This window comes from Sparus aurata, chromosome 13 (genome assembly GCF_900880675.1).
Source record: "Sparus aurata chromosome 13, fSpaAur1.1, whole genome shotgun sequence".
Lineage (NCBI taxonomy): Eukaryota > Metazoa > Chordata > Actinopteri > Spariformes > Sparidae > Sparus > Sparus aurata.
The window spans coordinates 9,316,362-9,439,299 of record NC_044199.1 but is presented as its reverse complement, the minus strand read 5'-3'; the positions used below and the strand labels follow the sequence as shown (position 1 = coordinate 9,439,299).

Here is a 122,938-nt window from a genome sequence, read left to right as displayed (position 1 = left end):
AACTGATTTGAAATGTTGACCAGTCGTATGTGTTAAATTGGTGAAGTTGCCCTTTAAAGATGTTAAACGAGATATGTTTACATGCAGTGTTTTGTGCCAGAAAATAATCATTGAGTGTTTTTTTCTTCTCATCCTTCTCATTAAACATTTACAAAGCAGATTGATTTACAACCAAAGTCTTCTTTCTTGATTTGTGATTTCACTATGATTTCACCACCACCTGTCAATCAGTGGGATACCATGTGTGCCGATGTGCGTCCTCAGTGGTGTGCAGAGCAGAAACAAAACAGGGACCCACTCTTAAAAACATCCCTACAGCGCTGCCAGTCAGAGCCTCCACAGGGTGCCTTCAGGGTGCAACACTTAAAGCTATAAATAGGTCAGATCGACAACTGGTTTCGACCTCCAGATGATCTTCCTCAGTGAGAGGGCTGGAAATAGGCCTTTTTTGACGTGGAGGCCTTTTAAAAATGCTCTTGAGAGAGTCCTGGGGGGGTGGAACCTGATGATTGTCTCAGCTGTCCTCACTGAAAGGTCTGATTCTCAACGCTCACTGTCAACAACGTCCTGGTTTACAGTGAGGTGATGAGGCTAGGACAGAATGATTGAGTCTGACTTATCCTTTAATGCGTTTTCTTTAATTTTTTTGGCTGGCTTTATAGGCCCAATTCATTATCTTCTAATTATTGCCTTAAATTACAATCTGTACAGGTGTTTTCTTGTGTCCACCCCCTGCAATCTGCACCCAGCAGGAGGAGATTTGCCAGAAAATGTCTCTCCTGACAATATACTTAAAATACTTACTTTGAACAAAAGCCGGTGGACAATCTGCCAGTAGAGTGAGATGCCGTGTCTCGAATGTGAAATGAGTTAAGCGACTTTCAATGACATAATTTCACTGCAACACACGAAACTTCGGGTTCATTTTTGTACTTGCATCGAGAACAATTTGATTTGTACTGTAAATCGTTTGCTGTTAACCTCTACAGATGATTTCTCCTGCGCCAGCTCTTGAATAACTTCTAAATTAAAATGTTAAAAGTCAAGACGACGGGCTCGCGGTCTGTTTTGAGAAACAAAGACTACTTGTCACATGGAGACCTTCCAGAAACAGGGTGAAGATTAAGAAACACTGCTGCGGTGCTGTCTGCTAATAATCCACCCCGCTGCCAGTTTCCCAGGAAGAACGAGAAAGTACACAAACCCTTTTGCGTAAAAGTGAGATGTGCTCTGCAGGAGAAGCAGTCTGGTTAATGTCTTCTACTGTAAATTAAGACCTCAAAAAGCCTCGGTAAAGTTAAAAAAAAGTAGAAAAACAACCTCAGTAAGCTCGTTCTTTAATGTTTAACTGCAGAGTTTGACTCTGATTCATTTATCATTGACTTGCAGGGCTGGTTTTATGAGGTGCATCACTCATTAACAGGTTGCACGCTTTGCAAGTACGGCTGTTGCTTATTGCACATAAACACATTAAACATGTGTCTTCGTTTGTTGCGCTGGAGTACAGCGATTTGTCTTTTAAATCGAGTTCAGTTTGTAACTTTTCTTCCCCCGAACAAGTTTGTTAAACTGTCTTGATTGTGTTAAAAATGCATTGAAGCCAAACTTTTCCCCAACCAGGACATTTAATTCCACAGATAGATTAACCCGTTGGTTGTGTTTTCTAAACATTAGCTGATCTCATAGATAAAACATGTATCTGTTGTTTGTATCTGTGAATGTGTGTGATATTGATCGAACCTGTGTAATCTGACTATAATCTCATTTGTGGCAGGAACACAGCGAGGTTGCAGGCAAACTTGTCTCCTTGTTATGTGTGGCGCAACAGTGGCCCGGCCATTAAAAAGAATACAATATACAACCCCACAAACTAGGAGTCTAAACACACACCCACACACACAGCAGCACGTGGCCTCTGTATTTACAGAACACGGATGAGTCAAACTGGCGTTAAGCCCTTGAGCTGTGTGTGACACACAGCCCCTAGCGAAGACTCCGTCCTGCTGCTCCAACCCCAAATAAAGACATAGGCCGGAGCATTGTTGTCATCAGTCCTCCTCCTGGTGTCAGGGCAGGGAAGATGGAGCGGTTTTCTGCGGCTGGTGTTTAGGGAAAGCCTTCCAGAGAACAGAGCCCTGGGAAATGTTTGTATGATGTTGTCGTGCTGTATTATGGTTTGGAAAGAGTGTTTGTCTTACCTCATGCTGTATCAGTCCAGGAAGGAGGGAAAAGTGCATCCAATCAAACGGTTTTAAATCAGCATTATCTCACTCTGAATCTCTACGCGTGTTTCTGTGAAGACAGGCTGGTTTTATTTTTTACATCCCCGGGGCCGAATCTCAGTCAGAGATGTTTTTATTCAGTCGTTGCACTGATGAGACTCAGTGAGAGGAGGGTGAATCCTGCTGACTTCTCCTCCGAAATGTGTCAACAACCATCAGACGGAGTGACATAAAAATTGGTCCACGTTCATTTTAACCTCAAGAGGAATTGTAATAACTCTGCTGCTCACATGTCTCACTCTGACCCACACGCCTATCACCCAATGTCACCGCCTCTCATACCAATGTGCAAACATACTCTAACCCAACATAACCTTACATTATTCTACATTATCTCAACTCCTGGACTCTTACGTATCATCAACTATCATTGCTGATGACAATAATTGTAATTGTTTATTGTCTATATATTTGCCCATCATGTCTACGTTTGAGTCTTGGTGTCTTTGTTTCCCCCTTTTGGCAGCAAATGGTAAAAAGGTAAGTGGCATGGTATATTGACATTTGGCAACGTTAACCATTTTTAGCTAGTTCATATATATATAGTTGAGTAGGTATTCCTCAGCAATGTCGCATAGACTGGGGGCAATTGTAACATTTCAAAATTGCATAAATCAGAAACAATACAGAACCATGTAACCATTAGAAACACGGTCGGCGATGATTCCTCTCTGGTTTCAAATGAACAGCCAGATGTCTCTTTTTAAACTTTAGACTTAGACTGCAATTAAGTGTTCAATGGCTTTTAAATTGTTTTAACTATATCAACGTTTGTGATGTTTCAATGAACTCTCACACTGATTGTAAAGACATTTGATGACTATTAGCAAGAAATTAAAAGTCACTATTTTAATATTTACAATATTAATGAGGTAAACACTACAAACTAATATACCTTTATTTTATTCTTAAGAGAATAAACGAGCTGTTCTCAGAGGAATATAAATGTTTTTTTTTAGCAATTGTGTTGCTAAAGGTCCCTAGAACACTGTTTGAAGATGGAAAGGTGGCAGGGTCTGCCACATAAAAACAAAGTTAAACTGTATGAATTGTGCTGTCCTTTAAGGTCAGTTATTTATTGACTTGCAAACAAGTTATTGTACTCAGTTATTCTCCACTGACATCCCCGTCAGCCTCAGCTGCACTTTTTGTTCAGTGCTAAATAGCAAGTGTTAGCGTGCTAACATGCTCAGCGTAAGATGGTGAACAGGGTCACGACTGCACCTCTGTTCATGTACTCTTGAGTATACTTTATCCTTCAGCTCCATCACATTTTGGAAGCAAAATATTGTACCTTTGACTCCACTACACTTACTTGATAACTTCAGTAGCTAGTTACTTTGCAGGTTATTTGTTGCATCAGAGCCACAGTAGTGCATTTTTAAATGTATATATTGCAATCTGTTGACCAAAGTTGCATGCAAATATACTGTATATATATTTGTACTTTTACTTGAACTACTTTCAGCATTCAAGTGTTATTCATATGTGTGACTTTCACGTCTACCAAAGTAATAGTATAACACATTATCTTTACTTTTACTCAAATATGACTTTTTGTAACACTGGATTTATTATATAAAAGTTGCAAGGCAGAATAACAAACATGGTTGTGTGATTAAGGTCTGACAGCATGAACCAGATTAAACTGAAGAGTTTCTACATGTTTCCTCCGTCAGCCTTTTTCAGTTCCTTGTAGGATGTTAAATGACAGAGGATATCTGGACAAACAAAGCTGCGTCGTGCAGCTGATATCACTGCAGAGTTTTGAAGGGCTCAGGGACGGAGCTCGTCACCACGCCATGCTTGCTCAGCTCATCTCAGAGACAAACAGGAAGTCAACCCGTCTGTTTCTTGGAGACGTTTGTCAAGTTCAGTCCACCCACTGCACCGAAAACACAATAACCCTCGGCAAAAGTAACTCTGGATGGCTGTGTTTCAGCCTCGATTATAATAAAATATGAAAGTCAGAGTGTTGTGATTGAAGCAGAGCTTCTGACGTCCTGATTCTCAACAGTTAAATTTAAATCTCGTTCAAATCAGTGATGTTCTTCTGTCTCCATATAGATCATCAGCTCCTGAGCGGGGCTGCAAATACATTTCTAATTAAAATCCAGCTCAAATGTTTGCTTCTTTTTGACTGTGTGTGTGTGTGTGCGTCATGCATCGACCTCAAAAATCAGATTTGGAACACGAGGCAGTTTGATTGTGAAGAGATGAGTGTTTTTATAATCCTGCTTCTCAAAGCTGCTGCGTTTCATTTCGGCTGCATGATTGATTTGCACCTGGAACAAGTGCAAACTGCAAATAACAGACACCCAGCAGCACTGTGGGCGCAGAAAGCCATTGATTTGGTGTAAACGCAGCTAGGAGAAGATTTACCATACTTTTTCATGATCTATTAATTCAGTATTTGCTTTCCTCGGTCTGTCTAGAGATGTATTTTTTGCCCCTGATGCAGCTCCAAAACAAAATCAAATCAATTCTAAAAGTACCTCAAGCATGGCCCTCCCCTTCAATACCAAGAACATTTCTGTGTTTTCCCATACAAGAAGAATACTTTGTACCACCACTTGTATACAGACTCCAATGGGGCCGGATATTTCTATGTTAATTAACAATAAGGTCTAATTGCTACTCTTTCTATCCCCACCCATAGTTTCAGATCAAGCAAGTTGACAAAAAAAAAATGATTAAAAACTCTTTAATTTAACTGATGTTTACGTCTCATGTCGTGCAGCGTCTCTGCCGCGTGCCTTAAATGGAAACATGAGTTCAACCGATCAAAACATGACGTTGATGTGGTTGATGTGGTTGTGGAGTGACTAGAGTGCCGTGCAAAAGAAAATGAATGTGGAAATATCAAGAGAAATGAATGAAAGAATTAATTCAGTAGATAAGATTACATTTCAAAACGTATGGAGAAGTTATAAATGAGTAAGTTAAAGGAAAAAAAAAACAAAAGATAATAATAATTATAAGCAGTTTCACATTTGCTGGTTTTCTCTCTGTAGTTATATATTTATTCATATAATATTTGAAAAAAAAGTTTTAGGTGTGCTTATAAATAACTTAACTTGTTAGTTTTTAATATATCTTCATATTTCCGCCCCCTCTGTGTGTCCTAATTCTTTTGCCTGGTGTATTTTTTTTTTTCTCACTATTTCTCGAAGGGCCATGCTGTCAATCATCTGGCAGTGGGTGGGCCTTCCTGCTCATTGTTTATCCTCTACAAACTACAATAGAATGAAACCCACCCCCCATAATCATCCCATCTCATCCTAAAAGGCAGTCAGACACATATCTCGACAATATCTGCCTTTGGGTTATTTGTCCCTGCGTTTGGCAAAACATGTGTATCAGCTGTGTTTGGGTCCAGGCTCGAGATAAAATAACATGCGATGCCGAATATATTCCCTGTATGTCCCCTTTAGGTCATTCAGTCACAATCAGGTTTCCTTCTCACATACTCTGTTGGATTTTCTGAGACAATTTATTGATTTTTTTAAATATTTAAATACCAAAATAATCATCCCTAAGAGGAAGCATACGCCATTCAACACATTCATATCAACTTCAACTCGATTTCAATGCATCACCAGTCATTTGAAGCACCTTTTTTTTTTTCTCCTTTTAATTCGCTTTTTGAAAAACCATATATTCGTCGGTTTGTGTCCGTGAGACAATCGGTGGTACTCGCTGAGCTTCTACTGATTCTTCAGACCAACAACAACAACACACATCTATCATTATCATCTGTTCCTTCGCATCATGTGTTACTCAGTGACTTTTCCCCCGTGAGGCGGATGAAAGACCAGATGTTGTGACGGTCTCTTTAGAAAATCCTTCATCAGCCGATAAAAAAAAAAAAAAAAAAAAAACCTCAGTAAGTGCAACCGAAGACAAAGAAATGAGGTCACTATGCTGGGTTAACATACATTACATTTTTCAGGTAGGCACAAAGTCAGAGAAAATAAGCCTTCACGTAACACCAGTATGACCAGTTTGACCATCCATTCTGACAGAGGAGTTTCACTCATTAAGGCGTACCTAATGGTGTTTTAAGACCTTATTCAATATGTGCGAGCCATCGCTGGAATAGCTCAACACTAGAATGATAATAAGAGTCACATTAAGCAAGATTTGCAGATAGTAGTTTGTCATATCGTTGTTGGTTCTCTACAAAAAAAAAAAATCATAACCAAGCCCACCAATTCCTTTCTGCCCTGTTTCACATTTTCTTTTTTTTTTTTCGTTCCTCCAGTTTAAACAGCTACAAGAAAATCCACATTTGCATGATTAATAAGTTACATTTTTATACATACACACATACAGAGAGGAGGGAGGGTGGGGGTGGGGGTGAGCTTGGAAGTTGCTTGGCACATTCTCATGCTTGACCAACCTCCTACAATCTAAATGACTATACAAGACACAGTAGAACAGGTCATCGCGCGCGGACGTCTCCCTGTTCAGTCGTGAAGGCTCCCGGTGGGGGTGAAACGGGGGGAGCCTGCGGATATCAACACTTTTTGTCTGCATAATCATCCTGCAAAAGGAGGGCGTACACAACCCAATGCACTAAGTAACATGGAACTGTACATACAGTATCTTCACATACTGATAAAGATTCATAATTTAATCTGTATATATCTTAATATGCTGGTACCAGGTATTCACAGTGACTCTAAAATAAAATTACAAGAGGAAGTCTGTACAAGAAGAAACAAGAGAGTCTGAGTGACCGGTGAACGTTTGGCATCCCTTTTTTTTCAGTCAGTCAGTTCGGTTTGATTGAATTCGGCGGGATTCAGGAGAGCTGCCTGGGCTTTTTCGTTGGCACTGAGGAGAAGCAGTCCGACTCCTCTAAAACACTTTGTTTGTTTGTTTGTTTATTGGCGCCGTCAGCGGTGGACACACAAAAAAAAGATGAGGTAAGGAAGGTGGTGCCAGGAGAGGTGTGGGGGGGGGGGGGGGGGGGGAGTGAGATCTTCTCCACCTTCTTCAGTTGAGCGAGGCTAAATGAAAGCACAGCATGTGCCCTGTCCAGTGCTGATTTTACATAAGAAAAGAAAAAAAGTGCAAGAATGACACAGAAACATACACAAACACACATCAGGGGTGGAACGGTAAGATTTCACCTACCACTCAGAAGCTATACTAAACAAATAACCCCAAAATAGTCACTGTAGACATCCGCCAAAAACACAAAAACATATTTTAAATACAATATTTCTGTATTTCACTATGAGTTCGAGGTGTTTTTATTCAGACACCTAAAGCTATTTTGCCAGCTGAAAAAGAAAAAAAAAAAAAGCTGCCGTTTTGGCATTGTGTGGTTCAGGCCAGCAGGAGGAGATCTTCTACAGTATGGCTGCTACAAGAGTGAGGTTAGAAGAAAACAGCTACAGGCTATCATGGAAGGAAGCTGAAGCATTTCTTTTTCCTGCCATTGTCTGTGTCTTCAGGAGAGGTACGACCCCTTTAATATTGTTTTCATACGTACTTCCAGGAGGAACAAGCATGCTTAGTTCATATCTTTTTTTCTCAGGGGGACATTTCCAGTTTACGTCCCTTTCATTTAGGTTTTTTTTTCCCTCTCCCTACAAACTGTCTTAAATACAGTACTACTGAGAAGTGATGAGGGCAGAGAGTGATGTCCTTATGTAACAGACGCTGCTCTGAGGCCAGTCACTCAGCATCATTACATGTTTTGAAGTAGAAGGCAGCCTTGCAGGCCCGTCACTGACATGTTCCCCCACCAACACCTTTTTTTTTCTTGTGTTTTTGTCGCGAGGCCTCTCACACTATGAGCACACACACTCACACATTGCAACTACACGTCCGGCAGAGAGGATAGCAATACTACTGTTCACATATATTACTGGTGATATATATATACACTTTTGGTCATTTCAGATAAGACACCACCAAACATGCTATACAGTGTCTCTCAGTCTTCATTGCCACTTTTTTTTTTTTTTATGCAAGTGCTATTTCAGCCCAGCTCATCAAGTATTTGAAGCAAGGTACAGTAAGAGATGCGCACACACACACACACACACACACACACACATACACACTGAGGCACACTCGCGCACACATGCGGCACACATACTGTAACATACACAACAAGAGAAGCACTCTGGCATAGCACACCAACGCAGCAGCCTGGGAGCTGCCCATTGGTCAGTCTATGAAGGGATGTGGAGAATGTCTTTTGTATGAGTTGATTTGCATACTCCCTCACCAACTGGCAGGTCCAGGATTCAGGAATGAGACACACATAGTTTGAGGAGGATGTGTGTGTTTTTGTGTGTGTGCGTGTATGTGTCTGCTTTTGCAAATATGCACGAACAAAATAAGTATACTGAGCGTACAAGCACGCTGCACGATTTGCATCTTTCCCTCTGCTGATTTGTGTGTTTGTGCGTGCCGCAGCGAGGCGAGGTGAGTAGAGGAGAGGAGAGGCTAACAGGGCTTGTTGACGTTGCACAGCAGCTCAGTGACTTTGATGAGGCGAGCCACCGTGCTCTGCGACTCCTCCTGCAGCCGCTGGTTGTTCTGCCGGAGGCTCTGCACCTCGGCCTGCAGCACCGCCTTGTCCTCTTTCTCCTGAAAGACATCGGCACACAACAGAAAACAAAAGCCGTCGCTCAGATCGCTGTGGCAGGAACGGGAGGGGAGCGACAGGTACAGCGGTGGCTTTAAGGCAACTAGTGGGCACACATAAACACAGAGCTTGAAATACAACGACACAGGAAGTGTAGAGAGGCACATCTCACTGCAGTGCAGGAAAAAAGACACAATTAGTCACTGAACGGATCATTTTCTTTGATGGAAAATGAGTTCAGATTCTAAATGAGTGATTCCCAACCTTTTCTATCAGATGTACCGTAACAGTTCATTATTGAACTGAACGTTTAGGTCAGTTTGGTCAAGTTTGCACTTGTGCTACAACCACATTTCAACCATTTATCCATTACTTTGAGCTAATTGTTTCATATCCTCTTGTTTGCTAACTAGTTTCATGTACTCTTAATTGCAATGGCACCTAAATTAATGGTTATAACTGATGCACTTTTTAATGGAGACATATTATGCTCATTTTTTCAGGTTCATAATTTTATGTTGGGTTACAACTAAAATAGGTTAACATGCTTTAGTGCTCAAAAAACACATCCTCATCCTGTCAACTGCAGCAGCACTGTGTTCTCCCTTTGTCTGAAAACACTGTTTTTAGCTCCTGTCTCTTTAAGGCCCCCCTCCCGAATACCCAGTTTCCTCCGATTGGTCAGCTCACACATGCCTGAGCCAGCACTCCTAACAACAGTGCAGCTAAGCTCAATCAACTCCTATGTTCCAACTAGCCGCTAGGCATTAATTATGCAAATGTGTGACACTGTGGCATGTCGTTGTCACAGAGTCGTGGAATCAAAGGCGTCAATACTGACGAGGCATTCAGGAGCAGTGTTTTCTGTGGGAGAGAGCAGCTTCTGCTTCTGGACTTTGACCTTTTGAAATTTCAAGATGTTTTTTATATGCACAAGAACCTATAAATCACACTGAGGGATACAAAACAAAGAGCATAATAGTTCTCCTTTAAATTACATTTTTTAATTAGCTGAGCTACTCTGTAATCACGTAACCCTGGTTGGGAATCACTGCTCTAATTGACATCATTGTCTCAATGCTTTGAGATTAAGCAGCTGGTCAGACTGAGTAAGCAACTTAATACATACATACATACATATATACATATACATATATATATGTATATATATATATATACACACACACACATATGTATGTATGTATGTATGTATGTATGTTTGTGTGTATATATATATATAAAATGGGTCAAGAGCTGCAATTAATTATTATGACTATTTTCATTATTTTTCAATAATTGCTTAACTTTAACATTTTTAAAAAATAGTGAAAAATGCCTCTCACAGCTGCCAAGATGACGTCTTTAAATTGCTTGCTCTGTCCGACCAACAGTTCAAAGCCCAAAGCTCTAAAAAAGAGAAAAGCAGCAAATGTTCACATTTTAGAAGATAAAATCAAAGAATGTTCCATTTTCACTTCATTGAATACAGACGATTAATCAGTTATCAAACCTGTAGCTGATTAATTTTCTGTTGATATTGGTGTCACATTATTCTTGAGAGTTCATAGACCAAATGACTGGTTGATAAGAAAGATATTCATAAGATGCATCAATAATGATAAGGGTATACTTGCAAGTCCTGATCAAAGAATAAATAGAAAACGTTCCATACAATTGAGAGGAATAATATATTTATATAATATTTTTGTACACACACAGACACAAACACTATTTATAAAAGAATCCTCAACACAGGGTCCACCTGTCTGCTGACTCCACAGGCTGAACGAAAGCACAAGTGGACCTTGTACTGAGAACTCTTTTTTTCAAGCAGCTGTTTCTGAGATGGAAAAGAAGCCTTTGAATTCATCACATACAGCAGTCTTTGACATCTACATGAAAAAAATAAAAAATAAACAAAGCAACACAGATTTGTGGAAAGAGGAAAGTGCTAGAAAATATTTACACCAAAGGAGTTGTAATAAATACAATTTTTGAAATAAGTATGATGTCGGAATAGTCAAGGAATCTGAAAATGTCACTGTACAAATTTACAACAGAGTTATGAATAAATAAATGCTTATTGAGTGTTTTTTTTGTGTCTTCAGTGAGTCAGCTGAGACTTGAGATGGCCGAACGGACAGGAGGATTTGTGCGAGTAAACAAGAGGCAGCATCAGAAAACACAAATCCTCTCGCTCCAGCGACAGAAGCTGTGACGCTTTAAATACTTTTCTCCTACCTGCTGACACTCCCGTTGAGCTCACTGAAAACATTACAGAGAAAAACATTCATGAAAGTCAAAGCACCTTTTGCAGGTCATCCTGCAGCTTCCTCAGCATGGCTTCCAGCTGCGATACCTTCTCTTCTAGGTGGCCTGGAGAGTCACTGCAACAAAGAGATGCAGTGACACTTGTCAACAACAATTACAGAATTTTTGCAGAAAACAAATAAATGGAAATCATCAACACGGTGAACGTCTTCACTGCCGCAACACCTCCCTTCATCTCATAGAGCGAGCATCGTCCCTGCTGCCTTTAATGAAACCTGTAATACTCAGAGATCAATTTACAGTAATTGCTACCGCTGACACGCAGACCCATTCTGAGCGAGTACGGTCATCCCATGATGCATTTCGTCTGGCCGCAGTTATACATAATGACGACGCAGAGTGGAGCACAAAGCTGTCTCCAGGTGACGTGAAAAGCCTGACAATGACTTTAAAGGAAAGAACACGACACTGTGAAAATGACCTAGTGTTGTATTTTTAAGTTTAACAATTAAAGATATGGTATATTTGATCTTGTCACATTATGCTCATTTTCATGCTCATCATTTTATTTTGCAGCACTGTATTCCCCCTTTGTCTGAACGCTGTGTTTTATGGGTCTCTTTTAAGGCTTATATGTGTAAGTTATGAAAAGGTGCCACATGTCGAGTGCAAACGAACCTCTTGTTAGTATCTGTGAAGATGAAGAAATATATGGAATACACTGTACTGGTGTCTTTTTACAGCTTTTTACATGCCAGATGGAGCCAAACTGTGATGGTGAAACAGTCATCAGTGCTGACCTCTACAGTACGTGGGTGGACATGAACTGCTCCTGTAAACACGAGGGACTTGGACTGCAGAGAAGCTTTACGTCGGTGTTTGCTTATTTTCTTATTGACTCATTTTCTGTTTTGCTTTTCGCCAACACTCCTGTGGACTTTGATATGGCAAACGGTAAATGGACTGTACTTATATAGCACCTTTCTGGTCTTAGCGACCACTCAGGGCACTTTACATCACGCTGTTTGCTCAAACACAGCGTGGAGGAGAAAAAACACAAGGCAACCGAGGAGCACCGAGGAGCTGGGGAAAGTATAAAAGTAAAACAAAATGGATTCGAGTGGGAGTTGATGACAATGACAGTGAGTCAGACATGCTGTGAGTGTGTGTGTGTGTGTGTGTGTGTGTATGTGTGTGTGTGTGTGTGTGCGTGCGTGTGTGAGCATCTGTGTCTGCATGCACAAAAGTGCAGCACTGAGTCAGCGAGAGGGCTCTCTTTATAGGGGAGAGAAGCCATCGCGTCAAACTGTTGTATTTGGCTTATAAAGTCTGAATAATTGAGAGAGAATAAAGGAGAAGATGAAAAATATAGACAAAATGAAAAACCAAGAGACTAACTGCAGTGATATTGAACTGTCTGTATGAACTGTAGAGCAACCCACCTGTCCTTTGAGTCTTTCAGCTTGCTATCCGTCTGGTCTCCGCCTTGGGAGGGGTCTCCGGCTTTACGGTCTGTGGGAGGGAACATCATCCACATGAGTGGCATTTTAAATATCTTTACATATAATAATCAACAGTAAAGCTGAGGGAGGCAAAGGTGGGAGATGTATCAGGGCTCGACAGTGCGACTGTTTTGCTCGCATTTGCGAGTTGATTATTTCTAGTGCGAATAGAAAATTACATTCAGTCGCATCAGTGCGACTCCGACAAAACTGTAGTACATGCACCGTTTTGCTGTTTACGTGAGCACTGAGCAGTAAACACCCACATTTTTTCTGCCGTTTATCCGCAGTTTTGCACAAACGCCTCACTACAGTCGCTTAGTTTCTGTGGCCGCTCTAAGTCTGCGCTCGCTGCAGCTGCCTCCTCTCCCCCTCCCTCTCCTGTTGCTGCTTCAAACATGACACCGGCTTTGGGACTGACCGGCTGATGATTGGCTGTTCTGCCTTAAGTCCCGCCTCTCTTGCTGTGTTAGATTTTATTGTTCAGCTCGTACTGATGATGCGGGAACTACCGCAAAATACCCGATAATAGCTGGGTGTTTATTTGTTTCAATCACTTAACAGACCAGGCGTTTATTTGAGACAGGCGTTTAATTCCCTCCTCACAAAAATCCGGGATGAAACTGTCACAAACTTCTCCAGCTAATCTGTGAATTCTCTGGCATCCTTCTGGGCACAACACATGAAAAAGGCGAAGAAGAAAAACGTGCAGTGTCAGTGGTCACGTCTTCTTCCTTGATGCTTTTTCAAAATAAATTAGACTCGCAAGACAAGCATATATATAGTTTATTATTATTATTATTATTATTATTATTATTATTAGTATTATTAGTATTATTCCGCATATTCTTGACTTTGAATGGGAACTGCTGTAAAGCATTTCTGTTTCTAATTCATATATTATGCAGTCAGTTTTCCATATTTTAAGTTAAATCAAATGAATCAAGACAGATGTCACATTTACATGTCAGGGTGTGGTTATTATAGGTGCCTTTAAAAAATGATCCAGGTATACTGATCCCTCCACTTTGGGATAATTAATGGCACTGTTTGTACAGTGCTTTCAGAAAATCAATCACCTGAAAAATGACAACATAATTATAGGAGTGAGAGAAATGATACATCTCATAATATTAAATATGTTGTAATTTCAATTTTGAAATTTTAATACTTATTACGCAAACCCCTATTACTTTTTGCCACCACTGCCAGATCATACTGATTTTGCAGGGACAGACTCTCCAAACAGTTAAATGGGAACAATTTCAGTTTATAAACAATTCTTTTTTTTTCTTTTTTTTTTTTCCAGAAAAACAGTTATTTTAATTTTTCTCGTGGCTGGGCCACTATAATTACACATGGGGCCAGTAAAACTCGAATCTACTGGCCAAGCGGGCCAGTAAGAAAAAATGTTTATGTTGGACACTGGGAGGCAGCAGGGGCACTGTAGCTGTGAAGCTTTAAGACCTCCACATGAAGTAGCCTGGCCGTGTCCACAACAGAGGACCTGATGCGCATCAGCCTCGAGGGGCCTCCACTGGAGAGCTATGACCCAAGTCCAGCCGTAGAGAGGTGGCTTAGTTGCAAGCGGGTCAGGAGACCAGACTATGTTGACTGCTGGAGCAGGGACATTCTTCCAGTTTAAAAGAGCCAGTTATAACATTAAAATTAGTCTACAGGGTTAGGATTAGGCTAAATAATTACTTTATTTGTTTGAAAATGACGTTTTTACCAAAATTGCTGAATTTTCATTGTGCTACTAAAAAATGTTGTGTGCTACAAAATTTTTCAGCATGGTAGCACAGTGCTACTTGGAAAAAAGCTTAGCGTCAAGCCCTGTGTACTATACATCATATGGCCAATATGACTTGGATATATAAGCATTACACCCATATGTGATTGCTGAACACCTCACTCAACAGCTGATACGCTACTATAACAGCCTTAATAGAGAAATGTATTCCCATCTGGTCACAAAGGCATCAGTAGCTTCTTTTTCCAACATGAGTGAAATTATTCTTATAAGAGATCCCAACTTGACAGTTTAAAAACAGATCTGATTAGATGTGTTTACATGCCCTAAAGCATTTCATAATACTCCTTTCACATGCAAAATAATGGTTCCACCAGCTGTGATGTGTCCGATTTGTCTGCCATCAAGGCACAGTCACCTTTAAAGCGGAAATTCGGCCGGCTCTGTTCGATGGGGAGCCCCCAAGACAAATGCCTGTTAGAATGATTGGAATTTTGTATTTCTTTCCTCATCAGTTGGTAAAACATGATCATTTGTGAGCTGGAAAATTCTTGTTTATTCTGCATGTAAACTTCTGACAAAGCGACAGTTATCTAGACAAAAGTTAAAATTTTTTGTGCTGTACTAACTACAGACCCAAGTGCCAACAACAGGATTAATGCCCAACTTATTCATAACTCTAGTAAGGCCTGTTCACACCTACTCTTCATTTATGTCTGACTTGTGAAGCTCCAAATTTAGATGTGTTGCAACAATGCACATTGTACTTTTTTTTCTCTAGTTTGTCACGATTGAAAAAGAAACAATATACAAAGACAAACAATGACGTCTTTAATCTTAAAAGATTTTCTGTTTGATTACTGGAAATCTCTCTGCTTCAACAGCCCAGATGAAAATTTTCTGATTAATTAAATAAGACTATTTTTGCACAAATGTCCAAATCTCGGTTTTTCTGATTGTGCTAACAGCGAAGACAGCCTGTTGTATTATTAGACACGTACATATTCAGTGAAAGACGTGTGAATATATAAATAGGGTCTCACCCTCTCGTGACAAAGCCTCCAGGATGCTGCGGCAGGCCGTGGCCAGGTCAGCGATGGACTGCCACTCCTCCTCAGTAGAGTCTGTCGTCTCCGAGAGAACTGAGGGAAGATTGGAGATTGAAGATGCTTCCTTGTGAAACATGTCTCAGTGTAGCAGATATATCATAGCGTTGGAAAATAATACAGAAGAACAGCGAAATGCAGACATTTGAGCAGCCATTCTACAGTAACAAAGAGTCACCACTGGGGGGCGCTGCTGTGTTAATGCTGGTCAGACTCAGGAGCAGAACAGAGGGACAAGGAGGACATATTATTATTTATGACTCTTGGCTTCATACACGTTACATGACTTTGTAAGTTCTTTTCAAACCAGTTATGATGGGAACAGTAGGTGAAAGTAAAAAATGTGCTAAATATCAATTTGTATAATGAAGTTTTGGTAAATGATGGCAAGCAGATTTCATAAAACATCTAAAAAAAATGATTGACATTGAAATGGTGACATTTGTGCCTTCATAGCTGACTGTTTTCTATACACAACAACTAACAACATTGCTGGTTCAATTCCAGCTGGGGACCTTTTCTCTCTCTCTCCCTCCGTTTCCTGTCCGCCTCTCAACCTCGCAATCAACCTGTGTAATAAAGGCAATAATCTAACAAAAGATGCTATAATCCTTCCATTTTTAAGATCCATTAAGTCATTGGATTTCATCTTTTAGGATCAAAGCTGTGGTACACTTTAATGACCTGCAGACTTCCTGTGAAAGCACGCAACATAAAACAATCGGAGGCTTAAGAGGATCCTCCCCCACAAAAATCAGAAGAATCTGACGAGAGGATGAGCGAGTGTGCTCTTACGGCGCTTAAATGATGAGTCTCATAGTCTCAGCGGAGGCAGAGCAGATGGTGTAAGAGGGGCTCCTTGATTTTGGGGCTGCCGAAAAAAACTCCACCCCTCCCACTACCCATCTGTCCCCCTTTTATCCCCGCCCTGGCAGGGGGTGGCAGCAGAGCAGGGGTGATATTAGATTAGCGGAATAGGGGGCAGCGCGGATGAAAGAGGAGGGACAAAGGGGATGCAGCGGGAAGGAGAGGGAGGATAATGAAGAGAGGGGTTTAAGGCAGAAAAAATCTGGGGAAAAGGAATTAAATCAGGCAGGGATGATTTGCAAAACATGTGTAATTGTTCCATTTTGGCATCGCCAGAGCAGTCGTGTCAGCTGTTGTGTCTGAGAGGGAGGGCTTTGTTTTGAGTCCGTGTTCAGGGTCACAAAATCTCTGCGTGTTCTTTGTCCCTCAATTAATTTGCAAACATTTATATTCTTATTTTACATGCAGCTACCATTCCTTTCTTCAATTTAAAGTAATTTAAATTAAAAAAAATATATAGTGGGGGTGCCGTTTAGCTCAGTTGGTAGGGCGGGCGTCCCCTGTACAGAGGCTTTGTCCTCGTAGCAGTGGCCCGGGTTCGAGTACCGGCCTGGGGCCACTTGCTGCCTGTCACTCCCCCCCTCTCTCATCCTGTCTCCTGTCATCTCTTCAGTTGAACTTTCAATAAAGTCATATAAAGGCCCAAAAAATACTTTAAAAATTAATAAAATAAAATTATATATGTATATAAAACTCTTTTTGTTCACTCACACCCTTCTCAACTCTCAGTATTACAATTATATATCATAATATGTAGGAAAATTGAGGCCCTTACTTTTGGTGATTGAGTTATGAAGACTCAGGGCTCGTGAATTCCTCTCAGCTCGGTCCACACACGACAGCCGGGAAGACGAGTCACTCGCCGAAGCTTTGTCATCGCCGAAGTCAGCGGCCATGAACTGAAGACACAGAGACAGAGAGGGGAAACGACACTGTCAGAGAAGAGGACAGAGCGCCGCTGAGAAACCAATCAGATGTCCTCTCGTCTCAGCCTGTCACCTGCTCTTCCTCCAGGGGAACCTTGGGTTTGACGGCCAGGATCAGATCAGGTGTGTCATCCCTCAGCTCGCCGACGTTCTCATAGATGTGGCGTCCCCCCTTCAGCCCCACGTTGTCGTACACATGCCTGGTGAGGGAAAAAAAACAAAAAACAAAGCAAAAAGCAAATATGTTGTTGATGCTTCCTGACATTTTTTTTATCCAATACAGAGGTCAAAACAGGAACTGGATTCCCTAAACAAGTAATCTGCAGGACGGCTTAGACTTTGGCCTGATTGATGTTTGCTATTCTGCCCTCACAAAATCATCCATCACAAAGATCATATCTGATGCATTTTTTGGTTGAATTGCTCAGTTCTGCTTCTCATGACAATAAAAAAACACTCAATTTGTTTTGGTGAGCAGCAGAATTTAATATCATCCTCATGAATATTTCCTTTACAATCTCCTTTTCAAGCTGCTTTTTTGGAGTTCTCAGCTGGAGGGCGACCAGGCAGTGTGTTTGAAATCATTTGTCAGGCAAATACATACATGTCCTGCTGTGTTTCTCTTCTTCCTCGGAGGTTAACACTTAGCAAACATTCTTGTGACTCTGACACGAGGGCCTCGAGAGGATCAGGGAATATTGCAGAGGGCGACCCATCATGTAAGTGACTGTTAAATGGAAACAAATGCTCCGTTGTTGTCATTTACTTGATTTGCTGGTGGCTACTAAAATCTGAAGAAGAAGACAAAGGGTCTTGGAAAGTACCTCTAGTGATGTCACTCAGTGGCAAGTTGCATTGTGGGTAATGTGTTAAAAAGCATTCCACTGGTCTTGTATTGCACTTCTATAACACTGTTGGACTCTTTAAAGATATTAAAGATATATGCAGTGTTACTTCCCAAGACCTGTAATCCTTTCAAGATTTACTGTGCAATCATCCAATTAGTTACATGCAGAGGTGGAATGTTACAAAGTACACTAACTCAAGTACTGCGCTTTAATACAAATTTGAGGTACTTGTTCTTGAGTCTTTTCTTTACATGTTACTTTACGCTCCACTATAAGTCAGAAGGAAATATTGTACTCCATTAAAACTTTAGATTGACAGTATGGGTGTTCGTAATATGGGGTGCAATAACTGTTATATTAAAAATATATATACAGATATCGTGTTAATAATAGACATATGATAATATCGTTATTGTGAATAACTTTTGCCACAATAATCATCCAGTGAAAATCTGATATCCTGAGTCATATTTGACGGCTTAAGCTATTGTGCCTAACAACATATACGGGGAAAAAGCAAATGCGATTAGTTGACTGGCAGCTTTCGATAATTGTCATAAAATTACATTTTCATGCCAAAACGATTTCATTGTTCCAGCTCCTCAAATGGATTTGCTGCTATTTCGTGTAATCATTTTAATACATTTTTAATCATTAAAACTTTTGGACTATAAGTTCAACACTGTGATACAACAATCAAGAAAATGATCGGGAAATTAATTCATTAGGATAATAATTTGTTGCAAGTTAGCTCCAACTCAACCGACAACAGACAAAATGTTTTTGTATTGTATGTAAAAGTATTAATAATCTAATGGTGTTATACATAAAAGTATTATAATCACATGGGGCATTTTTTTGCATTCAGTGCTTTTACTCTCAACACTTTGAGTACATTTTCCAGATTATACTTACATATTTTTCTGTGTAATAGAGTACTTTTACATTGTGGTATAAGTACGTTTACTGAATTAAAGGGTCTGGAGTTTGAAGAAAAAAAGATTCAAATTGAAAACAGGATCATCTGAATGAGTTTTCTACCTTGAAACTTTTGCATTAAGTTGACACACTTCAGTGACGCAGAGCGACACACTGCTCGGTGTCCTTTCTCTCTGCCTTGTCCTGTGCAGGAAAAGTGACGCACTGACTCAGAGATTAAATTATGATGAGTCAGCTCCAGTTTGAGGATATTTTCAGCCATGTCGGATGATGTAAGAGCTCTTTTTACCTGCTGCTCTCCCACTTTGTAGATGTAGCGAGAACGATTATGACGTCTCACAGAGGAGCATTTCTCGACTCTATGATGCCTACAGTAGTATAGTAAACACTCACCCATCACACGTGTCCCTGAGGGATGGCCGTCTCTCCAAAGAGCAGCTGCGTGTGAGCTGTGAGCCGCTGCCCTCCTGGCTCTGATCGGCTGGCTGGTCCTGCAGAGAAGTGGCCCGTAGCAGCGGTAGGCTGGGCGGCGTGAGGAGCAAGCCGAGACTTCTCTCGCTTTGCCCTTCATCACACGGCTGCGCCTCGCCCTCTTCGGCCTCCACCTGCACCTCCATTATGTTCGGGTCACTGACTCCACCCGCCTTCAGCTTCTCCTCTTCCTCTTTCTCTTCCTCCTCTTCCTCTTCTTCTTCTTCTTCTTCCCTCTCGTCCAGCACCCAGGCCTCTCCAGACTGATCCTCGCCGGGCTTGCACTCCGCGTCCTTGATGGCTTTCTGGTAGAGCTCGGAGAAACTTCTGCAGATCATGAAACAACAACGTACTCAGAAAGAAGAAAACCGTTGTTTGTGTCTAGCTTTTCACTGCTCTGGTGAGTCATAAATTAATCCAGAAGACAAAAACAAAGACGTGATGAAGAAAAAAAGGCTATATTTGTCTATGCCTCTATTATATTGCTTTGAAATTGCAGAGCCTCTTACTTCCTGTGAGGAATTGTGACATCTTTGTGACTATTTGCGCTTTGTTGTAAGAGAACAAGCATTTCAGAAGTGAAATATAAATAAACTAGTTCGGGGTTCTCTGAGGATGCTTGTGCTGCCAGCTCTGAAGTGTTGATCTAAAGTTAAGAGTTTCAGTTTAATGTTGTTTCTCCTTTATTGTGTCCACATCTGCCCTCTGACTTCAGCGGAGTGGTAACACTGTGTCAGAGTGATAACAGATCATTAGAGGGATTGATTGGCTGTTAGCCAGCTGGTGTGCAGGCCGTCATCAGCAGCAGAGTAGCGCCTCTCTTGTCCCACTAACCCCCTCCTTCTTATTTACCATCAACCTCCCTCTCACCCCCTCACTGGGACTACTCTTCACTTTCTGGAGCACGCTTTATACCCATGAGCCCCCTCTCTGGTCTCACTCTGTGTCTGTTGACCCAAACATGCCCTCGTTAGTGCTCCCTCCTCCTCCTCCACCTCCTCCTCCTCTCTGCAGCCTCACCCACCTGCGAGGCTTGCCATTCTCGTCCGGTGGGATGACAGTGATGTGGATCTTGTGCGCAGTGCGGAGCAGCCTCGTCCTCTCCTCGGGGCTCAGGTGAACCAGCGAGTGTCCGCACAGCCGCACCACACGAGCCCACAGCTGCAGGCCTCCGCTCTCAGCGTAGCAGAAGCGCTGTAGCTCCGTCACAAAGCCCTCCTCGTTCATCAGGAAGCCGGGCTGGCCGACTCCGTCGCGCAGGGGGGTGACCTCGAAAGCCTCGCAGCCTCGGGTGACCAGCTACAGGTGAGGATATGAATGAATCAGAAAGATGCAAAGTGACCACTACACTACACTTTTAAATCTGGACACAATCACCCACCTCTAGCCTCTGCACCACCTCTCTTATATCCTCGGCCTGGCTCTCCATCACACTGATTGACACCGACTCCCCGCGCTCATAGAAGATATCCAAGCATGGGCCCCCCTCCTTAGTCTCCGTCACTGCCTTCCAGCCGATGACATCTCTGCAGGAGCAGTTAAACACCACCCTGCGTGTGCACCTCTCAATGAGCACCACCGACTCCGCCGACACCCCCAGCAGACAGGGGAGTCTGAGCTCTCCCGCCTCCCCATCATCTCCGCAGTTGACTATCACAGCCCAAACTAGCGCTCCAGCGCTGTGGAGCTCCGCCCCTTTGGCGCCCTTAAGCTTGTCTTTGCGCTTGCCTCCCAGAGAGAGCAGCGGGAACTTGGTGGAGGAGTCGATGGGCGTGGTGGTCACGTAGTTTTCGGCCAGGTCCTTTAGGTATTCCTGTCGCGTGCGGGTGGCCATGGAGCGGAACTTCTCTGACTTCTCTGCGGCGTTTTCCGCATTCACTGCCTTCGCCAGGAGGAAGTCTCTGAAGGCAAGCGAGCGAGGGAAGCGTGCGCCCTTAGGGAACAGTGGGCCAAATAATGGGATGTCTTTAGAGCGTGTCACAGCCACCCTGAGAGGAGGAGAGGAAAAAAAGGAATGACAGCGTAAGAGAGAGAATTCCGCAGAGACATTCAATCTACGTCTTGTTTTCAGGGCTCCAGTGTTTCTTCAGAAAGACAAACACCGACACTGAATCTGATACAGAGGCGTACAGATTTAGGTATTCTCCTATAAATAGATATAGATATACACTCATCTTTATATTGATTACACTTCCTATGATACAAGGCACCCACTTGCTGGTGAGGAATCTGTTTTCATAAGAGATTTTAGCCTGTGACATGATGTTTCTTCGGGGGTAGAAAGATGCATTTATTCTGAAAAGAGCACAGCAGGAAGTCAGACCTGTAATAGGTTTTGTCAGTGCAGGGCTCGTGAACCTGGACGATGATGAAGACATGTTGGAAATGGGAGCGGATGGACTTTGGCGTGAAGGGCAGGGCGCCTGGCTCCTGGAACACGATTGTCACGATGTCGTTACCGATGTGTCGCTTCCTCAGCAACTGACGGAGCAAAACAGACACACAGAGAGAGAAAGACGTGTTAGGCCAGAGCCATCGTGGTGAAGTACGATGAGACAAACCTCATTGGAACATCTAACTGGATTTATATCTAAAGAATATACAAGAAAGGTTTTAAAAACAGCCAGAAAACATCCGCTTCATTACTGACTGTATGTAGTTCAAGTGTGAACATTTGTTGTGTGTATGTATTTCTTTTGTATACAGATCCCAGGGGGAGTAGCTGTCGACAATTCACCCACCACTGGGGATCCAAACAAGCAAACAAATAAAACAAAAAAAATCTAAAACTGTAAAAACAATAAATAAAAAAACAAAGGCTTATATCACTGAAGTCAAGTACTTAAAGTCCCCATGGCACAGACATTTAAAGGCCCCCCAACTATTTTGTCACCCTTTTTTGTCACTACTTTTGTGTCTGTTTGTAGTTGTTGTGTGGGTTATTGCATTATTTGGTAGTTTCATGTCTCTCGTAGTCATTTCTTGTCTTTGTACAATAAATGTATGTCTCTTCAGTAATCAATCTGTGGCATTACCATGCTGTTTCTATTGGTTTACTCACTTAGTACTCCAGTAAAGATAATGTACAGTATGAGTCACGCCTCTCCAAAATGACTAATTAGGCACTATTAAAATGTTTTATGAGTTTGAAGCAAATACCATCTCTTTTGAATTAGTCAAACAGAACTGAAACTAGATTGTAACACTTAATAAAGTCAGAAAAAACATTCAAACTGAAAAGCCCAAGCTACTAAACAGTTTAAGGAAGCATCTCAGGGCTTTGTTAAACCTCAAATTTACATAGTGTATTATAATAGCACGTCATGTCTAGTCTCTTTATAGTGACGGTGAACAGGCTTAAACCACAGCCTGCACATAAAAAGCTGACAGTCAGCTGTACAGAAAGGCTGCCTGAGAGGGGACAGTGATTACCTTTATGGTGGGAGTGAACACTGGGGGGCAGGATTTTTATGTCATGCTTGTTGCCGAGTACAGAGGCTTTTTCTAAAGCATTTACCAAAGCATGACCGTCTGAACAGAGATGGGTAATGAAGGTTGTACCGAGACTGATGCAATTTCTTTTAAGGAGAGGGGTGAAACATCTGAGAAAAACTGTCAGTGTGAGAACTCCAGGAGATTAACCTGGTATTGGAAAAAAATGCTGCTGCAAAACAAAAGGCAGGAAATGGAAATGGTGTGTCGTATGTCCGTTTATTTTACCTGTTGTGTGTTGTTGGCTGTGTAGGGCAGCATGGTGGACACATGAAACATAATCTCATAGTCCTGGTAGCGCGTGTAGAGGGAATGTGTCCCCGTTGAGTCGGCTACACAAGCACACAGAAACACACGCAGGTCACATAAAGAGATTTTGCAAAACCAGTCAACGTCTCTGAATGAAAGACTAAACTCAAACTGTCACATTCAAAAGCTGTTCTTTGCTGCTCACTGAGGGGAGAAAACAGCTCCAAGATAATCAGCAGTGACTATGCTATTTCGCAGGCATTACTCAGATTACATGTGGCCAGATAGCAGTTATCTTAGGCTTTCAGTGCTGCACTGATGCCCTCTGGATAATGGTACTGCGACAAGGTGAGATCCAGCCGATGGATGGGGGGGGGGGGGGGGGGGGGCGTGGTGTGTGTTTTCAGCTCACTCTTGTTGTCCAGCTGAGCTCGGTATTTCTCCCAGCCCTTGAGGCGCACTCGCTCTCCCAGCAGATCCAGAAACTCCTCGAACGCTTGCCCCGAGCTCTCGTTGTTGTACATGTCCTCCTCTGAGCTCTGCCCAGCCCGGCAATACATCACTCCGACCTTTCGCTGGAAATTCAGCTGCATTGGAAGACAGAGAATCAAAGAGTTTAGACTGTTACATATGCATATTTATAGCATTCTTTCACTTAAACTGCCAGGACTTTTCATCTATACATAGTTTTTTCTGATCATTTGACATCTTACTTTACATTTCTATTGGAAAATGTTTATTTTTTTTCCTCAGAGGTCGAGCCAGCAATGCCCAAACTTTTCACTTCGGGGCCTTAAGTGTGACCCACGGGCCAAAAGAAAACACCTATTGTATTGTTGAGCTGCAATGGATCCCAAGTCCAAGTACCATCTTGGTACCAAATTGGGCCAAATCAAATCTTGTAGTCCTTTACACATAGAGAATCTGACAACTGTTACCATGTTATTTAACTGCTCACTCATTAATCAGCAAGTGAAAAGTCATTGGATAGTGAAAATCTGCAGGGACACTTGACCATATTTCAAGGTAAAAAAAAAACATATTTGACAACCTTTTGTTAGACAACAGCTAAAGACAGCAATCAACCACTTCCTAGCTAACATTACTGTTTGTTAGTGTTACATGATACAGTAAGTAAAGCATCAAATACTTCAACACTATTAAAGCACATTGTAAAACATGGATGTAATCAAACAGTGATGTTAGCTAGAAAGTGGTTGAATGATAATGTTGGATATTAGGTTGTCAAATGTGCTGTTGTTGCTATCCGTCATCTTTTCAGTTGCTGATCAATCAGGAAGTGGTGAAATTTTATCAGTATGTCAGATTGTCTGCATTTATGTGAATGCAACCATCTCACATTATCCCAGAAATTGAGCTTCACTCTCTGAGCGTGACATCAAAATAAAACAATTGTAAATATGATCTATGGTGGAACAACCTTCACCCACGGGCCCTTTCTTGGACAGTCCTGCGCTAGTTGCTATCTGATAAAGCTGTATTTAAATGTTCAGGGGTCATGACAATATGGTTTCCATTCATGTGATACACAATTAGAAAATCATCATGTGATCGACATAAGTTATTCAATGATGTTTTCAGTTGCAGTGTCTCAGACTTGAACTTTTGCGTGCTTTAGTAATGTATTCTTTTTTTATTTGTATCTATCCGATGGCCTCGAAAGCTTTCTGTCTGACACATGCAGCAGTCTTCAATGTCAGCAGACGTACTCACCCCCTGTTCATCCAGCTTCAGCAGGGTGTCCCGGACCTTCGGGGAGTTTGAGGCCAAGCGAAGGCAGTGCAGGTTCAGCTCAGGCATGATGAACTCCAGCAGCCTCTTGGGTGACAAGCCCCTAGGGGTCGTGTGACGGGCGGCAGAAGGCACTGACTCCTCCAGGATGGAACCTCGCAGCGTCTTCAGCTGAGGGGAAGATTCACATTTGTCACATCCAGTCGGCTCAATTGAACACACGCTGAACTCGAGGACAGCAAAGTGCGGGTTTTACCTCTGTGGTGCGAAAGATGATTCTGCAATTGTACTGAGCTCCGCTGGATCCTTCTTTTTCCTCTCGACGGAAGCTGATGGCCACTGGACCGAGGCGATCATCCATGCCGAAGAAATTCTGGTGTTCTGTGATGACAATACAGTCACATAGATGCAACTGTGAACATCAGCACTGTGACAGAGCTGTGCTTCAAATATGTCGATCATAAGGAGTCACTCTCTGTTTTCCTCACAGTAGCAACTTCCAACAACAGAGGACAAAATGTTAATTCATGCATTCAGTTTATAATAGAGACATGAAAGCAGACAAAATGGGGTCCAGGCTGCCAGCCTGACTGGGAAACTTAATTTACCCAATAGAATGATAACATGAAGAAAATTCATAATTTATTAACTGCACTGAATCCATTTCAAAGGAATTACAAAACATTGTCAATCAATTTCACATGAATGACAGCCAAGTAAACCAAAGTGTATACTGCACAGTGGCTCTTCACTCACACTGACTGCACCTTAAATATTATTAAGACGAAATATCTTGATATATCGTAGTATCGATATTTTGTTACACCCCTTATAACGACAGATTACAGGTTACCATAGCAACTAAGCTACTGGCATCTGTCTATCAGGACCTCAGTATTGTAACTGGTCTCCATCATTATCAAAGGCTGCATAGGCCCCGGACTGGAGGTGTTCAAGGGGAAGCTGCAATAGTTAGTAGTTACTCAAGCCAGGCTGCGGATTTTGAAGCCAAGAACGACTTTAATACTTGTGACACTCACAAAAGCAGATTTTGTTATGTTTCCTTAAACAATAAAGTTTCACAAGAAGAAGCCAAAATAAAAAGTAAATCCAGGCTGAAACTTAAAAGAGTTTTCCTGACCTCCCAGATAAGTGACACTTCCCTCCTCTCAGGAAAAAGTACTTAACCCTCCACACATCTGACCTTCCCGTTGTCCCTTATAATTTTAACAGTCCCTAAATTATACAGTTGTACCCTGATAAAGTCTTACTCCGACTTAAAAGGTGATTGTATTGTTTCACATGCAAGGAATATGTCTCTGTGTTTTGGTGCATGATAATAAATATAGTAAGTAGGAAAATACAGTATAAAGAAAGAAAAAAGGAGCAAAAAAAATTATAATAAAAATATGTACAATGTGTTATTTTAATTAGAGTAAAGTACAGTTTGGGCAGCATTGTGCATGAATCCAGTTTCTAAAAGCACCACAGTGTATTTCCACTTTCATATATGATGACCAGAAATAGATTTTTTGTGATGTGAGTTAAAGATGTGAGTTAAAGTTGCCTTGCGCTGCACATACCTTTCATGTAGAAATATTTGCGATAGTAATGTGCTCCCAGATCTGCGTGCTCTATGAAGTAGTTGCTCTTGCCCTGCTGCTGGACGTGACTCTCTCTGGGCTCCTCCAGGACCGACACTGCATCGTTGGGGGTCCGAAGGCTCGACCAGAGTCCCCGCCTCCACTGGGATCGACCCAGACCCACCTGCTCCTCTCCCCCCGTCTCGTTGCGAAAGTGTGGGCAGCTGAGCAGAAGCTCGTTATCATTGCCGTCGCCTTCGTCCAGCAGCAGCGACTGCTCAGGGTCATCTGCATTCGCACCGTTATTTCCCCCGCCCTGCGCAGGTGAGGACGGGGTGGCTTGGGAGAGTGGGCGTAGCTGGGAGGCTGCTGAGGCCCCTGAGGTGATATTCTTTTTGCGCCCGATGCTGTCTCTGTTTGTAGCCGCCTCGGTGAGATCAAACAGGATGCTCTGAACGTCGTAGTGGGCAAAGTTCCTCACCCAGGCTCCACCCCCGATCATGTCATACGGACCTGGTTGAGGGATCTGAGGGGGCACGGGTTTGGTCTTCTTACTTAGACCTTCAGGCTTCGGCGGCTTGGCAGGTTTTGGGGAGTCCCCTGCGGGAAGAGACAGACCCCGAAAGAATCCATCAGGCTCTGGAGGGTTGCCTTGCAGTCCTAAGAGCAGGAAAGGGTCTTTGAAGCGGAGGGCATTCGGACTCAGGGGCCCCTGGTCGTCTGTGCTCGGCTCCTGGGCTTGAGATTGTCTCTCCAGTGAGGACAGGCTGCCGTATTCCCTGTGAAGCAGCACACCTGAATCCCCCTGAGAACCCGCGCCCACCTTTTCACCAACCGCCCGAGCTGCTTTGCCCCCTGCCTTTCCAGAGGAGTCCAAGTCTCCCAAGGTTACATCGCTGTTGCTCCTCTGCATGATGTGGCCACGGCCCACCGACCTCAGGGTTAACCCTGCGCGGCTCGGAGTGAGGCTGTCTCCATCAGCTCCATCACCCTCCCTTCTGGGCGGCCACTCCACCACACCTGCTTCACGCTTGGGGTCAAAATTGACGGTGGCGATCGGCGGCCGCATGTTCTGACGGCGAAACTTGCGGATGAAGAGGTCATCTGACTGCATGATGCCTGAGGAACCAGTCTAACTATCTATTCTCCACTCTGGTCCCAAAGCGCTCCGCTCTCCCCAGTTAAATCTCTGTCCTGGTCTCTATGGTGCTGGTGTGAAATGGGAGAAACTGTGTATGAAGACGACGTGTAAGCAGCAAATACAGTCCTCATTCACACCACTTAAGATGGCTGAACTTTCTCAACCCTTCGGGCTCTCATAGATGCCTCCGTGAGCTGCCACACAAGAGTTCTGAAGTGTGAATGAAGAAGACTGAGGAGAATGTGCAAGTGTGTCTCGTCGCAGGTGCGCGTGAGTGTGTTTCGGTGGTGGTCCGGTTGCGGGGTGCTCCTTCCTGCGGTGTGAGGATGAGAGGATCATCACTGGAGCCCGACTCTGTGTCCTCTGTGTAGGAGAGGCTCTGTCTTTATCAGCCCTTCTAACATGGCACCCATTCGTCTGCACTCTTCAGCGCCTGCTGCTGCTGCTTCCCTTTTGGTCCACTGGCCACCTGTAGAGAGAGAAAAAAAAAAATGCGGAATAAAAAGCTTTTTTCAATCTCATCCTTCCCATCATTCCACAGTGCTATTATCCTAATAGTCGGCTTTATATTCAACCACGGCAGCTTGTACGCGAGTGCTCAGAAACACTGTGGAGGAGAATGGCTGTGATAAACAACTATTGAATTCTAACTATAAAGTGGTGAGCAGCTCTGACGTGTGTCTTATTGTTGAGTAATGCCTTGTACCTCTGTTTTCTGCTTTCTTTCATTATCATTCTTTCCTTTACACACTTTCCGTTCCACAGCTTCCCTAAATAGTTCAGCGGCAGACTAAAATGCTCAACACATCCACGCCGCACACGCTCACAATAGACAGTATTAACAGAGAGGAGGGGGGCCTTCCTGACTTACTGACAGTGTGCCAACATACAAGAGAAATAAGTGTAAACTCTCTCTCACCCGCACATACGTTCACACACAAACAGACACAGTTTGGTTGAGCTCACTCCTGCACCAGTGTTAAAAGAATCTATAAATATTAAAAAAGACAACAGGAGCATTAGCGGTATAGTATTCTGGATCAGCTGATTTTTTTTTTAAGAGTCATTCAAAGTCGACAGAGTACGATGCACATTTGCTTCCCCATTTTTTAAGTCCAAAAAGACAAATCATCGTCTTCAGTCTCGGCAGCAACTTACCAACAAAGTGGGTTTTGTTTCAGCTAAAGATCAGTCGGTTTCTGTCATCATCTGCCTCTGCTGCCCCGTCTTTGACCAAACTGACGTCAATCAGCTCGAGACGAAACCTTTTGTCGCACTCAATAAGGTATGAGGCTTCTTCCTGTCTAGCATTTCTGCAAGCATCTCCTCTCTGCCTCTCTCTCTCTCATGCTTGCAGCCCAAAGAGCAGGTGCAGTGGTGCAGAGCTGCTACCAGAAAAGACACACACACACACACACACACACTCGACTAAAAAAAAAAAGAAAAAGCTTTAGAGTAAAGAGAGGAAGTCACAAGAAATCTTTGTTTCCCTTCCTTGCCTGCGCTGCTGTCATGATCAGAAGTTATGAGTAGTTTCAATCGCGTGTCCAGATAGGCTAATACGTGAAAGTGTTATATATATGCACACCGAGAAGACACCCGGTGACACCGAGGGGCTCACTGTTGGCAGGATATGTGCAGATTTGACCGGCTTTAAAGGACACCTATAAAGTTTTTCTTCTTTTTCTTTTTTCCGGGCCTTAAAGGGACAAGCGCTAAAAACAGTGTTTCAGGTGGAGAAGGAATACAGAACTGGACAGAATGAGAAAACTGATGTGTTTTGTGGGCATTAAACAGCCATCCACGTTTTTGTTTTGAGCATTAAAAAATTAATGCTTTTGTTTTCCATAGACTCTACTATTTATTACATTTCACTTGGAAGGACACCGTGGCTTTAAACCAGGCTAATTTACATCCAGCTACCAGTATCTTTATCCTCGGCAATCATGTTGAGACTTTACATTAACAATAATATGCAATTTTTGTTTGTTGACGTTGCTCCGCTAATGCAATGCTTTTGAAACTGGCTGACGCAGACGGTCGCCGACAGTCTCCACAGGCCGAGCTTGAGACACACAGCATTCGATGCAAATGAGCACGAACTGTATTAAAACAAGCATTCAGCAGCTACATACATCTAAATGCTAATACGAGAAAGGACGGGAAGGTGGGGTTAAATTACTGGAAACAGACAGGAGGGATGTTTATGTATGCATGGATATAGTCAGGACTTTTAAAAAACAGAAGTCATGAGTGCAGATTCCCCTTACGCAAACCTACCTATTGATCAAAAATCTTAATTCCTGCTGTATTTTATATATCAATCTTTAATTTAGACATTTTATTGTTATTTTGAAGCCTGAAATTAGTGCAAAATGCTTACATGCATGGCTAGCATTACATATACTCTCAAACAATATGTGTAGCATTGGAACAAATGCTTCAAATGATGCTGCAAAATTAGCATGATGAATTACATGCAAACAACTAATAATTAAGACAGAAAATACACCTCTGATTGGTCAAGGCATCTCTTGCCCTGATACTCTAAGACATTTCCATCCATGTGTGGTTCCCCATTTGACACAGGAGCACCGGTTCACATAGAGAAGCCTCTGTGCACTGTCTGCATGGTGCCAGGGCTGCTGACATTAAAACCCTGCTCATGTTTCTTGCTGGGAACCTTCAAATCTTCTCAAACTCCCCATTACCCACGCGGGGCACAAATGATCTTCGTTTATCTGCAGTCATTATAGGTGCAGCATCATCTGCATGTTTCACAAAGCCATGAAAAAAGTGAGCGAGCAAACCCATATTCTCCGGTGTCTCTAAAGTGGGAGTGGAGATTGTTGGCAGCAGGTTCTTTTTTTTCGAGAATCACAGATTGCCTTCATGTTGTTCCAACAACAAACTGAACTTCCAGGATCTGCCAGAAGCACTCCTGCTCTCCACCAACACACAGCGAGGGCTGAACTTGGACACTTATCACTCACCACTTTTGTTCAAACCGTGTATTCCTCGGCTCCCGAAGACCCCCGACCCGTGAATCACTCCTTGTTCCCATAGCAACCGGTCTGGTGCCACCCTCTTCCGATGTGTTATCTAGCCCACCAGCGCTCTAAATTATCCCTGTTTAATCGACTCAGAAGGTGAAATAGCTTCACTCCTGTCAAATAAGCCCTCAACTGATGATGACTGTGTCAGTAAACTTGTCAGTTTATCGGCTTCAAAACACAAGATGCTTGACTGAATCTTCAGTTTATTAAAATGTCACTAAAATAATATTGTCTAACTAAGGATCTATATGGGTTTGATAATCGCATAAAGAAGGTGGTAAATTAGCTATAGGCAAAATAAAGAAAATGCAATTGCACCTTACACAATAAATCTGGGTGCTTAGCCTAAAAAACAAAACTAGCAGTATGGCTGCAGCATGTTTATGTTAGCATGCCAACCCTATAAACTACGTCCGAAATCGTTTGCTCATTCACTACCTCCTACTAACTGTTAACTCTTCATTTTGAACATGTTAGCATGCTAATGCTGATATTTAGCTGAATACAGCAGTGCAGCCAACTGTTTTGTTCACTGAAAAAGTTGCCATTTTTCCAACTTTACCTAAACACCCGAATAAAGTATGACAGAACTTATCTAACACTATCTATCTCTTACTGCCTTTATTTGACAATTTCAGTTACCAGTGATATCAGCCTAATTTGTTTGTCTTAAAACAGACAGAAAACAGAAAATTCAAGTCTAATCGTTCTCAGTCTTTTCAGTCCTTCATTGATCAGGACCCAATTGAAACCAGCTTTGAAAGGGAATAACACAGATCACTAAGTTATTAACATGATTCACATCTACATAATCTGCCGGGTGCTTCAGCATCTATCTGTTCCAGTGTTATCAAGTCATTTTCCATCTGCTGTGTGAGGCTAATTAACAAATTCTCTTTGAATCACAATCAAGTACAGCAACAAAAAATGGTACATTTTCAAAGCAGAGCAAAGCCATTCTCTTACCATTACTGATATTTGATGTGTTCAATCAAATCCTCACTAGTCCTGTCCTAAATACCCTTGCCACATAAACAGTGACGTTAAATAGACACACAATGGCTGACAGCGGTACTGGCATAGAGAAGTGTGTGGTGTACGTAACGTAGTGGAAGTACAAAGTGAAGAGGAACTGAAGAGTTGACCCTGCCCCCAAAAGTTTCTGCTCAATTTGTCAGTAGACCAATTGTTTGTATTTTCAGCTGTATGCATTAGTCATGCCGATTTAAATGTCATTTTACATCCTCCCATCAGAAAAAGCAGGGAAGCTTTGTCATTTAAACAAACCGCCTCTTGATCCAAAAAATTGCTACCCTAGAAAAACACATAAATGATTAATAACTCGCTTAATGTTTTCCCAGGATATTTCTAGCTGAACAGTCTTATGAGCTGTATCAGTCGGCCTTAAACCAAACCCTAATATGATCATAAATGGATCATTTCGTGATAGTGAGACTGACTGAGTGGCTATAAAAAAGAACTTAAGGATATTATGAAGGCTTGACAATAAACAGCGACGGGAAGCTCTTTTTTCAAAAGCTTTCATGCAGCTGATTGTAGTCTGACAGTAAGTGTGCATCCCAGTGGTTTAAAAACTGTTCCCAGTAGTTCTGTTCGGGATCGCAGTATGGTCAAGTGCAATAACATGATGGTAAAAAGTGTGACGAAGCAGCATTATAATGAAGCACTGCAGAGCTTCGGAGGTGCCCCTGGCCTACAAAGTTTTGTTCTCCAGATGTTAGAAAAAGATGTTTGTTTGGTACAGAGCCCAGGAAATGTTATATCATCATGATTTTAAAGGATACTGGTGATGTTTTTCCTTTTTCCTTCAGTGTTTTATGTTTTTGTGCATGTAAAACATCTTGAAAGTTAAAAAAGGTCAAAGTCCGCACCAAGAGAAGCTCCTCTCTCCCACAGAAGACACTGCTCCTGAAATGCCTCATCAGTAGTCTCGTCTTTAGTTCCGTGACTTCATGACATCAGACTACGTCACCATGTTACACGATTGATTAATACATGACTAGCAGATAGCTAGGGACCTGAAGATTAATTTAGCGTAGCTGCTCTGTTGTTGTTAGCGGTGATGGGTCAAGCGTGTGTGAGCTGACCAATCAGATGAGACCCGGTATTCGGGAGGCGGGCCTTAAAGAGACAGGAGCTACATCAAAGGGTTTCGGACTGAGAGGGAATACAGAGCTGCAGCAATGGACAGAATGAGAGACTGGATGTGTTTTTTGAGCATTAAAAGCACATAAACCTATTCTAATAGTAATCAAAAAGAAAATGACGAACCTGAAAAAGAGCATCATGTGTCTCCTTTAATAGTTTTTTAATTCCCACTATTCATGAATTATATTGCAATTGTAATCACTGTCAAAACAAACACAGTATGATTTTTTTTCACCCTGTCCTGCAGCCCTGTTCTTCAGTGAATACAGCTAAAAACAGCCTGAGAAGATTAGAGAAGATTAAATCTGTTCACATGGTGTAGCACTTTCTAACATTTTCAAACGCCAACAAATAAATCAGTAGGTCACTGTCTGTTCGGAGATTACTGCCTTGAATTTTCATCAGATATCAGCTCTCCTCGCTCCCGTACAAGCAAATAAATGCTTCATACTGTTACAGTTGCACTCAGCCACTTCAACAGCGCAAACACATTTCTCCATGTCAGTCAGTGCAGCAGTTGATGGAAAGCGTACGCGACCCCTGATGCTCCCAGAGCCACAACGCTGCCACATCGAGAGAAACTTGACCTCTCACTGGACTGGTTAGCAGGAATCACTCAAACGCAATTTATTAAATGGCTTTGAAGAGGAATGGCACGGAATTTGATTTGCTGACATTTGGCATCGCTTAAATCTCAATGACCTTGTTGTTTTCATTTATTCTTCACGAATATTTCCATGTCTCAACAATCATAAGAATAACCTTATTTAACCTTTCAACCTCATGTATCCAATAGTGGATTGTAACTCTGACATCCATTCATATGGTCAGACTATTGGATAAAAAACAGCTGTATTCTCAATATCTTGCAGACACTGTCGTCTGTTCAAGCACCGAATCACTTTGAATAATAAACAGTATAAAAACAGTCTTTGTTTTTTCTCTTCTGCCACAGCATCAGTCCACGAGGGATGACCCAGACATGCTGCTGCTGACACTCTCAAGGTTTTTTTTTTTTTTTTTTTGAGCATTCACTAACAGCACAGGGAGGGAGGATGCTTCCCCCTGTACATCTCCTCACGGTACCAGAGACGGTCTCTCTCTCCAGGAAACTCAATAATGCATGTAGACAGCAGTGTTTAATCCTGCGTCTCAGAGCTTAAAAACCCTGTGTGTAGACAGTGGACAGTACTGATCTCAGTACTGTGCTCACATAGTCTAGAAATAAGCATTTATTTTAATCTATTTCTTTGTCCATCAGAAGTGATGACAGTGTCAGGTCAGGCTAGGACAGAAAGGGAAATGTGAAATTTTACAGTGGAGCAGCATCATATGATCTGCTTTAAAGGATTATGTCTCTACTGTTGCTTTGTTCTTTTGCACCAGATTCACATTGAAGGGTCATTACTGCCCCGAGTAGATGTTTGGTTTCACCGACGACAGAAAATGAGGTCCACTTCCACTTTAAGTCCAGGACAAGGTTAATGGGCCTCTGGTGTACGCTGTCAGGACACGAACTGAAGTCAGAGGAGAGGAGTATTAAACACGCACCATTTTGGGGAAGTCACGGCTGCTTGACTTATTTTGCACCGGCTCGAGCGAAGTCTGCGTCCTGTGAAACAGGAAGAGATGGCTGACTTTTGAACCCTGAAAGGATGGGTGTCGTCATCGCTTCTACTCAACACTTCCACACCTATGTCAAGAGCAGCTGAATTAGTGAAGCATGAATGAGCAGATTTTTTGCTTCCTGCCTGTCACTGAGGAACTACTTAGTTTTTATCATATCGAAAGGGACAACTCACCCAAAACTTGAAATTTCATATTTTTCCTCTTACCTGCAGAGCTATTTTTTCCATCTAGATTGTTTTGCTGTGAGTCACAGAGTTTTGGAGATATCCGCCATGGAGATGTGCTTGTGGAGTCAAAGTGGCAAAAAAAACTACATTTGAAAAATTCAACCACAGTGTATATTTGCATACATCATGACCTGGTTCCTCAAGATAATCCAGAGGCTTTGTTTTGAGCAGTTTCATTTAGGAACTACTTTCTCTTGACCGAAATACACCTGCAAAAGCATCACCGTGCAGAGTGAAAACATACATCTGCTGGCGGATTTAAGCATTAATGGCGCCCTGCTCGGCTGAGCTGTAACGTTGGCTAGCTCAGTTAGCTCGCCCCTCGGCTTAAGTAGATACATGCGTCCCTCTGCACAGTGATACGTTGTAATTGGATACAAAGAAAGCAGTTTCCTACATGTTAATGTCTGCGGATTATCTTGAGTAACCAGATCATGATTTCTGGTGTGAGATATCGCAGTTGAGTTTTTCAAATGTATTTTGAGCACCACAAGCCGAGTGATGTTAATTTTGGAGCAAAGAATCACACCTGCACGAAGTAGATGGATAAATAGCGCTACAGGTAGGAGGAATACATCTGTTTAAATATTGTGGTACATTGTCCCATTAAGGCAGATGGTGCAGTCATTTGAAGTGTTGAATGGCAAACGAAGGATTGCATCCTGATTCAGGCGATCTGAGATTTGATCTGTTTTCTCCTCAGGTGAAGCTGCTGCAATCGGCTTAACGGCTTAGCAGCAATTAGATGCGATCAGTGACAAAAGTTGAGCGTTCACTGCAGCCTAATCAACTACCATCACATCACGTTGCAGTTTAGTCTTGCAGCTTGATGGCGTGCTTGTTGTCTTTCTGTCAACACCGAAGACTGACGTTGTGAAATACACCGCATGCCTCCACACATTAGGCAAGCAAACTGTTTTGACATGTGACATTAAAAAGATACGTAAAGACGGGGAAACCGACAGGACGAACATCCAACAGCATGCATCTCGCTGCACTCGGGCGAGTGTTTAACCAGGCGGGTAAGCATCCAGCTTCACAGTCTCCAGGTCAGCTGCTGTAGTGTCACAGTCTATCCTTTTAGTTAAAAGCTGCCTTACCGATCCTTAACCACAAGGTCTAAATCAACTCCTAATAGTGATTGATTTGGGGAAATTCAAAACCTGGCAGAGCCTCACTCTCATTATTGATCCCATACAACCCTGTTAGATCCGAGATCAGGTTACATCCCTGCTTTGCTGCAGAATATGTGACTCTTCGCTGCAAAGCTTTTAATAGGGTAAAATGTGAATTAATGTGGCTGGATCTGATTCAGAAAATGAGTTCATTCTCATGCCCAACACTTGCTTTAGGCATCCTCAATCTTCCCCCCTCCCTCCCCCCACCACACTGCGGACAGTGAACTGGGCCAAGTCCAGAGGCTGCTAAGTGGATGGTACTGCAGCACTCCCTTTTTTGTGTAATGTGTTTTATCTCCCTTTTTCATTCAAACTGTTTGCAAACGTCAGTCGGAGCTATTGGTCCCCAAAGACACATAAGCCTGCTGCATCTCCAGCACCTGGTGCTCGATTTTCGAAGAGAGGAGAACTGTTAAGGCGGCATGAGGAAGAGCAGGTTGTTGAGGAATATCAAAAAATGTCAGCCATTACTGTGAGAAATATGTTTGCAGACTGGCACTATTACCAACTTGTGCCATGTGTATATTACACATGTATCATGACTACTAGAGTGAATTCTGAGTGTTCCTCTAATGTGGTTTTCACACAACCCTTCAAGGTGACAGATACACTGCCAGAAGCGCAGCTGCATCATTTAAAGAAGTTGTTGGTGGTTATCTCCTTCATCATTCTCACACATGTCCTCTCATATTTCTCTCCTGTCAGTAATGCTGCGGCTTATCAGTGCTAATTGGATCTTTCAGGGTTAGCGTAACAACGTGTTCGCCCTGTGACATTGACATCTACTTTTCCCATTTCGAAGATCAGCACCGAAAAGTCTGGAGAGAAAAAAATTTCAATTAATGTACATATTAAAGGGTAACGCCACTAAATGTACACATCAAAGTGTGTTCACAGGTATTGGGGAATAATACTGCATATGTGAAAAAGCAGAATAAAGCCTTTCGAGGCTCCAGAGAAGGCTGCATGCAATATGATACATTATCTCCAGTGATGTCAGTCAGTGGCTAAGTTGCATTGTGGGTAATGTAGGTACCAGGTTTTGAAAAATGTCTGGCATTGCATTTAATGTTAAATATTTGACTGATTAGGGACAATTAATTCCACACATTCCTCTTCCTTTACAAAACTTTACGCCTACATTACCCACAATGCAACAGAACCAATGCTTCTCTGGAGCCACAAAAGGATTTATACTATTTTTCCACATATGCTGTGGTGCTCCCCAACACCAGTAAATGCACTGGAATGCGGAAAAAATGGCGGAGTTGCCCTTTAAATGCAGCACAAGGAACAACTGGCAACAAGCCTTGGTGAAAAGCACTTTACAGCTCTGTTGATGTGGATCTAAGTTGAGGTCAAGCCTCTCTCTGGTCCACAGCTACAGTACGATGAAGCACCTTCTCCACACAATCAAAAACCTGCCCTCCTTTAAACCTGTCCTTCAAAAAATTGAAAATAAGTCTTCTGTCTTATGAATTATTAATGAGGCTGGGCGAAGGGGGCGAGGGTTACCAAGATGTTAATTATTCATTGGTTGGTTCTCCTTTGTCCACTCTCCATCCACCGGGAATGCACACTCAGACCAGAGCTGATTTGTTATGATTTATATCTAAGTCTGCGTCCTCTCGTGCAGATGTGCTGCACGTCTTACTGTAAAGCAGTACAGCTGAGGTCATCCAACGTGACTTCAGAGGTGTCTGCACCAGTTTCAGTTCTTTTTTTGGGGGCTGTTTTAGCAAAGAGGCGGACTTTGCAAAGAAAACAAGCTGTTTAAATGTCAAAGAGTCAATGGGAGTCAGTGTGGTACTTGAAATACATGTATCGAGGGATTGTTTTGTATTACTTTCTGCACATGATGGGGGCATAATTAGTGAACTTCCCCCTTCAGTAAATGCGAAGAGGAAGCACGCTCAGAAAAGCGCCGTCTATAGCATTGTCCATATTAAAACCCCACTTCCTCTTGTAATAAATAGCCCAACTTACAAATGATGCACACTCAAATACAGTCTGTGGTACTATTGTTTCAGACAAAACCTACGTGCTGTTCAGCCACAGCAGAAGAAAGTACCTAACTCTCGCTATTCTTTGACAAGTGATTTGCCATGACATCGACACTGTGCGCTGGCAGAGCACTGCCACTTCCTGTGTATCTGAAAATACACCTTGTGTCAGGCCATGTGTGTGACAGAGGGAAGGGGGAGGGAGATTTAGGGCCTAAATGTGAGATGGCTCGTCTGCATGTGTGTCTTTGTGTGCCTTTGCTGACTCTATAAAAGCCTTATACATGTGGCACACAGTGACAGGAAGAACAGCTGTCCCTCTGTGACCGCCGTGTGTCTGTGTGTCTCTGTGTGTGTGTCTGTGTGGGCGTGTGAGGGAAAGGAACTGACCCTCAGCTTCATGACTGCATCTATTATGTCGAGATACGGCTCACCGTTACTCCTCCGTCATCAGTGGAACCAGCTCTGAGGCAGGGGAAAGGAGATTGCTCAATATTGCTACAATAGCACTCTGAACTGTTAGCCCACCTTTTCTACGCGCAGAGGAAGAGACGCTGACCTCCTCCGCTTCCTCACTGTCCCTATTGTCTGCTGAAATGCAAGCGAGTGCCCATGAAATGGCTGCAGCGCTAAAACCAACCACACTTTCCCCAATTTCTCAGCTGAAAATATTTGAGAACTGACCGCAGTTAATAAGTGATGCTTGTGACTTGAGGGTGCTGCGTTAGGCCATTTTGGCCACTTCCTAAATGTTTGCCATCAAACTTAGATGTCGCACTGCTTCAGCTTGTGTTCAATACGATGCCAAAGGACACAGCACACAGTGCAGGCACCGCTAAAGTCTCCCATCAGAGAGGCTCTATATGTTTTTTAGGCCATTTTCCCTATTTATATGTTTATATGTTATAACTTATTTTTGTCTTTCCTGTCATCATCAACATTATACATATTGACATTATGTATTTGTTTGCAGTAATAGATATGAACAAAAGTGGAGAGGAGATGGGCAGTAGGGCTGCAACAAACAATCATTTTTTAATCATCCATTAATTTGCTGATTATTTTCATATTTAAGCATTAATTAATTGTTTATAGCCTATAAAATGGCAGAAAACTGTTAAAGTGCTCATCCCAATTTCCCGGGAGAGCAGCGCGACACCCTCAAATTCCCTCTTTTGTCTAACTAACAGTCCAAAACACCAAGGACTCTTGAGACATGGAAGAAGCTGGAACCGGCAAGTGTTTCACATTTCTGCTTGAGAAATAAATTGAAGATACAATGTGTAAGAACTCTTGTTTTAAACATTCAAAAGTCAACTAAAAATAATTAACAGAATATGAAGAAATACAAATTTGTCTATATGTCGAAGACATTCATGTATTGTGTTGCAGCAATATCTACTGAAGTTAGCATGCTAACCAGCTAGCCCTGAGCCACTTGATGAGAACACTAACACTGATAGTAAACAACACTAACACTGATAGTAAACAACACTAACACTGATAATAAACACCACTAATGATGATAGTAAACAACACTAACCCTGATAGTAAACAACACTAATGATGATAGTAAACAACATTAACACTCTCCTGGTGGGAAACCAGCTCCTGGTCTAGACAAAGTAAGCTAATGGGAGCACTAGCTGCATGGCTAGCTGAGCGAACTAGCTAATAGCAGCTACAGGGAGCAGTTAGTTTGTGATATGCTGCACCCTATTTGTTTTGAAAATTCATTCCACACAGGGCCAGTTTATACATATTGTACCTTTCAACAATTAATCATCGACTAATTTTCTTCTGATCGACTAACTGGATACGCTTTACATTGAGGCCAATTGGCTATTTTTCAAAAAACAAACAGTCCAGAAGCCCTTAATTATTCAAATGTCCTACTAACACACTATTTTTGGGAGGAGCTAACAGTACATCAGCTCTGCAGACAAACGCTGGCTGCAGTTTTACAGCCTCTCTTGCCTGGTGGCCTTGTGTCATTCACACCATAGCTATGCACTTTCTGACCTACTTAAAAAATGAGCAGCTCGTGCACCAATATGCTAACTACAATGATGCGCACATCAGTGGCTTTACTGGAGCTTCTTCTGCTGATGAGGAGAAACAGCTCCTGCGAGTCTGTGGCTTCACACTCGTGAATGAGAACACGTCACATGCTTCACCAGGACGCTGCTATGCGTCGCGTGAATTAATAGTGTGCACTAATGCTCGCATGGGATGATTCACTGAGCCATTACAGACAGAAACCTGCTCAGTTGTTAAGTTTATCAGTGACTGCCTGAAGCAAGCATTTAAAAAAAAAATTATAATTCTGGTGACATTTTTTTTCTTCACTGTGGTATAAAATTGACACATAACCGCTGTGACTGCGAGGCACATATTTGAGTCACATTAATTAAAATGAGCGAGAATAAGAGAAGTGTGGCAGGAATGAATTTCAAAGCAAATGTCCGACACCTCTCTCCTCCCCTCACCCTCACCCCCTCCAGCTCTCTTCCCCTCTATGCCACTATGGTCACATCCGTCAGTCAGTTTCTGGTGTGGCCCTGTAGACAGACAGCGAGGCAGCACCGAAAGGTATCTGCTCAAACTGCTCTCACTTCTTCATTAGCGCCGCTGCCTTTAGCATGTCTATGAAACAGTTGAGGTTTGCAACTTCCTCCTCATAGTTGTGACAGAACAAAGAGGCCCTTCAGTCTGAGACAAATACGTTGATAATCTCCAATATTTCACGCAAGAATAAAATATTCCCCACGAGGGTATTTTTACACTCCTCCAAGCGTGGAATTTGTTTTTCGTGGCTTTTTGATCTCTATCTGCCAAGAATGAGGATGGAGTGACGTGGTTGCGAGCGTGAATTGTCGGGCCTGGTCTGCTTTCAGTGGCTCTGAATACCCTCGAGTGCACTTGTCCTGTAATAGCAACGTGAACAATGAGAAGGAGCCACTGCACCACTTAATGGTTTAATGTATGTATGACATAACCGAGAGGGGTGTTGTGATCAAGGACAATAAGCCCAAATGAAGAACGTTTTTACAACATGCAAACACACGGGATCTTTCATACGTGTGGGTTGTCTAAATTTAAGTGTTATAAACATGAGTGTTCATAGCAGATGCTTATATAAATATGTTTCATGGCGGAAGCAGCAGCTCTCACATATTTTGGGACTATTACATCAGGGTTTTGTTGTTAGAAACCCTGAGCTCGATTTGTTATTCTCTCTCTATGTACAAAGTACAATAATTATCCAAACTGTTTCATTTATCAAAATAGGTCCAAAACATCATTCATCAATCATGATTATGTTCTTTGTAGCAGAAGCAACCATCTCTTTGTTCATCCTTGACTTCATAGTCACACAGCCGATGGATTTGAAAGGGATATTAAAGACTTTTATTCCTTTGTGTGGTTTTAAAAATGTATCAGGGAGATTTGACTCCCCGAATATCAAAAATGATTTTTATCAAATATTTGTCATACCGTGCTGTCTTGAATATGTTACAGCTAACAAGGGAACAACAGCCTCGGACTAACCCAGAGGTATGATCTTCCATTAAGAACAGCAGCCAACAGGAGGGACAGGTGACACCAAAGAGCACGAGCTAAGAGGATCCACCCATGTGGCTTACATTGCCAGCATCCTGCCATCCGATGAGGAGAAGGCTCCGCCTGTCCAACTGCCTTCCCTGCTGAGCCCCCCACAGGGAGCCTGCCGGGTGTAGCCATGCAAAATGGCTCCAAATGAGAGGAAAGATATGATGCTGACTCAGACCAGAAGATAATCTGCCCGGTAACCTCGAAACATGTTCGTCTTTATCTCAGCGACCGAGTGCAAAACATCTCAAACTAAATTCTCTTCTTTCTGTACAAGAATTTAGCCAACTATGTAACTATGAATAACTTTTTTGCTGCCTGTATTTTGCTCGCATTATCAAATAAATTGCTGATTGTTGGTCATTTTGGTGCTCTGCGGTCGGAGAGTTGTTTTCAGAGCCACGGTGTCGTTCAGTACAGAAGCAGGACAAACAGCGTGAGCTAAAGTTAAAATGCTGGCAGAGAAACAGCACCAGGAGACATCGGCCTGGATCGAACATCCCTCACGGTGACTCAATCTTACTGCACAACTGTGTGATGCTGCTAACAGTCATCATCATCATCATCATCATCATCATCATTCTGTGGAACGCAAACAAAGGCTACTAACTTCTCCACCTGCATCCGAATGAGCAAGACAAACACGACACTAATCTGCAATCCTTCGTGTCTTTTCATGGTTTGGCTTCAGAACTGGGATGACGCTCTCTGATGTCAAAGGTTACAGTCGGCACAGACAGAATCCGAAGCATTTAGGGATTATTCTAATGGCATTAACTCTCCGCAGAATCTGAATCCACGACATGACACACATACACACATACAGTCAGGCTCTCTTGGCTCTTCTTTGGTGCAGGAAATAAAAGTAGGGCGATCGATTCTAGAGTCTCCTCTGACTCTGCTCCCCTCCTACTCAACCTGGAATAGTAGCACAGAGGAAGACTCCCAGAGGACAAAAAAGACGCCCCTTGGTTTTAAAATTATCACACTAAAAAAAAAGACGAAACCCTTGTGCATGTGTGCTATTTTAGCTCATGGACATTTCAGTTTATATCTTGAAGCCTGGACAACAAAAAACTGTTGTAGGAGTCTTTTTTGGATTTGTTCGGAGTTTCACGTATCAATATAACGCACCTCTCCTCGACTGCTGCTGGACTAAAGAACAACAGACGAGTCAGAGGCCTAAAAACATTCAGGACGACTGTCGAATGTGTCAGACCAGATGAGACTCCAAAAGGTGCACATCAAACCGGAGCTGAGACGATTAGGCAACATTTTTGGCCACTGACAAAATGTTTAAGTCATCAAACAAAAGTGACAGTGTTCTTTCTCTGGTTCTATCCTCCTAAATGTGATGACTTTCTCCTATTCCTTTGCTGTCTATGTTAGTGAACTAAATAATAGAGCTCTGATGAAGACAAAGTGGATGAATTTAGAACGGTTAAGCCACAAACTGGCTCGGGGCTACTACTACTACTACTTCAGTAGATAGGCCTCTGTCTCTGCAACACAACATCTTCGACATTATGTCAAAACTCTTATTTCTTCACATTCTGACTGATCATTTCAGTAAATGTTTTTAATGTTTTAAAATAAAATTCTTAGATATTGCGCCCTGAAAAGGTAATTAACCTGACATGAAATTGTTAGTCGCAGTCTTGATTCAAATGGGTATTTTCACTCGTCGATGCTCACACACAAAGCTGTAACAGACAGACATGTAATTGTCAAACGTGCTGTAACTGTTGGAGGTGATTCGATTACTGGAAATAATGAAAACCAACTGGCGCTGATTGCTAAACTACCTAACCAATGGAGTGAATTTCAGCCAGTTTGACCTTAAAAAACAGGTCTTATGGAGACGGGGCGAGGGGCCACAATGGCTTCCGGTGTTCTGATTTTAGTCTGTCAATATAATGAATAAATAATCAAGTCACGAAATTGATCTATTCATGGCAGAGTGTTGCAGATGAGTTCAGGAACCTCACAGCCTTTAGGAAAGAAGCTGCTCTGTAGTCTGGTGGTACGGCAGAGGATACCTCTGTATCTTTTGCCGGGCGGTAACAGGGTGAACAGACTTTCGCTGCCTATCTATATCGTACACTGTAATTGCAGCTCTGTGTATGGCAGCAGCAGCCGAGTTGAAAGCATAGGCGGCGTACTGTCAGCACCGTTGTGTCAGTGCACCTCAGGCACACTTGTCATAGAGAATCACTGTGGGTAGTTAAACACACACACACACACACACCCCTACCTAACAGCCCTGCATTCAAAGTTGACCCTGATGAAAAACACCACACACCCTCCTGCCAGTCTCGCCAGGAACACAAGCACAATGCCACCAAGTCCCATCTAGCCATCACACATCCTTCCTCCCATCATGTCAGCCCCAACTGCATTTTATTGTCTCGAATGCTATCGTGAACCACAGTGAACACCACACTGCATGAGGAGCCATGCGGCTCAATGTAAATTAAATGGCCTGTCCTTTGAGTGCACTGGCTTATGTAAGCTGCCGCTGCTTGTGCCCCCCCACCCCCCTCAACCAACCCCCTCCCACCCCCCTCAGCTCTCCATCCCTGCCTTTCTTTGCCTTCAGCAGCTCTAACCATCCCCTGAAACCCTGATGTCTCGTAAACACACAGCCCCATCCTAAATTGGAGAGTGCAGGGGGCTGGTGGAGGAGGAGGGTGCGGAGGGAGGGAGGAAGGGGGGGGGGGGCCTGACTCCTGTATCCCTCATTTTCTCTGCCACCTTGAAAACAACACCCCAATTCCGGTTGTGGCTTCTCCATTCCATCATTGTTTGTGCACGTCACATGCAGCGGTGTTACAACGCTCTCCGTCCACACACACACATCCCCCCTGCATGCCGCACACTCATCTGGCCCTTTGGAAGGACGCATCCAGAAAGAAAAACCTGCTCCCCTTCTTTTTGTTCCTGCATCTTCTTCCTCTGTGTCTCTCTCTCTTTCATTCTCTCAGTGTCCCTCCATCCCTCCCCTCCCCTCCTTCCACCTTGCCCTCATCTCTGAGTCCTGCAGCCACAAGCGCTCTACAGCAAAGGTTTTCGCAGTGGCTTCTTCGCAATGTCATAACACTGTTTTTTTCTTTTTGAGACGATCCTGCCCCTGCACAATGGAGAGAGACAGGAAAGATGATGATGGGGGGTTAGTGTCGGGGAGAGGAGGAGGAGGAGGAGGAGGAGGAGGGGAAGAGAGAGAGAGAAGGGGGGGGGGGAGGCCGGGGATGAAATGCGACAAAGGTTGCTGGATCCGAACCCACAATGTCGCGTGTAAATGCTACGTGGAAGGCTCGCCGGGTAAGATGCATTTTTAAAGAGCTGACAGCAACACAATGGGCAGAGAGGCAGAAGGAGGGTAAGCTGGATCATGATGCGATAATGCCGAGCCATTATTTCATATCCTCCGCTGCTCTCATACATTGTCTCTGCTCGGATTGTGCGAGTGGAACAGCATGCCTGTACAGAGGTATGTGGCACAACACGGTGTGCAGATCCATCCATCTGAATTCATTATCGTCAGAAAGAGGACGCACACGGGGAGGCTGGAATGTGAATTTCTCCGTAATCTCGACACAGAGAGGAAAAAAAAGCGAAAGAGAAAAAAAAGGCTTACCTCCACATTTCAGCTCCGCTCGACCCTGCCTTGTTTCATCCTGTTTCTCTCTGCCGACTCCCTCCCCTTCTCTCCCCATGACAGCATTTTTCTGCTATCTATCTCCACGGTGAGGCTCTTTCCTCCTCCTCCTCCTCCTCCTCCTCCTTCAGTTCCTCCTGTGCCCTTCCTCTCACCCAAAAATAAAAATAAGGCAGCAGACCGCACACTTCCCCGATCTCTGTGTCTGCCGGCTCCCTTCTATTCTGTTGTTAAAGTCAAGAGGCAGGTTGATTTGTGCCGTCCTCCTCCCTCTTCTCTTTCTCCCTCTCGCGCTGATTCTATTCCATTCACATCACACTAAAGCCAACCCCCCTCTTTCTCCTCCTCTCTCTCTCTCTCTCTCTCTCTCTCTCACAGCGTTACCCGGCCTCTCTCTCCTCACCCCCCACCCCCCCCCCATCTCCTTGTCAGAGAGAGGCTGAGGCAGCGACGGACAGCAGCGGCCAAAAGCAGAGCTCTCTGTGTCTTATATATCTAAAATGTGCTGAATCAAGGACGTTACAAGCAGAAATGTGGCGGATTAGACTCTGATGCAATGTCAGATCAAGCGCGTTGCCTCCTACAGCCTCTCATTCTCTCTCTTTCTCTCTGATACATTAATGAAAAGAGGCTCATTCTTTCCGTGCCAAAACCGACATTTCTGCGCAAGAGAGATAAAGGCTCCCTAGCAGACTCGAGGGCAAAGGTGAAAATGGCAGTGTGTGTGTTTGTGTGTGTGTGTGTGTCGCAGAGTGTTTATTTGTACGTAGGCACCTCTGTGTACTCCCCAAACGTACTCAGCGGAGGTTTGAGACCACAACAAACAGTCAACCTGCTTCGGAACAATGAGCGCTCAGGAGTGTAAATACACAGCTCCCGTCTTCAAAATAAAACAAAACATACCTGTGAGTTCAGATTAACCGCTTTAATCATGCTGACGGGAGGGGAAGGGAATCGCGCTGCTTAACCTACACTGCAGCACAGCCGAGTGTCCGGCACCATCCCCCTAATTACTGTATGGAGCGTCGTCCCGGTCGTACCATATGGCTCTGTGGGCTACCAGGTCAATGGCTCCGGTCTGTGGTAGGGGGGGGGGGGGGGGGGGGCGGGGAGGAGCCTGCGTCGTTGGTGACATGTGTCTCTGGGAGATAAGACAAATAAAAACAAAGGCACCAGATGAAGGTAGTTTAGCAGTTTTCTTAAAAACAAACATACTTCAGAGTGTGTTTATCAGGGGGTGGTCGTTGTATCCGGGAGTTTGCTACTTCCTTGTTTCAATCTGAACAACAAGACATTATATATTCTATAGAAGTGGAATTTCACGTAACACGTGACAATAAAAGAATGTTCAGACTGATCGGTCCAAATTCCCAGATAACTCATATGGATTCCGTTTATGCATTTGGTTGTCTGGGACAACAGTAACAGTTTGTACAGTATTCAGAGCTGGAGCATGATCTGTGATGGTGTGAGCTTTTAAAACTGTGAGTCCCACCAGAGGTCGTTAAGTAAATTAAAATAGTGCCACAACAATCAGTGCTACAGTGACACCGTGTGGAAATGAAGACCCTCAACATGCTTAAACTCTGTCTTTCTTAAATTTTGTCCTCGTTATGCGGCGTTGTGAGAAGTCATACTTGAGTAAAAGTCTTAAATGTACCTTATCCAAAGTACAAGTAAAGTATATATTTACATGCATGTATAAACTGTATACTATGGGTCGACTGACGATCAGAGCTGATATTATGATTATCAGAATCAGTGTTTGTCTGATTACCAATAAAATAAGTTAATAAAAAATGCGCTACGTTAGCTCTGATGCCACATGCAATCTGCAAAGTATCTAGTAATTAAAATTATCAAACACATTTTGTGTAATAAAAAGTACAATGCTGTATATGCTTCCAAATCGTTGGGGAGTGGAAGTATAAAGTGGCTCAGAATGAAAATACTCAAGTACAAGTACCTAAAAATTGTACAAACGAAAGCAGTAAATCCTCACATTAAAGGGTAACTCCACCAATTTTACACAATAAAGTGCGTTCACATGTCATGAGCAGTACTACGGCATTTTAGTTAAACATTCCAAAATCAACAAAAAATATCAATAGAATATTGAGCAATGACAGTTTTGATGTTATAATATCTCTGTAGCCTATTGTGTTACAGAGATATCTACTAAAGTTAGCATGCTAACCCACTAGCCTCATCTCGTCCTGGTGCCACATTACGGTGATAGTTTCCTAGACCAAGGACGTTACATTAAAGCTGGACACAGCCTAGCCCCATTCATTCATATTAAAAAAGCTGCTAAGCGGCGTTCGGCAGCCAAAATGGCTCGACTTCCCGGTTATAAAACTAACCAAATTCTCCATTTTGTGCGGCCCAGACTTCAGCCAACCAAGCCAACTAACTTCCGATTCAGCGCCTGGCTAACTACAATGGGGATAAAATTATTTAATCATGCAGCTTTTCCAGACTATTCCAAATTTGATTGGACCAAATGGCTAAAACGATGCAGTACAAACGAGCCATTTTGTGGTGGTTGTGACCCTCATTTTACAAACGCTTCTTTCACAATGTTAGCTTGTGGGAAAATAAAGTATTTTAGGGCCACGGTGCATCACGCGGCATTGTAATTACATGGTTTGGCCACTATGAAAGTTTGCTTCGAAACCTGGCGCTCTTCCTGAAGGTTAGTATGGACCACTGGACGCACAGCCCACTGACTCAGTTAGGATTTAATCTGGTTAGATGCTGCCCACTGTTTGTCTTGACTATCATTTCGACAGGGGGCCAATTCTTACATATTGCACCTCAAATATGTACAATTGGTGGAGTTACCCTTTAAGAAGCTGCTGGCAGAGAATCTTTGATGTTTGAAAAGTAACCCAAACATGAACAACATTGACATTCTGTTAATCAAATAAGTTAACTGACTGTAACAACACCTGTAGCACAAACATACCAGTATCTCTGAGGTAAAGAGTGTCACACCATTCAGGAATCAGGATGAGGAAACATGCTCAGTGTTAGGAAGACTTCCCAGATGACTGATGAGTGGAGGATATTAGATTAGTGTGAAATCCCTCTCAGTCCTCATGAGAGACTGCTGCGGCTCCTACCAGGTGTGATGTGACAGCTGGGAGTGGATTCACCAGAGCCAACCACTGTGCCACCATTAAGAGACCACCTTCCTCTGCTCACAACACTGTACAGTATTCACAGGCTGATGGTGCCGCAGCTTCAGGCCTGGTGTAAATAACACTGCAATGATAACATGAAAACAACAGATGTGTTCAGCCCCTGCAGGTTAAAGCAGCCTGTTTCTAAAGGTTGTTTAGGGCATGTGAATTATTTAAGAGACAGACTGCCACCTGTGTGCCTACCTTGTCCTGTCCACATGTGAAGGTGTGGCTCAGCAGCAGCAGCCATTAGCTAACCCAGTAAACTCAGTTTAGCTCCCTCCTGACCTGCAGCTGCAGTGACTTCAGACTCTTTACTCGGTTTAGGAGAATGTTTAAACAGTTATCACTCATCTACCTGTGAGCGTGGACAACCAGGTTTATCCAGTCCCTCGCCAGCTCTAACACAATTACAGTGGTGAGGTTGCAGGTTGTATTGAATTTCCTCCGTCGACGAGCATCCCTCCCGCCTAATTTCAGCCTGAGTTTCAACTTTATAATGAGATTTTGGACACACAGACGAGGGGGGACTTGACGCTGCTGCCCCCTAGTGGCCATGACACCAAACAGCATGTGGACATACAGTATACATGTGGTAGATTATTTTGCATTCACCTAGTCTGTCTTTATTTTTTGTTCTTTTAGTAGTCTGCAGGAGATACATTCACTCCAGGACCTCTGCACTATACCAGTGGTCGTCTTACCTGTTCTATTAAAATACTGTATAACACAGATTATCTTCATTGTCAATTAATCTGTCATTATTTCAGGATTTAATGATAAATGGTTTAGTTTATAAATTAACACTGAAGTCAATTCAGCATGCTTCTTAATCATACATGTGTGCGTGCTTTGAAGTATTATTATTGTAAATAAAACTGCACCTTACGTTCCACTTACCTTTACTCCACGATACCCGAGCATTTTTATTTTATTTCATAACAATTTAAGCATTTAATTGTATATAGTACTTTTGTTTCTTATTGTTTCTATATCTTCCCTTGTATGTTGATTGTATTTGTACTTATATGTACTTGCTGCTGTGATGTCCTAATTTCCATTTGGGGATTAAAAATGTTATCTAAGTATCTTCTTTTGTTTCAATAATTCCAAAACCCAAACAAAGAAACAATTAAGAAGCTGAAACTATTACAGCTTTTTTTTGTTTTTCTGTGCCAGAAATGACACTTTTGCTTGAATATTGCTTATTTGGAAACAGCTGCTGATTAAAGCTGCTGTAAGTGTTGTTTTCTTTTTAAATAAGTATTAATAGTTCCATCTTCCAACTGTTAGGACTGCTATAGTATTTGATCAGTAACCCACATCTCTCCTCTTCCTGCAATATAAGAGAAAAGAAATCTTCCTGTATCCCCGCCAACTTTTATCCAATCAGGACCGACAACTAAAGGGAAGGATCTGGTACCTACAACGGTGGAACGTAATAAGCTTCCAATTCCAGCGCTCCAGCCAAGCGAAGAAAAACGCTAGACGAAATAGAGGCAAAGAGAGCTCGCCTGAAACAATAAAGGTCATGGAAGTATGTTGACGTAGAGAGGAGGTTTACAGCCGCTTTAATTTCCTCTCAGTTGATTAATTGACTAAATTGTTGCAGCTCTACTACAGGAGGACACACTTTTAAAGATACATTAAAAAAAAGAAACACATTTTGGGTTTTTAAACATGTTTTTTTTATCAATTCGACAAGCTTTTTTTTATATCAAATGTTCAAATCATACTCTCAACTGTGTTTCACTTAAAGATATGCTAAATCATTTCAACAGGGTAAAATCCAACATCCTTTGTGACATGTAAACATAAAAACACAAACTGAACATAAGATATCACTTAACGTCTTTTCCTGTTGATATTGTGCAGCCAGTTAGTTTACATTAAGTAAAAAAAGAAAAGAAAAGGACAACTGTACACAAAATTTACATTCCTCTAAGAGTTCAACATGGCTTCTGTCTTCTAAGCTTTTTTTTTCCTTTTTACAATCAGGTTCAGTATGTACAGTTAGGGGGGGAACATAAGTTTAACTTGGGGGGGAAATGATTTGTCTCTTTGTGCACTGCACAGATGACGATGACAGGTTGTGTGAAAAAGAAGAAATATCCACCTGAATGATCACATAGAGCATAAATACTATTTAAAAAACACAGGGAAATGAAAAGCAGAGGTAACACTGTGAAAGATGACAATCCTGAACTGACCATGTTGGTTCTTAAGCAACATTATAACTGTACTGATGTCTTATTTTTTTTATTTATTTATATTTATTGGAATTTGTAGCATTCAGGAAATCCAACAGAATCCAAATAAACCAAAGAAATATCATCTGTGTGTTGAGGTGACAAATATAACGGGGCAGATACTTTACTCATAAAACAGATCTGAAAACTGGATTCCTTGTACCTTCTCTCCGTTTACATACTCACAAATATATCTCATTGAGTCACTGTTAATACATGAGTGTAAAAGGGGAAGAGGGGTGTTTTTGAAGCCTGCACACTTCATATAAAAATCACTATTCAAAAGTAGAAAAGTGGTGACTAAGTTCTGGAGTGCTGTCTGGACATTAACGAGCTCGGCCAGTATGTTTCCCATCACCTACCGTTTCTCAGTTATGAGTAAAACAAAAACATTTTCGTACTGGAAAGAGTCACAAAGAATTCTGATTACTTGTCTTTACAAACAAACCTTTCTGGGACACATAAATACTTTTAATGACTTTGTGGCAGAAAGAACGGATGTAGACGAAAACACGCTAAGACACCCCCTTTGTGGTTTTTACAATAATGTGATGAGACAATTCACAACTGAGCTCAAATTTTTATCTATGAAACCACCATCGTGTTTTCATCAGGTTTGCCACTTTAGGCTTGAATTTACACAAACAGATACCAGATGTCACTTTTAACGCACTGTTGGTCATAAACAGGGTCTTTCACACAGTAGAAGGTGTATTATTTGGTGATGTCACCATCAACCAGTCTTGGTTTTGTCCCCAAGTTTGAATTCACAATATAGATAAGGAATATTCACAATAAAAGTGTGCGCATCTAAAGAAAAAGATTGTGTTTGTTATCTGAAGAGGAGTCCTGGGTTCCAACAGCTTAACAAAAACCTTGATCTGATCCACCGGTTGGTTGGAGTTGCCGTGTGGGGAGGGTGTTCAGTGAACCAGATGGGGTATCTACCACTTCCCCCTCTTGCTCCAGTCCTTGGGTGTGAAGTGAAGGCATTTTGGATCTATGCGCAAGTGTCTCTTCTGCATCGCTCTTTCGTGTCCATCCACAATGTCCTCTGAAAGTGTCAGGATGTACTGACCCTGGATTCAACAGACAAGACAAAGCCATCGTCACATTTTTTTCTGTGCTGCGTGATCGGCAATCGACAACTGAGGTTTGAAAGAGAAAGTTGGGAGCAGCAAAGGGTTGTCATATTTAAGTACAGCCACAAAAGCATTTTGAATGGTGTATTTATTCCTGTAACACATGCAAAAGGGGACAATAATAATAATAATAATAATAATGTGTCTGCTGAGGACAGAGGCTTGGGTTCTGAAGGCGTTAACGTCAGTAGATCTCACTAGGATAGAGACTTTTCTTAACCCATGTGAATGTGCCACATGAAACACAAACGTGTGGTGGTAATCGCCAAATCACACAATGGCCCCCGATAATACCAGTCCCATGTGAATGGTGCTTTACTAGAGTGTAGTTCCGCAAATTGAGGTTTGCAATAATGCAGTTAGTTATGCAGATTTTGGAAGCACAGGGTCTATTAACTGTCACTGAATTGATTACCTAGATTGTTTTAACTGCAGGAACATCGATACACATTGATTTGATTGATGTTCTATGTAGTTATTACCTGTGGTTGCAGAGCAAACATTTTAGCATTCTCTTCCAACAGCTGAATAGGACGTTGTGTAAAGACTAATGACACTAAGTGCAGAGAGCCAGTGTCTTACAGTGGAGGACATCAAGTTACCAACTTCTGTTGTTTATCAATCTAAAATGTAGTTATTTACAATAAGGTTCAGACAGCCTGCCATGCCAACTACAGAGATAACTCTCTGTGTTAGGATCAGAGAGGGCAGCACTGACGATGGTCTCTCACCTTGTAGTAGTTGATGAGGTTGAGGTACTGAAGCGTTGAAATTACGTCTTCTTTCTTTACACTTGTGATCTCGCTGATCTCACTGGGGGTTTAAAAAAAAAAGAAAGACACATGAAAAGGGACCCAATAGGTTCTGAAACTGATTCTTGCAAGACAATTAAAACGCTGAGAGACAAAGCCAACTGCCACATACTTGATGGTGATCTGTGGCCTTTCTCCATTGTCAGGTTTGAGGTCCATGAGAATTTCGAGGATGGTCTGGGACCAGTAGGAGCGATAGGACAAAAGACCGAGGTCAGAAAGTGGCTTCTCAGGAGTTCCGGTCTTCCCTTCTACCTTTGACAGCTCGTAACCTGAAGAAATAAATAAATAAATGAAAAGACTATTAGCACAGGTGAGATGGACACAGAACATTCCCCAAAATTATCTCTGCTATTTTTGATGAATCACTTACTGAACTCAATGAGCAGTTTTCCATAACCTCTCCGCTGGTAGGGAGGCAACGTCAGGATGCAGGCAACGTTATAATCTTCCGTCGACTCTTTTTCCTGCACACAGAACACCAAAGTTAGGTTTTGCTTTGAGAACCCCCTGGTTTGATAGGGTACATTTCCTCAATTGATCAACAAGGCATCATTTGTGTACCTTAGAGAAGTATCCCACTATGTGGAAGCCTTTGGAGTCATACTCGGTCATAACATAGAACAGGAAAGGGTCTGTATCGTAATACAAGGTTTTGTGGTCCAGGAAACATTTAGCGAGTAAACACAGGTTCTGGGAATAAGTCTGTAAAAATATAAGAGGCATACATCAATCAAAATCAAATGAAAAAAACAAATAAATTGTTGTCAAAAAAATGTTTAGAGGAAATATTAATATAGCCCATCACTTACTTTGTTTTTCCTGCCGTCAATCTCAAAGAATGAGATGGTGCCTTTGCGGTAGATCTCGTTGCCTGGCGGATGTCTTAGATTACATTTTGTCTGTCAAAGATGATGGACACAATGAGGATGAGAGCAACATTCAGGCGATCTAAACAGCAGGAGATTAAGGGCTTAAACTGGTGACACACTGATTCTTACCAAATGCCTCTGGAGACACTTCAGGCTTTTGAGGTACTTGAGACAGAATTCACAGAGGTAGAGGATGGGCAATGTGGTGAGTTCCTGTGGGTACGGTGAGAAGTACCAGGGCTTCAGTCTGTGACGTCCCAGCTCTATACACTCTATGTTTTTCATCCGAGTGACGATGTCGTCGTGGCTGCGGTCTGACACCAGACTCCCTGTCATGCGGGGCGCAGTAGGGATGCCATCTGAACTGTCCTGGGAGTCCTGGTGGTTAACAATGTCCACATGAGACTGTTGGTGTAGGCATTTGGTCAAAATGAGTTATTGGAATTTGAGATTTTCACAGATACAGATATTTTTGAATGAGAAAACATGTATAATACAAATTGTGGCACATGTCATTAAACTTGGGTCTCAGGTAAGGAGCACTTAATTTTAATTGGACCCACTAAAGCACATTTGAATTTGAAAAGCAACACAAAATAACAGGAAACAAAACAAACCTCTGGTGGTGGTAGAAAGACACTGGCACTTTGAGGGTTGTTATACTGCAAAACCTTTATCATCTAGCAGAAAAAGACACAAAAACAGAGGCTTTTGGAAACTAAAGAGGGGAATAAATTGATTCTTATTTATACTGAACAGTTTGATGAAGGGGCAGATTGACAGCAATTGTAAACTTCAGTGACATAATTGTAGTTTTAGTACACTCCAGAATGGGTTCAGAGGTAGTGATATAGATGTTAGAGGACAGATGAAGAGTGAGGAAAAGAGCAAACAAAATGTTAAACGTAGTCATCTTTGTTAACTTCTGTGACAAACCCATTGGCCACTGTCATTAAAGACGATGTGAGAGCAAGAACTTGACATTTCAGCTGCAGCAACAAACTAAACTCAATACTACAGCTGAGCTGCTCAATTCAAGACGCTTGATGGAGGAAAATAGAGATACAGCAGAGGTCTGATCAGACAGCTTTAGGGATTTTTCTGCCTCATTTAGTTACAATCCATCTTTTTTTAGTGTGTATAACTGCCTCTGCTCTTCAGCTCAGTAAAGCCAAGAAGACAAAGAACATAACGTTGAGATTATTTTGTCGAAGATCACAATTATTTAGAAATACAGAGTTACATATCTAGGCTATTCACAGAGATTTAGGGTTTTTTTTTGTATCGTATACCTGCAAATGTCGAAATGTAAATAAATGCTCCTTTGTGTGAGAATAAATCACACAGGACTGGGAATCTTGTAGAAAATAACAATTCAAAGAAAGGATGTTAGAATGTGAGAAAATGCATGGAAGTACTAGATTTGGTTTACAATATGTGCTGGTATGTTATGTCATTATGTTTATTTATGTTAGTCTGAAATTTATGATTCAAGATTGAAGCATTTTTTTAAACTGAAGCAAGATTTTAATTAACATCGATTTTAGGCTCAGGTACAATTAACAGAACAATATTGTAACACATAATATAACACCTAAATGTAACAAATTAGAAGAATTAACTGGTAAATATTTTTGCTAAGAAACCTGCATACAAAAATGAGTAATTCAAAGAGAAACATCAGAGAAGAGTAATTATAGGATTTGAGTTGGAAACATTTTTACCTTTCTAATCTGGTAATATAAAATTCTAGATTTGTCCATCGCAAAACAATTTATACAACTTAAATCCTTCTCAGATGATAAAGATAAATAAAAGGGATAACATAAATGCAGCTTCTACGCACCAATTTAACAGATTTTCTCGCGTGCAGAATTGGAGATTACTCCCAGATGTAAATTAACATATTCTGTTTATGTGCATTAGTTTGCAGTGCTCGAAATAACAGGATAAAATCATGCAGTCATAAGGGATACGTTTGAAATGTAAACATGAATATACTGAAGTTACAAACCTCGTCAGGGCCTCCACAATTAGCTTTCCTCTTCCTCCCGGGCTGTGAGGGGACGAGTCGCCGGGCAGTGCCGTTCTATTGTTACAAAGGAATTACGCATTAGCCTATGAGAAAAGACTCCAACGTAAACAATGAAGAACCCCAGGTGATGTTCTGTACCGTTGTGAGCGAGGCGAGCTGTTCATGGTCTTCGCGTGATTTGAAGGTGTTCGTTTCCCTCACAGCGGGAAAAACAGATGCCTGAGTGGCTTCAGCTGAACTTGGCAGGGAGGGCACAGGGGTGGCCGGGGATACCTGAGTCGCCAAGGGGACGGCCTCTACTTTCCTCTTCTGCAGCAAACAAATGTTGTTAGACACGTGGCTTAAAATGAGTTCAGATTAACACTTAACTGAATCAGAATTTTTGTTTCCAATCAAGATTTTGGGATTCCTGCCACACCAATGTAATGATTAAGAGCTGGGGACTGTTATGAGCTAAAACTGTTTTAAAGGTCACATGATAATTTAAGTTTTAACAAATTCTGCTCGTCTCTAAATGAAAATAGTCCAATGTAAATCACACCGTATTTAAGCCTGGCATTAACATGCAACAGACACAGATCAGCTGCAACTGCAATAGATTCAGCTGAAATGTGTCTTCAGGATTTTTCTTTGGACTCCTCTAAAATGCCAATTGGTCCTGCTTGAACTAGAAAAAAGCATGATTAGTCGATTAAATGTTTATATCATCACTAGTCAGCACTAGACTATTCAGGTAAAGTAATTATTAGTATCAATTACTAACTTTAAAAATGCCAATTAACCATTGTGTCCAAGATCTAATATAAACAATGTTTTGGACAATATATAATGTAATAGATTATTGTGATTTCTTGCTTTTAGACTAGTTGATTAGTCAAAGTTTAAATGTCAGGGAAATTAGACGTCAGTAACATCCTTAACATCAACAACAACATTTTTTAAGCTAGCTTCAGTACATGTGAAAAAAAAAATCATTCAACTCACAGAATAATCAATCTTCAGCACTACACAAGAGATTTCAACATAAACAGAGAATACCAGCTAACCTTGACAGATTTGAAGCTGAAACGTGGCTTGACGTTTCCAGTGCATACACTTGACAAATGTTTGGATACATTGTGTGTTACAGCACTTCCAGATGTGATCTGCACAACTTGATCATCATCTTCTTTTTTTGTGTCATGGTTGTTTATTTCTTGATTTCCATGACCCGACAGCTGTATGATCACACAAGATGCATGTTAACACCAGGTTTAAACAAGGATTTTTTGTCATTTTTTGAATGGGTAAATTCAACTTGTACCGGTGTGGGGAGGGTTTTGCCTCTGGAAGGAGCTGTGGCAGGTTGTACGTTGAGATCTAGACTCTTCCTCTGAATTGAATAGAAAGGAAGAGAAGTGATGGGGTTAATTGACATTCATATTAACCCTCAGATTAATACTCAAATATTCACTGTGTCCTGAACAACTGACACAGCATTTAAAATCATGAATAACTGAGGTGGTCAATTGGAATTCAAATTGGATTTGAAAAAGTATGAATTCCAAAAGTCCAGATTGAAAGTCATGATTTCAGTACTTCCTTACAGGTCGAGGCTGGGTTGAATGTATAATTTTGTGCAAATACACATAGCAAACACTTAACTTGGTTAAAATTGACACTATACAGGTTATCATAACCCGTTAGTAATATTCATGACATAGGAACTGACAGTGACATTAACTTTTAAATTCTGTGAGCATCTTGATGCACCATACAGAGGTAATAGAAATCTCACTAATCTAATAGAAATAGCAATCACAAGACTTCATTGGAGTCATATCACAATTAATAAGACAAATAATAAATAGTAATTTTTGCTTTTCATTTACTCAGAAAAAAATACTGCATCTTTGAGAGTTTGGATATTTTATCAGGCCAAACATACATTTTTATTAATACTATGATAATTGTTCAGCCCTAGTTCATATCAAATAAACTACTGTCTTAACCATGTTTTGGGGGGCTGACATGAACATTGGGCAGCACACTTACCACTTCTCTCTCTGGAGAACTGGGACGGGAGCCTGGAAGACCATTCTTGGTTGGTGTTTTAGCTTCTTTCTTAGGGAACTGAAGCTTCTTCATGTCCAGCCTGTCTCCTGTGACCCACTCATCCAGCCGCTTGTTGACTTTTAACACAGGCAATTTCACACAAACAAGAATACATTTGTTCTAATGATTCTGTGTATATAATTCTGTTTAGAAAGTGACTTTATACAGTTAAAATATCAGTTTACACGTTTAAAATAACAGTTTACATATCAAAAATTATTCAAATGTCAAAGAAAAAAGAAGAAGTAAAAAAAAACCTGTACTCACAGTCAATGTAGTGAACATAGTAAAGCTTTCTCAAAGAAACTTCCTTCACACTTAGAATTTCAGCCAATGCTGCAAGAAAGCAAGAGATGTCAGATAAACATTTGTACTGAGCTGTGTTCACATTAAAAAGTGATTGTGATGAACATCCTGAAACAACATTATAGATTTACCACCATGCTCAACAACTGTCAACAAAGAGTTGGCAGCTGATGAAGCTACTTAAAGACTTCTAAGTAGCTTTCAGCACTCAATTTGTTAATAGACAGAAGATTCTTTCACAAAAATACAAAATATGAGTTGGTTTAAACTAAATACTGCTAGCAATATCATCAATAGTATCACTGATGTTCTTCACTGAGCTCTAAGAAATGCTGATGGCCATTTATAAACAATCAATACCTACTTTAGAATGTGTAAGCCGTCATGAGACATTAAAATACGCAGGAAAATATACACATTTCTTGTCCGAAGAGCGGACTGTTACATCTTCAGACCCCCAACGTAGATTCAAATGAGGAAAGAATAAAGAATTAAAAAGAAATATGGGAATATCTGCTCTGTGGCAAGGTGTGCAGAGCGGTTAACTTTTGATATGGGGTCAAAATTATGCCAAAACGTTTGAAAACAACTGCACAAACCCCTCTTGGTTGAAAGGTTACAAATTGTTATAAAAAATATATATTCATGGTTAGATGTCAGAAAAAAACGCTGTCATACTGAGCCGTTTCAGATTTGTAAACACTGCCGTTAGCCTGATGTCAGATATATTTCGCCTCGTCTTTCCCAATAAAATATATTTTATTTAAATGACCCTTACAGTTGGCTACTTAGTTTCCTGTGGGATGTAATGGTTGATTGAGCAAGCATTCAAATAAAATTATGCACACTGTACAACTGCATGTGCCCCTTGTCAGTGTGTTGTTTACAGTGCTTTAACTAGAGGCCGTGGCGTCTGCTAACAACAGCTGAGGTTCGCTAGTTAGCATTAGCTAGCTTAGCACAGGAAAAACAACCGGACAATACTTACGCCATTCGTCCTCGTGTTCTTGGTTTTTACGAAGAACAGGAAGGCGACAGCCCTCGACAATCTCGACCTGTAGAAAATAATGCGTTAATTTGCACCCTGAAACTGTTAAATGTCTCTAAAATAATATTATATCGCCCGAAAACCTACCGAAGATGAGTTGTCCGCCATTTTCGAAATCTGTGAGAGCAGGAGCAGGGTGTTGTGGGAAAATGCCGGTCTACAGCAAAGACGAAATAAACAGCAAGATGAGATCGATTGTGTGAAGCGGAAGTCGAAAAACAAACCAGGAAGGCAGAAGTAGAAGTCTTTTTCAAGAGGTGAGTAATCCACCTGAACTTCTCTGTGCTTCTTTTTTTTTCTTTTCTTTTTTAACAGGTTCACACTGCGGGTAACCTCGGTATAACATTGTTCAAAACACTTATTAAACATAAATGTAGTCTTGAATGTTAACGGCATGATGATCTTATACATCTGAACACATCACCGCTGTTGTTTATTCACATTCTGTTTATAATGTTAAAAAAATCCAGGATATACATTGCAAATTGTCCCTGTAATTGCCAATTATAAATGTTCCTAGCATGTCTCTGTTGGTCTGTTTTTTGTTTTTGGTGAAGCATGCAGAGCAGAAGTAACTCCATCATAATGAGTACGCATCACCTTCTAACTGCTTGCCTAACTGGCCTCTCTTGTTTTCATTTTATTTGCTGAGTTTTATGTGAGCCAAGCGGCAGGCATGCATCACCTGATTGGACAGAGTGCACTGATGTGTCTCAGGGCACTGAGGCCTTGGTAAGGTCTAACTAATTAAAGCCCAGTCGATTCCTGTGCAGTACTCATAAACAACCAGGAGAGTGAGTGCACACCCAACAACCTTACTCCGGAATACCACTATTCTGTTGCAGTGTAACACACTTGATCATGTGAGGTTTCAGCATCGTGTGTGTGTGTGTCCTTGAACTGCTGGATTCAGGTTGTAACAGTATGGTGTGGGAAGGAAAGCGTAAATCAAACCAGGATGCAGCCTGGTTATGTCGAGATTCACATCTATTTCACATATTCATGCTGATACATTTTTGCAGCAAAGAGACATGAAAACATACAGATAGCTGATAGTCCAGCATATTTTCAAGGAACAACGTTATCCTTTTTTGCCAGCAGGGGTCCCTCTTGACTACAACCTAATCAAGCCTCAAGGAGAAAAGACATGATCCACACAGAATGTCTGATCCTACTTAACTTTCATTGACAACATTAATTAGGGCTTAACACACAGCTAAATGGAGATTTAGATGTTACTAGGCTCAGTAAATACATGATTTCTTGTTTATTGGATGTCTTCTTCTTTCCCCACTGACTCTCATACTCGCTCTGCTACAACAGACTTTGCATCCTTTTTTTATCTCATATACTCTATATGCATCGATGTGTAGCTTGAGGCCCGTGTTGGAAATCTAGTTTCTTAGCCTGGCTCAGTCTGTCTTTGCAGATGTTGCAGAATGTGAAGGGTGTAGACTACAGCAGTGTAATGGAAGCAATTAATCCAAGTGCTAGTTAAAGTCTCATTGCCATTTCTTTTGTCACCCGCTCTCCGCTTTTGTTGAGATGTCTCATGTCGTGATGAATATAACTTGTGATTAGCATGAATAAAGCCATTATGTTCATATATTACAGCACTTAAATCACTCTCATAATGCTGCATTGTGTTTGCCTGCAGTGGCTGCTCACGCAATCATCAGAGCAGTGGCGCCATGGGCTGTAAAATTTGTAAGAAAGTGTGGTCATGCTGACTTTTCTGGTTCATGATTTCCATTTTTGAAAAGAATATAATCTCTTAATATACAACCTGCTAATTTCATATAATACAGCTACTGTCTATGTAATACATACAATCATACAGCTTACATTGTAAAAAGCTGTTCAAAGTTAGTGGCAATATGCTTTCAAGAAATGCCATTTTAGTCAATATAAAATAGATACATAAATAAATATGCATATGAAATAAATACGTATTCTTATGAAGTAAACCCCCAAATAAACAAATGGGGAAATAAATGCAAATATAAATATAAGTTATAAAAAATAATCAATTAAATGGGTCGATAAAGTTCAATACATAAATAAATATATTAATAAGGAGCTTTTTCATGTCAAGGGACTTTTTTTCGACGCATTCAATGCAAATTAAGTGGGCATGGTTATCTCATGACGTCCATGCCAACTCATGTTAAATTTCAAAGAAAAAAAATGTCTGAAAGTGTGGAAGAAGAATCGGCTAAAGATTGCGACATGATTGAGCGTCTTAAGTAAATAATCAGAACCAACAACAATAACAGTTTGAGCACATCCATTCACTGAGAAAAGGGCAAAGGTTATAAATAATCTTTATTATAATCCTTGGAGCAGCGTTCAGTATACAGAACTTGCATTTTTTCAGTTGAGAAACCGTTAATTAAACTGTAAACGATGAACAAATGATATCAGACCAACATGAAAGGAAAAAAAAGAACAATCTGTGTTAAACAGCCTTCAATCCCATGAATGATTTTCAGACATTTGTAGCTTTCTGTAGGGATAGCCTGATTACTATTGTTACCATGCATGACTGGGTGCATTGAAGTCGGATGGCTTCTCATTACAAGCAGGTGAAACGGTGACACGCATAAATGAAAGTGTCAAGGAGTGAAAAAACATTTTGATTCAGCTGCATCCTGCACAATCACTTATTACACATGATTAGATTTGATTAAGCTTCAATTAATTAGTATCTCCACTGGGGCGCAAATCCTATCTGTTGACCTTGAAGAGGCTGCAGGAAACTTAATCTTAAGGAACATGATTGAAAATACATAATCAGGATTATCCAGCAGGATTGGAATGTATACAAACATGGTGGATGTCTTTTTCAGAGCTCTGTCTTTGGTCAGATTTAGTGAAATTTGACACCACAATCTCACGGAAAAAAGTGCACCCACCATATTTCACATTTCAATTGCAGAGGAGGATGATTTGTTTTCTTCTTTGGTACCACAGGCCTTTAAAAGACCGAGACTGGCTAACGACTTTGACGCTGCTAATTACCCCTGCTTTGTTCCAGGGTTGGAGCCGTTTCTTTTTCTGCAGTGAGGTTTTCTTTTTTTCTTGTTTTATACCCGTGGGCCTGCTACCAACTCATGGCTTTTGTATGATTTAGGGGAGGTTGCTGTGTTGGCGGTAAAAACTGACTTCATGCAATATTTTTCCCCATTGCTACACATTCTCGAGGACCAATTATCTTGTCGGGGTCTGACTTTAAAAATGGCAACATCTGCGCAGTGGCTGTAGCTTATCCAGCGCCCATCTCCAGTACACTTTACTGGTAGTTTTCTGCTTCTGTCCTTCTAATTGGATCTCAAAGAGGGTCACTTCATAAACATGTCCACCAAAGTAGCCTGTGTTACAGAACAGAAGCAGCAACAGAAGATCTAAAATAAAAGATATATACACATAAAAAAAAAAACAGCAGCGTCACATTTTCTCTCGGTTAAAACCTTTGTATGGTTATTGCACATAATAAAACATGAAGACTAAAATCTCAATATAAAACATATAAACTGACTGATAATACAGCAGTGGGAGGTATAACGATTAAACATCACAATGTTGACTATTGCTATTAATGACAGAATCCAAACCTCCGTCAGTGATTATTGATCTGCCCTCTGATCCACTCTGTTCCCTAAAGAGACCGTCAATCTCTTCAGCTACATTATAATAATACATTTGGTTAACTGTTGCCTTCTTCCATTCCGGCACATCTCGCACCTGTTACGCTCTCCCTCCTGATCCTTTCTTTCTTTTCTTTTTTTTTTTTATCTACACCAACGACGCACTCAGTTTTCCAGATCGTCTAAAAATGTTCAGCAGAAAGCAGGAGGATTTGCCTCTCCTCAAACATGGGCCGGGATACATACGCTCGGATGAGGAAACAAAAATCGTTACACTTTGCGCTGAATTTTAACATGTCATACATTTTTTCATTCCTAAAGTGAACATGCAACATTCGGTTGCTGTTTTTTTTTTTTTTTCCTGTTATACTTTCAGGCAGCGCTCATCACATAGATATAAAAAAAAAAATTAAATCAAATACAAATAAATCAAAAGCGGATAAACATACATTGAAAAGTGCAAATGTACATTTGTTTACAGCATGACATATCCACTGTACAATCATTGATTATATACTCACATTATTTTATGTATTATAATAAGGATTACTAAGTAGCATAGTTTGAGTAAGAAATATTTCATAGCAAGTCTATTGGAAAATATTTGCATTGCCCTGTGACAAGGAGAGGCTCTTCTATACATTGCCAAGGGGTGAATGTGTGTGTTTGCTTGTGTGTGTGTCTGTGTGTTCGTGTGCATATGTTTTATGTGCACATGTACCTGTATGTGTGTGTGTGTGTGTGTGTGTGTGTGTGTGTGTGTGCGAACCAGCATTGACATAAGGTGTATGTGCAAACAGTTAAGCATAAAGAGAAACTCAAATCATTCTAGTTCAGAGGCACACAAAAACTGCCCGGCCTGCGTTTCAAGTATCTAGCATTGTTTTCGGACGACACACATCAGTCAGACATCAGCAAAAAGCAGAGAGAAAGAGAAGGAGAGAGAGAAAAAAAAGGGATATTTTCCCTTTTTTCGTAGCTCAGGGAGGCGGCGGCAAAAGTGTGGAAACGAGCAGTTCAGAGAATTGTGTCAAAAGAGCGAAACGTCGATTTAGACAAACACCCCCCCTTTTTTAACCATGGAACAGGCTCTAAACACTCTTGTTGCAACCAGGATGATTAAGACACCCTGTCTTTACAGTATCAGGCTGTAAACTGCAGTCATGCTTGCTTTAACACTGTGCGCCCTGTTCACTGAATGCTTCCTCGGTTATGGCGGAAACAAACAGTGTATAATTGGGAGCGTGTAAGGAATCAGAGGCCATCGGTCTCTGACACTCTGCTCGATATTTTTACAAACTTTTCATTCTTTTTCTGAACGTTCAACCAGTGTCAGTGTTCGGGGGGCAGAGGGCCCGCGAACATGATCCACGCCGCATCGATTAGAGTCATCCGCCGGCAGTCTATTCGTTGAGGTTGTATTTCCGTAGAAGAAAAGCCGTCGTGTTCAGCGTCTTTGTAAGAACACCTCGTGAGATGGTCCTACGGGAGGGCGAGCGCATAAAAATGTTCTGCACTCTTTCTCATGGAAGTAAGACGGTATCCATCTTGAAATCTTGCTCCTAGGGCATCTTGATGGGTGATGTCCAATTCTGATGTGCATCTTTTTTAGGCGCTGGACTGAGAAGCTACAAGTTATCGGACGCTGCTGCACCAAGGTGGTTATTTAGCTTCGTATAACCTCCCCAGAGACTTTCTTGGAGTTCTTGGAAATCAGTACAAATCCAAAGGTCTCGCTTTATAGAAACATGCTTTCTGTTACACTGTTGGGTATTCTGTTTCTGTTTAGTGCAGGTAAACAATCATGTTCAAGGAAACGGTGATCGGAAAGAAACTACTAACCTGGAGGACAACTGATAACGAGCAGGGGGTGGAACAACGCTCCGCATGTCTAAACTTTTTCCTTTTTCAAAGATTATATTATACTGTACAGTTTGAGTAATGGTGCAGCACAGCTTTCTGATGATTCCATGTGCTGGCCCTCGTGTATGTCTTTGTACATGTGTGTGAGGTGGAGACAGAGAAAGAGAGAGAGAAAGAGGATGTTTGCTTACGATCTCACACTGCCGGGATACGTGCGAGCGTCCTGATCCATCAGTGGTTGCCTCCCGAGATCTTAACGCTCTGACTTGACCTTGTAGCGCAGGACTAGGTAGGTAGCCAATCTGAGGATCAGGAAGAAAACGCCCAGCACCATGAAGTCCACGTAGAGCTTCGCATCCTCCACATCCAGCAGCTGCAGGACCTCCTCTGGCTTTTGGAACTTACACACCAGGCCGCTCACGCACTCCAGCTCCGACCGGTTCATCCCGTAGATGGAGAGGATCACCCCCTCAAAGCCGTATCTGAAAAAGGGGACACCTCGTGAACCCGGGCTCATTTAAAGAGACTCTTTTCAGATCAGAGAAAGCCGACAAAGATCAATAGCCAAGGTAAGTTTAGCAGAAGCCTAAAGTAGCTGAAAGTACCTGACATAGGAAACGTAAGAGCTCCACTGCAGGTATTTGGGAATGGTGTCGAAGTTGACGAAGAAGCCGGAGAAGAGGAGCACAGGTATGGCTGTGACCGGACCCACGAAGGTTGCCACCTGTGAAACAAATGTACGGCATTCAATGGAAAAAAAAATTGGATGAGATGAGAAAAAGTCAAAATAATCATACCTTCTTTTTTATTCATCGATTTCATCCTCATCCTGGTGCATACATGACTCTCAATGCAACCCAAACACTACCGATGCGACTGATGTTGACTGAGCTGTTAGCTTCATGCCAAATTGATGAGCGAGCTACCGATGCTCTGATAAGTTCACACCTTTCTCACACACAAGTGTTGGACAACTTAGGGTCAGTAAGTGGAAGCAGAATACGATCACTGGGATTAGTAATTGCATTCTGATTATTGATTTCAAAATCAAAATCCCTCACACTGCTTATTCCTGAAAAAAAAAAATCAAAAAAAAAATCACATTACTCTAACATGTAGCTAATTCTGCAGTGTTTTAAAAACGTGAAAATAAATGATTCCCCCCTTCAAGTGAAAGGAGACGAGATGAGTTTGTCCTTTCTGTCTTTTTCCTGGTCAGCCCATCGGGAATGTTGTCTGACATGTTCCCAGACTGAGAAGCTCTGAGTAAGGAGCACACTGGTCTCGCATAACTGCTTTTTGAATCCATGTCACACTGATTGGCAGCATATATCCAACCAGCGGGGCACAGTCCAACCCCCCCACCCCCCCACCCCCGGGTAGCGGCAACGTGATCGCTGGCTGCGAGCCACCCTCGGACAAGGCAGCAGACAATTGCTCTTAATCTGGTCCAACAGAACGCTACAGTAGCAAAGCCGCTAGCAGACGGTGTGTCTATATGCAAATGGACTGATAGACCAACATGCATAACGAGTCAAAAATATTCCCTGTGGTTAACCCCTGACATCCCTAGCAGTAGCACTTCTTAAACTCAGATTTAGGACGAGCGTAGAGAAACCTTTTCCTCTTTCAGCAGATGAATGTGAAACCTTCTGCCAGACTCTGCACGTACAGTTCGGTGTTCTGCACAGTGAAGGTCACACGCTCACACGCAAGCAAAATACATTTTTTAGAGGAGGGAGATATTTTTGGGGTATGCAGGCTTGCCTACCTGCAGAGACGTGGACGCAGCACCTATAAGCAGACCTAAGGACTGGGCCACCAGAGCCGTGGACGTGGACAAGGCCATGAAGAGCAGGTAGCGACCGGCCTCTGGAGGCTGCTCAGTCATCCAGTACACTATACTACAATACATGATTGGACAAATCACCTGTAAAAGAGGTTTTGATGGGTTTGTTATTTGAAATATACTGCATGCCCCAAACCACCGTGTGCTCAGTCATTCGCGCAATTATTCGCGCAATCATTCGAAGCGCTACCTGGAACGGTACGTCAGCCATGGTTTTGGCCAAGTAGTAAGCTTTCAGGCTGTACCAGTAGTTGAGATGTTCCCTCATAAACACAGCCATCTCCAGAGGAACTGTGAAACAACTGCAGCGTTAGAAAAAACATCCCACTTCACCCCCAACCCCCCCAGAAAAACAACACAGCAAATCAATGGTTCCAAAACTCTCACTCGACAGTCTTACAGGTTAGGATGGTGGGCATCAGGGCGGCAAACATGAGGAATAACATGGAGAAAAAGAGGAAGCCAGTGTTGTTGAAGACTTTGCTGGCATCGTTTCCGATTTTGAGATAAAGCAGACCAATCAGCACTCCAATGCACAGATGGGACATCACCCTGAGGTGGGTCAGCACCTTGAGAACACGCAAAACAAACATCAGCACGTCCCAAAAGCCATTAATTGCGACCAATAATCAAATTAAACCCAGTAGCTGCTGGTTGTTGCGGCAGGAGTTGCTCTCTTTTTTACCGTGTCCCTGCATATCGTGACGAAGGTCCTTTTGAAGAGGATGCAGAACTGTGTGGTCGTACTGGTGGCAAAGCTGTGTTTCTCAAGTGTTCCTGTGTCCTGTGGAGACAATCAGCAAGAGCAAGGACTCAGTCATAGATACCAATGAAGACAAGTAAAAACAAGAATTCACAGCTCTTTCACTGGTCTAAACGTTTTTTTTTTGTGTCCCCTGATCCTAAAGAGAACGATAGTGTCAGTGTACAAAGTGTTAATTGAGAGAAATAATTAAATTTTTAGTGGACGCTGAGAAGTCGATGCAATAGTTAGAATAAAATAATAAATAATGTAATGGAAGTAGCTAAAAGTTAGGAGGCAATATCCAATAATGAAGATGTTATATAAGAACAGAAAACGCCATAATCTCTTTGTCTGTGCTAAAGGTTACTGGCTGATGCCCACACAGATAAACCCAGAAGAGGATAGAAAAAAGACAAAAGAGAAAATCAATATACTGATAAAATGTTTAAAGAGTATGAAGGGCAGAAACTGCACCATGTAGGAGTAATGGTGGAGAGAGAGATAGAGGGCGCCCGGTGGTTTACAGTTTTAGCATTTAGCTGATGCTCTTATCAACAGCGAGTCGCGAGGCCGAGGTAGAGAGACAGAGAGAGCGAGAGGAAGCCGAGCAGATGGATCGATCGGGTGGAGGAGAGGAGGAAGAGGTTTGTGGGGGGAAAAGAAGAAATAACGTGGACACTGGACAGGAAAAGGGTAACGCAAGTGACAACATTTGGGGATTTTCCAATGGACGCAACCGACAACAAGATCACACTGTGACACTGTAGTTTAGAAGTATATCCCCCTTTTTTATGTTAATGAGTAGGTCGCTGGAACCAATGCAGGGAACTGACAAAATCTGCAATATCTTGTCGTCAAAGAAATCGCAGAGATCAGTAACAGGCAGACATCGTCAATGTTTTGTGGTTTTAAGCCTTGCATGCTTCCTTTATTATATGATGTGAGGCTATGACGTCTATAGGTGTGGTGCTACGGTGATAGAGTCCGTTCTCTCTCACGCTGTGGCATTGAGAGGGACAGGATGGGTCACTCTTGTCCCTGGAGTTCTTCTTGCTCTCATCTGAGCACAGTCCGCCCTGGACAGCCTCGAACAGCACCGGGTTCAGATCCCCGTACTCCCCCGACGCCACCTCGATGACTGGGGACAGAGAGGACGAGCTTGTTGGAACGAAAGACAACCGGACGCACAAATGCATTTGCTTGTGCTAAAAGGACTTGCTCGACTCACTGAAATCAGCGGGATTGTGATACGTCGGGCAGTGGAGGCCCAGGTTCTTCAGATAAGGGATGAGGTAAGGGACTGTGCCCTTGTATATGCACTGACCCTGACTGAGGATGTACAGCTGGTGGAGGGAACACAGGTACAGAGTAATCAACGTAGTTTCCAACACACCGGCTCTCTGAATTATATATGAACCACTGACAAAACATCAGGCCTGGGTATCGACTTGTCAGGTAGGTAAAATGAATCATGCTAACCTGCAGCGCTCCTGGCCTGATCTGCGGCTAATGGAAGGCTGGACGTGTCCAGCACTTTAAGCACTCAAGTTACCTTATCAAACATCTCAAAGAGCTTGGCACTGGGCTGATGAATGGTGCAGATGATTGTCCGTCCTCCCTGAGCCAGAGACTTCATGAGGGAGACAACCTGGAAGCAGGACGCGCTGTCCAGACCACTGGAACGAGACAAAGCCAGAGAGACGGACACACTGTTTAATCCGGATATCTGGCGGGAATACACAGATTCAGTCTAGGTGAGACAAATCCTACCTGGTGGGCTCATCAAAGAACATGACAGGAGGATTGTTGACCAGCTCGAGCGCGATGGCCAGTCTTTTACACTGACCTCCGGAGAGACAGCTGGTGCGTGTCTGAGCACATTCCAGGAGACCCAGAGCGGTCAGGATCTCATCCACCTGAGGAACAAACAGGGACGAGTGATGACGCACACTGCTGACAAAAACAGTCGGGGGACCTGAAACAAATCTCCTATCATGTGTGACCCCATATTTATTTTAATACTTCCAAGAAGGACCTGGCTGCAGACAAAATGGTGGCAACGTTGATCACGTGACATCCAGGGCTGTCTTTTTTTGTGCCGTCTGTTTTCCTCGTGGCTTAAGTGGAGTGATATCTGGAGCAGGCACAATTTTATCTTTAAAGTTAAATGTGTTTCTCGGCACCATCCATGGGAATACTGGTTCCTTGTAAGTCTCCCTTTGATTTTTTTCCCGGGGAAAAACAAATGTTGACTGACGGCACAAAGGGGTCATTGCTGTCCGAGGTGGCTATTTCCCGGGTTATGATGGAACAACTGGAATAACTGTCAAAAAAAACTCTCCCCGCTGATGGAGGAGGCAAAGAAGGTGATGAGGGAGAGCGACACAAACCAAGGTAAAATATGAGTAAACGACGGAGTGCGCTCCGGTGTTGGGTCAAAGTCTATTCCCGCATGTGTGCAGGACTTGAGAGGGTTCATAACCAGCATCAGTGAGTTACAAAACCTGCCAACTTGTTGATACGACGAGGATTTTTGCTCTGCCGTTAAACAGCACTGAGATCAGGTTTGACCTCCTCTGTGAAGTGTTGAGGCATTCCGCAATGACCCTCCCTTCATTTTTCAAGTTCCCTGTATACAGTTTATCCCTGTGCTGGACACCTGCCATTTTGTCTGCAGCCCGCTTCTCTTGGAGTAGGTGAGAGGAGATAATGGTTATTTTTTGGAAGCTTTTATTTTGCTAATCCAGTGAAGGTACATCATTATCAAAATTTCTAAATTCAATATCATCATCTGCTCATGATTGATAAGATACTCACTCTGGTATACATATTGGAATATGGAAATCTCTGATCTACTGTCTTCCCTGCCTTTATCTCAAAATAAATGCAGCACATATAACCATAAGTTTGTCAGTATAGTCAGACTTACGAGTTCCTTTTTGACCAGTATGCTCTCATTTAGTTTCAAATTGGCAGAAACCTGCAAGGCAGACAGAAGTCAGTACATTATTATTGAACATTAGGATTTAATGAGGTTCTGGGATTTTTTTTTTTTTTTTTTGCTTTTGTTTCAAAGGTGACCTCACCATCATGGCCTCCCTCACGGTGAGGTGAGGCAGCAGCATGTCATCCTGCATGATGTAGCAGGACATCTTCCTGAAGGTCCTCAGGTCCCTCGGCCGACCGTTGACCATGATCTGGCCCTTCATGCCCGTCTCCCTGTTTTTCCCAACAGAAAAAAGAAATCACATTACGGCAAGTGTGGTCTCGCAGATAAGTACGAGGATGTAAGCTCCATACAATACACATCTCACCTGTAACCTGCCAGGATATTCATCAGAGTGGATTTCCCGGCCCCGGAAGGCCCCATGATGCCGATCAGCTCTCTGCTGTTAAATCTTCCCGACAGACACTTGAGGAGAGCTTTGAAACCTGACGGAGAGACAAAGCTTTTACTTGTGCTGCTGTGATTGGTCTGGAAATGTTTCTTATTGGTCTTTCTTATTTTACTGCAAAATGTACTTTATGAATATAATAATATTACACTGCCACACTGTTAATAATTACACGGTTTATATCTGTAAATAGTCTATATATATATATGTCTATTTATATTTCTTTACTTTTATTTCATTGTTTATTTTCTGATATTATTTTTGTTTATTGTAATATTACTGTCCTTTGGCTGCTGTGACAAACAAATGTCCCCGTGTGCTGGACTAATAATTAATGAATTCAGATTCTCATTCTGATTCTGAAGGAGTTAAGGAGGAATTCATTTCAGACTTAATTTGTCAAGCAGATGGCTGAGGGAGGCTTAAAAACGTGTTTCTGAATGTACGTTGTTCCGCCCTCACACACAACAGGGGAGAGCAGGTTGATCAGTTCAGGGATGTTTATTTCTACACTGTGTTATTGTATTGAATTTTTTTTAATTAACTGCAGAAAAAGTCAGATACAAAAGCTTAACAGGGACTACGACTGAAATGTGGGCCGGCACAATGTGTTGTATTTTTAGTCCCGATCCGTCTGCCTAACAATCATGGCTCTGCTAGCTTGTATCACACCTTTATAAACTCCCGACACTGAGAAAGTGGAACAGGTTGTACAGCAGTTCTGGCTCACTTTAATTGCCGCTTTCACTGAGCCCTGAATGCCAGTTCACTGACTCTCAAAGCGGATCCATCTACGGATGGTTATACAGATAAAAAGCCCTATTTCGCTCCAGCAGGGGAAATCGAAGGCAGTGTTGTGGATCAGAAGCGGTCAAGCAGATGTGATGTTACATATATAAAGATGATCTCTATTGGCAAGCTTCACTGACCACAGCCGCCATTTTAAAAAGAAGTGCTCTAAATGTGAAGGCAGACGAGGGGTGTAAAACTGTGGTCAGTGTGTACAGAAAAGAGAGGATTCAAGGTGAGGTAGGAACCAGAGAGCTCGACATCGGGTGTTCAGCAAAACAGAACTTTGAAGAGAAACAAAAGACTACGGAGGGGTTTAAGATCGTGACGCCCTCAGAACCTCAGGCATTACTCGGCTGCGGCAGTTTTAAAAGTGTCCACAGCGGTCTGGCCTGCTAATGAAGACGTCTCCGGTCTTTTCATGGCGCATTCCCTAACCTTTGGAGGCCCAGTGGAAACAGTAAAACAACATCTTTCGGACCTGACGTAGATCCTGAAAGCTTCCGGTTATGGAAAGTTAAAGAGGTCTGTAAGGTCATGCCGTGTTGTCACCCAAGTCTCCCTCGCCACGCCCATTTCTCCAACGTCTTCAGGGATGCTGCTTCCCGTTTCTAAGCAGGGGTCTCAGCAGACCCCTCGCTCTGAGAGTAAAGTAGCTTAATGGCAGTGACCCCTCCTCCCGGCAGTGTTATCGAATCAGACATCCACCACTCAGACAGAGGAGCAGCCTGCTGTCAGTAAAGAAACCCCGCTCGGACATGTGGTGCATACTGATGAGCTAACCCGGCGCTGTAGGTCGAGCATAACCACAGTGTTATCTGTGCGAGGCTGCAGGCGCCAGAGTATGTAGCTCACCGCACTGTCGCAAAGACACACTGACTTAAAAGGTTGGTTCCGGTTTTAGAGTTACTCATCCATGCTCAGTGTATCACACAGTAGACGGCGGTCAGCTCGTCCCCAGTTTGGAGGGGCGGACAGGAGTACCGGCATGGAAGAGATGCACTGCTGTGGATGCTGGTCAGCAGGCTTCATATACTGTATTTTAACCACCTAAAATAGGGCCAACCTTAAAAAATCAATATCAGGGTTAAGTGTACGCTATATTTAGAATGTTTTACCTCGCCATCAGACAGCCTTCTTCCACAGAGAGCTAAGCTCTCTTCAAAGCCGCCAGACTCCTCTCACAAAAACAGTGATTTTACCTCTCAGATCAGGGGACCTGCTCGACTGCCTCGATCAGCTGGTTTGCTGGTGTTAACTGTGTGACTTTGGTGTTTTAACGCATTAGTTCGGCTCTCACACTTCACATCAGTGTTTGCTGCCGTACTAAAATCGTATCGTTATTCTCTAACTTCGTTTGCAAACTATAGATACAATTTATGTTTGAGCATTTCACTTCTATAACAGTGTTTGAGGTTTTGTGATGTGTCTTTTTTAATCCCTGTATTCATGCTACTTGTCAAAACCCGGTGCCTGTATTACCCACAACGCAACGTGACCGCAGACAGTTTGGCAGGAGTTCTGGGTATGTTAATGTTCCTGGTGGCTAATGTAGCCTCAAGCAGAGATGAGGAGCAGACTACAGAGGCCGCGTAAGCTCGTGTGCTTCTTCCTTCACACATGCAGATGTTCTTGATATTCAAACTTGTGGTCGTTAGATGCCTCTCGAAACGGATGCGTCAAGTTGTTGGTGTCCTCCTTGATGCTAATCGATCTAAACTACATACGACAACATAAATGGAATTGATCCAAGCAAGTTTGACTAATTGTGCATTGTTTGCTTCCATGTCGAAACCTGGTACCCACATTACCCACAATGCAACATGACCACAGACAGTTTGGCAGGAGATTTAGGTACGTTATGCTAGCAGTGGATAATATAGCCGCAAGCAGCTAGAGATAAGGAGCCTGCTATAGTGGTCAGGTAAACTCACTCCACACCCCCACATTTTTTTTTATTTTCCCACGTAGTTTTCAGACCCAACTGACGCTGACTTCAAATGACATCACTTGAGGAAATGTATTCAATTTAGTGTCGCCTCTGGGGGCCACTGGGGGCCACACTTAATACAACTACGTAGATCAGCTCTGTTCAAGCTAATTCGAGTTATTATTACAAATGTTCCGCAGCTTTAAAGGAAAAATAAAACTAGTTGGTATATAATAAAGTAAATTTGGCCAAGCTGTGAAATTGCACACCCTGCAAAATTTCAAATGAAGACACCAAGAGACAAACTTAAGCAATGAGATCTCTTTCTAATGGCCCACTCCCCTCACACCAAGACATTTAGTGTATAACATGTTCAGAAACCACTACCAACCATTGTTCACATGACAAACATGCAGTACACACTACATAGTCACCCTGGATATATAAAAAAAGGGATACATAAGCACATTCAAGACTGCAAAACATCAAATAATTTATTTCTCTGATTAAATCTAATTATACATTTACGTAACCATTCTGCAAGAAAATGACAAAATGTCGCTTTGTAGTCGTGATTTTTAACAAAGCAGCTCTGAGACCATCAGGTAAAGGATGTGAGCTGCATCTGCCAGATTACCACGCTCCTCGTTATCCTACCAAACTCACATAATCAATGCAGGTGCAAAGGCGCCAGTGCAGTAAATAACAAAACACAGAGCAGGAAAACACTTAGAGGCGTGTAGACATATTCCTGTTCTCCCTCCCTCCCCTCCCCTCCCCCCCTCTTCCTGTCTTTCCCCCTACGCAGCAGGTCTAGTGTTTCACCAGGAGAATACCTCAAGAGGAGGAAAATACCCTCGACGTGAAAGCAGGCCACAGCAGCACCGTCCGAACAGGGATAGATGTCTGCCCCCTAGCCCAGAAGAGCCGACGGTAACAAACAGGAGAGCAGCTCGTACATCAGCTCGCCCTCCTGAACCCTTTTTTTTTTAAATTTTTTTTTACGATAACACGAAACGACTCCACATTTATTGCGTTTGCACTGTCTTCCTCTTAATCTCTTCCTGTTCGCTGCAGACGTTTCGAGGAATGACTCATAAGTAGTGCGGCGGTGACTCAAACACTAAAAACACATTAAATTATAAATGACATCATGGGTTCAAGACTCATGGCTCACGCTGTACATCATCTTTCTACCCCTCTCTCTCTCCTCTCTATCAGCTGTTTAATTCCATATCATTCCGCGGACATCATGAAATCATGCGCTTCTTCTGAGGAGAAGTAATCACTGACTGTGAAACCACACATCAGAACAACAGCCTTGAGCTGTGTGTGTGATTACACCTGCTTTCTACAGCGTCGATCAGCTAGACAGGGACTGCAAGAGAATTAGCTCTTAGCTTAGCTTGTTAAATGAGACACAAGCACAGACAAGGCCCTCAGCGTATGTCAAATATGCACTGATATGATTTTAGGAGTGGCTGGTTGTTACACGAGAGGCAGAGGCAGGGATTTATATGACGGAGAGGTTCGCTGGGACCAAAATGGCAGGCGAGCGATCCTTTTTGAAGTGCACCGCTTAATTAGTAAAAGCTGAGACACTTCCTGTTCACACATCATCAGCCTGATGAGCCGAGGCAGGCACCCCGAAGAGGCAACACACAAACAAAAAGGAGAAACCACGCGTTGGTCCCGATGAGACCACTCAAGGGGAAACGTGAGGCGAGAAATCGTCGGAGCAGCAAACAAAATCTTTCTTTACTGACCGCCGCCCCTCAAGAACACTCCGTACATTTTCCGACGGGACAACAAACACTTCTCAGCCGAGGCTTTCGTAAGGCACATCAATTTTACACAAGACAACCTGCAATGCATCATATAGGTCCTCTCCTAAGGATACTGTATGGGGAATGTAAATAAAAGATTCCTCTGGGGTCCCCTGCCCAGCTGAATATAAAGAACATATACAACGGATCGGTTTGCAGAAGGCGGTTGAGTTTGACAAGCACGGATGACCAATGGTTGAGCTGGAGGCCGATCATTAATAAGGGTGCTGAGCTTAAACGCTGTCCATATTTCATGAGCAGATCAATCGCGGACCTGACGGACTCGCTGCCACCGCCTATCGTCGGACAACACAGGGAAAAGAGAGGCGAGCAGTGTGCCAACCTGCGGGTGTAAATTATTTACTATGTCTAAACTCTGCTGAGCGCAGCAAAGCTTACAGTCACACTGCTCACTACGACATGGTGGGAGTCTGCAAGTGTGTGTGTGTGTGTGTGTGAGGGCCCGGCTCGACTAGGCTACATGTGTCAGAACAACGGAGCAGAGCGAAAAAGAGGCAGCCTAACACTGAGGAGAAAAACATTTTCCTCAAATGTCAACGAAGGCTTTTGAATGCCTCCCTTGAAATTTCTGCACTCTAGATATCGATCGTCATGGGTGGTGCTGGCTCGCTCATCCATCACGGTTACTATGTGAACGGAGCGTGCAGTACCTCTCCTCCTCCACCAGGGACCCTCGCGGATGGTGTACGAGAGCTCATTGAACTCCAGGTCCACGGCGGAGCGGCGTGGGAGGTGGGAGAAGCGCTGGGCCTCGGTGATGTGGTTCTCCACTTTCTTCAAGTGGGTGAGCAGCGGCGCCTCCGGAGGTGCTCCACCGGGGAGTTTGGTCTCCTCCATGGGGATGCTGACCGTGCCCTGCTCCAGTGTCCTCTCAGCCATGCTGAAAGGCTGCAAAAGGAGGGCAGAAATGTGAAATTGTTCAGGCGTTATCTCTTTGCTCTTGCTTCAAAGTGAGAGGGTGCAATCCTGCCTCGGATCTGCACATTTTCATACATGAAGAATCTCAGATTAAAGCAACATTATGCAACTTTTCACCTTAAAACAACAGCTCTGCAATCACTTTGATGGTACAGTGTCTCGTAATGATGTCTCATCCACTCTATCACTTGTTTCTGCACTATGTCACTTCAGTAATAAGAGAGGATCACAGCGTTACATACATGTTTACTTCAACATATGATAACATTGTTATGAGGGCGCACATTGCACAAAATGCCAATTTCTACATAATGTTGCTTTAATTTTCATCTGAAAAAACCCCCCAAAAAACAGGCTAACTTCTTTACAGCTGGTAGCACCGGTGTGCGTCACCTTGTCACTGAGGCGCACCAACGCATAATTAAGTTGCCCCAATAAGCGCATAACACATTAAATGACTGTGAACAGGAAGGTGTACAAAGGTGTTTTTCTTCCGTTGAATCACAGCACGCTCAACAAGAAATTGCAACAACCTTAATTATAACCTCAAAATAATTAGAGTGCAGATGTTTTGAGTGCTCTACAAACTCTTACTAACTCTTATTGTGGTGTAATAAAAAACTGATGACTAATTGATTAAAAACAGTTTATACTTTTAGTTAAGACTATAGTGTTTTGCCTTATGGATCTGTGTCGTACTTACGTCTTTGGCGCATGTGCAACCCAAAACTGTCACACCCTGGAGCCCTGAAACTAAATAATTTCTCCCAGGATCTGAAACTTAAATTGCCCAATAAACAAGTCATTGATTGGTTTTGATTCCTTTTTTTTTTTTCAAGTTGATGGACTGACTAATTGCCTCCATAAAAAAAAACAAAAACTGTTGCCTCAGCAGATGCAGCCCAGTTTTGTGCAAAACTACAGATATGTTCCATTCGCACTCTTCAGATGTTTCATATCAACACCTGTGAGGTGATCAGATTACGAGTATCTGAGCTGAGTTTCTCATCTCGAGGAGGAGGGGGTGGCGATGGTGATATTACTTAACGAGATGAGAGACAAACCCAGGTATTTTAAGACAAAACATGATTTTTCTTTTTCTTTAACACAAACCAAGTGTTTTCAACTTTAAAGGGTAACTCAGCCAGTTTTACACATACAAGTGTGTTTAGAGGTCTTGAGGAGTACTGCTGCATATGTGGAAAAAAGTATAAAGCCTTTCGTGGCTCCAGAGGAAGCTGCATGTAATCTGATGAATCGTCCTCATTAAGGTGAAGGCACCAGATTATAAAAAGGCCTTTAAAAAGCCTTTGATCATTTCTTAATTGTTTTGACCATCCGTAATGAGACCAACAGTGTTATAAGAGTACAACCCAGACCGGTGGACTGCTTTTCAAACCTGACACCATCATTTCCCACAATGCAATTTAGTCACTGAGTGACATCACCAGAGGAATTTTATCAGATTACATTCAGCCTCCTCTTGAGCCACAAAAGGCTTCATACATGCAGTATAGCACTCCCCAAGACCTGTAAACACACTAACCCTGACCCTAACCCTTCAACCATCACATCATCATAACATCAAGGAAACGTGAAATTGAAACGTACATATTCAACATACGTAAACGCGCCAGTGTAACGTATCCGTGCCACGGTTACTCAGGCCATTGGTTGATTTTAGGAGGACTGCCGACACCCTCCTAAAAACTAGGTGCCGCACATGATCTGATTACAGTTTATTGTATGGAGTGGCTGGTTGAGGGGAATGAGATTCTGAGTGTGAGGAGCCGGGATCTGGTTTCAGTCCTGCAGCGCGCTCATACTGCTGATTCACATAAATTTCCTCCGAGACTCAAGTGTCTGTTAAAACCATGTAGTGGCTGCTGATCCATTAGCTTTATTTTTTTCGATAATGCGAAAGTGAAGCAACACATTGTCTCCCCGTGATGCCAGACATGTCGGGACATCTTCAGAATCATGTTACTGTTTCATTAGTCGTGGAAGGGGGGGCGGGGAGGCGGGTTAAAGTCGGCGGTTATGTGAGAAAACAGATCTAAATGAAATGAATTAAGAGGATTATGAGACGGGATTCAAATGAGTTTCCATAAATGAATCAGGTGACCTACTTTGTACGTGATAATGAAGAGGCATGTAACTATCAGTTGGTCGTGATTACGTGCTGCAAGAAAACTAATGGAATGTGCGTTTGAGTGTTAAAAAAACCGCTGATTGTGACAAGAATCTGCTTATTTGATGTACGCGCAGGCCTCAGATTGGCATCAAAATTCACTGGGTGCTGCTCAAGGGGAATAAAATATGCAAGCAACACATGGCGACACGCAAATAAACACGCATAAACAGTCTGTTTGGGCTCTCCTGATCACGAAGGGCCACATAATCCCCGGTGTACAAACACCCACTGCAGTCTACTGACCTATAGAGGATACCCCACCACATGCTTTATAGTGAAACCTCCCCATGTGAAGAGGACCAGTGAAGAAAATTCAACATGACTTCTATTGACCGTGCTCCCATTAGTGAATTTTCCATTACCAAGCCTGCATATAAGCTCTGTGAAAAACACTGACAGGGCTTTAATGGCCTCTTAGTCAGATGAAGGCCTGCATGATCTGTCATAGGCAGGACACGTGAACCACACACACACACACACACACACACACACACACAGGTAGTAAAAGTCTCCAGAAGGGGTGAGATATGGTTATTAAATGTATTTCTTGTGGGCTTTGCAGTGGTGTGGTGGATGTACCTGTGCTCTGCAGTGACTTGTTGTCAGTGCCAGCTCTCCCCAAAATTACAAAATAAAAGCACCTGTTTCCAACAAACTGATGAATGACAAAAGTGGACACATGAGGAAAATGACAGAGCAGGTGAGGTATATGAGTCATAAATGAGTCTGCTCTTGTGGACCCATCGACACTAACTCTGTTGGCTTTTAGTCTGTGTTGCATTGCACATGCACGCACGCACGCACGCACACACACACACACACACACGCACGCACGCACGCACACGCATAGCACGTACTTTATTGTGGTGTGTTGAAACGACCAGGTGAGCAGCTCAGACCTGGTTCTCCTCCTCTTGGGGGGGGTGGTGGGGGGTTGAGAGCAACAGTGCTCAGTTGATGCCTTCAGACCAGACAGCGCAAATCCCTCCACATCAGCAGCTCCCCCAGAAAAAAAAAGAGAGAAAGAAAAGAAAAAGAAAAAAAACAACAACACAAGATTGGCTCACTGTGCGCCACAGTCCTGGAAAAATCCGGATCGGTTGAGCCGCTGTGTCCTCCTCATCAATATCTCTCGGGGTGCGGCGCACATCGTCCCGCATCCACAACAGCAGCAACTCCTGAGATTAAAATCATGTCCGGCCTCAAACTATGACTGCATCCCGGTAAAATCGTTAGGGGGACGAGGCGCCTGTCATGGTTTTTATTGTTGTTGTTGTTGTTGTTTTTATCCCCTTCCGCGATTATATCCCCTTTATGAAATCCATCCGTCCCCGAGTCGCATCGAAATACTCACACACATCCTCCTCGACAGTGGTGTCGATGGTGATCGCTCAGTATCAGTGCTGCAGATGCTTCAGATGCTTCAGCAGCAGCAGCAGCAGCTCGATGTAGCAGCCTCCGCTCCCCTCTCACCGGTTGGTGCGTCTGTGTGGTACGCACGCCGGTCTGGGATGCAGGGCGTTGCTGGAGGGATGCTACTGGAGGAGAAAACAGAGCGATTTTTGGTTCCGATTGTTTCCTCCTAATCCTCACCCCGACCTCGTGTTTTGAGATGAATCAAATCTCACATGAACGCACATCGTGTTTTGTAATAGGCGCATTTTTAAGGCTTAAGGGGGGCCTAGAGGCTTAAATTCACTTCACAGCTGATTCAAAGTATTCGCAGATATCAGATTGACTGCCACGTCCTGTGTCGGTAAATTAGCCTCTCAGGTGCCAATTTAAACCTTTTCGAGTATTCCAGTTTCTAATTCTGGCTCCTCTGTGTCTCTGGGGGGAGTGACAGGAATGGGAATTAACCAATGAAATTATAGGGTTATGAAGCTCGAGCTTTTGTGCCCCTCATGATGCCGGTGCAGGTGATCCATACGGGCATCCACAGCTGTCAGTGCACCTCTGCCTGACCGTGTGCGTGTGTGTGCATGTGTGTGTGTGTGCGTAAACATGAGCAGAAAGGTTGTTGGTGAGATTCGAGGGCCCCGCTGTCTCTTTAAAGGCCGCACCTGCGCAGCTGCCCGGTGCTGATGCTGCAGTGCCCGGGTTATTTTCGGTAAAACAGCCGGGGTTACTCGCGTTCAAGCGCGGGCCCTACATGCCTTACATCACCCACGAGAGGGGGATCGGGACCATTTTTAGCCAATCGCACCTGACTCTTAATCAGACCAATTTAAAACGAGCTCTTTCTCTCTCTCTCTCCTTCTCTCTGTCTCTATCTCTGTCTCTCTCTGTCTCTCTCTTCTCTCTCTCTCTCTCTCTCTCTCTGACTTTCTCTCTGTCTCTCTCTCCGTGTCTCTGTCTCTCTCTGTCTCTCTCTGTCTCTCTCTCTCTCTCTTTCTCTCTCTCTGTCTCTCTCTCTGTCTTTCTCTCTCTGTCTGTCTGTCTGTCTCTCTCTCTCTCTGACTTTCTCTCTGTCTCTCTCTCCGTGTCTCTGTCTCTCTCTGTGTCTCTGTCTCTCTCTGTCTCTCTGTCTCTCTCTGTGTCTCTGTCTCTCTCTGTCTCTCGCGTCGTCGCCACTTGAGCGCTGGTTTCAGCACAGCCACCCACCTCTCCCTCTCTTCTCTGTGATCTGCCTCCTTATGGCTGCTGATATTATCGGCCGGGATCACATACATAGGTGGTGATGATTCCAGAAAGCTCACACATATCAGGCCTGTTAATCGGGCTCAAGGTTTGCTCTCAGCGTCCAAAATAAAAGATGAATGCTGCGTTACGCACGGGCTTTCTCCAGGCTGCCACAGTGGTGCTTGCCTCGGTCTGTTGATGTACTTCAAAAGGCCAGACCCTGATTGTATAATGTGATGTCAGCCTCGAGGAAAGAGTGATGACCTTCCTCACGTACCCCTGTAGAATAGTCTTAAGTTTGCACATGTAGATTGTAAAAAGAAACAACACAACCCTCCATTCTCATATATGCCTTCCGAGAAAAAAAAAAACAGGAGGGCAGGCCATTAATCAACTAAATGACCATTAAGTCACTCCAGAGATAATTGTGTTTCTCTATTCATAAACCACACATTAACAAGTGACTGATTGCCACATGCAAACACCGGTGCTTTGGTTTCAGTGTGTGTGACCGGTTTAATATGTTAGGTCAACAAAGACGTCTTTTGCAAAGCGAGGTGCTGGCTGCAGGAATGCAAGTGTTCAAGGGCTCACAAATGAGGGTTAGGCACACTATAAGTACTGAGCGGGCATCTGATGGGGAGGGTGCATTGTACAGGATGGCACGAAGAACAGCTGCTCTCCTCTCTGTGGGCCTTCTTCTGTTGGCGACACAAGGAGCCCTCACAAAGACAGGTGAATATTCGAGAAAATGTCAAGCTTAGATGAGTCACTCTTTTTGTCCTTGTGTCATGCACAGCACTGTTATGACTGAGTGTATCATTTGGTGTGCAGATCAGGGGGCTCTTCCCGTCAGAGTGTTTGTGGAGAATGACCTGACTAACATGACCCCTGAGTCCTATTCCAGCTCTGTGGTGGAGGGGGGCGTGCTGCTGGGCGCTCTGAGGAGGCTGCAGGAGACCCAGCAGGACTTCAAGTAAGACCACCCATGACAACCCCATTCAAGATCATCGTTTATTCCTCAGCGTCCCTCTTCTATTCCTCATATGTATTTAGGTTTATGATATAGCATGTGAAATTTCATGGTGGACTTTTCATTCAAATGTGGGGGGAAAAAGCCCATTACCCGGGCCCTCACCTGTGAAAATGTCTGGTTTACATGTGAAGTTTTCCTTTCACATGTTCAAATTTAAGTTTGCAGGTGAAAGTATTCAATAAAACATGTGAAATTGTGATTTTTAACATGTCAGAAATGTCATTCGCCTGTCAAATGTCCAGCTGACGTGGAAAACAAATCACATGTGCGAACGTCTCGTTCGCACATGTGATTTGTTTTCCACACATGTGAAATACAGCCAATCACATGAATGCATGTAACCCGCCTGATTCCGCGTTGCCGCGTGTATTTTGCACTTGATTCGTAGGTGACAAAAGCCAATCGCTGATAAAAAAAACCTTCCAGTTCCCATGGGAAATTGTGATTTTTTTTTCTCTCGCGTGTTCAAAGAAAAGTTTTGCATGTGGGCAGGTTCACAGTGAAGGAGGACCCAGACTTCGGTCTGTTGCTGGAGAGTGTGAATGGAGTCGCTGGAAGTGAGCGCGAGCGAACGTACTGGGAGATCCTGTCGAGGCGCTCGGGGGAGTACAGAAGGCTGGATGTGGGTGAGTGTCCTCCCCAGAGTTTCAACACAGCATATCTGAGGAAGCCTTAATGAGCTGTAATGAGGCAGGGGAATCGACAGTCCTCTCACTTATTGCCTCCGGATGTCCTCTAGTGTGATTATTCTAAAATCTCCTTGTTGTGATGATATTACTCACTCTTATCTTAATCATATTTGGTGTGATTTCTGTTTGGTCAGTCATTTGGATCATTTCAGTTTGGATCTATTAATAGATCCCCATTATCTTGCTGTGTTAACCACACGATTGAACCGTTTCTGATTCAAACTCGTCCCTTTTCACAGGGATTGGCTGCTACAAACCTGTAGCGGACGAACAAATCCTGCTAAGGTTCACCACCTGGCCTCGACAGCGCTGAGCATGAGGCAGCAACTCCACGTGATCAGATGTAGCAGAGAATCAACCTTGATTTTGTTTTGTTTTTTTCTGATTTGTGCATTGAAGGGATTTTTCAAGTTCACGTGAAGTGCAAAAGTGGTGCTGAATGTTGTGACAATAAACAAAACAGCATCATCTAGTGGCTTCAAAGAGTAATGTCATTTATCAAGTCAAAGCTGGTGAGTCTGTGCATCAGAATCTACCAAACATGTGAGCAAATAATCACATTGGGGCACTTGTTAAAAAGTATATGCGACATGTATTTACACCAAGTTAGTTAAGACTCAAATATATAGGGTGCCAGGAATTAAAATTTGACAAATATGAGACCATAAGAGAAGAAATGTCACTGCCCATCGCAACTGTTCGAATGCAGGGTTAAATTACACTTGGAGCAACTGTTGTGAGTGGCGTCGTTTTGCAGATCACGACTGCTTAAAGACTCAAGTCTGTTTCAGCAAACTGCTGCTGAGCTGGGAATGAAATAAAAAAAATAAATAAATAAAATTGGGTGTCTGGAATGAGATTAGAGTGTGGTTGTTATGACTTCAGATAGGGGCAGCATCATCCTTTTATTTCTCACAAACGCACCAGACATCATAATCACATTAATACAATCCAATCGTCGTAGAGATAAAGACTTGACTTGTGCAAGAAAAAGATATTTTGGGCTATTTTTCACAATAAATGCTACAAGCTGTCCTGGATGCCCTTCCTGTAAACATATTCTTTTTAAATCAAAATCACAGTTTGGAATTAATTCACTTTTACATGTTTCACGGCTTTCTCCATGCTGGTTCCCATTTGATTTATTTCACCCGCCCCTCGACCAACCCCAGTCAGCTTCTGCAGGATGTGCGTAGTCGACTACCTTTAAGAACAAGGCCTACAACACTCCGCGTGTCGGCTGTGCTCCCTGACCAGAGCTGCTCCCTTTGTAACAAGATTAAGGTTTCATCTCCTTACGGGACAGATGGACGAGGCAGAGGTGCTAATCCTCGTGGTTTCACTTCCCTCTCTCCTCGTCTTCATCTTCATTTCCTCAGTTCCCTCGGACACAGAAACACGTTTGCAGACACACAGATGCGAGGCATTCCTGGTAGGTGTAGCCTGTGACAGGAAAGTCCTTTCAACCTAACAGAGAATGCCGCCTGAGCTTCCTAATTCTGCCCTCCAAACAATCATTTGCTCCCTATAATTAGCCGCTTATCAAAAACAGACCTCAACCATCTGAAAATTCATGTTCAACTTTTTATCTGAAGTATTACAAATAATTATTTGACCCACGTTGACACAGCCTCTCAGGCTGTTTTAACTAAGTAAAATTCACTTCACTTCGCTGTTTCTCTTCTTTTTTTTTTGACCCTCTCACCACATCACACAGACTGACTGAATTTAGCTTTGCTTGTAATTCACTGCTGACTCAGAGGGATTTGAACCTCAGGCACTGAAATCTTCTTGTCGTCGTGTAAAACCTATAAATAGAAAACAGGAAGACGCTGTCGGCTTCAGTGTGCCAGAGAGATTAGATAAATGTCTTCAAACATCCTGATTTCGGTCCTCTGATTTGTCCACACAATTGGATGAGGCTGCAAAAAGCATGCTGCGGTGCGTCTCCTCTTCACCCTGCGTCCCACCACACAGTCCACATTTCCCTCATGTGTTAGACTGCAGATGCTATAAATAAGAAGACGAAAGCGTTCTTTGCATCGGACTCCACAAAGGAAAACGGATAACTCATGTTTGAAGCGATCAATAACCACATTTAAGTGTATTTGCGCCGAGACAACATTGCAACATGCTCACATATCACCAGTTCAAGTCCTTTTTCATTCATTTGCTCTTGCCGGCGCGGCGGGGAAGCGACTCACGACATGATAAAGCACAGTCACAAATGCAGGGGACACACTGGGAGAAGAACCGCTTCCAGCCGGTGTCCTTCGTCTTACAGTTGTCTATCCGGGAGCAGCCTTGCTTGGGCGGGCCGAAGTAGCTTTTATATGCGCAGGTGGAGTTGCACGTCCCGTTGAGTTCCCTCTCACTGACTTCAATCTGTCCCCGCTGACACATTCCTGAAACACAGGTAGGGAGAAATTGTGTAGATGAGATTTGAGGGTTCATAAGCATGGACTGGTTATGAGACAACAGGGCCCTGGGCACAGACATCTAAAGGGCCCCCAAAGCCTCTTGACAGAGGCTCTACAAGACTCTTTGTAGCCATTTTGTGTCTCTTTACGGTAGATGTTTGCAGCTTTGCAGTTGTGTTGTGTTTCGTTGTATGGGCGTGTGTCCCTCTGAACTTGTTTTGTGTCTCTTTGCGGTCTCTTTGTAGTTGTTTTACGTCTCCTGACAGTCGTTTTTGGCTCCCTTTGGTCAGCATGTGTCACTTTGAAGTTGTTTTGTGACTCTTTATGGTAGATGTTCGCAGCTTTGTAGTTGTTTTATGTCTCTTCAAAGTCGTTTTTGTTTCTTTGTGGTAAGCGTGTGTCCCTTTGTAGTTGTTTTGTGTCTCTTTGTACATGTTTTGAATCTATTTGTAGTCGTTTTGTGTCTCTTTGTACATGTTTTGAATCTCTTTGTAGTTGTTTTTTGTGTCTCTTTGTACATGTTTTGAATCTCTTTGTAGTTGTTTTGTGTCTCTTAATGCTAGGTGCATGTTCCATAAAAGTTGTTTTGTCTCTTTGGTGTGTGTCCCTTTGTAGCTGCCTTGTTGCTGTCTTTTTGTGGACATTTGTAACTGAAAAATTGACCTTCAAAAAGATTTGTTAAAGGTCACTTGAAACAGTCGCTCTGTGCCCGGTAGGCCTGTTCAGTCATCCGTCCATGCTCATGTGAGATTACCAAAACTAAACCTGTTTACTCACGGAGGCAGAGGGGTTTCGGTGTCCAGAGGCCATTCTGCTGGCAGGTTCTGGTCGGGCTTCCCACCAGCATGAAGCCAGGGCGACAGGTGTACCTCACCACGGAGCCCACCCACCAGTCGTTACCATACACTGCTCCATTATAGTCCACATCTGGCCTCCCACAGTTCACTGCCATGCAAAGGGAAGCAGATGCAAAGGCAAAGCACGACACAAAGCTGCGCAGCAGGCTCATCAGACAGGGTGGGTTGAGAAAATTCTCCTAATTCTTTGAGATAAACTATTCAAAACCCTCTTGTGTTATACAAGCATATGATGGTCTTATAAAATGGGAGGCATTGCTGTGGATGAAAGTACCCAACGTAATAAAGTGAGCTCAACCTTAAACAGCAGTTATGCAAAACACACATTAATGCAGCCCTAATATCAAACCTTAAACACTATAAGTCATCGTAAAACACTGACAGGGACTATTTTACTGCAAAATGACTACTTTTACTTTTAATTCTAGTTCAGGACTTGTGCCTGTAGTGACATTTTCACAGTGTGGTATTAACACTTTTACTTAAGTGAAAGACCTAAATACTTCTTCCACCACTAGTCCTACCTCTGCACAGGGACTTGTGGCCGATCCAGCAGCAGCTCGAATCTCCACAGCGATCTCTCCTCAGCTCCTGGTGCTGCGCCGTACAGCCTCCCATGCAAAGGGGCGCTGACCCGGACCAGTAGATGTCGTCTATGAAATCTGGTTCAGGAAGCCATTCTGTCTCAACTACAGTGAAACATTTTTATTAGCTTTGACATGCATCAGAACTGGACGAATCACTAACATTCATATATAAAGAAACTGGAAATGTTTTCAGGCTTTAGGGCCCAGACTAAGAAAGATGTCGTTGTAACAGGGATCCATAAGAACTGTACCCACTGCAAGTAGAAGAATCTTTCATTTGATGACTGAAAAATAGCATTACTCTGACATTATTTGAGGTCTTACCACTACCTTCCACCTCTTCAAGCCATTCAGGAAACTGGGAAATGGCTCCTTGGAAGCACCCAAACAGCAGCAGCAGCGAGAGCAGCAGCAGCAGTCGATATAACGTCACGGTGCCCATCTTCTGACGCAATCAGTGTCTGTGAAATACTCCAGATGGATCTGTGAACTGAGTCTTGCAGTCCAGACACATTGTATACGTCATCATATTTTCAGCAGACACGAAGCCATTAGAACGTGTCCCGGCAGAGTTCACTGACTGCAGAGCGAAGAGACAAGAGAGCATTAAGTAACACTTACACTAAGCTGTGTGTGTGCCGCCTTAATCTGCTACACACAGCTGATGCCACTACGTGCGGTGAGTGGAGGACACACTGCTTTGGCATAGGCGTGTTATGACGAAGGGCGTGAGAGCTTTCTATAAGATCAAGGCTGAAAAAGAGGGATGGGATCACATTGTATTTGCAGGTGTAGGGTGAGGAGGAGCAGTTAATTGGTTGAATTTACACTTTTGAGCAGACAAACTTTTGGGCGTACAATTATGATTTAATAGAGAAAAGTCTCATCTTCATTTATTGGGTGGAATAATGGGGAGACAATATTTTAATTTGAGCTAATATCAGTTTGTCCCCTCAGTGGTCTATCAACACATTTTGGATAATGTCTGTTCTAGGAGAGCCTGATATTATTGAGCTGCAGTAGAGCAGTTATGTACAACAGGGGGCGCCATAACGAAAGTACAGACTGCAGATCCTACCGACAGAGATGAAAATAGAAAGAAACATATTTCTCTCTTAATAACTTGTTTATAGTAATGAGGCTGAATTTTGTGCAGCATACTTTTTTTTTTTTTTACTGCGCATAAAGACAAACAAGAAGTATACATTTTTTTCTGCAAACATTTTGTCAGCTTGTTTATTCAAGAATCAAAAAATACACACACTCTGAGCTGATGAGGTAGGTCCCTCTTTGCTGGATTTTTCACAAATATAATTATTAGTGACTGTAAATGCTAACACACCACTGTGATGGCTTCTTCATGCTGATGTACTTCTGAAACAGAGAATGATCTTCCTCTCGGCAGTGCAGCATTATTATCTGTCCAGCCGTCTGAAGATTTTACAGTATGAGATACATGGAATTAATTGAAAATGATATAAAAATACTGGCCAATAGGTCTTCAACACACAAATAAAACACATTCAAACACATTAAGACAAGTGTATTACCTAATATAGGCTCAATACAGATTGTGATGGAGTACACATTCCTTCAGTCAGACGTATCATTTGTAGTGCCTTCATATGTTTGCCATGAATCTGAAACAGCACAGCTGGTTACAGAATGTCACTTCATGTGTAATTCTTCTAAGCCGGACTGATGTGGCAGTCAAACCACCTGCTGCTGAGCATTATCCTGGAGCTGCTGCATGACAGAGTCGTCCCCTGCTTGTGACAAACCTCCAGTCAGAACGTACAACATGCCCTCCTCCTGACTGCCCTCCTCAGCGCTGACGGCGGTCTCCTCCGCCCTCTGCTCCTCCAGCAGCACCCCTCTCAGTTCCACCTGCAGCTGTGAAGGAGCTGCGCCCGGGGACTCTTCCCCCACCTCCTGGCCTTCGGTCTGGTCCTCATCCTCCTCGTCCGCTTGCCTATTTTGCCGTTCCCTCATCAGCTGCTCCGTCAGTTCCACGCTCTCGTAGCGGATCAGCTGCAGCCGCAAGAAGCCGTCCTCGTGCTCCTTGTACCTGACAGAGTGGTGAAGAGGCCATCAGTGCTGCAGCAACCCACACATCTCATGATCAGCATCTCCAGCTTGTTTCGAAACCTACCTGAACCTGGGGTGTCCAGAGGGCCATTTGAATTGGTGCTTTTTGTGCAGGTGAACAGTGAGGCTGTTGCCCCTGGTGAAGCACTTATCGCACACGTGGCACTTGTAGCGAGCGACAAAATTCCCCTGGTTGTGGAAAGGAAACGTTAGAGAACTATAAATGACATCAAATGAGCAGTCATTTAAAAAGATTTCCTCTTTCACCTCGTGCTCTTTTTGGTGGTGAATCTTCATGGTGCCGATGGTGCGGGAGGTGAAGCTGCAGCCGGGAGCGTCGCAGTGGAACGCCGGCTCGCTGCTGTGGGTATCCAGGTGTTTGCGCAGGTCGATCAGATTCTTACACCTGAAAATAAAATGGAGTATGAAGTAAACAATACCATAAGTTGACGTTTAGTTTAATCTTGTTTTGAACTACTGTAGCTTCAGAGGATGCGATACCTGTATTCGCAGTATTCACAGCTGTACGGCTTCTCGTTACTGTGGCGAAACTTGATGTGGTTGCGCAGCGAGGACGGCGATGGACAAGTCATGTCACACAGCGGGCATTTGTAGTGGCTCACTGCACCGACAAGACCAAGACAAACCAGTGACAGATTAACTCATCTGATTATACTGCAGAGCTAGCCACCAAAGTGCATCACATGGTCAACTGCTCAAAAATGGACAACTTTTATTTACACTCGATTCTAGTCAATAAATCCTGTTGAAATCATTTATTTTAAAGCTGGACACTGTTGCTGTAACAACACAGACATCTAGCACATCGATTTATTCGCCATATGAGTTGCTTACAGGGCTGCAGGGGTCAGAAAGTGGAAGTTTACTAAGGTTTAGTGATGTTTATGGCTGCATAAACATACCGCTGCAGAAGCTCAACTGGCAGTGTGTGTAGGTGTGAAGTATTTGAGGATTTATGGAAAAACATGCAGAAAAAAAAAAGAACAGAACATAAAAATGCAAACAAATAGGACTATTTTGGGCCACATGCTCCCTTTGATGGAATAGCGAGTACATCCCATGTTTAATGATACCGTCTGTCAGTATTTGAGTGGCATTCTCTTGTACAGGCATGAGCAGAAACCAGCGTCGATTATTTTCACCATCAATAAATCTACTGATTGTTTTCATGATTAAATGTTTGTCTATATAATATCAAAAGAACTGGGCAAAGTGATGTCTTTAGATTGTTTCTTTTGAACAACCAACAGTCCAAAACTAAGAGACTCTTCAATACTATAAATGCCAACAAAAAGCTAGCAAATCCTCATAGCTGGCACCAGCAAATCTTTGGTATTTTTACTTGGAATTGACTGAAATTATTAAATTGATTATAATAATAGATGTGGATTATTGCAGCTCTAGTGTCCACCTGGCTGATAGAATCTGAAAATATAAAAAGGCGTGTTTCGGAAGATGGCTGTTAGTAATACAAACTTGCCTGGTTTGAACTTATTTGGCTCAAACATGCAAAAAGAGCAGTATGGTCTTTTAAAGTTCTCCCAGTTCATTGGAATTATGACTACTAACAGTGATAGCATGATGGCGGTGGGACTGACCGTGGGTTCTCATGTGGTCTCTCAGCAGTCTTTCTGTGGCGAAACGTTTGGAGCAGTGAGAACACTGGAACCTCTGACCTACAGCACACATTCACACAAAGCAAGAATTACAAGGTGATACAAAATGAACTTTTAAAAAGTCACCAACACTGTTAATATCTTATAGGCTTTAACATAATTCTGACAGGGTTCTTCACCTTCCATGGCGTTCTGCCGTATGATGTGGTCGAACAGCTTGGTGTTGTTGGCGTACATCCCCCCGCAGCCCGGACACGCCACCACCTTCTCCTGGGTGTGGCTGCGCAGGTGCTCCCGCAGCTTAGGACGCCCTTTAGCAGTGGCTTCACAATCTGCAGAGGGACAGAACTGCTACTCAATAACAATCTTAACATTCTTAAGCACAGAGCCAAAATCATAATCAGCATTTTAAACTTCTCTGACAACTAATCAGTTGTGTGATCTTTAGTTACGTTGATATTCTGACCTATAAATCTTAAATGACGCACCTTTCCACCCACAGCGGATTGGGAATTCACAGTCTCCTGCTGGTATATCCATGCACAGGCTGTGCATCTCTACATGACGATAAAACCACTCTGGGTTTTCAAAAGGTTGTTGCTTTAACAAATAAAAGGAAGAAACAAATTTGGTCAAAGTCAGAGATTAAATTCTACTTCGCAGACACTCAAAGGATGAAATCCTCCCGTTTATGTCAACTGTGCGCACGTGAAGATTACCTCACATTTGTCCCAAAGGCAGATAAAATTGTCAGGGATTTCTGGGATGGTGTTGCGGTTGTCGTAGCCGATGGAGCAGGTGCCCAACTCCGGCTGGGCGTTAAGCACCTGCTGACCCAGCTGCTTCAGCTTCGTATGGTAACAGTGAAAGAACAGATGTCTCCGCAACTCTTCAGGACCCTCCAGAGAACAGAAACCACAGTCTCTCCAAAGACAGTTCCTCTCCGCTTCGAACAAAAAGGAAATAGTTTGCATTAGTAGGCATCATTGATTTTAGAGTTTCACAATGAATTAAACTGTTTGGCTTCATATAATCAACTATAATTTCACTGATAAAATAAACAGCCAATAATATACATTTCTCCAACAGTGGGCTGATTATTTATCGGTTGGAGCATCCTGAATTACAATAAGGTATATGTTATCATTTGTTGTACACAGATGTTTTTTCAGTCAAAGAAAAACTGTTCAAGAAAAAAAGTTTGTAAAATCTGGTCACAAGTATTTCTAACACCTCATCTAGTCATCACACACACACATATATATAAAATCTACTCTTCCCTGACCCATGTTGAAATTATGAAGCCATATCTCAAACAGACCAAGTCATATAAGATAATAATCAATTGAGAGTGTGGTCAGGACTTTGAGGTGTAGTACTCCTCACCTTCTGCTTCTTCCTCGTCCTCTTCAGCCATGTTTAGAGCATTAAGGTGACCCTCCGCATGCTTACAAAAGTTCTCCATCCGACTGAACGACTCCTGACACGGACTCCACTCACACTCCAGCTTCAGCGCCTTCTTATGGATCCGTCTGTTGGGCGGCATCTCTCCCGAGTCCGAGCGGGTCTAATAATGTAGTGTGTTTTCAGACAGGCTGAAGCGATAAACGTCGCCAAGGTGTGACCATCACTGACAAACAGAGGGTGTTAGCTAACAACCAGTGTCTGTAAAAACACTCAGCAGCTGTGACAGAGCTTCACAAACATCCTCCTCAAACACTCAATAAATACGAAAACACATGAAAGGCGTCAAAATGTCACACGAAGGGGAGATATAGTGTCAAAAACGAATTTTAGAAGCGCTGACACATTGTAAACATCGGTTGTTATGGCCAGTCACAAGGAACGCGGGCTGTGTGCAGCGCGGCTGTCTCCCCAGAAACCACGTACTTCAACGGTTCCGCGTGTCACATGTTCCGCTTAAAAATCTACTTTTTCATTTTCATTTTGTGATAATTAAAGGTGCACTATGGAGTTTTGAGTGCGAAATTGTTAACACAAGAGAAAGATCTTTGTTCCACAATTTATTTATTTATTAATTTTTATGTCCAAACAAACTTTATAGACAAAATAAACAAACTTACCTTAAAGAAAAACACGATTTCATACTGTTTTACTTTGTTTATATGTGGCAGACCCTGACACCTTTCTAGCTTCAAACAGTGCTCTGGATACTGTATTTTCCTGTGAGAACAGCTTGTTTATTCAGTTATCGGAATCATAAGTATTTCATTCAGTGTCATTAGTATTCTTTAAAGTTAAGTAGAGTGCAACTCTGAAGTACTTTTACTTTCCATGAATATTTTGATTTTGTGCCACTTTATACTTCTTTTCCATGACATCTCATTGACAAATGTGGTACAATTTACCCCACAAGAGTTATTAGTTATTTTGCAGTTGTGGTTAGTTTATAGATGCAGATTTTACATACAACACATCAGCAGCTTATGCAGATTGAAACACTGCATAATAACTATGATTTTTTTGAGGCCCATGCTAATGTCTAAGCATTTTAAAATCTGATAACAACATATACCAATATTTCTGATAAAAAAATAAATCCTTCTTGACTTTGGTTATTAGAGAAATGTGCCCAAGATGTTAGAAGATAAGTTAACACAAAAATGGAAAGTCAGTCATTATGTACTCACCCGCATGCCGATGAAAGTCAGGTGAAGTTTCATAATCCAAAAAAAACAAAAAGAAAACATTGCTTGAGCTTCACAGCATTAACATTCTGCTAAACAACTGTAGTAGATGGGGACTTGTTTTAAATGAAAAGAAAACAACTAAAAACAGACATAAAATGGCTCTATGCAACTGGCCTGGTGTCATTCCAGTCTCTCAAATCTCAATTTTGGATGCCTGGGCTTTTGAGAGTCTTAGATTACACGCGACAAGCTGTATAGAGCCATTTTGTGTTGTTTTTGAAGTTGTCTTTTTAAAAAAAAAATATATTTCAAAACAAGTCCCCATCTACTTCAGTGGTTTGACAGATTGCTGTTTTGCATTGCAGCTCCAGAAATGATGTTTTTTATCAGAAATTCTTGAAGTTTGTTTATACAGGAAGAAGAAAACAACATTAACATAAATATTTTGCTGATAATACCCAAACCACTGCAAATTATTACAATGGCACACTATGATGTTTTTAATTAGCTTTTATTTCTCAATTTGAGCCTCTCATCTCAACAGTAAACAGTTTCCCACTTGTACTTACATTCCTACATAAAATAGTCCAGTGCCTGTTGAGTTTCACATTGTCGCAAGTCTGCTGAACCCTTGGGGGGAAAAAAATGCTTCATAAAAATACAGCTGTGCGTCCAATAATACCAAGAGAAATATTGACTCATCCCATCACCTTCCATCGACCTTAATTAACTTTTACAACAATCCAGAAACTATAAGCTCACTTTGTTTTTTTCCTAAGTTCCCCTCTATTTCCCTGTCTCCACCTAATTCTCTGTGACAGCCTCCAGACTGACACTAGCTTCCTTTTGTTTTCAAAGCTATTCTTCACAATCACCATTCTGTGTGCGTTTGTTCGTAGGTACAAAAAAAAAACAGAGATTCTAACTTGCCCACCCATGTTGCATGGATTGATTAGTATGAGTGCGGATGAAAGTGTGCGTGGGTACATTTTTTTTTGCTTCAACAGCTGATTCAAACCACTTTGTGAATGTTTTTAGGGCACTTCTAGATCCTTAAATCTGTTATCAAATGGTCACAATTTAGTAGCAGACCGCCACTGATCAGAAGACTGAAAGTCATTCCCTCTTACTGCCTTTTCCTTTAAAAAACCAAGTATAAAAATATACTTTCAGCGTGGACACACGAGAGAATTAAGACTCAGTAACGTTTTCCTGCTTGCAATCACTGGAACCAGGAGAATGACCAACACTAAAGCTGTTAACGTCCGATCGTTAGCCATTTGAGCTTCTATATGAACATGTTTTAAAGTGAATTATAGCTTTAAACCTCGCACCATATCTTCACTGCAGGTACAGTCAGAGGCAGGAAAGTTACAGTGAGGTCATGGACTCAGATGAAACCTGAGCCTGCAGAATAGTTCCATAACGATATCATATTCTCTCTGTCAGTCGCTCCCTCCTCCGTCCACGAGAGCAGTCTAGACGTCGTAGAAAAGACGCACCAGGTGATAACGAATCCCGAAAGCCACTGCACTGCCCATCACCTGAGAGAGACGCAGACATGAGCAGTGAGTGAAAAATTCATATTTCCTACAATATTCAGGGTGTTTGGATACAGCAGCTGTTTATTTTTATTATACCTGTATGATGAGCATTATGACTGTGAGGTTCCTCTCGTGGGTGGGCCCGAGCAATTTCAGCACCAGATTTATTAAGGTCATGTTGTTGCATTCAATAAATTCATCGTCTCCCTCCTGGCCTCTCCGCACCTCGAGCAGCTTCAATAACTCTGCCACCTGTTGAGGATTAAAGGCGTTATTGTTATCAGCCAATAAACGTAGCTGGAGGCCTGCCACCGGTGTGTTTACCCAGCTAGACCAATCCTCAGTACATGCACTCATTTAATAGCAGACTTGGTACTAGTTGTCTGAAATTGCTGCCAACACATCCATTTGTTTTAGGGGTTCACATAGTAATATAGTGAAGTGAAACAAAATGGCAATTCTGTCTGATTATGAAGATAATTAACACAGGAATTCAAATTCATCAGAGAGACTTGATTTTAACTGAGTTTAGTCAAGACACAGAGAATCAACTCACATCTTAATTTATATTCAATTTTGTTTATCACTTCAAGGTTCCATATTGTAAGAAATGAGATTTCCATGTCTGTTTTTTCATTATAAAGCAGGTCAAAGCGCTACATGAATACAGTGAAAGCATCAGAATGCTTGATCTGCACATATTCAGAAGTTGTTACTATAGCAACTCTATAGCCACACCAAAAGTACAACTGTGGTTGCAGAAACACGGGTAGAGCCTATGCAGAAAAGCAGTGAGCCTGCTACGCTAGCAAGAGCTGACAAATTAGAGCAGACTGGGCTAATCGGTAGGCAGGCCTTACAGAGACAGAAGCTAAAACAGACTATTCAGACAGAGGGTGAATAGAGGTGCTGCAGCAGTGGACAGTATGAGAAAAATAACATCTTTTTTACAGTAATACTTTATTTTACAGGTTGCGAACATTCATGCCATGTAGATGGTAATTTCCATGTAACATATCTGAAATATCTTTTAAATTACCCCCAATTGCCATAAATAAATACCTCAAAATGTATGAATTTATGAAACATTTCTAGGAAACTTCTAACTAGTTTTTCTGCCCAGCTTCTGCAGGTCAGAAAATGACATGGACAATGTTAAAAAAAAAAAAAAAAAAGGTACTTTAATTCACAGACCTGCAAAAGTTAAACAGAAACTGGTTGGGAATGACATTAAAGAAAATTGCTATTTATTAGCTGCTTGTTGGAAATTACTAGATAATATTGGGCTAATTGTCAATACACGATAAAGTAGTTATTATGGTAATTTGGGGGCAATTTTAAAGAAATTTTAGATATTTTGCTTGGTAATAACCACCTACCCACCATGAAATTTGTGGACCGACAAAATGTGTTACCACAATTTTCTACTGTACACACAAAATAAAAGTATGAACCTGAAAATGATTATAATATGGGACATTAATTGTGTAGGTATAGAAGCAAGTTGAATTGCCAAAATATGTATAGTTTAAGTTTCTCCAATGCTAGGCTTTGCTTTGCTCTGCTTTCTCTGTTTTTTGTTTTTTTATCATATTTAATTAAATTTCTTTGACTGTTGGTCTGACAGACAAAGAATAGGACATTACTCTGGCCTATGGGAAAATGTGACGGGCATACTGCACCATTTTTTTAATCTTTAAAGACAAATAGGTTGAGCGATCAGTGAAAAAAAAAAGAATACACAAGTGCAGGAGCTTTACCGTCAGAATGAGGTGTCCTAATTTCGAGAGGTCCTTTCTTTTGAATTTCGAGTAGCTCATCCCCAGTTTGCCTGTGTCTGGATTCAGCCTTTCATTAGCAGTGACATTGGGACAAAGACAAAAGGAGCAGATAAGATATAAATCACTATAAATAATGAATGAAAGATATCACAAGTCCATCGGCAGAAGGTTACCTGGGGAGCCGGTGTCTGGGACAGGGGATGACGTGAAAAAGCTGAGGCAATGAGTAAATAAAGTTAACCACTTGAGGAATGAAGAACAGCAGCATTGTTTTGCTGAAATGTCCCAGGATGCCGACTACAGCAAACGTCATCCCAGCAAAGTAGCAGAAAGTGTCGCCCACGAACACAGATGAAGGATACCTGTGACAAAACAGGTGGCACATTGACAGAATAAAAAGGGGCAATGAATGTAATATTTACTAAAACTACCTCGGGTATCAGTCTTAACTTACCAGTTATGGTAAAAAAGTGCTAATGTTGTGAAGAAGAATGGTATCATGAAGTACAGGGAGAAAACATGGTCATCACGGTAATCTCCTAACAGATTAGAAAACACAAAAAAAACACAAGTTAGATGAAACTGCCAGTGTGACACAATAACTCCAAAATCCATATCCACAACATTCAGGACTGGCGGTGCAGAGAGTGTGATCTGTAGTGTTGATGGTGAGGGGGGAAAACAAAGCACACACCGCTGAGCTCCAGCAGGTTGAAGACGATGATGGAGCCGGAGATAAACAGGGCTTGACCTGACTCGATGCCGTTGATGCCCGCTAGGATGTTGATGGCGTTTGTGCAGAACACCGCGAGCATTCCCATGTAGACGTAGTAGAGAATACCTGCAGAAAATCATAAATGACAACATTAACAGGACGACTGAGCATGAGTGGAACAGGAGTGCCGTTATTTTTCATTGTACTTAAATGTTGTAATATTTAATTCATTATGTATGCATCCATTGTGAGTAGCATAAAAGGATCACAACATAACTGGCTGATTCATTGAGATGTTTACTGTATATGCTTCTGTCATCCTGTTTAATTTGTATTCAAAACAAATAAGGGGCAACATTTCATCACAAAAACCAACTGCAGCTAAGTACAGCTATTGTTAGCTAAGTTAGTTGTGCAGCTAGCAGTCCAGGCTGAGGTCTTGGAGTTTCAGGGGAGGGTTTGGTGTTTACAACGCTAGCACCAGAGCTTGGGACCAGGTCTTTTAAAAAGGTTTAATTTAAAGCAGAGTGCGACCGCTCACAGTGTCAGAGTTTAGGGCATTATGGGTCATGTTTTGATGCAATGTGGTGATGTCATGGGCCAGGAGCATTATGGGTCAGAAACAACATGGCAGCAGAGGGGAAATATACAGCATCAAATTGATGTTTTTCTACATGTGGACCACGAGGCGAATATGGTAAACTGCCTTTCATTTTGTTTTGTGTTCATGCATAATGCTTGTTAGTGTGCCTTTACATGGACAACGTATTTAATTTACTTACTGTGAATCAACGGACACTAGCTTGAGAGACTTATATACTGTGAGATGCATGTTTTAAGTATTTTGTTTTCATGGTGTCTGCTGAGGAAATAGAGAAACAGAGCTCAAATAATATTTCAAAAGACTGCATCTGTATGATGTGTGGCCATTATTTAATGGGACCGCTGTAGCTGCACGGGTTGTGTGATGATTATTAAATTGACTCTTGGATTATTTCCTACATCATATAATGTCTTTTTCCAAAATTGTTTATGCATGTCATCAGCATAATGGACAGAAAAGCTTTTTGGTCCATAATTTAGGAAGATTTTAAATTTTCAGTGGTTCCTGATCTCTGTGTTGGCAGATTATATGTTCCATCTGGCTTGAGAACATCTTGGGATCTTCCAGGTGAAGCTGAAGGATGTGACCGAGGTAGGTAGTAGACTCACCCAGATCCAAGTGCAGACCCAGCAGGACTCTGAAGGGCTTGGGCACCACGATGACCGTGTTGCCAAAGTTGGTAAAATAGACCATGAGCAGCGGCAGGGAAGCCATGGTGGGAAGCAGGAGCTTGTGCCTCCACCGCAGATTCAGCACATCATCAGCAAAGCCCAGGAAGATCATGCAACAGATGGCCAGAAGAGCACCAATCAGCTGTACAAACTGATCCAACAATAAAAACAACACACAACAACACAGGGGAGTTAGGGCCGCGGATTTGAGAGAAACACACAAAGTTAACTTTACAATCAATGGGCCCCACCTCATCATGTGGGAAGCCCTTGCACTGATCTCCCATAAAGCAGCTAAGGAAAGGCACTGGGATGAAGCAGAAGAGGATGATGAGGAAGACCGTCCCACTGATGACTCCCTGGGACTCTGGGCTGCACAGACGGATGACCAGGAAGAGAAAAAACATCAGAGCAGGAAATCAGTTTTACTTTCAGACTGGACATTTATCACCTGACATAATATGAAGTGCTTTCAAAGGACAGTTAAAAAAAACAACTCACACTTCCTTTTTGGCTGTCTTGTTTAGGTCCATTCCGTACAGTCTGGCTGAGATGAAATGGTCCTTGAAAGCAGGAATGAGTTTCAGTGTGGCCATGCAGCCGAGAGCCGACATGAGGCCGTTGATCACCAGCGGCAGGACGGGAACCGGTGACATGTTTACAGGCAATTTGGTGGCCCCGTGTCAGACGGAGCAAATCAGGTTTCTAGCTAATCTGACGTTGCCCCCTCCAGGCAATCGATGAACGAGCTGTGGCTGTCCTCACCGTGGTAAAAACATGTCATATCGTTGTTTTAGAGCAAAACACATCTCCGAGAGTCAGCTGTCAAAGACGAACGAGTCCCCACGTCACAACGGTAGTCCATATCAAGTTTCATTACGGGCTGTTGATGCTATTATCTGTCCACTGCCTGGTTGTCTTAACTCCACGTCTGTTATCAGTTCTAACCGTTAACTCGCGAGTGCTACGAAGGTTATACTTCCGGTTTAACTCTTCAAAATAAAATATTATAACAAAATAAAAATAAAAACAGTCTGCGATGCTTTGCTTTTTGTTAGCTGGAATCTCTGGTTGAAAAAAAAGGTCTAAAATATTTTTTTGCTGCCATATAGATAATATCACAATATTTGCTCTGTTTTCTAGACCGGTCTTTACATCGTTACTACTCACTTGACACACCTGTAAACAAACATCAGCTTCCGGTTACTGCCAATCCAATCGGCTGATGACACGGAAGTGACATCTTCTTCTGTGGTGCGGCAGCCTGTGCAGCTGCAACTGACTCCACTCTCACTTCAGGGCTTTTTAAAATCCTGGATAAGAAATGTAAAAATTATATTGTAAGAAAGTGTCTCACTGATAAAACTCTATATCTCCTTGTATGTTTTATCACCTTGATATTTTCTATTTTTTGTAATATTACATCTTTGTTCAGAACTTTTCATACAAATCACTGAAATTAAATTGTCAAATCCTATGTTATAATAATCATTATTGTGTAATTAGTGTATTTCTTAGAGGCCTATTCGTTGAATGTTAATTTTGCCTGCCATGCTAAGAGAAATAAAACAAGTTAAATCTGATGAGGTGAAATGTGTAAATATTCACATTGTGAATATATGTGCAATGTGCAAAGATAATACTCTTAAACATGTGCGTTAATGTTACTTTGAGTCAGCTGTGTCCTGATTTGATAATCAAGCGTTGTCGACAGATGAAAAAAATTATGGTGACAATTTATTTTATTTTTATTTTACGTTTTAAGTGTTCTGCTTTTACTTTGAAGGCTCCACCTTTCACTTCCTCCTGGCCGCTGCGGTCCTGCCCTGCAGCGCCGCCTGCAGGTCTCTGCTGTTGTTTGTCAGATCATCATTCTAAAGAGAGGTTGCGGAGGCAGCGGGGTCCGACCAGCGCAGAACACTTGAAACCTCTGGGAGTGTGTGAGGCACCGACCGGGAGCGGACGGCTGACTGTTTGTCGTACGGACGGATGGGTGACAGCAGGCCGTCGACGCGCCGCGCGTGAGGACTCGGACATGGGACACGCTCGTGCGTTGTTGGCACCGCTGCGCATCGCCACGAAGCCAGCTTCATGTTACCGATGTGTTGCTTTCGATTACCTGCAGCCTGCAGCTCGGAGCGCTTAACAAGTTGAACGGTAGGTTTTGGTGTGAAGCCTCGATCGATTATTTTGGAGTTTGGTGCGTAGAGCGGCGCAGCACCGTCCTCTTCTGTTAGTGCATGATTCATTCTCAGACATCTACGCAACGTTTAACGCAGGTTTTTTAAGCGCGTGAGCTTCTTGCTTTACATAAACACAGGTGGTGATTAAAGACAAGAAAATGAAAGTTAATGCGGTCATAGCCACCTTGTTCCTCAGTTATAACTTATAAGCGCTGAATCAAGATGACTGACACTGACTGCTGCCTCTCACAGGGCTGAAGGCAGCTGACCTGCCCGCACTGACAGTCCTGATATTTCCATCCGGACCTGGTGGTATGAGCGGCTCCAGGAGACGCTGATGGAGCTCCAGGAGTTGGGCTGGCTGTGTCTGGTGGCTCTCTTCCTCGCCTCCTTGCTCATCGTGCTGGGATGGCTGCTCCAGTACTCGCTGACCCTCCTGCGGCTGCGGAGAGCCAGGAAGACAGGAGGGGACCCAGCCTGGCAGCAGGAGCAGGTGCCCCACCACAGCCTGGCCGGAGGTGTGTGGGGCTTCCTGTTGAAGATCCGCGCAGGCCGGGATGGAGGACGTGCTTCTGAGGCCGGGGTTAAAGGCTTGCTGACCTCCCTGTTCTCCTTCAAGTCCTTCAGGGAGCACTGGCAGAGGAGCTGGGTCAAAGCCCTGAATGAGCAGGCGTGCAGGCATGGGGTGAGTTGTTAATCTGAGATCTTTGTACAGGAGGAGGTGCAGCTCAAAGTCATACCGCAAAAATGAGGAGCTGGATGTGTAGAGGAGCACGCCTAAGGTTACTCCACCAAGCAGAGGCGTAAATAGTTAAAGGGCGGATGGAGCTGGTGTGCCCGTGTGCGCTGCAAGTGTGTGTGTCAGCATGGAGGTGGAGGTGTGGGAGTTGGAGTGTCTAATCTGTGAGAGGATGGGAGGGCAGAGGGAGGCTTGCGTAACAGCTCTGAATCAATGCACAGAAGAGCTGGAGAGGCAAGACCAGCCAGCGTAGCCTCGGCATGAACACCCACACACCATAAAAATAGTCTGGTACCCCCCCCCCCTCCTCCCAGCCTGCAGGGGGGGAAATGAATGTGTTGGATCACAGTGGGACGAGAACAGAGGAGTGGCTGTCTCACCTTTTTCTTTTTCTTGAGTTCATCAAATTGCGGTTAACGTTAGATTAGTTCTTGGATGCAGCAGACAGTCGGTAGACCTGGCAATCGTTCGAGGCTAATTGTGAGTTCCTAAAGGTCTGCCTGCTTTTTTCTAATAGTTCCCTTGATCTGTGTGAATCAAAGTGTGCCACACAGTCGGATGTCTCCTATGGAAGAGGAGATGGATCCCCGACCCCCCATCCCCCCTTTGTAGGAACTGCGTGTGTGTGTGTGTTGAATGAGAGATGAGTTGGCGGAGAGTTTAAAGGGGTCAGATCAATCCACGGCGTGAACGTGCACAACAGGCAGCCCTTCGTTCTGATTCATAAAGGGTCACCCCCACCACGGCTGATTGATAGCTCCCTCCTCAGATGTTCAACTCAACACTTTGGAGAAATACTCATTCAGGGGGTGGTGCAAGCGTTCAAAATAAATCCATAACTCTGCCAACAAACAGACACAGACAGGAGTGAGATATGACATTAGAATACCAGTTGTCATCATCAACGTTCAGTGTTTATTATATTGTGCAGCTCTCCGAGTTAACTGTTCCAAGACACCGCAATTTAAAAGGTACATTTTCAGTTTTATCTGTTTATCAGTGGATCATCGGTGATAGCATAACATCTTAACTTGGTTATTTTACTTATGATGCATTAAAAAATAGTTATTATCATAATACCGATTTCAACCAGCTCCAAAAGTGAAAGGAGCCACGTGTAAGATATTATGAACTCACTCACTCGCTTTGCCGAATGTGAAGAAACAACATTGTTGACATTAAGTCACAGACGTGTACATGTCTACTGAAGTTAGCATGCTAGCGAGCTAGCCACGGCCCTTCCTTTCTTCTAATACTGCAAGCGATGGTTTGTTAGCCCCTTGAAATGTTTAGTTGTGAGAGTTTGCTATTTAGGGAAAGAAGTAGACTAACAAACAAAAAAATTGTTAAGAAAGGAGATTTACACCTACTTTTCTTACTAAAAAGAAAAATACAACCGTATACTGTATGAATTCATGTTTCTTTCTAAGATGAGCCTCCGCTGAGTCAGTCTTCTGTTAGCCAAGGCTAGCTGAGCTACTTGCTAACGGCAGCTAATTGCCATACAGCCAAAGTTAGCTACATAGCATTGGCAAAGTCAAGCTCAGTCTGACTTATGGGATGTAGCCTGTTGGTATAAAAATGTCATTGGGTGCCTATTTCCTACTTCTGTCCGCTATCTGCGTGCACCACAACAACAACCTCAAAGCCAGCAAGGCAAGAATGTAAACAAGCTAGCAGCTTTTACCTTTTCTTTTGCAGGGGTTTGGCCATTTTTATGCCAGGACTCGACTCCCCACGTGCAAAACACGTCTTCCACTCTACCAGTACGACAATTGCAGCCAGGCCTTTTTCCAGTGCCGATACAGTGTTGTGGAGATGTGTCTGGCTATGTGAGAGTTACTCCGTTAAAGTGACGCCGCTCCTATAGTTCAGGAGCCAATCTCAAATTCTGGTAATTTCTGGCAAACTACACCTTTAATTGGTAACTCTCTACTGTTAGTTGTTTTTTTTTACCCTCTGACAGAGCCAGGCTAGCTGTTTCCCTCTGTTTCCAGTCTTCGTGCTAAGCTAAGCTAACTGTCTGTCATCCATTGAGTGTCTTATCTCAGTCTCTGCAGGAAAACAAGTGAGCATATTTTCCTCTTCCTTTAAAGTTTGACAGCGTTTGTTGTTATTAAGAGGAAGATACCTTCTCTAGGAAAGGATAAGTGACAGCCTGAAAACATCGCTGTCATGTATCGACTTTAATATATTCTGTCTGCTGTTATTGGGGAGAACAAACTGGGGTCAGAGGAGCTCACAGAGCTTTGAAGACTGCGGATGCCTCATGTTCATGTTTCTTAATGTAAATCCTTCACGGTCTGAATTTCTGCACCTATGATCTGTGCATGCCTCATGTGCTTTGGTATGCAGCGTAAAGCCCGCTGAGCCTCTTTCCGTTTTCATCAAAGTGCTCATCGTTTTTTCTGTGCCGATAATAAGAGGTCAGAGAACAGATCGGCGTGATTCCCTCGACCGGCTTCCCTTTCATATGGGGTGGTGAATTGGAGTGTGCCAGCTTAGTTATCTTACAATGGCCTAATTAGTTGATCCATTGTGACCTTCGTGGCTCTCAGTTACCGAGAAAAACATCGGCGTGAACCTTGGGTGAACTTTGGAGTGTTTGCTGAGAGTCATTTCAGTGGAGTTCCGAGTTAATTTGTCTTGAAGAGAACTGTATTTGAGAACCACAACGCTATGGATACCTTAATGGTTTTCTTTGGGTTTGATCTATGATGACTGTATGACCTTAAGGCGTATATACGAAGCTTTATGCCCGGCTGTGAGAAAGGCATGTTTATTGTAAGATAATTCTCCCGACTCCGACTGGGTAAATGCGTCAGTGGAGGAGGAGATGGACACAAGCTGTCCGTGTCTGTGCGTCCATGTGGTGTTTAGTTTGTGAACGGAGAGACTGAGCCAGAGCATCCCCGCACTCACCCATCACAATGAAATATCTGCTAGTCATCGTGTCTGCTTGCAGAGCAATCTGTTATTGCCAGCGTGTCTGGGCCGCATGCAAATCAAACGTGAGTTTGTTAATGAAACTTTTGGACGTGATACTGAGATAAACAAATCATCAAGCGCGTTTGGTTTAATAGAAACACCTCGAGTGCTCTATCTAAGAGTGGTTAAAGACACAGTCTCCTTGTCTTGTAACTTAAAGGGACACTATGTCGTTTTGGAGAAGAAATCCAAACTCTCTAAATGTTAATATTTACAGTATTATTGAGTTATTAATACAAAACAGTATTCTGTGTAATGCTTATTTTTCCCCCCATGAAACAAAGAAAATAACGTCCCCAGAACACTGTTAACTGCTAGAAAGGTGGCAGGGTCCGCCGCATATAAACAAAGTAGAACAGTATGAAACCGTGTTGTCCTTTAAGGCCATTTTGTTTATTTAGTTTGTTTTGGCATAAGAAAATCCAGACCTTTTCCCCAAAACGACACAGTTTACCTCAAAGGTCACATGCTTGGTCTCCATATTGTCATGTTTTAATATCAGACAGATGCATTAAAAGTGAAAGGGTGTTAGTGACATGTTGCAACAGCCAGTTATCTCTGTCCCGTCAAGGCTTAGAGTTGTTATCTCGTTCTACGCATTTTCTGTTTTTTCCCCTCCTCCCTGAAAACCGTGACTGGAAAAACCTGCCGTGGCGAGTATTAGGTGACCACAACAAGTCACTTCGCATTCTTTGCCTCTCACATACAGTAAGCACCTGCCACCTGCCAGGCATGTTGCTGTGGAAAACCGACACTAGAGCCACCGGCCGGCCTGCGTTTCCCGAAGACTCACGTTCTCCTCTAAGTCGCATGTCATTAATTATGTTTCTACATCAGGCCAAACATGAGCTTCCCTGGAGGAGCGCCGGGCGATGGAGATACGGCTTCAGTGTCATCATGTGGGGATTAGCACCAATCCTTTATAGCATTAACCTAAGTACTTCTGTGGCATTTAAGATAGATGCTGACAGAGCTCTTTAAATAATTATGTTGAAATTTGTCCAAATAAAGGCAAGTTGAATGAGCCCACACGGAAAGTTGGAGCAGGATTCAGAACAACCTTTTTTCCTCTGCAGGGCCCATTATGTTTGGTCGAGGATTGTGCTGGCTTTTATAATGTTTATATTATGATAATTTTTTAAAATAATTATTGTTCATCTACTGTTTTACTCCACAGCTTCACAGCAGACATGAAAATTGAAAAATATTATTGAGGTTTCTCTCGCAATCAGAAACTGACAGTTTTTGCTTTCTTTGGATATTTGGTGTTGATCATCAGGTCGAGCCGTCACAAGACAAAAAGTGTTGAGCTTCATAAAGCAGGGCTCTAGCTCTGCTTGGAGAAATATAGCAATTTTGATCAATATTATTATGAAGATAAGTGGTTACTGTCTGTAACAGCACTAATTTCAAAAAGCCTGGTTCAGCTGCCCTCGTCGATATCCAGCAGACAGTGACGTGAGTCAGGAACCCTCCAATACTGACCTGGGACTCTGAACACTGCTAGATTACAGCTCACTCTGTCTCACTAATTTTGAGTGTCGTCAGTAAGCTGCACCCATGCAGCAGACGGAGACCCTAAGGGCAGACCTGACCCTGACCCCTGAAGTCCAGCCTTCAAAACGACAAGACGAGACAAAAAAATGCTTCGGGGGGATGAATCCTGACAGGGAGGCTGGGAGTTGTTACATAAATACAACGAACAGCGGCAAATCACACGAGCTACAGCGACCATGTAGAGACAAGAGACAAGGTGTCAGTGACGGTGACACATTCAGCTCCTTTTTTGAGGATATTTAGTCGAAAGATTTGTATTTTCATCTCCGCAGCTTTATGTCCAGTAGGGCTGACGAGATGACAAGTGCCTTTCTCGAGAGAAAGATTAGAGGAGACAACGCCAACCCCAGGGTGAAAAGCAGAGTGATGGAGTGCTGGCCATGTGTTGCAGCTGGGTTCACAATTCTGAAGACATGTCAGTCCTACCTCTAGTCTGATGGTGTTGACTTATGGGTTTGCTAAGAAGACCCCCCCCCCCCCCCCCCCCCCCTCACGCTTCCTGTGTCCCTGTAAACCAGGGTTTTGGCCTGAGGCTTCATCACAGCTGCAGCAATGTCAAAAGAAGGACAACTTGTGTGTGACTTTTACTTTATGCCCGTAATATTTTATTAATGATAGAAAGACATTAAATGTGTCCGAAGCATGGTTTGCTCTGGCGTGAGCCGGTTAAGCAGAGATACTGAAGACACATGAATCTGTTCAGCAGTCATAAAAGGCACCTCCTGCACCTTTGAACAGTAATCCCATGATGCAGCTCATTTCATGACTCAGTTGTTTATCCAGAGAAAATGTCTGAAGAATTACAGCGGAAGCCCCCTGGATATAATCTTGCCTTGGCAGGAGGACTTGATATGGAGCTATTCAGATGTCTCTGGCTGGATTAGTTTGTGGAGGAGGCTTGAAGGACTGGAAGTGGTTTGGCTTCATCAGACCTGCAGATCATAGAGGCATCGTCAGAGTGTGTTTGTGCATCTGCATCTGACACATGATGCCAAGCCGTCATCACTGGGTTCAGTGGGTTGAAGAGGAAGACTGAACATACGAGTGTGCATCTGCAGGGAAGCGAGCTCCCTGTCCATTCAAGAAGTGCAATTGTGAAGAGGCTGGTGATTAGCTGAGGCCACAGTTCACTTCTTCTCTCTCTGACTGCGAGCTGCTGGTAGATGATTAATGCCCTGCGATTATGCTCAAATAGATTTCCTCTTAGCAGCCGGGGACGTTAAGCGCTCAGCACTCATTTGCTGTGATTGTGTTAGAAACCAACCTCAGTCACAGCAGTTGATGAAATTCAAATTCACCAGCCTGTTTTAACTTTTAACGACCAATAATTTTAAAATCGATTTTACAACCTCTCTGCGTGGGGAATTAATTCACGAGGCTCAGCAGTGAAAGTGGAGAAACAAATGAGGCATTATTCTAATGTAACCAAGTACCTGAGCCGGTTGTGAGGTGAAACTAAATCCTAAATGCCGAATACACAAGTCTCACAATCTTGTTCCATCTAAACCAGTTCTCAAACTGAAAAAAATGAAACTGAAAATATAAACGGAAATTCACATACACACTCAAATGGCCCGATGGGATTAGTTTATAGATTTACATCTACAGTGATTCTACAGGCTATGTGCTAACCTTAGCATGCTAACATGCTCCCAATGATACTGCTCCCTTACTGAAATGTACAGGTAATGTTAACCATGTTCACCATCTCAAGTATGTTAGCATTCCAACATTTGCTTTATGTTAGCATGCTAAAAAAAAAACACTACCATCCCTCCAGCTACACTGCTAGCATGAATAAGGAATCAGAAGCTAATGTGTTTTACCTCGTCATTCTTCATGCCAACGTAAGATAGAATAATTCTAATTTTAATTTAAATTCCAAAACATGAATGTTGGATGTTTTATTGGTTTATAAAAGAAAAACAAAGCTACCAATCGGTTAAACGCTAACATCAGCATGCTGACATGCTCACAGTGTCACTGCTCCCTTGCCGAAATTTGGAAAGTAAGGGTCTTAACTTGAGCCATTTTACTTTAGTGTGTTAGCATGCTGTGCTAGAAACAAACATGTCCATCCTTCTAGCCATACGTTTTACTTTGTCGTACCAAATTATATAATGAATGTTGGATGTTTTGTTGTTTCCTACTAGAAAAAAAAAGTATTATGTAAAGGGTAAATGCTAACATGAGCATGCTACTTAACTACAAGTTGCATTTGATATTTTTAATGTTATTTTAGCTTGTTAGCATGCTAACATTTACTCAATGTTTCCCATTTTAATTTAAATTCCAAGACATGAATGTTAGATGTTTCATTATTTTTTATAAGTAAAGTAAATATACCATTAGAAATAGCTTTTTTTACACCACAAAATGTGTGCCTTTTTGTAGCCTGAACATCAGATACTCACTATTAAAGGAAAAGGCAGGAAAGGGTCAAAAAACGCCACAGGGGGAGTGTATTTCTGGTTGACCCACATGCTTTTCAGAGGCGTTCAGCCAGCCGGACCCAAAGGGGGCGACGCTGACAAACCTGAAGTGACACCATTGATGTCCTCAGGATCTGTCTCTCTCTCCAGAAATACTCTACACACACACACACAGTTGATCAGCGGTGGTTCACAAGGACAAATCTGTGGTTATGCTCCTAGCTTTGCCCTCTCTATGACAAAATGAGCTCTGTAGCCTCTGCCAGGAGGATACACAACACCACAGAGCGCCAGATGGCTACCTAAGAAGCCAATGGATGCAAAATGTCTGAGTAAATTCGCCTTGAACAAATAGAAAACCACGAGCTTACAGCCAGTTCGATATCCTGGGCTTGACCTAAAATAGGCTTTGTAAAATATTTTCCAACCGCATTTCATTTCAGTGACATGACAGACATAAAAACTGGGTGATGGCTGTACCATCCTTGCTAAACCTCCAAGCACGTACGCATCATGCACTGTATCGAACCTCCCAACACACGATACTGGGACTATAGGAAGTGACTCTTAACAGGGATTGATATCAGCACCCCTGGCAGAGTCTAAAAATGTAGTGACCCAACCTTCTCTCAGGCACACAAGGTTTTGACTGACCTATAATGGTAAGCCTTTGATGTTGTGTGTCCTAAAGCAAAGATATTAAGTCATCATGTTTTCTCTAGGTTGTCAGTTTCTATTTGTCATGGATTAGAATGTTTGACATAAAAGAAAACATAAATCTGTGCTGTAAATGTGCCGTGGCTTGTCATAAATCGAGGTCTGGACGTCTGTAAAATGCAATATAGGAGGATTAGAGACATAAACATGGATGTTTATAAATGTTTGACTGTGAAATTCTTGGCCAGTAAAATTATAATTTGATGGCTAGCTGATACCAATAATTTTGTTGTTTTTTATTTTACTTTTGTTATTATTGATTGCCAGTTTAGTGCCGTAGACACAAAGAAGTATTCATTTAAAAAAAAAAAAAATAACTCAGCTATAAGTTAGCATTATGCATTGGGCATTTTTTAAAATTGATTTTTTGGTTAACTGCCTGAAATCTGGTTCTACAAACTTAAGATATTTCTCACATTTTGTTCTACAACACGAATGCATCACTATTTAGGCCTTCCCCACATGTGAATGCACTGACATGTCTTTAAAAAAGGTGGTTGCTAACATGTGGCTACAGAAGTTGTCATGGACATTAAATGTCTGACAGGTCTACAGGCTGTCTTTAGTTGCAAACTACATTCCAACTATAAATTTGACAACTTGTAGATTAATCAACTTGTGTATGGTGTAGTGTAGTTAAAACATTTTTGGAGGTGACATTGAAGTCATGCTTTCAGCTACAAAAGCTTTTAACGATGATAATGATTTCATATACGCTTCTACAACTACTGATTTTTTTTCAGTTTGTAGTGTTACAAACTGATGGCAGGGATGTCACGAGTCAGTAACCCATGAATGTGCAAGCATAACTGATGGAACACAACAGATAAATGTCGGTCAATGCCGTCAGCAGTCAAGCGTTCTGGTTCATCCCTTGTGCATACATATAAATCCATCCTCCCCGGTTTGATTCTGGACATAGATATTTCTGGATATCTGTCTATATATATATGATATTTGAACTAATATACATATGTATTTATTTTAGTCACGGTCACAGCCCACTCTTTCTCTGTATATTTCTTGTCTATATCAACCTATATCTGTCTTATACTAAATCAGATATCTAATAAAGGCAAAATGCAGAGAAATGTCATCTTAGTAATGTAGTGCTGTTTTGCTCGAAAGATATTCAGTGTTGCGGAATTGGTGTCCCGGATAACACTGACATTTAGGAATATTCGCTCACAAGATTTTGCTGACTCTGATTAGCCTCATTATGAAAAAAATGCCAGTGGTGGTTTGACTGCAGTGACACAAACCTTTGGAGCAGTGCACATCTATGAGCCACACACAATCAGCAGCTTGTGATTTATGGGTTTATCTAAATCTGAAAAATGCATGACGTCATACTTGTTCTGCACTTTGGATGTAGTAATGAGCGGCTGGGTGACTGAGCAGTTTTAGAGGCTCCAGCCGACCGAAGTAAACACAGACGGGTTGTACGCTGTGGTCATGTGACTGCAGAGCTGGTCCAGGGAAACTACGTAAGCTTGCAGCATTGCACTTGGCTTTCTGCCCTCCTGGTTGGAACACTGACACACACACGCACACACACCAGAAACTTTGTTATATCATCCTCCCACCTCTGCCCCGCCTCCTCTGTTGTGTTTGATAGAGATTGGACTTGAACCTAGAGGAACATATGCCCTGACAATAGGGGATTTGTTTTCTCTCACTTGCATCTCCGGAGCCAAGTTAAGCCGTCTATTGAAACAGATCCTCTGGCAACACTCATGCTATGATAGTAGGCCACTGGTGTTGTTCTGGTGAATCTTTTCTTACAACCGAGACACTAATTCCCCTTGTTCAGGGGTATCTTCCAAGTCCGATACTCATACAGTAAAAGCTGCTGAGCTGTAAGCATGACTAAGCATTGACTGATGCAGCCTCGATAATGGAGGCTGTTATGTGGCAGAGTGCTCTGAGCAGGCTGACCGACCGAGAGAGAGGAAATCCACCACTACTGCATTATAATAGAAGCCCATGTTAACTCGAACGTACTCCTTTTCCACCCTTTGGTTAAACATATGTTGACATTTGTTTGCCAGTATCTTCAGGCACTGTTCATCTGAGTGCACAAATCCACTGAGCTGCCTGGTAATAACCTTATGTTTGTGGGCAATGGCATCCATAGAGCCATACGCATTTACGAGAGTCTGAACCTTTATCATTAAAATGTAATCACACATTATAGGGCCCATAGTATGCTCAATTTCAGGTGTATGGTTTTATTTTGGACTACTGGAATAGGTTTGTTCAGAAAACTTTTTTTCCCCTCATTACGTCCTGCTACTGCTACAGCGCTTCCCTTAACCGTTCTACGAAGGCTTCATTTTAGCCCCAGCTCCCGGGAAAAACCCAGTGAGCTCTGATTGGTCAGCTCTCGCAGGCCTGAGCAGGCAGAGCCCACCGTGCATCAGTTTATCAGTGTTGTCATTACCCAGTATGATTAGGTGTCCGATCTGAGTAGTGCATGCGCTACAACGTGTCCACCATCTTGGACAGCTAGGTACGGCAACACGACTAGAACAAAAACACATGAAAAACAGCAGGCAATCGATGCTGCCTGTTGGGAGCATAGTTTATTTTTCCGATATATGATATTATGTTATTATTGTGTGCTGTCCCAATCTTTGAACAAATTTGACTTCCATGCATTGGCATTATTGTTTTTACAAATGATCTGTCGATAAAGCCCCTTAGAGTAGAATAGGATTAAACTAATGCTATGCTATTACAGGCAACCACATGCTCAACATCCAAATAATCATTAGCAAAATGTTGCATCAGAAAGGATTACTTTGCATGATTGGCATGCGACCAATAAGATCTGTACCACGTTTGAGTGAACGTCCAATCACTGAGCAGAGGTCAGTGAAGGTGTCCAATGTCTGGTACCAAACATGGTAAGAATTAATGGAAAAAATGTGACTAACTGCTAACCAGCTGCATCTCAGGCTACAGCACTGCAGTACAGAACCTTTCATGTTATCCCCAAGTGTCTCTCCTCTTTCTCTTATGTAATATTAAGGACATTTGTTCTCCTCTCTCTCTCTTTCTCTCCCTCAGAGCTCCATCCAGATCACTTTTGACAGCAGTCTCCAGTTAACTGCTGCCTCTGCAATTGATAGTGTGACCTGCACTGACCAATCGGCACATCGAATGGTAGGTACTCTTTGTTGTAGTCCATGCTCTTTATAGCTTTATAGCATACACATGCAGGGAATAACTTCTGAAGACCACATCTTTCACCCAATACATTTCTAATTGGAGCAACACATGAAAAAAACAAAAACAAAGCAAAAAATCTCTGGACCAAATTTCTGTGTCAGATCAATGAGATACAGCTGACAGCTGTGGATTTTAACGGGCAAAGCTGATTTTCTCCCGTTTCAGTAATGTCAACCTCTCCCTGTTTTGCAGGTTCTACACTGTAAATGTTGGGTGGACACGGTGACATTTCCTGTGACGGTCACCCAGCAGTCACACGCTGCTGTTTCCATGGACACCTATCAGATCACCATAGCGCCTATGGTGACAAAGGTACAAAAGCACACCTGGATTTTTTGCACATGACTGTCATGAGCATCATTTGCATTGTCTGTTCGCAAAAATCACACATCGTCCCCTCTGCTGTTTTACATTTTTACTAGTCATGACACACAATCGCTTCTGTTGTTAAGAGGATCGTTGTGTTGAAGTGATCTACTTCCCTGATCTAGCGTTAGGAGAAATCTGTTTTCCTGCCAAATTGCACCAGGTGTTTCATAATGTGAACTACAATAAATGGGGCTCATGACAAATTTTTCACACTGGTTGCACAGGTGCCCCCAACTTTTTAATTTAGGTGCACCAAATACATTACCAATTAGAATTGGCCTCCTGTTGAATTCATACTCCTGCCATAAGCTATTTAGCTCAATTAGCTGGTCGGCTAGCAGCCCTATTAGCTTCGTCTGCGTAGAGCTCACAGGACTAGGGCAGCGTTGGTGTTGTTTACACCGCTAGTACAGGAGCTATGGACCACAGAGAGGAGGAGGTTTTCAGGCCTGGGGTGGAGGGACCCAGTGGGGAATGCTTGCAGGGAGCAACTGGGACCATTTACAGCTCTGTAAGAGAATAACAGGCCAGGATTTGCATGGTTAGCCTGGTTGGCATGGTTAGCAATAGATATTGCAACACAATACACAGATGTCTGTAAATTACGTCAAAACTGTTATTTCTTTACATTCTGTTGATAGCTTAACTTCATTTTTGAATGTTTTAAACTGAAATCACATATAGCACATTTACCACATTACGAATAATGATTGTAAACAGGAATAAAGGTGCCACATGTTTTTCTTCATCTAGATTATGATCAACAAGAAATTGTGATGACCTCAATTGTTTGAAAGCTAAACTGCTAAATTTGACGTTTGACCAATACAAAGGTTTAGTTGCACATTTGGGTGCATGTCCAACCAAAATCGTAACACCTTCGAACTCTGACAAACAGAATTTAACAATGGATAAAAGCTTTCTATATTATAAACTTGTGTAATTGCATGCCTCTATGTCTAAAGTGTTTTCTGTCTGTCCCCATCAGGTGGTGGTGGGTCTGGAGGAGGTCGAGGACGAGGGCCTGCTCATCTCCTGGACTCTCTCCAAGCATCCATCATTTACTCTGACCGTGTCCCCGTGCAAGCTGCAGAGAAAGGTGAGAACATCTGATATTGATACCATTAATATGATAGGTCTGCCTCGTGCAGCCAGCAAATCACTCAGCCCCGAGAGTGTTTAAAAGTCTCAAACTGAGAGGCCGCATACGCTCCAATAAAGGAAACGCACATTATGCAAATTGTTTCTGAGACCGACATCATAAATCTCAGTGAACAAACAAATGTTTTGCATGTGAGTCACTTTCCAAGCCATTAATCTCATCGTGAGTCATGGAGGAGATGCTGGTGCTGAATGTCGTTGCATAAATGTGCATGGCATTTAATGCCTTTTGTCTGAGACGGCAACGAAGTCTGTAAATTAAGGAAAAAACAAATATTGAATGCTGCAGAGAGCTCTCAGGGATACCCACTCAATTTGGTAGTCATGGCAAATCTAAGTATGAAATATTGGGATTGCTTCCATCCCCCAAAGGTGCAATGCTTTTTGAACGAACTAAATGGCTTTTAGATTAAAGCAACAGTAAACAATTATGTTGCATTTGTTCCTCTTGGACTGAGATTTTAGTCTGAGTCAATAATTCAGTTTGCTACAGTACATGTTGGTTTATATCAGAGGGTAATCATTTGCTTGTTTTTCTTCCCAGGGCACTGAGGGTGGGGCAGACCTGGACATGATTAAGGGACTGATAGAGGACACTCTGTTCAGCACTCAGCCAGCCATGGTCCTCAATCTCAAGGCTTGTGCGTCCAGTCCCTTGGTGAGAGATATTCAGTGTTAAGACAATTCGAAAAAGGATCTGCTTTCAGAAATAAATAAATTACTATGATGTACGATAGATCCTGACTGCTGTTTCTGCACACTCCCAGGCCCCCATGGATCATCTATCGGTGGGATTAAACTCTGTCCCGCAGAGTGTCTTGGTGAGACGACTCCTGCTCCGGCAGCTCAGGGCGACCTTAAGTAAAGGTCAGATATTCTCCCTCAGCGTTGGATCATTTCCGTCCTGCTTCCTGCTGATAGCTGAAGCCTTGCTGTTTCGCTGTGTGTTTTGCAGGTCAGTGGTCTCGGTCAGGGGAGCTGTGCTGTGTCCTGAGCCTGGACCAACCCTCCACAGAGAGGACGACCCGCTTCCTGTCTGTGCCCAGCAATGCCAACGCCCCGCTGGAATGGAGTGAAGAAATTACTCTGTAAGATGGCATCTGGAGTGTTGAAATTGTCGTGTTTGTGTACATTTGTGTCAACATAAAAGTCCCTGAATATGTAGTTTCTCAGTCGGCTTCAGGGGCTCATTTCCACCACAGGTATTAGAGAAGTTTCTATAATATTAATTTCTCGTTACATTATTTTACTTGTCCAAAAGTCACTGATGGGAGCTAGAATTCTCCAAAATGTGCAGGAACTTAGGTTGTGGGGCTTACATTACAAAGTATTCCTGATTGATCAACAACTTACAGAACTCGGCCACCATTTTTAAAAATCTGCAGCCATAAACTACTTTGTTTTCTGTTCATTGTGCATCAACACAGCAGAATACGGTTACCGAGGAAAGCATACGACAACTGACAATGTTGCATAGTCATATTGTCATACGTCACTAGACTAATTTGCCTAATCTTCGTGGGTTGCGTACCAAAATCGTCTGAAAGACCTATTTAGTACCTTCAAAAGTAGCTCCTGGTCAGGATTTAGCAACATTTGAATCAGAGTCTGATAACTGTTGGTTGGTTTTTCCGCTAATGTCAATCAAATTTAAATTATATATATATATATATATATATATATATATATATATAAGGATAAGTTTACCCAAAAACAAACCCTAGTGTTGATTAAAAGTTTGTTGAAGTTTCACAGCTTCTGGACTACACCTGATTATCAGCACGGTGTTAGCAGATAAAGAATGAATGATCATTTATGAGTGAAATGTTCCTTTAAAAAAATATATGTATTTTTGTATGTAAGCGGTTAAACTTTGTGCCTAACACGGTTGTGTCCTGTATGTTGAAGGGATCTGGGCCTAGAAACCAAAGAGCTGAAAGTGAGGCTTCTGGAGCGGAACGGCAAAAGGGAACGTAAGGCTTTTCTTTGATAGCAATTTACTGTTGGCTGCTGTTCAGAAACCTTGATCAGCGGGAATGTTTCGACTGCTTAAGCAAAATCATCTCAGTCTAAAAATGCACTGTTGGCAGCCTCACCGGACTCGTCTTTGTTAGCATTTTTGGGACGTATAACATGTCAGGAGGAGATGCTCCTTTTATAGCCTCAGAATCACATATGGAGAAACAGCTTTCATGCTGTTGGTACAGATATGTGAAGATTTTCCTTTTTGTTTTACATCCGGATAGAATTCCTGCCGGGCCATGCCTCCATCACCCTGGACCCCCGGTGCAAAGTTCCCACTGGACAGCACATACTGTCAATAGGGCCTGGATACGGCTTGGCACCAAACGCTACCGTCACAGCGGAGGTGAGCAACAAGACCATTGTCAGGCTTTTAATGTGCAGTTACATCACAGTTTATTATCTAACATCAAGCAAGCTGGAGTGAAACAAAGATTCGCTACAAAGGGAGGAGTGTTGAGTAACGGCTGATGCGGAGTGCGCTGTTCGTGCTTGTTCTCAGCAAACTCGCCTTTTTTCCTTCTTGCCCTCGACATATTTCTTCAAAGCCAAGCTCAAACATCTGTGTCTCTGTAGGCTAACATTTGATATTGATTCGCTCCCCGTTTTCAGGTTACTCTCCTGCAACCTCTTAGACCGTCTCTGATTAGTCATCTGGAATTTGTCCCCGCCGGTCCTGATGTCAGTTTAAATAAAGTGCCTTCCTCTTTATTAAAGTGCACTCTTTCTAATGAAGTGTCCATCCCCTCTAAACATTTGCCGAATGACAAGTTCATTTGTTGTGTTTTTTGTCGTTGTGACTCCTCCAGCTGCTGTATGTGGAAACAGAGGAGCCTCGAAGCGCCCACAATGCTGTGCCGCTACGCTCCTCGCTCACCCCCACCAAGAAGGTCGACGTGGACCGGACCATCATGCCAGACGGAACCATCGTCACCACCGTCACGACCGTCCAGTCTCGACTCAAACTGGATCGCAGTCCAGGTAGATTTACAGAACATAGTATCATCGTGTGACCGGGTCAGGCACGCACCAAGATATGAAGAAATGCTGTGATAATTTTAACAGTAACACGTTGTGACACCTTTCAGGTGAATCACCGATGCGCTCGCCATCCAAAGTGGAGGTGACCGAGAAGAAACCCACCATCCTGTCAGATGGCAGAGGCAGCCCCAACTCCAGCAGTGAGTTCTCGGCTGAAAGGCCAGACGTTGTTTTACATAACAGATGCAAAGTAGGATAAGCAGCAAGCTGAAGTGTAACACGAGATGAGAGGAATGCACTTTTCAGTACGCATCATGCACTCTGGTCGCAGGTACGCCTGTTCAAAAACCTTAACAGAGTTTTATAACAGGTTCACGACTCGTAAAAAATACAAAAAAGATCTGATGAACACAGCAAAGTTTGACCAAAGTAATAAGATATGAATGATTTCACTAAGACAGTTTAATGTATTTCTCTAGTCTAGTTCTGAGCTACGTATTTGTGTTTTTGTTGCGCAGAGAGCAGCCGCCTCTCTAATGGCCTGGATCCTGTTGCAGAGACGGCCATCCGGCAGCTGACGGAGTCCGCCGCCAAAGTTGCTCGGAAGACTCCAACGAAGAGGAGCACGCTGATCATCTCGGGCGTGTCAAAGGTCAGAGAATGAAAACTGTGTCCAATGAAGCGGTTTGTTGAACTCATGCCTTCACTGGTATAAAAAAAAGCAGAGGTAATGAACCAGTTGATTGCCAGTACATTTTTATCTTAAAGTGCTTTTGTTCAGATGTGAAACCTGCATTGTCACTATTTGTACACTCATCAATGGGATGCGAGTTACCTGCACAGCTATTTGTGTAAGTGAAAACTTCTTTTCTGTGATAATTTGCATACGTGAACCATAACCAAAATCTACTTTTAAGGAATCTGAAGTACAGTGTCGTGGAGCCAGGCCAAATGACTGTGATCTAAATTTAGCCACAGCCTCCCATTGGCCACATTATGGCAAAATGAAAATCTTCTGACCTGATTTTGGCCTAAAAGCCTTTAGAAATGTGTTCAGTGTAGGAGGCTGCTGCCTGAAACCTGACATGAAAGTCACGGGCATGTGCAGCTTATCAAGTTGAAAGTGTGAAATACAGAAAAGTGATTCTAATAAGCACTTATACACTTTGATTTCTCTCCCTGTGTCCAATATAACCCCTAAATTAATTGGACATGATTGGATTTGATATCTATAACTCGTCAGGTTCCGCTCTCAGAAGATGACTGTGCGTTATCGAGCGGCTACGCTGCAGCCATGGATGCAGCCATGCATGGCAACCATTACGGCACGGGGCATCACCAGGACCCAGACGAGACCACTCCCTCGGACGTGTCTGAGCGCCCATCTGTGGATGATGTGGAATCAGATACTGGTTCCACTGGTGCCTTGGAAACACGCAGCCTCAAGGACCATAAAGGTAAGGTGGAAGTCATAGTCTTAGTCGACGTCTTAACTTACCATAAATTGCTAAATTCAGCCTTTCAAATATTGTTTTTTGCAAACTGTTTGACTGCGAATCATTGATGGAAACAACAGGGCATGTAAAATACGTTTAAATTCACAATTTCACAACTTGCTGCCATTAATTTAAAAAGTACAAATATTTCACATGGTAGCAAATCTTTTACAGCCTTACATAACATCACAACTTCAATAGGGCAATGACTAATATCCAGGCAATATAACATGCCTGACTCTGAAGTGCTGCTGCTGCCACCTGGAGGCCGAGCTGCAGAACACATCCAAAGGACGAGAGTGGTTTTAATGAATCAGGGCTGAATTCAGTTTGCATATGAGTTTGATAAGAGAGCAATCTCCCGAAACCACCGAATCAATTCATAAAACTGGTGTTTGGTTGAGAGCCTTTTCAACTTGGACGTAATTGCCACTGAAACACGCTGATGCATTCTGTCTGCTTCCTCTAGTGAGCTTTCTACAAAGCGGGTCGAAGCTACTGTTCCGCAGAAGGCATCGAGAGAAGGAGTCCTGCCTCAGCCAGTCCCACGAAGACGTCTCCAACATGGGCAATAACTTTGCTGCGGTAGCGACCAGCAGCCGCAAGAAGTCCGGCAGCTTCTCCCGACGTCTCATCAAGCGCTTCTCTTTCCGCTCTTCGGGCAAATCAAAAGGCAAAGCCCCTGCTACCAACGGAGGAGCGAGCTCACTGGATAACTGATTATTACCGGTCAAGGGTAGGACATGGCTCATTCTGACTTTAAGAGGATTGTTCTGTGGATTCTGATATTACTAAACCTTGTAATAGTCCAGTGTTTGACAGGCTGAACACCCCAGGAGGGCTGTCACCTGTACAAGGACCTCTGGGAGGGTTTTTTTTCCCTCTGGAGGAGAAATTATTGCACCTTCAGGACACAAGTCATGTTTAAATCACATCAATGAGGTAAAAATGTGATCATGAAATCATTTTTCTTTGGAGGAAATCTGCTGCTCGGCGAGGTTACAATGAAATGTCTTGTGCCCTGTTTGAACACACACTAGAGCGTGCCCGATGGTGTAAATGCTCTCAAACTATTTAATTATATAAGATGCCAGTATGATGCTATTGGTTTGCACTTTGGACTTTGTTTTTTTTTTTAATTAATGGGTTGTATAAAGGTAATTTATTATTATGTGGTTCTCATGAAACAAGTGCTATTTATTTTACCCCAAGCTTAAAAAAAAACAAAACTATTCATCATGGTTGCATTACGCTGTAAAATAGAGACATTGCTGTGTGTTTTCCCATGAAAATGTAATTTTAAGAACGTAGTTTAAGCGAGTTGACAAATTCAGTCTTAATCCAGCTGTAATGTCCAGTCATTATTGCTTATACATTGGTTTTAAGAATGTTGTTCAATGTTGTATCTCCTGTAAGACGCAAAAAAGATAATATATTTATTGTACATTTTATTTTATAAAAGGTACTTTTGGTGGAATGATGCATTTCAGTTTACTTTGGGGATTTTTACCAGCCAGGATCTCTATCAGACACTACAAGCCAGGCAGTGATTTAACATTTTTTTAATATCTGACTTTTTTTTGTCAGTTACAGAAGAAAAAAGTAATTTCCTGCTTTTCCTCTTGGCTGCTGTTGGCTCAATTTAAGTCAAACGTACATTTAAACACACATTATAGAGACTTAGTTGACACTCATTGACTTTTCATTATTGCAATAATTTTTATGACTGTGCAGCAAGATTTTTTTATTCTGTGTGGGAAATGCCTCACATTGGTTGGGTTGCAGTAAACTCTGACTTGTGATCAGCTCATAATCACAAACTTAACATATTATCCTGTATGAGAAATACGAGCATCATCATACTGTATTCCTTTTTTAAGTAAATTTAAGTCTCACATGAGTGTCAATACGGCAACAATCCTGCAGTCTGGTTTAAAAAATAAAAATGGAACTTGGAGGGAGTGTTCAGAGGCGTTTTGCTGAAGGATCGTGAGCAACAGGACGACGAGGCGATGGATTAAGAGGACACACTCAGGGCTAGGAGTAAAACTGCTACTAGCAATTAGAAATATGAGGAAACCTGCTGCATCCACAGTACCTGTATGTAAAAATGTACATACGTTTTTGGACATTTCTGTTTTGTCAGAGAAAAAGACTGACTGCATTAAGTATGGGACTTCAGAAAAACCAAACTAAATGATTAAGAGTAAAATATCAGGTTTATTTGCAAGGCTAATAAAAGGGATCACAGGGCTGGAGACACTGCTTCCAAAAAGGACTCTGATGGACAAATGTGCTTTTACAAAACTAAACTAAGTCGAAATGCTGAAGAAACAGAAGAAAGCCACTTTATCAAAGGCACATTGTGAAATCTACATGGCTGGAATGTGAAAAAAGAAAGCGGCAGCAAAAATTTAAGATATGTATGATTTCTGCTATATTTGAAGCGTTAAATTTATTGCAAATAAATTATTTTTGAAACATCACTGACGAGTCTGTTCTTGACCCTGTTACTTATTATAGTTTCTTATCTGTTCATTCTGTATCATTACTCCTGATGCCAGCTAAAGTCAGGAGATATACAAAGTGATTCGATGATCTGATCAGTATTAATTAATTTTGCATTTCAATTGCTTTACTTTTACTTTTTTCCTTTGAAAAAGCGCCAAAATCTTGAACCGGGAGGGAAGACACGCGATTGGTCATCTGTGCCCGCCCCTTTTACTTATTACCCAATCACAAGAAGTACGGTCTACAACAGCCAATCGCCTTGGACTCTTCTATAGTGCGATTCGCGATTGGTTTGACACTAGAGTAGTTAAACCAATAATCACTGACTTCCGGTGCCCTTTGACTTCTGAAAGCCAATCATATGCGGCAATTTTTTGCGCAACAGCCAATCGCGTGTGAGGGCGGGACAAAGCCGGGGGTTTATATCCAGGTCGTGTGTCCCGTTTTTTCTTCACTGCTTACAACCGTACGATTCGAGAAGCTACGTTCGGAAGATAAACTCAACAACCTACAATGTCTGGAAGAGGAAAAACCGGAGCAAAGGCCCGCGCTAAGGCCAAGACCCGCAGCTCCCGTGCCGGTCTGCAGTTCCCCGTTGGCCGTGTCCACCGTCTCCTCCGCAAGGGAAACTACGCTGAGAGGGTCGGCGCCGGAGCCCCCGTGTACCTGGCGGCCGTCCTGGAGTACCTCACCGCTGAGATCCTGGAGCTGGCTGGCAACGCCGCCAGGGACAACAAGAAGACCCGCATCATCCCCCGTCACCTCCAGCTCGCCGTCCGCAACGACGAGGAGCTGAACAAACTGCTCGGTGGCGTGACCATCGCTCAGGGCGGCGTCCTGCCCAACATCCAGGCGGTCCTGCTGCCCAAGAAGACCGGCCAGTCCGCACCGAGCTCCGGCAAGGCGGGAAAGAAGGCCTCATCGCAATCTCAGGAGTATTAGCTTCCAGGCTAATAACTTTAAGCCCAAAGGCCCTTTTAAGGGCCACCCACATCTCTATGAATGAGCAACGTTCCTTGTTTAACGCTTGTCTTGTTCCAGTTTTCGCATTTTTAATTTAATAAACGCTTGTCTGTTTTTGTAAACGTGGTCATCACCATTTGTCATTAGCTCAGGCCATGTTAAGCTAGATCTGGGTATTTTTGTGAAAGGCGTTTGATCGTCATTAGCTGATGAGTAAATGTAGTTTGCTAGCTAATCTTTCATCATTCCATAGACTGAAACAGCCCATAACTCAGCTTTTTACAAGGTAGCTTTGCAGTGGCTACAGATCCAGCAGGCCATTACAGGTTCAGGAGAGATGATGGGCCCCCTGCTGACCAGCATGGACCTGCAAGTTACTCCTTTTTATGGTCCTCTGTAGCATGACCATGCAGCTTTTATCCAGGCTAGGTGTTGAGTTTAGATAGTGGACATATTCTATTATATCTCACAATCTAGCTGAAGATCGACATTAGCTGAAATAATGGGTTTGTGCATGATGGGCCTAGTTCTTGTTTCAATAAACTAGAACTAATTCAGTCTAATTCCATATATCACACCTTTTAAAAGAGCTTACAATGCTCAGTTTTTAAACATGAGGTTGATTTAATTAATTTTGGTAGCTGGTGCGATAATATCTTGTTCACTGCACTTCTAAACTGATTTCACTAGTAGCTGAAGGGCTGCAAAGTTAGCTTTTTGTTGTTGACTGGCTTAAAAGCCACCAGTAAATTATCAAATATTATTAGATACATAGTTATCTTGGATTAAAATGTTCCAGCCACCTGCACGCAGCATCTAACTTGTGCTATTTTGACCCCTGCGTCTAGAAGATGGGACTTATTACTGCACTCCTGTGTGAGGTTCATTCACCTCATACTCACAGCTTAATGCATGTTGATCTGCATAGATAAACAGACTGTCGGGCCAATTCATGTTGAACACCGTCTGTTGGATTTCACCCGTTGAAACAGCTGTGTTCAGGTAAAAGTGCCCTAAATAGAGTGTTTGTGCACATGTGTGGTTAACGCCCACCTAACATGCTAACGGTTCTTCGAGCTCCAGGTGTTTCCTCTGCACACGTGAAGAAACAAACAGCTGCAGCCAGCTTGTTTAGCATGAACAAAGTGATGTGTGACTGCCTTTGTGAATGAATTCAGTCCTCGATCGATCAATCAAACTTCAGCCAAACTCCAGCCTTTTTAAACTAAGAATACACAACTGGTTTTAGAGACTAATGCACACCAATTGCAACAACTCCCCTCTAATTATAGTACCATCAACCACATGTTATGTGTGCTGGCAGATCAATGATTCAAGCAAGAGTCGACGCTTTGCACCAGACAGGCCATCAGCCTATATTGGCTTCAAGTGAGCCATTTATTGAAATACATTAAAGATGCACATGCTCATCGTTCGCT

The 122,938-nt window shown here is 42.6% G+C and overlaps 8 protein-coding genes across 20 annotated transcripts; 2 read left to right on the top strand and 6 right to left on the bottom strand.

The window, feature by feature from the left end:
- Window positions 1–5,756: 5,756 nt before the first annotated feature.
- Window positions 5,757–45,694, bottom strand: sipa1 (signal-induced proliferation-associated 1). Of its 11 annotated transcripts, none has more exons than XM_030437650.1 (18): window positions 45,304–45,694; window positions 26,652–28,261; window positions 25,325–25,449; window positions 25,051–25,239; window positions 23,729–23,903; window positions 23,296–23,399; window positions 21,899–22,056; window positions 20,957–21,563; window positions 20,600–20,874; window positions 19,498–19,902; window positions 17,922–18,044; window positions 17,391–17,517; window positions 17,167–17,290; window positions 15,462–15,560; window positions 12,606–12,675; window positions 11,201–11,279; window positions 10,236–10,299; window positions 8,785–8,894 (listed from the first exon to the last, which is right to left on the bottom strand). In XM_030437650.1, exons 2-17 carry the CDS (start codon window positions 27,763–27,765, stop codon window positions 10,285–10,287), a joined length of 3,789 nt encoding a protein of 1,262 aa, XP_030293510.1. In that variant the 5' UTR covers window positions 27,766–28,261; window positions 45,304–45,694; the 3' UTR covers window positions 8,785–8,894; window positions 10,236–10,284. The 11 variants fall into 11 exon arrangements, 9 of the variants coding, with proteins under 9 accessions (XP_030293507.1, XP_030293508.1, XP_030293509.1 ...); XR_003986395.1 differs by having other exon boundaries at window positions 8,856–8,894; window positions 11,201–11,268; XR_003986394.1 differs by having other exon boundaries at window positions 8,879–8,995; window positions 11,201–11,268.
- A 4,479-nt stretch (window positions 45,695–50,173) lies between these two features.
- Window positions 50,174–59,244, bottom strand: LOC115593802 (histone acetyltransferase KAT5). 2 transcript variants are annotated; one of them, XM_030437488.1, is made up of 16 exons: window positions 59,155–59,244; window positions 59,008–59,074; window positions 57,981–58,049; window positions 57,654–57,790; window positions 56,923–56,991; window positions 56,666–56,836; window positions 55,758–55,928; window positions 55,599–55,673; window positions 54,202–54,264; window positions 53,714–53,962; window positions 53,525–53,614; window positions 53,277–53,417; window positions 53,086–53,179; window positions 52,825–52,984; window positions 52,632–52,713; window positions 50,174–51,837 (listed from the first exon to the last, which is right to left on the bottom strand). In XM_030437488.1, the coding sequence occupies exons 1-16, from the start codon at window positions 59,173–59,175 to the stop codon at window positions 51,703–51,705; spliced, it is 1,794 nt and encodes a 597-aa protein (XP_030293348.1). In that variant the 5' UTR covers window positions 59,176–59,244; the 3' UTR covers window positions 50,174–51,702. The 2 variants fall into 2 exon arrangements, with proteins under 2 accessions (XP_030293348.1, XP_030293347.1); XM_030437487.1 differs by having other exon boundaries at window positions 53,714–53,989; window positions 59,155–59,243.
- Window positions 59,245–61,374: 2,130 nt separating this feature from the next.
- abcg4a (ATP-binding cassette, sub-family G (WHITE), member 4a) lies at window positions 61,375–80,262 on the bottom strand. The gene is made up of 15 exons (XM_030437486.1): window positions 79,102–80,262; window positions 75,783–76,020; window positions 70,486–70,603; window positions 70,258–70,390; window positions 70,101–70,151; window positions 68,942–69,087; window positions 68,724–68,847; window positions 68,400–68,514; window positions 68,170–68,309; window positions 67,112–67,210; window positions 66,827–66,995; window positions 66,617–66,717; window positions 66,349–66,507; window positions 65,183–65,301; window positions 61,375–65,059 (listed from the first exon to the last, which is right to left on the bottom strand). The coding sequence occupies exons 2-15, from the start codon at window positions 76,009–76,011 to the stop codon at window positions 64,831–64,833; spliced, it is 1,932 nt and encodes a 643-aa protein (XP_030293346.1). The 5' UTR covers window positions 76,012–76,020; window positions 79,102–80,262; the 3' UTR covers window positions 61,375–64,830.
- Window positions 80,263–83,477: 3,215 nt separating this feature from the next.
- On the bottom strand, window positions 83,478–87,104 carry LOC115593650 (CUB and sushi domain-containing protein 1). Of its 2 annotated transcripts, none has more exons than XM_030437235.1 (4): window positions 86,780–87,104; window positions 86,393–86,557; window positions 85,789–85,956; window positions 83,478–84,996 (listed from the first exon to the last, which is right to left on the bottom strand). In XM_030437235.1, exons 1-4 carry the CDS (start codon window positions 86,895–86,897, stop codon window positions 84,758–84,760), a joined length of 690 nt encoding a protein of 229 aa, XP_030293095.1. In that variant the 5' UTR covers window positions 86,898–87,104; the 3' UTR covers window positions 83,478–84,757. The 2 variants fall into 2 exon arrangements, with proteins under 2 accessions (XP_030293095.1, XP_030293096.1); XM_030437236.1 differs by having other exon boundaries at window positions 86,786–87,104.
- Window positions 87,105–87,657: 553 nt separating this feature from the next.
- hinfp (histone H4 transcription factor) lies at window positions 87,658–92,067 on the bottom strand. The gene is made up of 9 exons (XM_030437015.1): window positions 91,567–92,067; window positions 90,900–91,126; window positions 90,669–90,780; window positions 90,360–90,512; window positions 90,163–90,240; window positions 89,045–89,165; window positions 88,811–88,949; window positions 88,608–88,732; window positions 87,658–88,523 (listed from the first exon to the last, which is right to left on the bottom strand). Exons 1-9 carry the CDS (start codon window positions 91,724–91,726, stop codon window positions 88,166–88,168), a joined length of 1,473 nt encoding a protein of 490 aa, XP_030292875.1. The 5' UTR covers window positions 91,727–92,067; the 3' UTR covers window positions 87,658–88,165.
- Window positions 92,068–93,326: 1,259 nt separating this feature from the next.
- Window positions 93,327–99,960, bottom strand: dpagt1 (dolichyl-phosphate (UDP-N-acetylglucosamine) N-acetylglucosaminephosphotransferase 1 (GlcNAc-1-P transferase)). The gene is made up of 9 exons (XM_030437830.1): window positions 98,648–99,960; window positions 98,398–98,518; window positions 98,084–98,297; window positions 96,851–96,997; window positions 96,611–96,695; window positions 96,330–96,518; window positions 96,136–96,223; window positions 94,472–94,627; window positions 93,327–94,375 (listed from the first exon to the last, which is right to left on the bottom strand). The coding sequence occupies exons 1-9, from the start codon at window positions 98,800–98,802 to the stop codon at window positions 94,310–94,312; spliced, it is 1,221 nt and encodes a 406-aa protein (XP_030293690.1). The 5' UTR covers window positions 98,803–99,960; the 3' UTR covers window positions 93,327–94,309.
- A 38-nt stretch (window positions 99,961–99,998) lies between these two features.
- On the top strand, window positions 99,999–120,511 carry c2cd2l (c2cd2 like). The gene is made up of 15 exons (XM_030437829.1): window positions 99,999–100,303; window positions 100,582–101,014; window positions 111,835–111,930; window positions 112,189–112,308; window positions 113,354–113,464; window positions 114,071–114,184; window positions 114,294–114,393; window positions 114,482–114,614; window positions 115,435–115,499; window positions 115,773–115,894; window positions 116,358–116,529; window positions 116,637–116,729; window positions 117,048–117,181; window positions 117,773–117,986; window positions 118,495–120,511. Exons 2-15 carry the CDS (start codon window positions 100,667–100,669, stop codon window positions 118,743–118,745), a joined length of 2,073 nt encoding a protein of 690 aa, XP_030293689.1. The 5' UTR covers window positions 99,999–100,303; window positions 100,582–100,666; the 3' UTR covers window positions 118,746–120,511.
- Window positions 120,512–120,950: 439 nt separating this feature from the next.
- h2ax (H2A.X variant histone) lies at window positions 120,951–121,621 on the top strand. Its single transcript, XM_030437387.1, has one exon. The coding sequence runs from the start codon at window positions 121,050–121,052 to the stop codon at window positions 121,476–121,478; it is 429 nt and encodes a 142-aa protein (XP_030293247.1). The 5' UTR covers window positions 120,951–121,049; the 3' UTR covers window positions 121,479–121,621.
- The last annotated feature ends 1,317 nt before the right edge of the window (window positions 121,622–122,938 follow it).

Coding starts and splice junctions, on each gene's coding strand:
- sipa1 (XM_030437647.1), bottom strand. CDS start 27,765: ATGCAGTCAGATGACCTCTTCATCCGCAAGTTTCGCCGTCAGAACATG. Junction 20,875..20,956: donor AGGTGGTGCAGAGGCTAGAG/GTGGGTGATTGT, acceptor CCTCACCTGTAG/CTGGTCACCCGAGGCTGCGA. Junction 8,895..11,200: donor TGCAGGATGACCTGCAAAAG/GTGCTTTGACTT, acceptor GATGTCTTTCAG/GAGAAAGAGGACAAGGCGGT.
- LOC115593802 (XM_030437487.1), bottom strand. CDS start 59,175: ATGGCGGACAACTCATCTTCG. Junction 59,075..59,154: donor TGGCGGACAACTCATCTTCG/GTAGGTTTTCGG, acceptor TATTTTCTACAG/GTCGAGATTGTCGAGGGCTG. Junction 56,837..56,922: donor GCAAAACCCTCCCCACACCG/GTACAAGTTGAA, acceptor GTGATCATACAG/CTGTCGGGTCATGGAAATCA.
- abcg4a (XM_030437486.1), bottom strand. CDS start 76,011: ATGGCTGAGAGGACACTGGAGCAGGGCACGGTCAGCATCCCCATGGAG. Junction 70,391..70,485: donor AATATCCTGGCAGGTTACAG/GTGAGATGTGTA, acceptor TGGGAAAAACAG/GGAGACGGGCATGAAGGGCC. Junction 68,515..68,723: donor TCTTTGAGATGTTTGATAAG/GTAACTTGAGTG, acceptor TCCCTCCACCAG/CTGTACATCCTCAGTCAGGG.
- LOC115593650 (XM_030437235.1), bottom strand. CDS start 86,897: ATGGGCACCGTGACGTTATATCGACTGCTGCTGCTGCTCTCGCTGCTG. Junction 86,558..86,779: donor TGAAGAGGTGGAAGGTAGTG/GTAAGACCTCAA, acceptor GTTTCACTGTAG/TTGAGACAGAATGGCTTCCT. Junction 84,997..85,788: donor ACCGAAACCCCTCTGCCTCC/GTGAGTAAACAG, acceptor CCTGTGTTTCAG/GAATGTGTCAGCGGGGACAG.
- hinfp (XM_030437015.1), bottom strand. CDS start 91,726: ATGCCGCCCAACAGACGGATCCATAAGAAGGCGCTGAAGCTGGAGTGT. Junction 90,781..90,899: donor GCCTTTGGGACAAATGTGAG/GTAATCTTCACG, acceptor TATTTGTTAAAG/CAACAACCTTTTGAAAACCC. Junction 88,524..88,607: donor TCTGGACACCCCAGGTTCAG/GTAGGTTTCGAA, acceptor CCACTCTGTCAG/GTACAAGGAGCACGAGGACG.
- dpagt1 (XM_030437830.1), bottom strand. CDS start 98,802: ATGTCACCGGTTCCCGTCCTGCCGCTGGTGATCAACGGCCTCATGTCG. Junction 96,696..96,850: donor CAACCTGCTGGAGCTCAGCG/GTGTGTGCTTTG, acceptor CTAATCTGTTAG/GAGATTACCGTGATGACCAT. Junction 96,224..96,329: donor CCCAGACACCGGCTCCCCAG/GTAACCTTCTGC, acceptor TGCTAATGAAAG/GCTGAATCCAGACACAGGCA.
- c2cd2l (XM_030437829.1), top strand. CDS start 100,667: ATGGAGCTCCAGGAGTTGGGCTGGCTGTGTCTGGTGGCTCTCTTCCTC. Junction 111,931..112,188: donor ACCAATCGGCACATCGAATG/GTAGGTACTCTT, acceptor CCTGTTTTGCAG/GTTCTACACTGTAAATGTTG. Junction 114,394..114,481: donor CAGGGCGACCTTAAGTAAAG/GTCAGATATTCT, acceptor TGTGTTTTGCAG/GTCAGTGGTCTCGGTCAGGG.
- h2ax (XM_030437387.1), top strand. CDS start 121,050: ATGTCTGGAAGAGGAAAAACCGGAGCAAAGGCCCGCGCTAAGGCCAAG.